This window comes from Onychostoma macrolepis, chromosome 03 (assembly GCF_012432095.1).
Source record: "Onychostoma macrolepis isolate SWU-2019 chromosome 03, ASM1243209v1, whole genome shotgun sequence".
NCBI classification, from domain to species: domain Eukaryota; kingdom Metazoa; phylum Chordata; class Actinopteri; order Cypriniformes; family Cyprinidae; genus Onychostoma; species Onychostoma macrolepis.
In genome coordinates this window covers 25,118,882-25,225,233 of record NC_081157.1, presented here as the reverse complement: position 1 = coordinate 25,225,233, position 106,352 = coordinate 25,118,882, and the positions used below count along the sequence as shown (strand labels likewise).

General features: G+C 37.0%; 6 protein-coding genes and 1 long non-coding RNA gene across 13 annotated transcripts; 2 read left to right on the top strand and 5 right to left on the bottom strand.

Moving 5' to 3' along the window:
* Positions 1–3,011: 3,011 nt before the first annotated feature.
* asf1ba (anti-silencing function 1Ba histone chaperone) lies at positions 3,012–8,963 on the bottom strand. The gene is made up of 4 exons (XM_058768878.1): positions 8,480–8,963; positions 7,098–7,213; positions 6,175–6,351; positions 3,012–4,145 (listed from the first exon to the last, which is right to left on the bottom strand). The coding sequence occupies exons 1-4, from the start codon at positions 8,586–8,588 to the stop codon at positions 3,954–3,956; spliced, it is 594 nt and encodes a 197-aa protein (XP_058624861.1). The 5' UTR covers positions 8,589–8,963; the 3' UTR covers positions 3,012–3,953.
* Positions 8,964–10,145: 1,182 nt separating this feature from the next.
* crb3a (crumbs homolog 3a) lies at positions 10,146–19,304 on the top strand. Its single transcript, XM_058771691.1, has 4 exons — positions 10,146–10,587; positions 11,479–11,686; positions 13,803–13,846; positions 17,448–19,304. The coding sequence occupies exons 2-4, from the start codon at positions 11,614–11,616 to the stop codon at positions 17,661–17,663; spliced, it is 333 nt and encodes a 110-aa protein (XP_058627674.1). The 5' UTR covers positions 10,146–10,587; positions 11,479–11,613; the 3' UTR covers positions 17,664–19,304.
* Positions 19,305–23,415: 4,111 nt separating this feature from the next.
* tubb4bl (tubulin, beta 4B class IVb-like) lies at positions 23,416–32,003 on the bottom strand. 2 transcript variants are annotated; one of them, XM_058771682.1, is made up of 4 exons: positions 31,050–32,003; positions 30,002–30,110; positions 25,815–25,925; positions 23,417–25,292 (listed from the first exon to the last, which is right to left on the bottom strand). In XM_058771682.1, exons 1-4 carry the CDS (start codon positions 31,104–31,106, stop codon positions 24,235–24,237), a joined length of 1,335 nt encoding a protein of 444 aa, XP_058627665.1. In that variant the 5' UTR covers positions 31,107–32,003; the 3' UTR covers positions 23,417–24,234. The 2 variants fall into 2 exon arrangements, with proteins under 2 accessions (XP_058627666.1, XP_058627665.1); XM_058771683.1 differs by lacking the exons at positions 30,002–30,110; positions 31,050–32,003 and adding an exon at positions 26,179–26,360 and having other exon boundaries at positions 23,416–25,292.
* Positions 32,004–34,399: 2,396 nt separating this feature from the next.
* LOC131537951 (nuclear factor 7, brain) lies at positions 34,400–45,139 on the top strand. Its single transcript, XM_058771681.1, has 6 exons — positions 34,400–35,055; positions 39,012–39,107; positions 39,189–39,419; positions 39,498–39,520; positions 40,012–40,130; positions 41,979–45,139. The coding sequence occupies exons 1-6, from the start codon at positions 34,657–34,659 to the stop codon at positions 42,506–42,508; spliced, it is 1,398 nt and encodes a 465-aa protein (XP_058627664.1). The 5' UTR covers positions 34,400–34,656; the 3' UTR covers positions 42,509–45,139.
* Positions 45,140–45,972: 833 nt separating this feature from the next.
* On the bottom strand, positions 45,973–101,972 carry LOC131537954 (G-protein coupled receptor 183-A-like). Of its 2 annotated transcripts, XM_058771690.1 has the most exons (5): positions 101,854–101,972; positions 61,087–61,200; positions 60,832–60,998; positions 60,647–60,739; positions 45,973–47,495 (listed from the first exon to the last, which is right to left on the bottom strand). In XM_058771690.1, the coding sequence occupies exon 5, from the start codon at positions 47,459–47,461 to the stop codon at positions 46,511–46,513; it is 951 nt and encodes a 316-aa protein (XP_058627673.1). In that variant the 5' UTR covers positions 47,462–47,495; positions 60,647–60,739; positions 60,832–60,998; positions 61,087–61,200; positions 101,854–101,972; the 3' UTR covers positions 45,973–46,510. The 2 variants fall into 2 exon arrangements, with proteins under 2 accessions (XP_058627673.1, XP_058627672.1); XM_058771689.1 differs by lacking the exons at positions 60,647–60,739; positions 60,832–60,998; positions 61,087–61,200.
* Positions 61,301–102,376, bottom strand: LOC131537953 (G-protein coupled receptor 183-like). 5 transcript variants are annotated; one of them, XM_058771684.1, is made up of 3 exons: positions 102,357–102,376; positions 101,854–101,970; positions 61,301–62,708 (listed from the first exon to the last, which is right to left on the bottom strand). In XM_058771684.1, exons 2-3 carry the CDS (start codon positions 101,915–101,917, stop codon positions 61,732–61,734), a joined length of 1,041 nt encoding a protein of 346 aa, XP_058627667.1. In that variant the 5' UTR covers positions 101,918–101,970; positions 102,357–102,376; the 3' UTR covers positions 61,301–61,731. The 5 variants fall into 5 exon arrangements, with proteins under 5 accessions (XP_058627667.1, XP_058627669.1, XP_058627671.1 ...); XM_058771686.1 differs by lacking the exon at positions 102,357–102,376 and adding an exon at positions 66,293–66,518 and having other exon boundaries at positions 101,854–101,972; XM_058771688.1 differs by lacking the exon at positions 102,357–102,376 and adding an exon at positions 66,293–66,508 and having other exon boundaries at positions 101,854–101,968.
* Positions 102,377–104,024: 1,648 nt separating this feature from the next.
* Positions 104,025–105,963, bottom strand: LOC131537883 (uncharacterized). Its single transcript, XR_009270422.1, has 3 exons — positions 105,891–105,963; positions 104,949–105,581; positions 104,025–104,086 (listed from the first exon to the last, which is right to left on the bottom strand). It is a non-coding gene; the product is annotated as an uncharacterized LOC131537883 (long non-coding RNA).
* Between the last annotated feature and the right edge of the window lie 389 nt (positions 105,964–106,352).

The following is a 106,352-nucleotide window of genomic DNA, read 5'->3' as shown; positions in this document are numbered from 1 at the left end:
GTAGTTTTTATGCGTGTGTGTGTGTGTGTCTTTTGTGGAATACCAAAGAGGTTTCAAGCTGACAAGCAAAGCAACTTGTGCACAATATTCTAAGTCTTTTGAAGCCATGGGATAGCTTGATCTGACAAACAAACACGAATTTAAGTGAATATTATTAGAAATTCTTGCCTTCTACCACAATTCTCATTCACACTTCCAAATATTCTAGCTTGGCACTATAATGCAACATGAAAAACCAATTGCACTTGGCATAACTGATGTTAAAACTAGCACAGTGTCTTTATGTAGCATACTTGAATATAGGCCCCTGTGCAACAACAAATGAGATCTGCGACAGTGCTGAAGATTATCAGTGAATAAAGAATCCTTCAAGACTTATGGACTAAATCCATGGTGCTTTTTGACAACTATGGAGATTAACAGCCCTAGGTGTCCATTCTCTGTATGGAGCAGCTTGGACATACTTCAACGTATCTTTCACGTTCACGAAAGAAAGAAATGCATACAGGTTTTGAATGACATGAGGCTCAGTAAATGATAAATAACTATTTCTTGCAAAAAGGTAATACGTCTGCATTTGTTTTCCTGCTTTAACATACACATACAATGAATGCATTTGGCAAGCATTACAACCAACAAATGTATCCTAAAAGGTTCACGGCTTGTGCAACATTATTGCAAGAGGCTGGAGAGACTCACCAAAACTTCCTGACAATCACAAGTGTTTACACAAAAGAATCCTTGAAAACATTTCCCTAGATTCACTCACAAGCGATTTCTCATGCAGAAGACACAAACCCATTTTCATATTTTTGCACCGTTGTATGAAGCATGCTTAACTGAGTGACGTTTTAGAGCAGCTATAACATCCGCTACATCTAGAAGGCATTGATGTTTGTCAAGAGGGCATTAAACGGTTATGATCAGTTGCAGAGGAAGTCTACAATCTGAATGTGAAAAACAGACATGTGACCCTGGACCACAAAACCAATCTTAATTTTGTAAATTTCATACCGTAAATGTATCAAAACATAACTTTTTCTTAGTAATATGCATTGCTAAGAACTTCATTCGGACAACTTTAAAGGCGATTTTCTCAATATTTTTGCACCCTCAGATTCCAGATTTTCAAATAGTTGTATCTCAGCCAAATATTGTCAGATCATAACAAACCATACATCAATGGAAAGCTTATTTATTCAGCTGATGTATAAATCTCAATTTAAAAAAAATAAATAAAATTGTCCCTTATGACCGGTTTTGTGATTTGTTTGATTTCTAGATTCATTCTCAGTGTCACAATCAAGGAACCCGGGGTTTGACAATCACATTCAACTGTAACATCTCATAGCAGTCAGTGAAAGTGATTTAAGAGGGCAGGCCTTTATTAGAAGATCATATAGGATCCAGAGATACTTAAAGGAAAATAAAAACATAAAAATAAAAAAAAATACATAATTTAGTAACCATCACATTATCAACACCTTATGATTTTTCTACTGTGGAGCACAACAAGAGAGGTTATGAACAGACAGCCTCAGTCACTATATCTGTACATATTTTGAAAGTTAATGTGACACTGTCACCTTCCTTTGAGCTCCACAGAATAAAGTCATATAGGTTTACAAGGACATGAGTATGGTTAAATAGCAGTTTTACCATTTTGGGGTGAATTAATACCTTTAACTATGTCAGATCATGTTAGTCACTCATTCAGTGGAAATTAATGGCCAAGATCAGTTGAGGCAGGCGGTTCACCATGCTTTGAAACCCAGCCTGAGTGTGACTAATTCAAGTAAACACACAAGCACTTACCGCTCTCCATCTCATTGCCCTTGTTCTTGGCGGTGGGCGCGTTGCCCATGATTGCAGGCCAAGTATAACAGATTTAAATCGACTTTTCTTGACGCCAACTGTCTTCAGACTCCGTCCCCTTACTGCTCATACGATTTCTGCGTCCGTTGCACTAGCTATGTCTGATCATAACTCGTTGGATCACAGTACGCTGTCAGATCACATAAAGTCTGGAGGTTGATAGTAACGTTAGCTGGTTAGTTGGTTAGCTAGCTAGCGAGCGAGCGCTAGCTAGCTAACAGTAGCTGTCTGGTTGCAGTGCTTCGGTTTTGGTAACGTCTCTCGGCTCTCCCGGGTCGGGTCCGGTCCGGTCCGGGCCGCTGAAATAGCACTAAGAGTCCGTCTTCTTCTCCTTCTCTCGCTCCTCTTCCTCGCTCTGCTAACCCTCAGCGAGGCCCTCAAATTTCCTCTTGAGCGCCACAAGCCCTTGTTTTCACCGTCCGCGCGCGATTCCGGTCGCAGCACGCCGACTTCACCGCACCTTTTCGATAGCGTGATCGTTTGCTTGTTTATGTTGATGAAGCAATTCGGTCGTGTGCACTATGTAGCTCGCATAATTCGACAGTCAGACCTCTTCCATTAATCCTCAATCCACAGCTACAGGGAACTCCTGCTTCAGCGAGACCTGCGCGATGCCTATTGGCCGTTACGCTTGTGACGCGCTAGCAGAACGCGCAGCTGATTGGACAAGAGCTTAGCAATCCAACGCAGGGAGAGCGATGATTGGCCAAACGCTATCAGTCTGCAGGATTTTATCCCACCCCCGCAAACTGACAAATAACGTCATCTATTTTCATTTCATTAACATAGGTTTCTCTGTTCGCGTTCCGTCTTTGTAAGCGGGCGCGGTGTTTTGCTTTCTCAATACAGAATCGGTTTCATTCATAATCCTTTGATGATCCTCCGCGGTGTGTTTGTTAGCGAAATGGCCGCGCGCAAACCCCTCCCGCTGGACTAATCCGTGATAGGCTGTATGACGTCAAGACGGTCTATTTTTAGAAAGTTGGTCAGAATTTGAAAACGCGAACTCCCTACGTCTGTGGAATATTAAAACGAGGTCTGTCTTCTGCTAAACAACCACGCTGAGGTCATATACGCAGGTATATGCATTGCATTTTGGTAACTCATGCGCTCGCTCGGTTGCAACGAACGGGTTTATCGCGCAGGACACGGAAAAGGAGCCCTAACCAACGCAGTTTTGTGATGCACATGTATGAGCAGGTCGCATGCTTTACTGTGCATAGCAACCGCAAATGCATTAATAATGCCGTGCGATAACATAAAGAGGAGCAAAACCCACAATGTGACACTGATGCTAATTAAACACCGATTTAAAAAAAAAAAAAAAAAAAGAAGACGCTACTTTGAGGTCTTGTCACAGATGCTGCAATAGTCCATGTTGCCAAGCAACAACAAGCAAGCGGCTTGTGTCACTCCAGACACTGTGAACTCCTGCATAATGCAACACAACAGCTTTTTTATGAATGAAAAGGCTGCACAGCTGCATCCACTCTGTGCACAGCGCAAATCAAAGTAAAACAACTTCAATGACCATTATCACGTAACAAAACATTTATTTAATTGAGAACTGGCATACAAAAAAAAAAAAAAGACATATATATAGATATATATACACAATATAATACAGTCCCACCTACAAAAATATTGCCCGCTGCAACCTTTTACACAAGTATTTCTGATGGCGTCTGTTAAATGAATAATGCATTTGACATCTTATCTGCCGAGCTGATCTTCCATCCCCTTGCGGTTTGGGAAAGGATCGGTTTTGGATCAAAAGGTTGATGTCATTAGATGCAGCACATGCTAATACCTAAATCATGTCTTAGACTCATGACTCACCAGCTCTCCATTCATGTTTCGAACTGAAAAGCAAACATGTTTATTGCATACAGGAGGATTTGGCATATTCTGCACACCACTGATTTGTTTCGCATAGGTGTGACGACTGTAAGAAAATTAGAGTAATTTTTATTTCTGATGTGTTTGAATAATCCCGCCTCTCCTCCACAGTGTCCAGATTGACCTGAGCTCACGGATGAGCCTTGAGATGTGAGGATTATTCACAGGAGCCTGCGTCACTACAAACAGTCCATGGAGTTGTCTGGCACTAGTCCGAGTGGAGGTGCTTTTCCCGGAGTGCAGGATGGGGGCAGCATGGCGTTGGGTGCAGGGTCCACGTTCTCTGAATCCTCCATTTTATCAGCACATCCCTCCCAGTTGATGTGAAATCTGGTTACTCGTGGGTTGGAAGCCAGAATGTTCCTCTGGAGCTGAAAGCAAGCAGATAAAAAGGACTTTGAATACACTTTAATTTTACAGGGATGCAAATTCATCAGGGATGAAAAAGGTGACACTACCTATATTTCCATCCACCTATTTTTATGCGCATTTTGGAATATTGCATAATAATAAAAAAATGCTGGATGGAAATGCCAAGATGCACATAAATTCTAAAAATGTGCATAAAAAAAATAAACTTATGCACACATTTGAGTAGGATAAACTTTTTATCCGATAAGAAAAAATGCACATGAACTACGATGGAAAAACATTTACTGAATAAATTCCTCCATGTGCATCAAAAAAGTAATGTGACTTTGCGCTATGAGACTAGATAACCTGACTAACTAGCGGACCGATCTCGTTCACAGCATCTATGTGTTATGGTCATTCTGAAATGCCTGAGCAAAGTCTGTCATCAAAGTATTTCTGTCTAATTGTCTTACACAACTGTGTTCCCAAACAGCAGCATTCACATCCAAAAGCAATGACTGCATTTACTGTGTTCGTCTGCTCGCTCTGAGGCACAAGTAATTTGTCATGTATGAAAATGATTATATTCAGTGGCTTCTCCTAGTTTTCTTAGTGATATTCAATGCCAGTTTACCAGGAAATAACAATTTTGTTCTCTTTTGACTCGTTTTATGGAAACGGTGCTTTATTCGCAAATGTTTTATGCAATATTCCAGTTTTGCGCATAAGTTTAATTCGAATCTTTGGATGGAAACATAGCTATTAATACAACACCCCCGAGGGAATGCAATTACCTTTATTAATTTGTATTTATTATTTAATTTTATTCTGTGGCAGAAATCAGCTTCTATAAATTTAACTATAAAATAATAATAAAAATTAATAAATAATTGTGTTGTTCTTTTTTATTTTATTACATTTTATAAATTAAACCAATAAAGAATAAAAAAAAAAAAAATGGAATCAATGGAATAAATTTTCAATGGAACTCTTTCAATATGACAATACAATAATGATAATTATTAGTATATCACTATTACATTTAATAAATTAAACCAATAAAGACATAATAATACCTTTATTATACAAATATATATTTAAGATTTATTTTACAAAATGTTATTTTGTTTATTGAAATACCAAAGCACTGAGTTACAGTAACCCTCATAATAGTTCACACCTTTTTTGCACCATTTTTATTATAATTGCTACTAAGGAGTGATATTACGCACTACTCAAATGAACTATAGTTGTATTTTTTGACACGTTTTACTCAGATAAAACGTACAATACCTCTTAATAAAACAATTAAAACCCAATGAAATGGCTTTATGAGTACAGTGTTCTTTCCTGTATTGCAGTACACCATTTGAAACAGCAAGTTGGGGCCAGATATATTGAAGAACTCATTTGTTTTTAAAATAACCAATGGCCTTTGGTTTATGTAGCAGCCATTAATTTTCTACTTAATATTGATAGTCCAAAACAGGTGTTATTAAAGTCAACAGACTTTTCTTCCCTAGTATGGCATATATCCAAGCTAAATGGCTTATTGAGTGAAAAAAATGTTTTCTCCCATTTATCAGGGATTGATTGGATCATAGAAAAGTGGCCGTTGCAAGCTAAACAGAAGCAGATCAGAATGCAAGTTTGCAGTCCGTTGTGGAGTGACAGGTTACTGGAGAAAAGGGATTGAAACATGTCTGGCCATTGGACAACCTCACACTAATGTTTTTGATTACAGATTACAAGGGCACATGAATTAAAAATAAAACAAAAAAAACAAGGACGTTCATGGATAAATCACTTACCATAAATACGGCAACATTCCATTACATTTGCAAATTTTGATTTCATGGTGACTTTAAGGTGAGGGACTATGTTTTTCTAAATTGTGTTTTTGGACAACAATTTATAGTGAACTTGTAAGTGAAAAGTGAGATGATATCTTTTGGTTTCATTTTTGTTATGTATATTTCCTATAGCTAGAACACAGATGGATGAAAAGCTGCAAAACTCTAGAGTGTAAGAAACATGGTGACATACCTGTCCATAGTCAGGTTTGAGGGGCGGATTCTCACGAAGCTCAGTGTCTGTGTACTCATTGTTAACATAGTAGCCAATGCGTATGAACTCCTGTCCTCTGTATGTGCATGTGATCAGAGCAACAGTAACACCCACAGCATCACTCTCAGGTATTAGGGCAGGGTTTGGAGCATCCGCCTGTTGCATGAACGACAAAAATACCATAAAGTAATAAGGGAAAGTAAAGTATTACTTCAAATACACGCATGCCTCTAACTGGGTGTAATTGCAGGATAAGTGCAATAATTGGCTTTCTGTGTGTACATTTAATACAGAACATTACAGGAATAGTTCATCTATAAAAGGACCCACACTCATGAAGTTTCAAATGCACACAAAACACACAAAAAATGTTCACTCATGTTCTGCTAGCTAAATCTACTTTTGTGTTGCATAGAAGAAAGTTACACAGGTTCACATAAATGAGTTAATTTACAATTTTGAGTGAACTTCCCCTTTAATTTTAGTCCTTTCATTGTATTTTAATAAGAGAACCTGAGTTTTGAGTCCTGAAAATTTACAGGTGCGGTTGCCGCTCCCATAAATAACTGAAATGTGTGAATGCAGCTGTATGAATAACTCAAATACAGGACCGACAACTTTATTCTGGTGCTGTGTAAACGTGGAAATCTTAGAGTGACAACATGTAATCTTTATAAATAATCTCAATTATAGTTGTGGTGAGATTGTGGCTATAGGAGTATTGATGAAATGCAAAAAAAAAAGAGAGTTACATTAAGCAGATGCAACACTTTGAAAATAGCTAATTTATACCTTATTTGTGTTATTTACAAAGTAGAAATTTACTAGAATATGTTTAAATCAAATGCAAAGCATTGCGTTTTTACTGTCGATAATGATATTCTGTGTTATTATGATCTCACCTGAAACACAAACATATGTCGGCCTGCAGGAACTGGACCAACCAGGACGGAGTCAAGAGTCTGATCATACTCTTCACTTTCTGCTGAGCCCACGTAAATTATCTTCCATTCAAGATCTATAGCAGAGAAAACAGTTAAATGTTTATGTAAAAGACTAGATTGTCCCACATAATGTGTAATTACAATTTTTCCTTCAACTATTCAGAAGGAAAAAAAAAAAAAAAATATATATATATATATATATATATATATATATATATATATATATATATATATATATATATATATATATATATATATATATATTTTTTTTTTCATTTCAGTTATAAATAAATTAAAAATTATATATAATAAATATATAAATATAATAAAATAAATAAATTTAAAAAAAAAGTATATATATATATATATATATATATATATATAAACATACACTACTTGCCAAAAGTTTGGAATTATTAAGATTTTTAATGTTTTTGAAAGAAGACTTTTTATTAATGTTAAAAACAAATTAATGTTGTTTTTTGCAGCGTAATTTATTTGTGGAAAACAAAATAGACTACCATTCACAAGGTTGGGGCATCCTTAAAAAAACATCCTGATTTCCAAAAATATATATTAAGCAGCAAAATTGTTTAACACAATAATGAGAAATGTATCTTAAGCAGCATCAGAATGATTTCTGAAGAATCATGTGACACTGAAGACTGGAGCAATGATCGTCACAGGAATAAATTAATACCGAAAATATATTCAAATAGAAAACACATTTTAAATTGTAATACTAATTTACACTATTATTGTTTTACTGTATTTTTGATTAAATAAAAATGCATCCTTGGTTGCATGACTGGTAGTAATTGTACGATTTTGTTGGAATTAAAAGTGCAGACTTAATATTTCAGATTTAATTTTCTAGTAACGTTACTGGGGTCACACAGGCAAAGCGATCTGACGGGTATTTATGTACATAAATGTACAGGATGTTTCTTGTATTTGATAAATCTATACCGTTGTTCAGAGATCAACTTTAACAAAATTTTACAGAAATACTAACTGTTTCTATATGGCAACCAGTGGAATCAGAGTAACGCATTTACTAATTTGAGAGATTTTAATGAATAATACCATCCATATGTATTATTGCAGTTAATTATTTGCAAAGATTTGTTTTTCTTAGAAATACACACAACAATAGAAAACGACAAAATGTTGATGAAGAGAGACGATTAGCTTGGTTTTAACTGAGAAGCACAAAGGATAAGTTACAGCTCAGCTTCAATCACCCGCCATTCTGACGTCATCTGGAGGAGTTAGCGCGTTAGCTAGCAAGCTAAGGAAGGAGAAAATATACAAAAACTAAATTAAACTTCAATACTCACCCTCGGGAAGATCCTCCATGCACTCAAACGTTATTTCGAATTGAAACGGGTTTCCAAATGGACTCGGGTTGTCCAGGACAGCTACATTTAGCACTTGCACTTTTGCCATAGCTCTAACGTTACTGTAGTAACAAGGAGATTGACACACTTTACCCCCAAAACAATGCGAGGCCGATAAACCGAGAGCAAATTCAAATACTCAGCAGATGTTTCAAGTAAAACTCTTAACGTTAGAAGGCTTGGCTTCACTTCTTAGCTTGCGAGCTATTAGTCCAATACTGTAGATTATACTGTTAAAGCAGGAGAAAAGACAAGTATAGTTTGTCTCTCCTCCCAAATTAAAAGGAAAAAGAATTCAAAACATGACCTAAATTAACATATAGACGTAAAACAAATCTTATTTCGCGAAACCCGTTTCTTAAACTGACAGACAATGCAAGCAGTGTTGTCTCCCGCCAGAGCTTTCAGACAGCTCCAGCACGCGTCAGGGAAAGCGGATTGGTTTGCGCGCTGATTGGTCAGTAAACCAAAGGTCCCGGATTCTACGGACGCTGATTGGACGGCAGTGACAGCTGTTAAATGGACGAGCCCTCCTCTTGGTTTGATTGGCTGCATCATCTTTCACGGCTAGAGTTTAGTTCAGCGGTTGAACGTGTAGCTTATATTATGGTTTTAAAAATATAGAATTATATTTTACTGTTAACTGTGTAGATAATGTAGTAACAAAGCCTATTGAGTAGAAAAAAGAAAATCAGCCGCTGAGTCTTTCAGACGCATATGAACCAGCAAAAAGTTTTATTATTATTATTTTTATTTTTTATGAATTGTGAATTAAAATCTGAATTGTGAAAGACGCCAGAAAAATCACTGACAATCTGCACAGTTTGTAATTGTCTGTGTACCAAATAAGCTAATGAAATGACTTTTAGAGAATTTGTGAAAATATATTAGGTTATTATTAACAAGAACTTCAATCCCATCTCAAGATGAAACAGATAACAGTTAAAGAATAATAGTTGAATATTACTACGTTTAAATTTATGTTTATTCCTTACTTTTTATATGTCGCTTGAGATTACAATATTTAAGTAGGCTATACTAGCACTTCCTGCATTTTAGGTATGTAAATAAAATGTATTGTTGTTGTACATTTTTGTAATTATTATATTATATTAGCTATATTATATTACATTATATTACATTAGCATATTATATTTATATTAGCCTATATTCATAGTTGTTTTCGTACTTTTTACTGTCTAGTGGGCAAGTTTAATGGCAATTTCCTTTTTTTGTGTGTGCATTATCAACGAATCAACAGTAACGAAGTGGTTAATAATTTTCCTAAAAGGAGGAAAGGGATTAACAGAACTGTGGTATGTCAAGAATTTTTACTTATAAGATTAAAACTTGATTCTCTACCACTGGAGGTCGCAACACTTACAGAGCATTTCAAACTGATGGTATTGATCATGTGTGTGTGTGTGTGTGTGTGTGTGTGTGTGTGTGAGAGAGAGAGAGAGAGAGAGAGAGAGAGAATGTTTATATTTATATTTTCAATTGCATTTACATTAATATCTTTAAACATTAATGACAGCTAAAAATAGCTTCGATTTAAAACCTCAGATCAGGCATATAGCCATTTGACATCTGTATTATTCTAATTAGCAAGGACTCGAGGTTAAAACAGTGCTGATGTGCGTCAGTTTAGTCATCGCTCCGGTGCGCAGGTGCATGTCTGCGCACAATAGCGCGACTGTCTCGCGCCACAGGTAGTATCTGGACTCAGGTGTTGTAACACGACACTGAACCATGTGATCAGCGATGAGAATTTAGGAAGAAGAAAAACCCAGCTCGAGCATTCACTCAACACACTAGTAAATACCAACCGCACAAGACCACCATTGATAGCAGGGCAGGATCTCGAAGGACAATGTATTATTATTATGAGCAGGACGCCGGAGTGTCGCGATAGTTTCGGTTTAAAGGCTTCATTTAACCGGTAAGGTGAGGCGGAAGCGAGCTACGGTCAGATAGGCTATATTGGATATACACAGTCTACATATATTCGTCTGGAAACATTGTGGATTATGAAGGTGGACACACAGGTATGAGTTTGTTTCTGTTTATGTGCCTCACATGGATGAATGTTTCCTTAGCAACACAAATAAATGGAAGGAATGTGCGTGTCGAGGACTGGATAAAGGTTACAGGTTGAGAAATGGAAAAATAAATACCTTTTTCTATTACATATGGCCAGGGTCAGCTGTTACGTATTAAACACACCTAATACATCTTGAAGAAATATTTACTAGAAAAGAATTTACAGGATCTTTTGAAATGCACAGGAATAAACATCAAGGCCTACAATGGAATGAATCAGTGCATTTGGATATATCTATTTCAAATCCAAAATTTAATTTAGGAGAGCATAATGATTAGGAAGCTAAATTATCTGGTTCTCTATAGTTAGTCACTTGCAGAGGTGGACAGAAGTGAAGTATTTTTCACTTTGCTCAAGCAAATTTAAAAAGTATCTGTACTTTTCTTCAGAAAACTTTTACTTCACTACATTCCAAAGCATAATTTTGTACTTTTTACTGCACTACATTTCATGAATTTGTTTTTTACCTTTAATACTTAAGAACATTAAAAATGTAGTACTTTGTTTATCCTCTTTTAAAACTTTGAATTACTTTTACTTAAGTAATTAGTAAGTAGAAAGTACTAGATTTCTAATGCAGTATTAAATGATTTTAATATGAAACGCAGTGCAGTAAAAAGTACAATATTGTGCTTTGGAATGTTGTGAAGTAAAAGTTTTCTAAAGAAAAACACTCAGGAAAAAAATGCAGAGTAAAAATACTTCACTACTGTCTGCCTCTGGTCACTTGTAATTTAGTTACTATAACTGATTTAGTTTGTTTTATACGATATGAACGATCAAATTTGCAAAGCAACTTCAGATCCTAACAGACGTTCCTACTCTTCTTTTGCAGCTCGCTAGAGACAGATAGGACTGCTTTTATTCTTTGATCTCGGACATGATTTATTGATCAGCTCTGCTCCACCCTACCTGGAGCATCAGCCCCTTCTGGTTGAGGGTAGGGGTGCAGATTGACTCCATCCCGGAGATGATACGGCAGGTTGGGCTATTGGCAGGGAGTTTTCTGCTGCTGCTGCTTCTCAGGAATGTTTCGGCCCAGGGTGAGTCACTCGCTCCACCTCTGCAGTCATGTCCGAAACTGAACTTTGAGAGTATCCGGACTATTAATCACTGTTAAAGCTCACTGCATTTAAACGGCTCAGTGGAGTTGCATCAGATTAATCTGAACACAGGAGAGGAACACTCCTTTAACTTGTACTTAGTTAGTACAGGACTGTTTCTCGAACAGACAAGCTCAAGCATGTCGAGGTTCCTGCAGAAGCATTTAAGGTATTGTTGCAGAGTCATAAAATGGTACAAAAAGTTAGAGAAGTGTGTAATCATAAACCATCAATCTCATAAAACCTGCCGAGGTCATATTTCACCCTGAAAATCACAAGATGTAAGAAATTATATTTTTCTTATAGAAAATAGACAGAGTTTTAGGGAGACTCTCTAAGATTTTTTGTATTGTGACATTATTTTCATGATATGTAGGTACATTTCAGCCATAAATTCACATTACTGTAATATAAAATATCCAATTCTCACTACTGTAATGTGAAATACTGTGTAACGCTTTAGGGTCCAAGTCTCACTATCTCATGCTATATTATTGCCTTATCCTGCATGACCAAATTCTAACTCCCTTAATCCTACACCATGCCTGAACTACCTTAACTATTAATAACCAGCAAATTAAGAGTCTGAGGCAAAAGTGGTAGCCTATTTAATAGTTAGTTAGTGAGAGTTGGTCCCCAAACTAAAGTGTGACCGTATTACGTAAACATATTATTTTGATTTGATGTTTGTTATACAGCCTTTGATGCTGACTTAAAGAAAATGAGAATTTGAGGCCTGGCCATAAAATAGGCACATTTGTGTAAAATATCATTTATTTGATTATTTACTCCTGTAAATGATTAACATTTTTGCTTTTTTATATGTATCCTCTCTTTCTCTATCTCTCTCTCGAGCTCTCTCTATACCGTGTGTGTCGTCATAGCATTAAATTACTTTTAATCATCAGTTTGCAAGTGTAACATTTATTTTCAATCAAGTCAGCAGTTTGTACCATGATTTGTTCTCTGACCTTCAAATGCACATTAGTTTGTCAAAGTCCAAACTCGAGATTTTACAAAGTTGCCAAATTTTGAGATTATTTGGGGTGTGAGGGATTTGTTGTTCCTTACAGAATTGAGGCTAAGTATGGGCACCAGCTGATTCTTTGCTTTTTTAATATTAAACAAAGAGACAATTATGATGTATACAGTCATTTATTTAAAAATGTGAGAAAGTAGATATTACCATTGGAGACCAAAACATTTGCTACATGAAAAATGGCATACAAACGTCCTTAGAATGCACTTTTTAGAATTGATGATGAAAACAAATGATTAAACCTGAACAATTTTGAACAGATTCATTAAAAAAACATAATTCATGAAAATGAATTGAACCTACTAACAGCAATTACCATAATGCTCTCAGGAAAGGCCAAACTAGTATAATGATGACGTTTTTAGAAAAGCTAATGGCCAAATAACTGAGACATTCATAATGTTGAAGATTCAAAATGTTATGTCACCAACAAAATCATCAATGCATATACAGTTAATATGATATCAGAAAAAAAATTAAGTGTATTTTGTCAACTTTTAGGATAGCACGAATATGGATTTTGGATATTGTAGATGAATATGGAATTACATAACAAGATTTAACTTGGACACTCTCAACTTTTCGTTTGTTTCCAGATTTAAAAAAAAAAACACATGTACTGAATGTTAGGCGCTGGGTTTCATAATATTGCTGTAAATCATTTAAATTGCGAGATTACACCATCACAGATGTATCACAGTTCACAAGTTCCTCTTTTATTAAAATGTACTTCTCATATCTGTTTCTTTTTCTCAGAAATATAGCCTTCATAGTGAGCTCTGTGACAAAGGTGCGCACTGCGCAGCATAGTGATGTTACTTAAAATGATACTGACACCTCAAATAAAATATTAAAGAACCAAAACATGCTGCTTTGAGCTGCAACACTGTCATTAAAGAACCATGCAAGATTTGTGAGCCATAGGATGAGTTCCAAAATCATATTAGTGTCTGTTGATCATAATTCACAATTTTGTACAATTAGTTGTCATTTCATTGTAATGTTTTCTATTTGCAGGGGAAACGGCCACAATGCCCAATAGCACTACAACTCCCAGCCCAGTAAGTAGAAATTCTCCTGAAGTGTAGTCAGGTGTTTATTTCCCCTTCCATATATTAGCCTGAAGCGCATTGTCTGTCTAGAAATTAAAAGACATTTATTTCTCTTATAAATATCTGATCAACTATTGGCCAATATACTCTTCATTTGATTTTTAAGAAACATATTCCCAAATTTGAGAATAAGAAATTGAATCTTGAATAAGGATTTTTTTTTTTATGTTTTGAAATAAGTTTCTTATGTTCACCAAGGCTGCATGCTTTGATATTTGATCAAAATACGGCAAAACTGTAATATGTGACCCTGGACCACAAAACCAGTCTTAAGTGTCATTTTTTCAAAATTGAGATCTATACATAATCTGAAAGCTGAATAAATAAGCTTTCCATTGATGTATGGGTTGTTACATTGATAAAATATTGATAGGACAATATTTGGCCGAGATGCAACTATTTGAAAATCTGGAATCTGAGGTTGCAAAAAAATCAAAATATTGAGAAAATCGCCTTTAAAGTTGTCCAAATGAATTCTTAGCAATGCATATTACTAATCAAAAACAACGTTTTTATATATTTACAGTAGTAAATTTACAAAATATATTCATGGAATATGATGTTTACTTAATATACTAATGATTTTTGGCATAAAACAAAAATCTATAATTTTGACCCATACAGTGTATTTTTGGCTATTGCTACAAATATACCCCAACCACTTAAGACTGGTTTTGTGCTCCAGGGTCACATGTTGTGAAATATTATTACAAATTAAAATAACTGTTTTCTGTTGCAATATAATTTAAAATGCAATTTATTCCTGTGTTCAAAGCTGTATTTTCTCCATCATTACTCCAGTCTTTAGTGTCACATGATCCTTCAGAAATCACTCTAATATGCTGATTTGCTGCTCAAGAAACATTTCTCACTATTATCAATGATGAAAACAGTTGTGCCAGTTAATATGTTGTGGAAACACTTTTAAACTATTTAATACATACTTAGTGAATAAAACTATTCAGTTTTTTTAAAGAAAATAACAGTAATAATAAAAATATTTCTTACTTTTATGTTTATAGGTAATTCATACTGATTGATAAAATACTGAACATATTAAAATTATGTTAAATTATAAATTGGTGGAATCAAAAGTATGAATTTCTTTTAATTTTATTCCATTGTACTATATCCTCAAATTGAGAGGTTTACTGCATGCTGTAACACTTACCACTTTTCAGTGTCCTTAATAACAGTAACTACACTGTTAGACATTTCAAAGGGTTTTTACAGTAGCAAACTGCATTTGATTTACAGTTGCAAACTGTACTGTTTTACAGTAAATTACTCATCCAATTCATCAGTATACTATTGTAATTCATTCATTTTAATAGATTTCATTAGATTTGATTATTTTTATATAGAATTCATTTTATTATTACTCTGCATAGGTACTACTGGCATTCAGTTAAAACAGACACAATAATTACAAAATATCAAATTCTTTATTTAAAACATTGCATGTATAACACTTAAAAATACAGTCTTCCAATGCTGGAACAGTGCATCTTCACCATTTCTCCTGTCTTAGGACGTTTTGCAGTGCATTATGTTGTGTCCTCTGGATTCATCCTCACAAAGAATCTTTATGCAACAGAAACATAATGGAGAAAAAAGACAAACATCTGCAAAACCCAGGTGCTGCTCCAAAATGTGGCCACCACCTTTGCTCACCATCCACTTTGTTAGTAACAGAAATGTCTTCTCTGAAAAACAAGAAGTAGAAAAGGCACACTTTTAAAAGGCAAACTCCATATAGAATACACAAACCTCTCAAAACCAGTTGGCCAACATTAACTATGCGGAGTTCACACTGCACGATTTTCAAACTCGTCGGATCGCTGTTGTTTTCACACCGCGTGACTATCTGGGGTAGCATTCAGTCGCTGCTGTGTTCACATTGCACGATGGATCAGCGACAGGGGCTTTCACATTGCACGATTTCACAATAGGAAGAATCGCCGACAACTCTGTCTGATCCGCAAACTAGTTTCACAACAAAACACACGCGAGAAGTGATAAGGAAATAACGCTAGAAGCTGCGTGCGTCAGCCCGTTGTTCTCGAGCGAGACTGGAAGTATTAAAACAATATAGCCCGCAAATTGTCTGTGCGCTGATTTCCAGCTACAAAAAGAAAAACAGATTATGCAGGAGGGAGATGCAGGGAACAGGGACTGTGTTCTGCAAAGAGTGGTAAATAATAATTTTGCAGTAACTGTTATGCTGATGTCGCGGCTGGTCAAGCGTTTGTGCTCGTTTCTGTATGATATAATTGTACATATTAAAATACTGATATGGTCTATAACTCCTCACCGAACTTCCCTCTGCCCTGTATCTTTGTCTCTCATTGGCTGAAGGTCATCGCCGATGTAGTTTTCAGTCAGAAATCATTGCACACAGCGTGATTGTGAATCGCCCACAGCTCGATATAAAGATAAGCGTTGCTCCTTAAAAATAATTTTAATTCGGTAACTTAATTCAATAAACTGACAAAAGTCTTTTGAAAGGACAGCGCAGTTTACCAAGTTTGTTACCGCCATGTTGAGGGGTAAATGTTACTAATTTTAGGTAAACTGGTATGCAAAAATCTGACACAAACGTACATATATTTTTACCTTGCTTGCTGGTCTTATTATCTTGTAAGGTGCATGGACACACAGCGCAGATGTTCTCCGGAACTCTCCCACTCTGGCGGGTTCATCCCCGGGAAAAACCCGCGGCACTGCTCCGCTGGATCCCTGTCTTCCTTGGACTCGAGTGGCACGGCGCGACTCGATAAAAAAACAATGTAGAAACCCATTATATATAGTGTGTATATATAGTAATATTATATACTATCTACAGTGAATGCGGACAGTAAACTGATGCCCCGGTATATTTCTGATGTAGAGATGTACTCCAAGCCCTTGCGCTGTTTCTGACACGAAGTACAAACGTATTTTCCAATCATTACAAGCGATGTAACACATGCAGTGTAATCAGTCCCAAGCTGTTGCGGCATTATAGACAAGGTGCAGGGCAAATCGTGTCAATCCGAATGTAAGAAATGAGGAAAATAAAACAACCAGAATAGAATGGCGCCAAAGAGGCCGTTACAGCAAATACAGTAGTATACAGCATTTTTTAAAAATACAGTTAGTCTCTGTATGTGGGGTCTGACGTCACAGAAAATTCCTATGATGCAAAGGGTATTACAGTTATTTACTGTAAAGGGAATTTGCAGTATTATACTGGGTGATATTCAGTAAATAACTGCAGAAATTACAGAAATGTCTAACAGTGTAACCCTAAACCAAATGTCAACCCTATAGGAAGTAGTACATGGTGTTATTAATATCATTCAGCATTTAAACATATAATTACACTGTAAAAAGGACCACTTAAAATAAAGTTAACCCTGGATCTTGTTTGCTACCTCAGTTCAAACTAAGGAATTGTATTACAATTCTGAATTGCCTTGGAATAAAAACATATCACAATATCTGGTTTCTTTATGCAATCCTGTTGTACTGCTCCAGTTGATTAACATTCCTACTTTTCTTTGTCCAGGACCAGGGCCCTAATATTGTGGCCATTGTAGTACCATGTGTGGTCGTGGGACTGCTGGCTATTTTGACGGCTGTTCTGGTGTTTCTGTTCTGTGTGGTAAAGAAGAAGAGACAGACGGAAGGGACGTATCGACCCAGCTCAGAGGAGCAGTCAGGAACACGTAGTGTTGAGACGCCTGACGCTCTGAAATTACCCAAGGAGGAGAGACTGATTTGACACACTGGTTTATGACTAACCAGCAGCACATGATAATAGTAACTCAATTCCAAAACGGTTAAACAGATAAACATTAACTAAGGACCGTTTCTGAAGGCACGAGGCACAACTATGTTTTGGCTAAACAAAGCGAGTCTGACTACTTGGAAGAAACTTGGAACAGATCCTCTCTCCAAAAGGCCACATATTTCACAGTACAGATCATCTAGCGTTTCATGCCATTTTAGACTGGTAGCTTTTCTCTGAATACTTTATTTGATGTTGTGTTACCTGTTTTAATGGTTGCTTTGCACATACAAATGCTGATATTTGTATGTAGTGTTAAGATATGTTTAAAGGTGAAGTGTGTAATATCTGCACCACTAGTGGCACAAAACAGAATTGCAGAATGTTTTGCATTCAAAATTGGCCAGACTTAAAGGGATAGCTCACTAAAAAATTACCATTCTGTCATCATTTACTCACCCTCAAGTTGTTCAAAACCTATATGAGTTTCTTTCTTTTGTTGAGCAGAAAAGAAGGCATTTTTAAAAATGTTGGTATAACAAACAGTTGATGGTAGTCATTAGTATGGAAAAAAAAAATATATATATATATATACTATTGAAGTTAATGGCTACCGCCAACTGTTTGGTGACAAAATAATGACAAATCTTTCATTTTTGGGTGAACTATGCCTTTAACAGCACCAGCTCAACCAATGGTGTGAATTTGGGTGCGGGACTATCTGTTTGACTGAATAATGGTAGATGGCTACATTTGAAACTTTAAATTTAATTTTTACATTTAAATTAGTCATCAATTTTTCATTTCTGTTTGTTGGCACTAGATTATGCACACTACACCTTTAAATATTTATTCAAATCAATTTGTTCACAATATAGGATGTTCATAATCTCATATCTGGTATGTTTGTTGAAACCACTTTTCACAAATCATTTCAATATCTGTATTTGTTTAGATTTACCTCAGTAATGTTTTCTTATATATAATTTAATCTAATATTGTCCAGAAATTTGATCAGTGCAACAATTGGATGCTACTTGGAATCATTTTTGATTCTTTTATCACAGCATGAATGTTTACACTCAAATATTTCATGCATTATGTTTCACTGGAGTGCCTTTTCAAATTTCACCTTTTCAGAATCTGCTAAATTGTGCAGTTTTTAAATATAAGATTAAAAGGCACAATGGCATGCTATATTGTGAATATAATCACGGCTAATGGGTTTTGTTAGGCACAAAGCTCAGTGGAGTTACTATATTTACAATACAGCATGGCCTCAGGTGCCTTTGCTTTTTAAAAAATATTTGTTCCATGTTAAAAATATTGAGGACAACACAAATTTACATTAAAACATTATTTTATTAAGCTAATTAATTAAGTGTTATTTTTTTCTGCTGAAGACAATGTAATAGAAAGTTGCTATGCAACAAAATAATTTGCCGTGCCCTATTATAGTCTATTCTATATTGCGGAACTTAGCACGACTTATTGGTTGTCTTCTGTCTTCCATTTGTATTTCCACGGCGTGAAAGGTCATACAAATTTATAACTGAACCGCTCGTTTTAAAAACTTCCCAGTTGCAAAACGGATGTTCAAAGACAAAATAAAGACGGCTGTGCACTTGTTTCTCTGACGGATAAGGTCTATTTTACTCATTGGAAGCCAGAATAGCAATTATTTATTTATATATGTATTTTTAACGTATTATATATATATATATATACAGTATATATATAATTTTTTTTTTTTTCAATACATATTTTTATAGTGGGTACTGCTATTTTGTAACGTGAATGCTCAAGGCTTCTGTCCGTTCTGCTTGATGTTGCAAACTGGTAGCCTATACGTTATCATATTATTTTATTATCATAATTGTAACAACATTGGCTTGTAGTGAAAACAGATTTACTGTTTACTGTTTTTCTTCTAGTTTGGCTAGCAGCTAATTAATCAGATGTCTTGCACATTCACAGAAAATAGCTTACTTCTGCATTGAAAAATAAGGTGGCAAATAAGGCTTTTACCCCAATCCACAAACATCTGTTGAAAATTTGTAGCTGGATAGGTGTAGGCTACTTTGAAATTTTATGACTTTACATAAATGTCCTATGAGTGCTGACACTACAATAATATCTGGGTGTGCATGGAGGAGTGTCTTTCTTAAGAAGCGTATGACAGCATTGCTTAAGGCTGTCTCACAAATTTGCTTGCCAAGAACAACGCAAGAGCATATTGTGATGAGTAGATCTAAGAAAAGCATGCTCAGATGATTGTTTTCAGGAACACTGCTCTCTAGTGGTCTAGTTTGTCTTTCAGGCAGTTGTGTTATGCTGCCATTTCCTTTGGTTTGGCAAAATACAATACTGTGCATTTGAATGGTAATATCAGGAAACTAATAACAAAATAATTTATGATTTCAGTCTTTTTGACTTCAGGGCCCCAAATATTGACAAAGACAATATTCAAAGTCCCCAAAAACTAAGTGGGGCAATATATTAAATAATTAAATAAATAATTATAAATTATTAATTTTGAAGATTAACTAAAGTATTACTTTTCTAGTTATTTATAATTTCTACCCGATTAAATATTTTAGAGTTTGACTTAACTAAAAAAAATTATATTTTTGTCTTATACAGTGGGTACGGAAAGTATTCAGACCCCCTTAAATTTTTCACTCTTTGTTATATTGCAGCCATTTGCATTTTATTTTTTTTCCCTCATTAATGTACACACAGCACCCCATACTGACAGAAAAACACAGAATAGTTGACATTTTTGCAGATTTATTAAAAAAGAAAAACTGAAATATCACATGGTCCTAAGTATTCAGACCCTTTGCTGTGACACTCATATATTTAACTCAGGTGCTGTTCATTTCTTCTGATCATCCTTGAGATGGTTCTACACCTTCATTTGAGTCCAGCTGTGTTTGATTATACTGATTGGACTTGATTAGGAAAGCCACACACCTGTCTATATAAGACCTTACAGCTCACAGTGCATGTCAGAGCAAATGAGAATCATGAGGTCAAAGGAACTGCCTGAAGAGCTCAGAGACAGAATTGTGGCAAGGCACAGATCTGGCCAAGGTTACAAAATAATTTCTGCTGCACTTAAGGTTCCTAAGAGCACAGTGGCCTCCATAATCCTTAAATGGAAGACGTTTGGGACAACCAGAACCCTTCCTAGAGCTGGCCGTCCGGCCAAACTGAGCTATCGGGGGAGAAGAGCCCAAAGATCACTGTGGCTGAGCTCCAGAGATGCAGTCGGGAGATGGGAGAAAGTTGTAGAAAGTCAACCATCACTGCAGCCCTCCACCAGTCGGGGCTTTATGGCAGAGTGGCCCGATGTAAGCCTCTCCTCAGTGCAAGACACATGAAAGCCCGCATGGAGTTTGCTAAAAAACACCTGAATAAGATTCTCTGGTCTGATGAGACCAAGATAGAACTTTTGGCCTTAATTCTAAGCGGTATGTGTGGAAAACCAGGCACTGCTCATCACCTGTCCAATACAGTCCCAACAGTGAAGCATGGTGGTGGCAGCATCATGCTGTGGGGTGTTTTTCAGCTGCAGGGACAGGACGACTGGTTGCAATCGAGGGAAAGATGAATGCGGCCAAGTACAGGGATCTCCTGGACGAAAACCTTCTCCAGAGTGCTCAGGACCTCAGACTGGGCGAAGGTTTACCTTCCAACAAGACAATGACCCTAAGCACACAGCTAAAATAATGAAGGAGTGGCTTCACAACAACTCCGTGACTGTTCTTGAATGGCCCAGCCAGAGCCCTGACTTAAACCCAATTGAGCATCTCTGGAGAGACCTAAAATGGCTGTCCACCAACGTTTACCATCCAACCTGACAGAACTGGAGAGGATCTGCAAGGAGGAATGGCAGAGGATCCCCAAATCCAGGTGTGAAAACTTGTTGCATCTTTCCCAAAAGACTCATGGCTGTATTAGATCAAAAGGGTGCTTCTACTAAATACTGAGCAAAGGGTCTGAATACTTAGGACCATGTGATATTTCAGTTTTTCTTTTTTAATAAATCTGCAAAAATGTCAACAATTCTGTGTTTTTCTGTCAATATGGGGTGCTGTGTGTACATTAATGAGGAAAAAAAAAATGAACTTAAATGATTTTAGCAAATGGCTGCAATATAAGAAAGAGTGAAAAATTTAAGGGGGTCTGAATACTTTCTGTACCCACTTTATATCCAAGTTTTCAAAGACCGCGAGAACCATGGTTCATAAATAAGTGACACTTGCTGAGGGAACAAATTTACACATCATCTCACATTTTCAGCTGTTTTACCTCTTTTTATAGCTTGTTTTGTCTTATTTTAATTTTTAAAAGCCATCTTAAATTATTAATTTGTGTCCACTAATGTTAATTAAAACATTCATGAAACCCTCTGTGATATTCGAAAAAACAATTCAGATGTAGTAGTAGCCTTTATTCAGATTGACACTGACACCAGTTGCATCGTTATCAAATCCAAAGGCTTCACAGTTAAAATCACTTGCATTTCACTTGGATGTAAGGGGGATTTGATGTGCATTCACAACATTCAGAAACACAAAACCAAACCAAAAGTTCACAATTCCTCAAAATGTCACTGGTGGGAGGATGACAGTCATTGATGGATACTGAATATGAAAACCCATTCATTGTTCTGGAGAGCACTGGTTTGTGGAGAGAAGGATGAAATATGGGGGATGGAGTGGCAGGGACACTGCGGCAGGCCAGGCGGTTGAGATTTAGGCGACCTCCTCCTCGCCCTCCTCTTCGAACTCGCCCTCTTCGGCGGTGGCGTCTTGGTACTGCTGGTACTCGGACACCAGGTCGTTCATGTTACTCTCGGCCTCGGTGAACTCCATCTCATCCATGCCCTCGCCGGTGTACCAATGCAGGAAAGCCTTGCGCCTGAACATAGCGGTGAACTGCTCCGAGATTCTCTTGAACAGCTCCTGGATGGCAGTGCTGTTGCCGATGAAGGTGGCAGACATTTTGGTGAGAGAGGTAAAGAAGAACCCAAAGATCACTGTGGCTGAGCTCCAGAGATGCAGTCGGGAGATGGGAGAAAGTTGTAGAAAGTCAACCATCACTGCAGCCCTCCACCAGTCGGGGCTTTATGGCAGAGTGGCCCGACGTAAGCCTCTCCTCAGTGCAAGACACATGAAAGCCCGCATGGAGTTTGCTAAAAAACACCTGAATAAGATTCTCTGGTCTGATGAGACCAAGATAGAACTTTTTGGCCTTAATTTTAAGCGGTATGTGTGGAGAAAACCAGGCACTGCTCATCACCCGTCCAATACAGTCCCAACAGTGAAGCATGGTGGTGGCAGCATCATGCTGTGGGGGTGTTTTTCAGCTGCAGGGACAGGACGACTGGTTGCAATCGAGGGAAAGATGAATGCGGCCAAGTACAGGGATCTCCTGGACGAAAACCTTCTCCAGAGTGATCAGGACCTCAGACTGGGCCGAAGGTTTACCTTCCAACAAGACAATGACCCTAAGCACACAGCTAAAATAATGAAGGAGTGGCTTCACAACAACTCCGTGACTGTTCTTGAATGGCCCAGCCAGAGCCCTGACTTAAACCCAATTGAGCATCTCTGAGAGACCTAAAATGGCTGTCCACCAACGTTTACCATCCAACCTGACGGAACTGGAGAGGATCTGCAAGGAGGAATGGCAGAGGATCCCCAAATCCAGGTGTGAAAAACTTGTTGCATCTTTCCCAAAAAGACTCATGGCTGTATTAGATCAAAAGGGTGCTTCTACTAAATACTGAGCAAAGGGTCTGAATACTTAGGACCATGTGATATTTCAGTTTTTCTTTTTTAATAAATCTGCAAAAATGTCAACAATTCTGTGTTTTTCTGTCAATATGGGGTGCTGTGTGTACATTAATGAGGAAAAAAAAAATGAACTTAAATGATTTTAGCAAATGGCTGCAATATAACAAAGAGTGAAAAATGTAAGGGGGTCTGAATACTTTCTGTACCCACTTTATATCCAAGTTTTCAAAGACCGCGAGAACCATGGTTCATAAATAAGTGACACTTGCTGAGGGAACAAATTTACACATCATCTCACATTTTCAGCTGTTTTACCTCTTTTTATAGCTTGTTTTGTCTTATTTTAAATTTAAGCCATCTTAAATTATTAATTTGTGTCCACTAATGTTAATTAAAACATTCATGAAACCCTCTGTGATATTCGAAAAAACAATTCAGATGTAGTAGTAGCCTTTATTCAGATTGACACTGACACCAGTTGCATCGTTATCAAATCCAAAGGCTTCACAGTTAAAATCACTTGCATTTCACTTGGATGTAAGGGGGATTTGATGTGCATTCACAACATTCAGAAACACAAAACCAAACCAAAAGTTCACAATTCCTCAAAATGTCACTGGTGGGAGGATGACAGTCATTGATGGATACTGAATATGAAAACCCATTCATTGTTCTGGAGAGCACTGGTTTGTGGAGAGAAGGATGAAATATGGGGGATGGAGTGGCAGGGACACTGCGGCAGGCCAGGCGGTTGAGATTTAGGCGACCTCCTCCTCGCCCTCCTCTTCGAACTCGCCCTCTTCGGCGGTGGCGTCTTGGTACTGCTGGTACTCGGACACCAGGTCGTTCATGTTACTCTCGGCCTCGGTGAACTCCATCTCATCCATGCCCTCGCCGGTGTACCAATGCAGGAAAGCCTTGCGCCTGAACATAGCGGTGAACTGCTCCGAGATTCTCTTGAACAGCTCCTGGATGGCAGTGCTGTTGCCGATGAAGGTGGCAGACATTTTGAGCCCGCGGGGTGGGATGTCGCACACGGCAGTCTTGACATTGTTGGGGATCCACTCGACGAAGTAGCTGCTGTTCTTGTTCTGGACGTTCAGCATCTGCTCGTCCACCTCCTTCATGGACATGCGTCCGCGGAAGACGGCGGCCACGGTCAGGTAACGGCCGTGACGGGGGTCACAGGCGGCCATCATGTTCTTGGCGTCAAACATCTGCTGAGTGAGCTCGGGAACGGAGAGCGAGCGGTACTGCTGGCTGCCTCGGCTGGTGAGGGGAGCGAAGCCGGGCATGAAGAAGTGCAGACGTGGGAAGGGCACCATGTTGACGGCCAGTTTGCGGAGGTCGGCGTTGAGCTGGCCGGGGAAGCGGAGGCAGGTGGTGACGCCGCTCATGGTGGCCGAGACGAGATGGTTGAGGTCGCCGTAGGTTGGTGTGGTGAGCTTGAGGGTGCGGAAGCAGATGTCGTAAAGAGCCTCGTTGTCGATGCAGTAGGTCTCGTCAGTGTTCTCAACCAGCTGGTGGACGGATAGCGTGGCGTTGTAGGGCTCCACCACGGTGTCAGACACCTTGGGCGAGGGCACCACACTGAAGGTGTTCATGATGCGGTCGGGATACTCTTCGCGGATCTTGCTGATGAGGAGGGTGCCCATGCCAGAGCCAGTGCCTCCGCCGAGAGAGTGGGTGAGCTGGAAGCCTTGCAGGCAGTCGCAGCTTTCTGCTTCCTTACGAACAACATCCAGTACTGAGTCCACCAGCTCTGCTCCTTCTGTGTAGTGACCTTTGGCCCAGTTGTTTCCAGCACCACTCTGACCTGCAATCATTAAAAATTTGTGTTCACTTGGTGGCCATATTTGCAACATCTTCATGCTTGAATAGCGAGATCCAGAAATCTCAAAAACTGGCAAACTTGCATTTGCGTAACATAATTCAAACAAGCAACAAAATCTGGACCATGCTGGGCCATAAGTGCTATTTCTTTCATTTGGTTTTCAGGTTGGTAAAGCCAATGCGCCACCGGAGCTTCTAACAGCAGCTGGTAATGACTTTACCTACTGGCGAATGGCTCTTTTTTTAGACAACAGGACTTATTGCGCCATATTGTGTGTTGAACTTTCTCCCATTCATAATATGAGTGCATATCTAAAGTTTCACTAAAGTTAAATTTGACATCCACCATGTCAAATTTGAACAACTCCTAGCATCCAATAGAAGACACCATTTAATTGCAGTCAGTGTGGATTCATACCTACTAACTGAAAAATTATACTGTAGCAGCACATGGTGGACATAACCAAAGGTAATGGAAAAAACATTTGATGAACAATTAGCTTACCAAACACAAAGTTGTCAGGTCTAAATATCTGTCCAAAGGGTCCAGAACGAACTGAATCCATTGTGCCAGGCTCCAGATCCACCAAGATGGCACGGGGAACATACTTCCCACCTAAACATAAAGATGGATACAGTAGGTCATACTAACCAGACATTTGTTTCAGTGTGCATGAAAATTTCTGTGCACATACACTGAAAAAACAAACTTTGAGGTATAGTAAAATATACTAGATTTACTGTCATAAGTTTTACATTGCAATATTACAATTAATTGAGAACTAGAATTTCTAAGTAAAATTTTAAATAAATACACAATTAATTCATGTATAAAACGAACTGTGTGGGAATAGTAAATTGTATTATACATTTTCTGATATTATTTAACTGTTTTAAAGTCATTGCACATAAACCTAAAAATACTGAGTAAATTTCAATCTAAAATCTTAGCACGTTCACATCCACGTGACTGAATCACATGCCCGCGTTTTGGATCCGAGACAGACGGTTGCGATTGCCACACGTGCGGTTGGGTTTGTCACATGTGGATGCAAAGTTATGTGTACGGTAAGTTGTTGCCTTTTTTGTAGTAATGTATGACAATGTATAGGTCCATGATCATTTTAAAAGTCCGATTGACTTTGTTGTGTAACTCTAGTAATGTTACTTGAGGTTAACCTAGGCCTGCATTTTCCACTGCAGTCCATGAATCACCAGTCTCATACAGAAGTCAGTTTAAAACCAAAGAAATTTGTGTTAGTCATGGAATTATGATAAAACACGCTGATTTGAAATTTGCATTAGGAAAAGTTCAGACATTATTTGCCACCTCCCTCATTTAAGTGCGATCAGGTTACACTTACCACGACTTTCAAAACATTACATGAAATAAATCGTGCTGAGTGACACGGAAAAAAAGATTGTGTGAAAACGAATCAATAAACTATACATTTCGTGTTTATAGCACGATTTTCCTTGAGATTATTGGACCAACCAAAATTGCCCTAAACGCATAATGTTACAAGGAGCTGCGTTTTATTTCTGGATGAAAAGCACAATAACGTTTATACTTTCTACAGTTTACGTTAATCTTTGTGGATTACACAAGTGTTTTTTCTCAGATATATTACAAAACTAAGAATAAAAAAAGACAAAAGATTTGGTTAAACAATGTTAAAAAATATTGGTGATATCATTTACAAATAGCAATATTGTAGAACAAATACTTCGAAATTTAGCAGCATCATTTTAATCATAATAAACCATCTAAGATTTAGAATCTACATAACTGGAGATTTAACTTTTTTTGTACTTGATCATAAAGAATTGAAATATGTTGATAAATTTGTTCAGTCCATAAAGTGTCTGAAAAGCTCTAAAATTGACTTGCGTGTTTAAATGAAAACTTATTTCATTGATACTCCTGCTTGTATTTCAGCTTCTGTTTATTAATTAGTTCACACATAATTTTCTACCTTAAATGTAATGTATTTTTATTAATTCTGTTGTTTTAATATAACTAATTGTGTTTGTTAACTTACAGGTTGACTGCATTTAGGAAATCTCCCAGACGCACGGTTTTCAACCCTGGTGTTTTATTGGACTATTTGCACAGACATAATGTTTTTCAGATCATTTGTGTACATAATTAGCAGTTTTGCTGTTGAATTTAGTTTCACCATTGTGAACAGTGGTGGGAAGACACTTGCCTGTTAGAACTGTTTTCAGCTTTATGCCAACTAAGGCATCTGGGCCCGTATTCCTAAAGATTCTAAGAATCCTCTCAGAGAGCTCCTAATTTAGCTTAAAAATGTCTAACTAGGAGTCTTAGCTTAGAAGTGATTCAGGACCAATCTGAGAGCAACTCTGAGCGAGAAAAAGGTAAAAACTTTTATCTTAGTGAGGAGGCAAGGCTGACCCTGTTGCTAGCGATGACACGGTCTTCTGAAGAATGTGATTGGTTGGTTGTCCAAGAAGGAAATAAAAGGGCGCTTTTAAGAGTAGGGTTTATTATAAGCCTTCACTTTGAAATTACAGGCGTAATTTTTCCTGTTTTACCGTTCTCTCTCACTCACACACGCATATGTATATATATTCTTTATTTTTTTATTTACCATGCTGTCATACTTAACGTATTTTATAGGAAATGAACAGCGACATAAGTGCTGTAACAGACCCAAATCATCACTGCTGCATAGTTGCATTTTTCCAGTTGCTAAATATGTCAATGTAGTGATTTGCAATGATTTGGGTCTGTTACAGCACTTTCAGAATCTTATTGTGTCGCTGTTCATTTCCTATAAAATACGTTAAGTATGACAGCATGGTAAAAAAAATAAAGAAAGCATATATATATACATATATAATGTGAGAAAGAGAGTACGATAAAACAGGAAAAATTATCAAATTAAAATTAACTGTAATTTCAAAGTGAAGGCTTAAAATAAACCCTACTCTTAAAAGCGCTCTTTTATTTCCTTCTTGGACAACCAACCAATCACATTCTTCAGAAGACCGTGTCATCGCTAGCAACAGGGTCAGCCCTGCCTCCTCAATAAGATAAAAGTTTTTGCTCGCTCAGAGTTGCTCTCAGATTGGTCCTGAATCACTTTTAAGCTAAGACTCCTAGTTAGAAATTTTTAAGCTAAATTAGGAGCTCTCTGAGAGGATTCTTAGAATCTTTAAGAATAAGGGCCCTGGTCTTTTTTTTCTTTATTGTCATGTTTAGAGCACTAGTGCCATGTTAATTGTTGAAACTGCATTGTTTTAGACTATTTTAAATTGAACTGAATTCGTAAAAGCACTACTCAGTATCTGTTGGATGCAGAAGCTGTCTCTTTTAAGGAATTAGTTTTGATATTAATTTAGCAACATTGCTTTATATAGAAATATTGACATCTTTAACTGTTAATCAAAATATTTTTTATGCATTAATGTTTTAGATTTTATGCGTTTAATGTTGTAATGTTTAGAGCACAAGTCCAGAGTGCTATGTTGAATGTTGAAACTGCACTGTTTGAGAGGATTGCTACTTTTATTGAAATAGAAAAAAAATTGTATCCATGATGTTTAAACCTCATCCCATGTTTTTGTATTCCTCTTGGGGTTAAAACACTTTCAGGTCTTGACCAATTTAGTTGTTTTCAGGACTCCAATCCCTAGGGAAACAGTTGTCATTTAAAAAACTTAGGTTTTGCTTTATGTAACTTTAAAAACAAGTCATTGTTCAATGTTGGAACTAAATAAATGTTGATTGTATCTACGCTGTGTGGTTTATTAAAATGCAGACAAAATTATATTTTTAGTAATATTTAATTACATATATTTAATAAATTAATTGAAATATTAAATAAAACCTACCTTATAACAGTAAATAAAATGTACTTAATATTTTAAGGACAGCTGTGTGTTAGTATTTAAAAAATATATATAGACTTTATCTAAATGCTTAGAATAAATATAAATCCTACCTTAAATAGAAATTAGTAATATTTACTTAATATTTTAACAAATGTTAAGTCAATTAATACATAGATTTTACTTGATTCTGGAAAGTGTGTTTTACTTAAAATTAAAGCAGTAAATTTTACTTAAAAAGTGTTAGTGCAGATTGTTACGAGGATTTTATTAAGTAAATTTTACATGTTAGTTTTTTCAGTGTACAATGATGTTTAAAAATCTGAGACCGCAATGTTGACTTAGATTTTGCATAACTGAAAACTATACAAATCAGTATTTTATACAAATCTGCATCATTTTTGAATAAATGGTCTTTGTGTCCTCCTTTTGCTGTAATGATAGCAGCACTCCAGCTGTGTGAAGTTCCTGATGATCCAATTATCATGTTATCCAACATGATTTGAGAATGATTCAAAGAGTATCAGCTTGGTCTTTCTTTGGTATTTATTATTATTTAATAATAGTCGTGGCCTAATGGATAGAGAGTCAGACTTGTAACCCAAAGGTTGTGGGTTCAAGTCTCAGATATACCACCATATTTGGCCACACTTCACTTTATTTTATTTTTTATTTTTTAGTTTGTTAGCCATAAAAAACATCTTAGAATTTCAGTTGCCTCAGACCTTTTCCATTATATATGTATGCTGTCACCAAATATGATATTTATTTAAATATTGCATAAAGTTGCTGACAATTATTGCTTATTGCTTCGTGATATTTAAAAATAAATACCTGAGGCCTCGTTGTAGTAAACACTGATCCTGTCTAGCTGCAGGTCGCTGTCTCCATGATATGTTCCGGTTGGATCAATGCCGTGCTCATCGCTGATAACCTCCCAGAACTGAGAGAGAGAGAGAGAGAGAGAGAGAGAGAAACAACAGGGCGGAGGCCGGAGAGGCAGACGGAAACAGAAAAAAACCAAGAAAGAATCATACTTATCTCGTTAGTAATAAAAAAGTAATAAATAGATAAATAAAGAAAATAAAAGAAAAAAATGAATGCAATGAGCATCAAATATGTAGTTACAATTTCATGTTGGATCAAAAGAATCAACGATGCTGAGCAAATAATGAAATGCAACGACAATAATTCGATTATATTGATTATTCACAAGAAATATTTGTATATACTTGTTTTAAAAACGTTTCTCTAACTTATATTTAGAATCTTGTGGATTAGCACATTTTACGGATTCCAATGAATCCGAGGAATGTGATGTTATTTTCTTTCAGCGATTAACCAAATATAGACTCGGATGCATAGGGTAACTAGTATATACATATGTAATGCATTTTTATAAAGTTGCTAAATATTAAATACCAAAAGTAGAATATTTTATTCCCGTATACTAATTAAACGTAAAGTAGGTCATTCCCGTAGATAGATTCCACCAATTCTAACAATCCAGTCTCATTACTATCAAAAATAAATGACCCTGAAAGTATATATATAAGGACTAACTGCAATAAATGTGCCATAATTGCATGATTACCACAATTAGAAAGAGGGGGGAAAAACCAAAGAAACATTTAATTCATTCATTCTCCATCGTTCAGTGGATGAGACGTTTCCACGCCCAATGCAAGCACATCTCTGCGCACAAGTCTCCATCTCCAAATCGGACAAAATAATGCGCGTTTAAATCATGCATGCAGTTGACAAAAGCTGCAGAATGAATCGAACCGGACTGCAATGTATTTCTAGAAGATTCTTTAAGTCGTCTTGGAGGGCATGAAGTGCAAGTTCAAATGTGAGCCTTCCGTGTTTTTTTTTTTTTTACCTTGGCTCCGATCTGGTTGCCGCACTGGCCGGCTTGCAGGTGCACAATCTCGCGCATGGTGCTGCAGGAAGGACAATGGCGGGGATGCAGGAATCGAAGGCTGTCTTCTGCCTCACGCTAACGGAGGAGCTGCTTTTTTCTGCCCGTCTCTGTCGCTCGAAGATTAACGCCCGCCTCTGAACTTCGTTACTGGGCTGAGCTTGTGGTGCAAGATGACGTCATCGCCATGGTAACCAAGACTGGAGGAGAGAAGGAGGAGAGGAGGAGGACCTTGAGCTCGTGGAGACACCGGATAGGATGCTGCCTGTGATTTGGACGGAGATGACAGGCGACTCTCCAAAGACCACTGACTATAAAGACATGTCTGAAAAATATTGCAAAGGGAATGGAGAATGGCTTCTCATTACAGCAATAAACTACTATGGTACTACCATGGGATGCTTTGTAATTGGCTACACTGGAGCAGAACCATAACCATTGCAATCCTAATATAGCCTTGTTTTAGACTGACATTTAAACAGATGTATGATCTGTATGCTTAATAACCAATCATAAGAAGTCACTTTGGAGATATATGTGGCCATACCATGTGACCATTAGAATAAGCTTGTAGGTTAATTCCATTCTGTTCTAACAAGTGTCATAAATCAGCAAGGGACAAAATGCCTGGAGTCTGGAACTCATCTGTAAGGGCATTTTCATTTGTATTTATTAATATATATATATATTTTTTCATTTGGCTTTTGAACCAAAATGACAGTGGTGTTGATAATTATTTTTGAATGCATAATTTGTATTGGGTTTTATGCTTCTGTTTATTTATTTATTTTATTTTATAAATTTGTATTGCATTATTTATAAGAGCATTTAAAAAAAAATGCAATGTCATTCATTTAGGTCAAATATATTTACCTAATACTATAATCATGTGCTTATTTACTATACTAAAATCTTCAAACAAACAAACAAATATGCCTATAAAATCAGATAAACATACAGTGAGGAAAATAAGTATTTGAACACCCTGCTATTTTGCAAGTTCTCCCACTTAGAAATCATGGAGGGGTCTGAAATTGTCATCGTAGGTGCATGTCCACTGTGAGAGACATAATCTAAAAACAAAAATCCAGAAATCACAATGTATGATTTTTTAACTATTTATTTGTATGATACAGCTGCAAATAAGTATTTGAACACCTGTCTATCAGCTAGAATTCTGACCCTCAAAGACCTGTTAGTCTGCCTTTAAAATGTCCACCTCCACTCCATTTATTATCCTAAATTAGATGCACCTGTTTGAGGTCGTTAGCTGCATAAAGACACCTGTCCACCCCATACAATCAGTAAGAATCCAACTACTAACATGGCCAAGACCAAAGAGCTGTCCAAAGACACTAGAGACAAAATTGTACACCTCCACAAGGCTGGAAAGGGCTACGGGGAAATTGCCAAGCAGCTTGGTGAAAAAAGGTCCACTGTTGGAGCAATTATTAGAAAATGGAAGAAGCTAAACATGACTGTCAATCTCCCTCGGACTGGGGCTCCATTAAAGATCTCACCTCGTGGGGTCTCAATGATCCTAAGAAAGGTGAGAAATCAGCCCAGAACTACACGGGAGGAGCTGGTCAATGACCTGAAAAGAGCTGGGACCACCGTTTCCAAGGTTACTGTTGGTAATACACTAAGACATCATGGTTTGAAATCATGCATGGCACGGAAGGTTCCCCTGCTTAAACCAGCACATGTCCAGGCCCGACTTAAGTTTGCCAATGACCATTTGGATGATCCAGAGGAGTCATGGGAGAAAGCCATGTGGTCAGATGAGACCAAAATATAACTTTTTGGTCATAATTCCACTAAACGTGTTTGGAGGAAGAAGAATGATGAGTACCATCCCAAGAACACCATCCCTACTGTGAAGCATGGGGTGGTAGCATCATGCTTTGGGGTGTTTTTCTGCACATGGGACAGGGCGACTGCACTGTATTAAGGAGAGGATGACCGGGGCCATGTATTGTGAGATTTTGGGGAACAACCTCCTTCCCTCAGTTAGAGCATTGAAGATGGGTCGAGGCTGGGTCTTCCAACATGACAATGACCAAGCACACAGCCAGGATAACCAAGGAGTGGCTCTGTAAGAAGCATATCAAGGTTCTGGCGTGGCCTAGCCAGTCTCCAGACCTAAACCCAATAGAGAATCTTTGAGGGAGCTCAAACTCCGTGTTTCTCAGCGACAGGCCAGAAACCTGACTGATCTAGAGAAGATCTGTGTGGAGGAGTGGGCCAAAATCCCTCCTGCAGTGTGTGCAAACCTGGTGAAAACTACAGGAAACGTTTGACCTCTGTAATTGCAAACAAAGGCTACTGTACCAAATATTAACATTGATTTTCTCAGGTGTTCAAATACTTATTTGCAGCTGTATCATACAAATAAATAGTTAAAAATCATACATTGTGATTTCTGGATTTTTTTTTAGATTATGTCTCTCACAGTGGACATGCACCTATGATGACAATTTCAGACCCCTCCATGATTTCTAAGTGGGAGAACTTGCAAAATAGCAGGGTGTTCAAATACTTATTTTCCTCACTGTATATGGCTATAAATAGCTGTAAATGATGCACAAGACCATCATAAACATAGCTGAAATCTGAAATATTTGGCCAGTTATTGGTATAGTATACTGAAAAAAAAATTGTGTAGGATTTACTGTGAAAATATTTTTACAAACATTTTCAGAAATTTGTTTTCTCAAATAATAAAAAGAAAAAACACATTGTTAAACATGAAATTGTGAAGTAGAAATAGTATTTTCCTGTAAAATATACTCCTTTAATCTTTATTTACAACTCTGAAAAATCTTTTATTTTTTTTAACATTGCACAGCTCTCTCCAAAAGCAACAAATTTAAATATATTTAGATTTATGTAATTTTATAGCCACACATTTGCAAAAAAACTTCGCTTAGAATGCAAATACAGATTTTCAACTTCAAGTCACCACAATTTACAGAATAAATGAATAAATAAACAGGGTGGTAATATTTTTGCCTTGTGCTTTTTTTTCATGATAATTAAGCCCAGACTAAAGGCATTTTATTTAGCTATCATTACAATACTTTTATGGCATTAAATAGATGAATTCCTGTTATAATTTTAATAAGCATAAATTGAACAAAACTACCATGACATGCGAGAATTACACAATTTACATTGTAAACATTTACAATGATTGTTTTGCATTACAGTAATGAGATTTGCAAGTGTGTATGTCTCTCAACGTATAATGTACATTTATACTTGAATAATATATTTAATGTGATGTATGGGAAGAAACCACACCTACTATTCAAATCAGACTGCGGGAGCACGCTGAAAGATGTGGATCAACTACCCTCGGCTCTTGACATCATTCAAAACTTGACGTCTAGTTTTACTAGTTCAGTGTGCTTAGACCCCTCCTTCTCTACTGATGCATGTCAAGACAGACTGAGCTCCATAAAACTAGCAGAGTGAGAACACCTGTAAACCCAACAACAGCTTCAGCTGCGATGTCTAACACAGACTACAATCCCTCGTCTTAAAACCCCAGTACCTGCGAGAGGACATGTCTGCAAACCTTCCCGAAGAGGACCTCTCCTGTCCCGTGTGCTGCGAGATCTTCCAGGATCCGGTGCTCTTGCCATGCAGCCACAGTTTCTGCAGGAGCTGTCTGGAGCACTTCTGGGAGAGCACAGTCATTCGTAGCTGCCCCGTCTGCAGGAGAAGAGCCTCCAAGAAAAGCCCTGCTTCAAACCGGGCCCTCAAAAACCTGTGTGAAGCGTTTCTGCTGGGCAGAGGCCAGGGCAGCGCATCTGGATCGAACATCCTGTGCTGGAGACATGGAGAAAAGCTCAAACTCTTCTGTTTGGTGGATCAGGAGCCCATCTGCGTGGTGTGCCAAGCCTCAAAAATGCACAAAGGTCACGACTGCTCTCCCACGGAAGAGGCGGCACTGGACTGCAAGGTAGAGTTTGACAGTGCCACATTGTTTCGACAAACTGTGTTACATTGTGTTGCTCTCTGTTACTGATTTACATCGGCAGGGCACAAGAATGCTGTTTATCAAGTTCGCTTTGACATTATCTCAGTGTTCGGCCAAAAAGATCATGGCAGGCTTTCTAACAACACCTTCTGCATTCCCCTCCTTCAAGCTCTCATTGTGGCATATGTGTCCTATTGTATTCTGGGAAAATGTGATCAACTCCATCCAAAATGTGATATAAATCTTTCGGAGTGTGCTTGCGCAGTTGGATTTGGGTAACGCTGGAGAGAGAAGTTTGTGCTGAAAAAGAGAGGATTCATTTGTTTATAGTTCTTCTGTGCTGGTTGCTCTCAGCTGTTGGGGTGTAGGTCTTTTCTCAAGAAAACAACGTTAAATGCAAATACAGTTTATCATGTATAGTTTGGATAGAACAATAAAGAAACATATTAGCTTTTAAAAGAGAAGAGAAAACACTTCCCAAATATTTTGTTGTTAACATAAAAAGTTGTGCATCCAATCAAACTATTTTGGTAGAAGCAGACAAATTAGCAAATAACAACATGGACAGGTTATAGTCAATGCCCTCATCCCTTAAAAACCATGACATGATTTATCAAGTTTTTAAGACTTTCAAGTGTTGTTTTAGTATCATTGAGATTCTAAAAACTAATAATAGACATAGATAACAGATAATACTATTATTGTTTTTCTTTAATATTTTGGATTAGAATTTTCCTTTTTCATTTTAATTTTAGCTAACTTTATTTTTTTCAACTTAATTTTTATTCTTATCTTCTTAGGAACAAACTTAAACATATATCATATATTTGTTCATACATTATTTACGTTTAACATAGTTCACTAAACATGAACAATAAATAAAAAATTTGAACAAACAATGTAAGGGTGGGCGATAAGCAGAGGTGTAAAGAGTACCGGAAAACCATACCTGAGTGAAAGTACAGATACCTTACAGTGAAAATTACTCCACTACAAGCTACAAGTCACCAATTCAAAAACAACTTGAGTAAAAGTATTTTACTTATACTAAATATAGGCTCAAAGATGCACTAGTCAAAGAGACATGACAGTCAAAAACTGTAACGTGGTGGAGAAGCTGGGGAAAACAGGCAGAGGCAAGGATCTATGTGCAGGGATTTCATGGAAAAACTAGAACAAACAATGAGCCAAAAACCAACAGGAACAAAGAACATAATGGCAAGCAAACAGACAACCATTACATTCAACAACTCACAAAGAACAAAAAACAAAACAAACAGCGAACGCCATGAGTTGCGCACTTGAAAACAAAGCTGTGCTGATTCTGAACAAGGGAGTATACTTTAAACTTTAAAGGCTTGCACACTCAACTGTTTGCCAAAAGAAGCTTTGTGCTCGTGTATCCTACCTCTCTCATTCGGCACAAATCCAAATATTCCATAATATTTCCATATTGGCGATGTAACGTATCTGAATGCTAAACTATTATTTATTATGTAACTTAAATGATGGGCTTTGTACTTCAGTCGCGTTCCAGCGGTGACACAGAGGCGCGTGCGCTGATGTTTGGCTCACTGTATTTTATTTTGATAAAGTACCAACTGTGCTGTCAAGTTAGCAATGCTGGAACTGATGTGTGTGTGTGTGTGTGTGTGTGTGTGTGCGCGATCACTTCAACTGTTTCCTTATACCAGCAGAATCAACTTTAAACACTTATTGTCTTATTAATAATGCATCACTGTATAAAGGTCTGCTTTTATTTGTGTACACTCACAATGAAAAAAAAAAAAAAAAGAGAAAACAAATAGGATGTCGCTTTCTGCCATTTGAGTTTCCTTTCTGTGAACAAATTGAGCGTGTCACAAAAATGAACTGAGACTCAGCATATAAGCTACGTTACATGTTGCACTGTTTTCCCCCCCTCGTTTATCTGTAAACTAAATCAAATATATTTAAAGATTTATTCCTTTGTATATATATATATATATATATATATATATGTACTGCAGATTTTATATATATAAAATAATGTAATGATATTTAGTATTTTCATATCTAGGTGGAAACAATAATTTGTACTACTGTCTGTTCAAAATGACTGAAAAGAAACAGAGCATAGTAGATTTCTTTTTTTTTTTTTCCTGTTGTCCCGAAATCATATCAAATAGTGACCCCTGAACCGAGGTACATACCAAACCGTGACATCTGTGTACCGTGCCACCCCTAATATATATATATATATATATATATACACACACACAGGGGGCTAACAAGCTTAACAAGATAAGATACAAACTGACTACAAACACCACAGGAGACAGGAAGTGACATAAAAGTCTAAGACAAGACACAGAGAACATGTAACACAAACAAGAAAGAGCTGATTTGTGAGGAGGGCAATCACGTTTATTTTCTAAAACCAAAATAAAACTGAACACCTCAAAATTGCAATAAATAAATAATTAAAAATAATAAAAAATTCTTCTTGCACTAGATGTGCTGGTTTCGGCCTCATTGCCAGATGCAGTCATATAAAACACCTGTGATTCACAACTACTCACATTCATGTAAAGTAGCCTTTGTTGACAAGTTTGAGTGAGTAAGGGCATAACGCACAAGATATAGTATATTAGTACTTATCAATATCTTTGATACTCAGTACAACTACAAAGTATCCGAAAATACACTCAAGTACAGTAATTAGTTAGATTTACTCCAATACTTATATACCTCTGGCGATAAGACTAAAATATTATACCACGGTATGAGTAATTTTATTTCACAGTAACAATATATATCATAATATAGTTATTGTTCTTTTAAATAAGGTCTTTATGATATCAAAATTTTTGATACCATTTCACAAAAAAACTAATACTAGATCCACTTTTCATTTTTGACATTTTGTTCCCTTTCTGGAGCACCCATAGTTTTGTCTGCGAGTACCTGATGTGCTCCTGGTCAAGATATTTTCTTTGATTATAAAACTACCCTTCATTTAAAAATAAACAAACAAACTCAAGCTCAATTGAAGACAAGTAATCAATCAGTGATTAAATAATAATAAAAAAAACTAATTACAAGCAATAGGACAAAAAACTACAGTAGAACAAATAAATAAGAAATGCTACATACATTGCATGAAGTAATCAAAAGTATAAAAACACTGAATATTCTTCACTTTGTAAATTAAATATATATTTCTTCTTATTAAAGCAGGAATATTAGACTGCTGTCACTTTAAGAGCTGCCCCGATCCAATATACTGTTGCAAGTTTTCTTTCAGAGCTGTTTGCTTTCACTTATGATCTAAATTACTGTGTTTACGAGGATACTTGCAAAGACAGGCATTTTGACACATACATGTGTGTGTATTTAACCTTTCAAGGCCTATAAAGCAACTCTGTTCAATACTCCCGCGCTCTATGAGCACCATCTTCACGAGTGCGCGCCTTTCTGACAGCGCTTAGAAAGAGTGCCTGAAACAGTGCACGCATATAGCGGGATTCATTTTCTTTCACAACTTATTGCATTTCAGCGGCTTAAAATCACTTGTTTTTAAACCGTAATGCTTAAAAATGCATGCAAACGATAGCTTTTCTAAATGAAAATAAGAAATAAAATATAATAATTGTAATAATAATAATAATTATTATTATTATTACTACTATATAATATAATAATAATTAAAATTTATTTCAGTCAAAGTTTATTTTATTTCAAGTAACATTTTTTTTTTAGTATTAGTTAACTATAATCCTGGTTTCTCTTTGATTATTAATTTAGTTAATTATTAATTCAATATTAATTGTGTGATAGACACTTCCGATGCTGATGCCAGTTGATGCCCAAAGCAAAATCTCTTTCCTTAAGCACTGTTTTACACACATTAAAGAATATATCCGTGGTTTTACTAAATAACAATATTTTATTTGCAGTATAAAATGACTGCTGCCATGAAGGCACTGCAATGTAAGCTGGAGATATTCAATAAAGCAAGAAAATCTTCAGCTATTACTTTGGAGCACATTAAGGTTAGTATTATATTTGATCAGATATTGCTTTTGTCAAATGGTCAGTCAATAGATTTCTTCAATATCAATTATTTATCTTAGGGTCAAGCCAAGCGGGTTGAGAGACAAATGAAGAATGAGTTTCTGAAGCTCCATCAGTTTCTTTATGAGGAGGAAGAGCACAGGTTATCAGCACTGAAGGAGGAGGAAGAGCGCAAGGTTGCGGCTGTGAAGAACAGAGATGATGATAACGCACAGAGGATATCGTCTCTTGCAGACATGATCAGGACGATGGAGCAAACCATAAACGCTGAAGATTTAACATTGCTGCAGGTGAGAACATTGACATCTGCTGGAACAACACCTTCTCATTCACTCACTGAGTCATTCATTTGTGTTAATCTTTTACAGAACTTCAAAGCTATACTAGATGGGTAAGTACGCTATGACTTTCTTTTCGTTACTTTTTGTTTTTCTTTGCTGTTACTTCTAATATAGTGATTCTTAAATGGTGGCTCGCAACCTAAACGTGGTTCACAGTGTCGTTTTCACACATTAAAAGTTTTTCATTTGGGATGATATTTGCTCCATGTTGAGTTTGTTTGTTTATTTAACCATATACAGTACAAAAATATATTCTCTCTGTATTTAAAAAAAAAAAAGTTAGCTACAATAATCAGTTTATTAAAATAACTCCCTGACTTCACAACTTCACAATTTATTACCTATGAGACTAAATCAACATCAGGTCATATTGTATGGGATAATACATACAATTAAGCCTATAATCGGTTATTAATAAATACATCAAATGTTACAAAAACAGAATTGTTGTTACTTTTATATGATATACATATGTATATATGGTAATTCTAAAGCAAAACCAGTGCATAAATAAAAAATAAAATAAAATAAATGTTTGCAGAACATGGACTACCTTTCAGGCTCCGGAAGGCATATCAGGATCTTTGTTGAATGAATCTAATCATCTTGGGAATCTGAAGTACAAGGTCTGGGAGAAGATGCAGGCAGTTGCACCTTACAGTAAGTATTTCTTTAATGTACAGAAAGGACATTGATAAGAATAGCCTAAATTTGAACCTTAATATCTCAGAGGGTTAATTTATTTTGTTGTGTAGTTATACGTATATTAATTCTGATAGTACTGCATGATGTATATTGGAAATCTTCTCATATTAACAGCTATAATTAAAATAAATAAATAAAAAAATTAAAAAAAAGAATGGTTTGAATCATAATCAAAAAATATTGAAAATAACAAACTTGGAAAAACTTTTATTCAAATGATTTAATTCCAAACTAGTTAACTGTAAATGACAAATAAAATGCCAATTGAAGTGTATTAGTATTGTATTATTGTCCAGTTTCACAATGGCAATTTTAAGCTCTTGATGATTTTTTTTTTGGGGAAAAAAATAGTTTTTTTTTTTTTTTCATGTCATTACATTGTTCAGAGCATAAAAAAATAAAATAAAAATAAAAATGATATTTTATTCATAGGTTATTCTATACATTGGGACTCAATGTTTTTTTTTGTTTGTTTGTTTGTTTTTTTAAATAAAAAGACATGAATGAACGTGCATAGTCAAAAACAACTGATTTTTGAAATCACCAATACATTTTTAGTTTTCAGGATTTTTTTACAATTTTTTTTTAACAAACTTTGTATAAAGATGATTCTCAACTATGTTATAACAGAATGATTTGATATACCATTTTTCCTTCTGCAAAATGTGTATAAATTGGCCATAAATGGGTTTTCTCATTATATACACGTATCTATAAACTAAATCTAATTTGCATATTAATGTGTTTTTGGGGCAACATGTAATGAAAAAATAAGTGTAATAATGGGAGTAATAATTGAAAAGATTTTCATAATAATATATAATATTTCATAGAATACTGAAATGTAATTTCTTTCCCTATTCATTTGTTGTGTCTCCCAAAATGCATAATAAACATGCTTTTAGTCCCGGTGTCCTCAGGACTTGTATGAAATCAACATCCTGCTTCGTAACAGAAAGTCATATTTTGATTTAAAACCCCATAACATTTTCCTGAGATGTTGATTTATGACACACAGTTTAAAAATTAGACAGATTTAAATGATATTTCCATAAGAGTGTCACTAAATTAATATCAGACATTTTTGAAGACCAAGGAGAGGGAGTAGTCATGCTGAAACATCCAAACATTTAGTATCTCTGAAAAGCCCTGAATGTGCTCTTTACAGGACATCCAGACTTAAAACTGTGGCATGTATAGTCTCAGAGAAATTCACAAAAATATAATGTCCTCATATGAGGACGCAGGGTCTCAGGAGGCTAACACAGCTAAATCCTGGTTTTGATAATGCTAGTCAACAATACTAGAGAGAAAGTGGGGTTTTAAAAGTTCTTCTTTTTTTTTTTACTTTATACTGACCCCATACACTCAGAAAAAGGTAAAATAATTTTTTTAAATAAATAAAAAACACTGTCATTGGGGCAATACCCTTTTAAAAGGTAGATATGTGCTATTTTAGCACTAATATGTACACTTTAGGTACTAATATGTAGCTTTAAGGTACCAGTGTGCACCGCTTATAAGAGTATAAAGGTGTACCTTTTGAAAGAATAGTGCCCCAGTGACAGCTTTTGTACCTTTTTTCCTGAAAGTACAGTGTGAATGTAATCATGCACAAAAGGATTTACAAATACCCACAATTCATTTATTTTACAACTAAAATCGTTGAATATTATGGCACTTGTCGTGATGTAAAAATGGCTGACTAGTGATTAAAGTTAACCAGATATCAAGTGCCAACATGAGCTACACCTCACAACATTTTTTTTGTGTATGTTTTCAATGTCTGTCTTTGTTCGTCAGGTCCAGTAATTCTGGACCCAAACACAGCCCACCCTTGCTTGACGCTGTCAGACGATCTGACCAGTCTCCGCTATAGCACCCCAAACCAAGGCCTCCCCAGTAACCCTGAGCGTTTCCATATCAGCGCAGAGGTGCTAGGCTGCACTGCCTTTAGCTCCGCAAGCCACGGCTGGGAGATCGAGGTTGGTGACAATGAGGACTGGATCCTGGGCTTGGCCAGTGAGCGTGTGAAGCGAGATCAGGAAGTACCTGCCAGACCAGAGAATGGCTTCTGGACCATCTGCCTACGGGACGGGCAATACAGGGCTATGGCATCACCCCCAACTGCTGTAAAAGTGGAGGAGAAACTGCAGAGGGTCTTGGTCCAGCTGAACTGGGACAGAGGGGAGGTGATTTTTTCAAACCCATCACGCCAAGAAATTCTATACACTTTCAAACATGTCTTTACAGAGAAGTTATTGCCGTACTTCTACACGCAAAGTAAGCATCCTTTGCGTATCCTCTCCAAGCCTGTGTTGGTGTCTACATGAAAGTATCCTCTAATAGGGAGAATACAAACTGTGGAAAATTATTTATATATACACATTTGACAGATGCTTTAACCCTTTGGTATTATTCATTTGGGGGTCACAGTTGTGTTGTTCGCAGTCAAAACTTTTCAGTAAAATCAATGTAATATATTTTTGTTCCATAATATTTTTTAGGTAATTTTATGGTACTAATTAATATTTATGCAATAATTTTGATCTTTTTTTTCGCATTTCTTTTTTCTAAGATTACTTCTCAATTATGGCAGTATTTCATGTTAAAATAGAGACAATGCCTTTAAAATCCAATTTTTGAAGTCAGATTAGTGCCATCTGGTTGAAGTAAAACAAGAAAAAAAATGTGCAATTCCATGGTTTAGCCCATAGATTCCTATATGGCTCTATATAGAAGGCTTATAAACTTTCTAGTTTTTAGGCATAAAGACTTATTTTTATTAAGTTGTGGATCTGGATATATATTTAGACATTATCAAAGACAACTTTTCATAAAGCTTTAGATTTTTTTTGGTTTGAAATGTTAGTTTTTGCATTAATTTTACTACAGTCAAACCTGAACACAGAGAAAGAAGGCATTTTGTTACGCATAACCAAAATTAAACAAAAATGAACAGGAATGCTTTATCAGAGATTAATCAATCTGATTTCAACCTCTTATTTGAGTCTTCTGGCTCAATTTTGCCATATTGTTACAGCCACACCAATTCATTTGTGTGTGTATATAATAGTGTGTTGTGTGTCTGTTTTGTACTCTCGATGTTTTAGTGTGTAACCCCTTATTTGGTGTCTGTGTTTTGACTGCATTTTTGGCCGAATTATTGATTTTATTTCATGCATTTGCAGAAATGTGCTTTGTGTTCCAGTCACACTAGTTAATATATGTGTCTGTGGGGGGGGTGGGCGGAGTGTGTCTATTTTGCACTCTTGATATTTTAGAGTGTCACCCCTTTATTGCTGTGCACTCTTTTTCTGCATCGTGAATGATTTGTAGATTGTACACAAAAAAATTCTCTGTATTTTTGTGTATTTCCCATTCATTTACAATGGCGGTCATTTTTGACTGCGAACAACACAAGTGTGGCTATTTTTTAATGACCATTTAGCTTTTTCGAATCAAAATTTATTTAATTTTTTTTGTGGTCACATACACTGTAAAAAGTGAAAGTTGACAACTTAAAAAAATTTAGGAAACCCGTTGCCTTAAAATGATTAAGTATATAATAATAATAAAAAAAAAAAAAGTAAGTGAACTTGACAATTCTTTTGTCAAAACTTTTTTAAATTATCATTTACTTAAAAATTTTAATGCAACGGGTTTCCTCATTTTTTTAAGTTAAAGGGGTGGTTGATTGCAATTTCACTTTTTTAACGTTCGTGTGTAGTGTGTAATGTTGCTGTTTGAGCATAAACAATATCTGCAAAGTTGCAGCGCTGAAAGTTCAATGCAAACAGAGATGTCTTTTAAAATTCTGGAAGTTTAATGCCTACAAAAACGGCTGGTAAGGGACTACAACGAGTTACTTCCCGGGTCTGTTACGTCACGGACCCAGATAAACCCCGCCCTCGGGAACATGTAAGGAAGGGGGCGAGGCCATGCTGTGCTGCTTTAGAGAAGAGGAAGAGAAAACTAGGGGTGCACGTAAAAATCTATTCATATATGAATCGCAATTTTGTTTTCTAACGATTCTAATGGATTCACAAGTTTCAAAATTAATGCTCTAAAACAGCCGTTCTTAATACTTTTCCTCGCGTCACCCTGCTCTGCATCTCTCTCTCTCTCTCTCTCTCGATCGTCAGATCAGCTCCAACAAACTGTTCCAATTATACATTTTCACATAGCAATGAGAAGCGTTATACACGGATGCGTGTGCGGTTGCCGTACTGTATTAAAGCTTTAATCAGAATAATAACATAAGCAGTAGCATAATAACAACGTATCTAAAAGTATGAGACAACAAACAAACATACCATTAAGAGCCGTGCTTGCACAGGTTCTGCGCGATCCTCTTCACTAATATCCTCTGCGTCTCAATCGGGCTCAAATTGATAAACAATATAGACGACGCCATTGTTTACAATACAACCGGAGCACATGCCGCTGAGCTGAGGGGCGGGACATTTGGACACACGCTCGGCGGTTTAGTGAATCACAACACACTGAGCCAGCTAACCAATCAGAGCCCATCACGTATTTCTGAGGGAGGGGCTTCATAAAAACAGGAAATAATCAAGGCGTTTGTCAGAGAAGCGACAGAGCTGTGTGGAATAAAGGTAAATTATATGAAAAATAATGCGTTTTTAAAAAAACGAAGCATGAACATGGTAGACTGCACCCCATAAACACAATCTAGCCTAGAAAAAAAAAACAGTAAACCACCCCTTTAAGTCAACATATCACTTTTTACAGTGTAGCGACTGCCATAAAAGTCACCAAGTTTCGTACCATTCCGATGAAGTAGCGATTTTTAAAAATCCGAAACATTTATCTCGGTCTAAAATGACCGAACAACACCAGAGGGTTAAGTGATTTACAGGTCATTGTGCAAAGTAGCCCTAGGCAGTTATCTTAATGTGCCTGAGCAAGCGTATCCTTACTGCTAATAAACATTCAAGCAAGTGCAGTTTCTGAATCTGTCTCAATGTCTGTTTGTCATTACTGTACATGCATGCAGTATGAAACAATTTATAAATTGTGAACGCCACAACCGCTTGACAAGATTATTTTCAAAAAAAGGATTGCAGCAAAACTGCACATACTGTAATTACAATAGTGATACATTTAAGAAAGTGAATTCCACCTATTTAACTGTAGGGGGTTCTAAAATTACACAAAACTACATACAGTTGCCATTTTCAAAGCAAAGAATGATAATTTGTAAAGGACATCAGGACTAGTGCAATATGTATATATATATATATATATATATATATATATATATATATATATATTTTTTTTTTATTAATTAATTAATTTTTCTGGGTTCCAGAAGGATAGGCTTGTTTGTGACCAAGTTGAAAAGGATAACCAATGTTGTAAAAACCCATTCAGCTGTAAACACTTCTAAAAGGTGTGTGCACATATTTTACAAAGACAGAACAGGATTTTGGTTTGAAACTGAGAGTTTTGTTAAGCCACTACATTCTATTTATTTTTGGTATTTTTAAAAACCTGTGAAGACTTAACATTTTTTCCATGCATACTATAAAATGACACCACTATACTACACGATTCTATCACCCTGATTGGTTGATGTTGCAGTGATTGTTATCCAGATCTTAACGCTGGTAGAGGATTGGGGCCAACTGTAAACTTTTCTTGACCCCAGTGATCACAATTTAACTTAAACATGAAAAAATATGATAAATGATTGAAAATGACAAATAACAAACATTTGAACATTAGATTAAATAGATTTATTTCTGAGGTCCATTACAAATAGTTCAAAAAACAACTTTCCATAGAAGACTTTCCTTATTTTTGCTCTGTTACACATGGTGGCGCCACAAGTCTTTAAATGAACCTTTGAATGTTCTATTCAGTTTTATTCACAGTCACCTTTATTTTATTTATATAGCTCTTTATACAGTACAGATTGTTTTAAAGCAGCTTTACAGTTATAGACAAGAAAACGGTGATTAAATGATGCAAACAAAATTCAATTCTGCTGTAATATAAATAGTTATATATTAATGCTTAGAAAGTTAGAAACTAATGTATAACTGCATGGTTTGAGAAAATGAATTCAGTGTTGCAGTTAATCAAAGACATAACTGAAAGAGAGTCTAAAACCTCCAGTACAAATATATAAATATATAAATATATATATATATATATATAGCTACAAATATCCAAGTTCAATTTATAATAGATTATATGATTATAACAGGTATACGTAGCAAACTGGTGAACTATGGAAATTTGTTACTACTAGAGTAGCATGTTAAATAATTTTAACAGCATATTTCAGACTCTGTTTCAGGGAGATGTCATTCCTTTGAGGGCTTCTCTTTTTCCTTGCAGCTTAATTTCTTCACACAAGATTCAGGCAAGAATGGTACTTTCTCTAAGCGGGACAAGTAAGTTAAAGGCTGGATAGTGCTGCTGATGTTTAAGAAGGCAAAACATACTGGTTGCACATAGCAACTAAAGACCTGATGTGGATAATGGTCTTCAAAGGGGAACAGAGCCACTGGAGGGAGATAGTTGCTTATGATTATGATCAAGATAGACAGCACAATCTTAAAAGCCTTTCTTTTCATAGGATTCATCTCATCTTTACCAGAACCTCGTGAGCGTTTCAGGGCCCAGAGGATGGCCACGTTACACACCACCATCCAGGTGAAAGCAAACAAGACCTCACCAGTGAAAACCTTCTCAAAGTTTGGGAGGCCACCAACAGTTTTGGCCGAAGCATAAGCAAAAGTGAGCAGCAGAATCACGATGGTCAGGCCGATCCTGTATTTGATGTCCTTGAACTGTCCGAATGCGATGGGGAAGAGAACGGCTATAAAGCGATCCAGACAGACGCAGGAGAGGAAAAGCGGCCCACTGGTGTCCTTCACACCATAGGAGAACTTCAAAGCCATCCAACCCATAGCACTTCTCCAATGGTAGAGATTGAGGAATGATATGATTGTCATGAATCCAAAGTAGGTGTCCATGAAAGCCAGGCAGCCCAGGAAGATGTCGGAAGTTAAAGGTTCATTCCGGGTGTTAATTAGGTTTGCGAGGACCAGGATGTTGGCTGGTATTCCTATGATCACATTAAAGGATTGCATAGTTAGGTCAAAAATGATACCACTCACCATTTGTTCACACCCTCCAAACACACTGACAGAGTGTGTCGTGTTGACTGAATCAGTTGTCAGGTTAGAGGAGGGCAGGTTGTTTCTGAGGATGGTGTTGAAACTTGTGTCGTAGTGCAGTTGACTCTCCATGAAGTTTGAGGAACTGAAAGCGGTGAATGAAATTCTGGAATAAAGGAGAATGATAATGTTAACATGCCAATATCATTCGGAATGTCTGTTGACATGATTGATGATCATTTTCAAATTTTATATCAGATTTGGAACATTTATTATTAGAAATATCCTTCCATGGTGACCAATCCTACTCCTGGAGGGCCACTGTCCTGCAGAGTACGGCTCCAACTCTAATCTAATACACCTGAACAAGCTAATCAAGATGTTCAGGATTACTTGAAAATAACAGGAAGGTGTGTTACACAAGGGTAGGAACTGAAGTCTGCAGGATTGTAGCCCTCAAGAAGGAGGGTTGGTTACCCTTACTCTACACCAGGGGCCTTCAACTCTGGACCTCGAGATCCACTGTCCCGCAGAGTTAAGCTACAACCCTAATCATACACACCTGAACAAACTAATCAAGGTCATACTACAAAGTTACAGGTAGGTGTGTTTAACTCTAATCTCTCTGAAAGTAGATCTCGAGGTCCGGAGTTGAGGAACCTGCTCTACACTTTCCTTAGTGGTAATAAGTTCTGTTTAGTAAAGATAATTTGACTAGATTCAGTTTTAAGGGCAATTTGTAGATTATCTCTGATTTTGTGGCAATACATCAGCTATTATAAACAGCGTCGTCCCCTGAGGATATTATCCTGTTATCCTGTTGCATATCCCCAGAGTAGTAGCACAACTGCACAAACACAAGTACACAAAAACACATCTGTGCAGAAACACCTGTCAAAAGGGAATTCCTTCGGGGTCCATTCAAGAACGCCCTGTTTCCTCAGCTTGGTTATATAAGGGTATAGATTTGGCTGTGTGAGGCAGATGCAATGTTACATTGTGAATAGTACTGATACAATGTCATCTTTTATTGCACAATTTAAATTTATGATAAACACAGTGTTTCACCAACCCTGAAGTACCCCCAACATTGCATATTTGGTATGTCTCCCTAATCCAGGGGTGTCCAATCCTCTTCCTGGGGGAAGAATGTACTGCAGAAATTAGCTTCAACTTGCCCCATCACACCAGACCGTTGGGGGGTCCTCCAGAACAAGAGTTGGGAAACTTATTTTGCACAATATATGACAAAAAAACTTGTAGTTTTAGGTAATCAGTAATGCATAATAAAACTTCAGTTTAGTTACTATAAAACATAATGTGTGCAAGACTCAGGAACAGCTGTGGTTCATCTGTCACCTATATAGCAGAGCTTATGGGAAGCACCACCCCATTAAATCTGAAGGGACAGATTCATGTGTTCTTGTCATGCCATTCTCTGTACCACTGGTCCACTGGGGCCTCAGAAGGGCCCTTGTGACCCTGAGCAGGTCCCTGACCTACTCCCTTTGCCTTCAGGCTAAACATGCTCCAGTGGCACGTCTGCGGAACGATAAGGAGGCTCGCAGGGATTGACACTTAATCAATTGTGTTTTTCTCTTTCCCGACCCAGGTTCCCAAGTACCCCAACGTGACATATTTGTCATACATGTCTCCCTAACCAAACATACCTGATTCAGCTTGCTCATCTTCTGAAATGGGCGTTAGAAATGAAAGACATCCAAAATTTTTGCTGTTGGGATACAGGTTTGGGAAACACTGCTCCAAATCAATGTAATTCCCAATTACAAGTCAACATGAAAAACAGAATTGAGCATTTACTTCTTTAATGCACATTCCTGGTCATACTGTGCGCAACTCGAAGAAAAAAGTTTGTCTTAATGTTCCATAAAAATGTAATTACATGAACTATATTTGAATCAACTTTATTTTTCCACTGACATAATCATAACCCTGTGGTAAGGTAATAGTGAAAATAGCCGACCACAACCCAACCACTTCTCTGCTGCTAGCTGTGACCAGCACATCACCAGCTTAGCAAATGTAGATATGAAAGAAGTGTTTTTGACTGATTTCAGGCTACATGTACTGTCCCTTTCAAACTATTTGGAGAAAACATTATCAACTGTTGAAAGCAGTTTGCAGCAGTTTTAAGGTATTGTGCCCTTTCATTGAATAATGAACTGAACTATTGGTAACTTTTTTTGAGTAGCTCCTGCTTCCTTCTCCACCAGTCACTTCTGTTCAAGCCAAAATTGTAAGATGATGAATGTTTGTTAATAATGTTGTACAACAAAGATCAAGCTAATTAAGTTTCATTATAAATAAAATAATTAATAATAATTGTTGATCAGGGAATTGGTCACATATTTTATTTTCCAAAAAAAAAACATTATACCAGAATTTTTTTTTTAAATTGACTTTGTGTGAGCCTGACACCCCTATGAAATCAAGGCTCAACTTTTTATAATTATAATACTCATAATAATATTGGTAATATTATGACACTATTGGCTGAGCTGAGTGTTGAAACTATATTTTGACTACAGTAGACCAGAAAATGAGTAATATTCTAGCATGGTAGTCAATGTGATGCTCTCTCAGTTGTGCAAAATTTCTAAATCACTCCACTGTTTTGATCATTTGCTGACTTCATATTATTGATAATCTCATTTCATTGATAATATCATCAAGTTTAACATACTGCAATAGTATTATTAAATGCCTTAAAATTTTGAACCAGTAAATGAAAAGCTTTTCTTGCTCAAAAGATCAAGTATCTGCTTGATTTTTTCCACTCAACCTACAATTCTCATATTTAAATTGTATACTTTTTTTTGTTATTGTCTAGCTAGCAAAATTTCAGAACAATCAGCATACTATGTTTATAGTTACTCTTATAATAGTGAGAAAAGACAGTCCTATCATATGAAAACTTGAAAGCTCATACCAAAAGTACCAATAAGCTCCCAATACCAAAACTCATTTTACATTGTAATATTATTTGTGTACAATTATTTATGGTTCATTTGGAACTGTTAAAAAAATACTCCAAGCACAACTCAAACAACTGCAAGATTATCATGATTTTTCCCATGATCATTCATTTAATGTAAAAAGCCCATGGCAAACTTAAAATATTGACATTATGAAAAGGCATGCATAACAGTATTTATGAATACACACAACACGAATATTGAAAACAGAGAAAAGACAAGGAAAAGCATGCTTCTTACCGGATAGACGTTTTTAGCCGCACAGATGCGGGTCAGATTGTGGAGTCGCCTTTATAAACATCGTGAGGCCAGGAGGAATTACAATTGTTGATAGGAGGGAGGGTCTTTTTTGAGATGCTTTCTGGACTCGGTCCCTGATGGTGAATTAGACTCTGTTTTCTAGATTCTTCTGTCCTCACAGGATCAAAGCTGTTTTGGTGGGTGTTTTCTTGGTAAAAGCTCATACTGAGTGTTGTTTTAGAAATGACTGCTTAAGATTAATATATATTGTTTGGATCATATGAATCCAGGCTTCTGTAGGAATATGATTATTTTAGTTTTTACATTTTATCCCTACAATAATCCCACCTCACTATTCTGGGATCATAAATCATCAATTTTCTTTGAAGTAATTTAGCTTAGCATATTGCTCATTCCTAACTGACAAAACAATTGAAGATACACCAAGAAACTGAATTTGTAATACTTCTTACAAAAGTACAGTGTAACATTATTATATAGATTACTATGCTTAAGCGTGTCTTTTTAAAACCAGGACAATGAATAGGTTGCATAAAGTCAGTCAGAAAGAATAAATGGGTTAGGTGAGGCATGAGACCTCCTTCGGCTGAGATTCAGCCCGTCACACAACACCTTTCCCCTGACTCTGACTTACATGCTCCAAAACTCGGTCTGGGGGCTGATTTGCATCTTGGGACTGGTCCTGGTTTTGTACCACCGGCCCAGAGGCCCTCATGTCAGTCTCTAACCCCCTTTCATTGCAAACAGAGAGCACAGGTGCAGGACTATGTTCACTTGTATGTCTGCTGTGAGTTACTATGCATTTATTAATTCATGGATTGATGATCTCTTGATGTAGTGTTTCACAAAATACAGACAACTTGGATAACTTGGTTTTATGATTATTTATCAAGGCTGTGAAATAACATTTATTTTATTTATAAAATAATGCATTAACTAGTGTCATTTAAATACTTGTAAAGGATATAGGCAAGTCCCAATTGTTCATGCACATGGGGTATCAAAACCTAGAGATCTACTTCCCTACAGATTTGAGTTCCATTGCTACTCTAACACAATTGCATATAATATTTATAACTCCAAACCTGGATTACCTAGGTCAAGTGTGTTTGATTAAGGTCATAAACTCTGCAGGAAGGTCAGATCTTCAAGAGCAGGAATGAATGATCCTGTTATACAGCTTTTCCATAGATACTGTAACCAGAATACCGTCATGCCATTTTATGTCCATGGGGCACTACTTTTATAAGACCAATGTTAAGTGACATGAAGGCCTAGTATACTCTGCATTTAACCCATTCAAGTTAGTGCACACACATTAGGAGCAGTAGTGAACACACACTCACACACACACGGAGCAGCCATTTTTGCTGCAGCGCCTGGGGAGCAATTTGGGGTTCGGTGCCTTGCTCAAGGGCAACTCTGTTGTGGGTATTGAGGGTGGAAGAGAATGCTGTTCATTCATTCCCCCAACCAACATTTCCTGTCGGTATTGAGAATTGACCTATCGGTAAGCCCCACACCCCTTAGTTACTGTTGCTGCCTCGGACAAACAAACGGAGTTGCTCACTGTCTTACAATGACAGCTACAGTGTGAAAACCTTGTCCTACAATGTTTTTGCTAAATTTGGGACACAGAAGGCCACCAAACGGGAATTAAATATTCCATGGAGGGATTTATAAAATGAAGGAGGGTTTACAGATCACAATGCAAGCGGGAGAAGTCTCATATACGGTCGGTCATCACGATCGCGGATGACAACATGCAGGATCAACACTGTTCATGTATCGCAGGGTACGATTAAATCAATGTACATTTAACCAGTTTAATATGGAGAGGCACTGAAATGTAGACCTTCGTTTATGTGTTTTTGACCTACACTGTACAAGACGCGAGAACAGTCCGCTATTTAGGTTTGTACATTAGCATGGACTCACTAACTTTAACGTTAGCTAGTTTTAGCCAGAGATACCTTGCTGAAGCACAAGATAACATTAACGGTCTGCTTGAGCAGATGAAAATTGTAACTTAATGAGTGTATGACAACCAGAAAATGAATGTTTCTGTCTTCATTTGTATTGGGGTGAATACTTAGGGACATTTTGCTCTGTTTTGTTTGGATTCGGGAAATGTAATAAAATAAATTATATTGCCCATCCTCTCAGGATACCTGGAATCAGTGTTACGAGTACCGCAGGCACATCATTTTTCCATTTTTGAAGCATAAACCCTATAAAAACGATGCGAGCTTCGGATCTTCCAATGTTACTCTATGGTGCTGAAACCTAAAGATGTCCGAGTTCCGCTCCCCGTGCAACTGATACTCGACTGCCATTGGCTAGTCTGCGCTCGAGGGGAGGGGCTTACCGATAGGTCAATTGAACCTGCAAGCTTAAAGGTACAACTCAGACTCTCTAATCATTAGGCCACAACTGCCTATGTGGTGATCTACAGTGGGTCCTGCATGGGAGGAGCTTCTGTATCACATTAAAGATGTTATTTAAAGACTCCAAATGGCATAACTGACCATCAACCAGAAGAAATGCTCATGGACCCAAACTTGGTATACTACATTTATCTATCCAATAATCCATCCATCCATTCTGCTTTATCCCCTGTAGGGTCACAGAAAGGAGCCTATCCCAGCATGTATCATGCCAATGGTAGGGAGGTTACATTGTTGGTCATGGAAAAAATAGACCAGACATGGAAAAATTAGAAGCCAATAAATATTTTGCCACATATAAAATGGAAAGTATGATCATTTCTTGGACAAATCAGCAGGTACAGGAGATTTGTTAAAAAAAAAAAAAAAAAAAAAGGAATGAAGTTGCATGGTTACTAAATGCTTTTTAAATGCTACTAAAATTTTAATAACAAACCATGCGGTTAACATTTTGACTTAAGTCCTCATCAGGACTCGCACAATTTAAAACAGTACCCACAGGGTTTGTTATGAAAAATTTGTATTTATTAAGTGTTGAGTTCTTTCCTTTTTTGATTTGCATGCTTTGGACATTGCACCTTACAAAACATTACATCAGAGTGTTTTTTTTTTTTTGGCAGGTGGTTCACTCACCATTTTGCAACATTGGCAGCCCATGAATTTGATGAAAAAAACAACAGGCTCCTCCAAGATTTATAGAACTAGTGAATGCGAGCCTTTCACAAGCAGAAAGAACTGTTGCCTCATAGAGGCCTTCAATGAGAGTTTTCTTGTCAGTGTTGATGGCTCAGATGTGGTAAGTCTAGGTGCAGTGCTGGCACAGGGAGAATTTGGGAAAGAGATCTATATTCTCTTCCTGAACAGGAACCTCTTTAATTGATAAAAGAGGTATCAAAAGTATTATTGAGAAAGAATGTGTTAATCAAAAGATACACATACCGTTTTGAAATCCATCACACATGTAGGGGTTTTGATGTGCTTCTTTATGTCTGTGACCTGTTTAGCAGGTAGTGCACACATTGTATCAGTTACAAATAGTGACTTCTTTAACCAGGTATGCTATGTAATTTATTGGAGACAACAAGAAACACCAAGGCAGGTGTCGATTTAAAAGTAGGGCTATTGCCAGGAATAGCCAGGTGGCCATAGGCCAGGGTTCCTCAAATCTTTCCCTGGAGGGCCAATCTGCTGCAGAGTTTAGCTCCAACCCTGATAGCTCCAAACTCACCTACCTGTGATTTTCTAATGATCTTGAAGACTCTGATTAGCATGCTCAGGTGTGTTTGATTAGGGTTAGAGCTAAACTCTGCAGGAGTGGGCCAGATTTGAGGATGCCTGCCATAGGCCCTAATATACATTCTGGGGCGAGTTTTGCCAGATTGCCAGTGTAACTTCTGACATTGTCAAAAACTCTGCAGGAAGGTGGCCCTCTCTAGTTAAAAGTTTGGACACCAGTGCATTAGGGAATGGGACAGAGACTATTAAATAGTGACTACTACATGCATCTACAATAAGTGTATACTGAAAACAGAGGAAAGCCCAGACTTAGCCACTGCTTGAATTGCAGATCTCTTATGAAAAGCTGAACTGCATGTGTTGGCAATGCAAAGTCTCTACTGATACAAAGCTAGAAGAGAATCATGTCTAGAAAAGTAAAAAAGAGATGAATCAAAAGCAAAGGTGAAGAGGTGAGCAGAGATACAGAAAAAAAAAAAAAAAAAAAAAGAAATTTCAGCCTTGGGCATGTGGATCAATTTACAGTAGACCTGTACACAGCAAATCTTCAAGAAAATGCAAATCATAATTGACATATGAAGTCACAGATAAGACAACATTATCCCACATTGTTTAAAAATAAATAAATAAATGAGTGAGTGAAAGACCTAGATTTGCCCCTTAATTTGCAAATGCATGTAACCTAACTTGACACACTTTTGGATGTCTTAACATGCCCAGATAGACAACGGTGAATAAAGAGGCTGGTTGAACTGTAAAAAAATGTAATGCACAAATTTAAGTGAACTATTGATTATCAAGAAAACATGCTATTCCCTAAAAATCATAAAACCATTTAAGTTTTGCAAATTATGCAAAACGTTTCATTGGGTTGATGCTGTTTAAATTTGTGTGTTAGGGCCATATTGGAAATGTGTTTACCAAACTAAAACTTTACTAAATGCCCTTTGAAACATCAATCCAACTACTGGATTTACTTCTTGTCATTTTTTTTTTAGACCACGAAATCAACAGTGTCACCAAAGTGTGTTTTTGTTGTGAGGGAAAGATAACCTTGTTCAGCTTCCCAAAGAAACCAGCATTAAGGGAACAGTGGGTGCAGTTTGTTTTTCCGAGGCAGCAATAGAGTTGTGCTGAGTTTGGTGTTCTGCCTCCATTGTTTGGGAATGGAGAGAATAAATTGAGTGATGTTCAGGGTGGGGTAGGGTGGGGTGGGAGGAGGGATGGTGGTTTTATTCCCAATTCATTTTTCTTTCACACATATATACATATATATATATATATATATATATATAATTTATTATTATTATTTTTTTTTTATCTGCTTGTGGCCACCTCTCTTATATATTAACCTAACCTAATGGACAACACCAGAAGCTCAGTTAGATTCTTGAGTTGGAATGTGAAAGGACTGAACGGTCCCATTAAAATATCCAAAGTTTTGACATTTAAAACTACAAAAACCTGACGTTGTATTCCTCCAGGAAACTCATCTGTGTCTTAAGGATCAATGCAGGCTCCAAACTCGACTGGACATCACACATTTTTCATTCGAACTTTGATTCCAGGTCTAGAGGAGTTGCCATTTTGATTAATAAGACTGTGCACTTTTCTATTGACAATGTTATTTCTGATAAGAATGGTCGATATGTAATTGTGAAAGGGAAAATTTCACAAACACCAGTAGTTTTATTAAATGTATATGCCACAAACTATGATAATGCTTACTTTGCTCAGGATTTGTTGTCAAAGATCCCAGCTTTGAACACACATCTTTTGATATTTGGGGGAGATTTAAACTGTGTTATTGATCCTGATTTGGATAAATCAAGCACTGTTATGAAAGCTCCCTCTGCCATATCAAAGATTTTTTCTGAGTTTATGGTTCAGAATGGTTATATTGACCCATGGAGACACTTTAATCCCACTGTGAGGAAATAAAGGTTGTAAACTCTGAATATCTGCCCATTGTTATTTCAGACCATGCCCCTTTAAGTCTTGACATTCTATTATTTCCATTTCACACTTTTCGACCACCCTGGCGGTTAAATTCTTTACTTCTATCTGATTTAACATTCTGTGAATATATTTCTAATTCAATAGATGACTTTCTCCTTACTAATCAGACTGATTCAATTTCTTACTCCTTACTGTGGGAAACTTTGAAGGCCTTTTTAAGAGGACAGATAATTTCTTACTCCGCTTATGTTAATAAAGAACAGAGAAATAGGATTAAAAAGTTATCTGACAATATTCAGGCTTTAGATGACCAATATGCTCATAGACCGACTCCTGAGCTACATAAACAAAGGCTTAATTTGCAGGCAGAATTCAATCTGTTAACCACAGGTGAGGCAGAGAGACTTTTGTTACGTGCGCGTGGTAATTACTACGAGTATGGGGATAAGGTCGGTCGCCTCCTGGCCCATCAGCTTCGCAACCAAATTGCCTCGCGATTTGTTACTCAAATTGCGCAGCCTGATGGAGCATTAACCTCAGATCCTGTGGAGATTAATTCAACTTTTAAAAACTTTTTCTCTTTTCTGTATAAAACTGAAGCTTCTGGCCATTCAGAAGAAATGAACCAATTTCTTGGGCGTATTAACTTCCCTAGGATTGATCCTCTTTTAGTGCCTGATCTTGATGGACCCATCACCTTAGAGGAGATCACTAAGTCAATTAATTCATTGCAATCTAAGAAATCCCCTGGCCCAGATGGGTTGCCTTCCGAATTTTATAAGAAAATTCATGTCAAACTGGTCCCTCTTCTTTTGTCTGTATTTGAGGAATCTTTAGATCTAGGTATGTTGCCCCTAACACTGAGACAAGCATCTATAACTCTATTGCCTAAAGATGGGAAGGACCCAACATTATGTAACTCATACAGACCTATTAGCCTCCTCAATGTTGATGTTAAGATTTTAGCCAAGATTTTGGCCTCTCGTTTAGAGACGGTACTTCATAGTATTATCTCAGAGGAACAAACTGGATTCATTAAAGGACGGTATTCATTCTCTAACATTCGTACTCTTTTTAATATTTTATATTCAAGACAAAATAGTGTTTCCTCTGAGGTGATCATTTCGTTAGATGCCGAAAAGGCATTTGATAGGATAGAGTGGGTTTATCTGTTTAGAGTTCTGGAGGAATTCGGTTTTGGTGAGGGATTGATTTCATGGATACGTTTACTATATGCTGACCCACAAGCTTCAGTTTCTACTAATAGTGTTAACTCTGAGTATTTTACCTTATCACGGGGTACACGCCAGTGATGCCCCCTGTCTCCATTACTTTTTGCCATAGCCATTGAGCCTCTTTCAATAATGCTTAGAACACTTCCTATATTTCAAGGTATAATCCGCAAAGGAATCGAACACAAATTAGCCATATACGCTGACGACTTATTACTCTACGTTACCGATCCAATTGCATCTATTCCTGAGATTATACATCTATTAGATGATTTTGGGAAATTTTCTGGGTATAAACTAAACCTGCAGAAGAGTGAATGTTTACCCATAAATCAGTCTGGCCAAAAATTAAAACAGAATGACTTACCTTTCCACTTGGAGAGTTCTAAATTCAAGTATCTTGGTGTTAATGTTACCCTTTCTTATTCTGCCTTAAAAGAAGCAAATTTTGCACCGTTAGTTTCATATATGAAGTCAGCTTTTTTAAGATGGGCGGCTCTTCCATGATCTCCACTAGGTAGGATAAACGCTGTAAAAATGAATATTCTCCCCAAATTTCTTTACCTCTTTCAAGCTATTCCTTTGTTTCTACCCAAATCTTTCTTCAAGAATATAGATAAATTAATCTCCTCTTTTATATGGGCAGGTAAAACTCCTAGAGTTTCTAAAATTATGCTTAAAAAAAAATCGACTAAGTGGAGGGCTTTCCCTGCCCAATTTTATGTATTATTATTGGGCAGCATATATTCAGAAGTTGGTGTTCTGGGTACAGGACTCCTCTTTACCCTGGTGCAACTTAGAAGCTAAGTCTTGTATTTCATCATCTCTCCCTGCTATGGTGTTCTCTTCTCTCCCTATGTCACCTTCACATTATACGGATAATCCAATAGTATGCTCTTCTCTTAAAATATTCTTTCAATTTCGACGACATTTCAAAGTTTCCTCGGCATCAACCATGGCTCCAATACATAAAAATCATCTCTTTCTTCCTCCCTTCTTAGATTCCGTATTCTTTCTCTGGGAAAAGAAAGGTCTTAAATGCTTTGAAGATCTTTTCATTAATAATGTGTTTGCAAGTTTTTCTGAATTATCGTCATCATTTAATTTACCTTCCTCTCACCTATTTCGGTACTTTCAAATTAGGCACTGTGCCTCCTCTCTGTTCTCTGGGTTTCCCGCCCTGCCTACAAAGTCTCCATGGGAGGAGGCATTTAAATTGAATCTTCATATGGGTGGGATTATTTCTAAGATATATGCAATTATCTTGTCAAATGATAATTCTCACAACATTAAAATAATCAGGGCTTGGGAAGAAGAACCTGACCTCGAGTTTGAGGATGATTACTGGAGTAGAGTATTAGACAATTTACGTACCACCACCTCATGTGCTAGACTTAGCTTTATACAATTTAAAATGATTCACAGAGCTCATCTTTCGAAGGCAAAACTTTCTAAAATATATCCCAATGTTTCAGATTTGTGTGATAAATGTAAACTTTCACCATGTAACCTTAGTCATATGTTTGCATTTTGTTCCAAGTTGCAAAACTTTTGGAATTCTTTCTTTAAAATACTTTCTGATGTCCTAGGGGTCGAGTTAATTGTTTGCCCTTTGATTGCAATCTTTGGTGTTCCTTCTCGGTGTCAGCCTTTAAGCCGGAGACAGGCTGACGTCATAGCTTTTGCATCTCTTCTTGCTAGGCGCAGAATACTGTTGTCTTGGACCTCCCCTCAACCCCCCTCTATTTCAGTTTGGCTCAAAGATTTGGTCTTTTTTTTAAAACTTGAAAAAATTAAGTACAATATTAGAGGTAGGGGGGAATCTTTTTTTTGAAAAATGGCAACAATTTATCACATTCTTTAATGATTTACAAATCTTGAACGTGGATTGAGTGGAGATATATATGTATACCCCTTATTTTATCATTATTATGTTATCTTAATTATGTTATGTGTGTATATGTATATTGATGTATTTTTTTAAAATGTATATATATATTTTTTTCCCCCTCACTTTTCAGTTGTCAGTGTACTAATTGGGGATTGCTTTGTTAGGGCTGGGTAAAATCGTATTATGGTGGGTGGGGTGGTATAAAATGTAAAAATGCAATTTGCAACAATAAAAATTCTATGACAAAAAAAAAAAAAAAAAGCGCAAAGCTGTATCTGTCTTTTATAAATCTGATAAAACTAAGGACTCTTTGGAGATGAGAAGGATACAATACAATACTATTCTATTCTATTCTATTGGTACTCAAGATTAACATGAGATTGGCAGATACTGTGTGTTTTATGTCCCCTTTAAATGCAAGTCTCCCCTTCATACACTGGCTGACAGTACCACAAGAACATAGTCTTAAACTTTCCACTTGTCACAGTTCCGAACTGTGACTTTAAAAGCAGCAGAGGAAAGTAAGTTCATTCCTCACTCCTGAGGCCCTAAAATACTGGTTACAATACTATCATTAGATGTGATACTTTGTGGTATGTTTCTTGCAAAAAGAAAAAGTATAATTACATCCAACACTGCATAACAGTCGCAATGAGGCGTTCAACGCAAATGTGGAAATGTTTTTCCACACGGTGGCATATGGTGGTCAAAAGATGAATCACAACTAAACAACTCGGCCCATATTTAGCAGCTGGTTTACATATGCTTCTACAACAAGTTCTTTGGCACTGAAGCAATATCAAAGCAACATATAGCTATAGAGCAAACAGATTTTTTTTTAAAAAACCAATCTATGACATTTTGTTCCAGCATAATATGTTAATCCTTTAAATCTAATTTAATTTCTTCAAATTATGTGTGCACTTGCCCTACCCTGACAAGACAACAATACACCATAATGTCTCTGAGACGGCTGTTTCATGGTACTAAATTGTTGCTAATGTGTTCTTGCTGGTTGCAGGGCATAGCTAGGACATTACTAAAGGTGTTATTGATCATGACACTTGAGACTGGCCTAATGGGCACTCAGTTCCAGAAATATGTTTAACCCAATCACCTGAGCCGTAAGTGTTGAATCTGATCGCTCTATATTAGAACTGTTTTCAGTAGAAAATTGCTCTGAAATTGCACACTGCAAAACTATTTCTGAAATGGGCTCTATCCAGTGGATACTTCTGCTTAAGACGACAAATGATTTAAAAAAAAAACAAAAAAAAACACTCGAGACCACTTACTATGTTCTTCTTCATGAGTTTCTAATGGAGAGTTTGCCATCACTAGTCTTCACTGAGATGGTCTGAGAATGCATGCTCTCTGAGAAGGGCAATCTGTGGAGGAAACCGAGGAAAGACAAAAAGGGCAATCACTTTCCTAATGTAGAAAGCAATCACACACATCACACATCATATAGATCACAAACCTGTGATCAATGCCAGGCATTAAACCTTGATTATTTTCATTCAGTAGCTTTCCTTTCCTCTGGTAGACTAGTAGAGACCACTTTTCTCTGGAAGACCAGTTTGCTCATCATCCAGCACAAACATCTTGATCAGTGGGGTGGTAGTGATTTGACTGAACCAGAGACGTCTAAAGATTTAAGTGGCAAGACACAAAACTAAGAATTAAAAAAATAATTTTAAATCAGCATGTAGGTTTAATTCAAAAACATACTTACAAAATTTGAGATTGGTGATCTTGTACTATATCATTGCTCAATAATTTTCTGTTTTTTGAACCTCAGACAGCAATGGCAATCTCTTTTCTCACTGACTGCCGTTGTCTTCTCCAGCTGGGTGAAGAAACCTTGTCTGTTAATCACCAGCAGTTTAGACCTGATTACTCTTAATGTGACACAACAGACACAGAGAAGATAGCCAGTGGATGTGTCATGTGTCAGAGTTAAATTAACAGGATAAAAGTTTAATTAATGATAAAAATAAATGTTTAAAGAAAAGATTTAAACAGATCTATATCTATTTATCACAAACAACTTCTCTTTTTCCTTATGTTCTTGTTTGTAACACATGATGGCGCCACAACTCTTTAAATGAATCCTTGCATGCTTTATTTATGTCTCAGGATTTACAAAAGATATTTATGCTTGAACATTTTAAACAATTTATATATTATAATTAATAGCATATGTAGAACTGAGTGTGAAAACATCTCGCTAAATAATTATTATAAACATAAAATTTATTATAAATTTAGTTGTCTGCTTATTTACATAATTACTTTTAAAAACTGAAGAACTACGGAAATGTAACTACAACTTCACATTTAATGATCAGTGTCAGTATGTTCGTCATGGAGTAAGTCATCATTTATTTGAGGGCTTCTCTTTTTCCTTGCAGCTTAACTTCTTCACACAAGATTCTGGCAAGAATGGTACTTTCTCCAAACGGGACAAGTAAGTTAAAGGCTGGATAGTGCTGCTTATGTTTACGAAGGCAAAACATACTGGTTGCACATAGCAAGTGAAAACCTTATGGGGATAGTGGTCTTCAAAGGGGAACAGAGCCACTGGAGGGAGATAGTTGCTTATGATTATGATCAAGATAGACAGCACCATCTTAAAAGCCTTTCTTTTCATAGGATTCATCTCATCTTTACCAGAACCTCGTGAGCGTTTCAGGGCCCAGAGGATGGCCACGTTACACACCACCATCCAGGTGAAAGCAAACAAGACCTCACCAGTGAAAACCTTCTCAAAGTTTGGGAGGCCACCAACAGTTTTGGCCGAAGCATAAGCAAAAGTGAGCAGCAGAACCACGATGGTCAGGCCGATCCTGTATTTGATGTCCTTCAACTGTCCGAATGCGATGGGGAAGAGAACGGCTATAAAACGATCCAGACAGACGCAGGAGAGGAAAAGCGGCCCACTGGTGTCCTTCACACCATAGGAGAACTTCATAGCTCTCCAACCCATAGCACTTCTCCAATGGTAGAAATTGAGGAATGCTATGATTGTCATGAATCCAAAGTAGGCATCCATGAAAGCCAGGCAGCCCAGGAAGATGTCGGAAGTTGAAGGTTCATGTCGGGTCTTTATTAGGTTTGCGAGGACCAGGATGTTGGCAGGTATTCCTATGATCACATTGAAACATTGTATAGCTAGGTCAAAAACGACACCAGCCACCATATCTTCACACCCATCAAACACACTGAAGACGTGTGTGGCATTGACTGAACTTATTGTCAGGTTAGAGGAGGGCAGGCTGCTTCTGAGGATGTAGCTAAATCTTGTGTCGTGGCGCAGTTGGCCCTCCATGATGTCTGAGGAGCTGAAATTAGATTCTAGAATAAACAGTGGAAATTGTGTTAATTAAACATACTAATCTGCCAAGTAGAGGTCTGCACGGGACTGTTTTTTTAGTCCGGCGAGATTATATTCCACACCGTCTGAGGGCCGTATATTCACCACCGGTAGGCAACAGCCTGCTCTGAGGACCGTTGTGTGCATGCTGCGCGCACAGACCCCGCAAATGAAACGCATGAAAGCACTGGTCATAACAGTTCTGAGTGCAGGCTGTACCGGTGGTCAATGAGAATAAAGCATATGCTGTTCTGAAAGGACGTCGGGAACGGGATATTGTTAGACCGCCCGCATCCATTCAAATTACACCAGAGTTACCGACTGCTACCGCGTTTTATTCGGGAATTTAATCCCATGTCGCAAGAAATCTGGTCGGGTGCAGACCTCTACTGCCAAGCTCACAAATTCATTTTTAAAAGATAATATCAGACTGATAGTTATTTTGTGCTGATACTGCCTACAGTAAACTGCAAAAACCCAAACAATTCATGCTTTAATGTTTTGCCTGAAAAAGCATTTAATCAAAAGGAGAAGTTTTATTTGCAACAGCAAAGGAAAATAATCAGCCTTCAGTGAGCATGTCACACTAGAGAAGACTGCTGTCTTTGCTGGATGGCAAGATAAATATTTTACTATTTCTCAATTCAGTTTGAAATCTATGGCCAAAACAAAAATTGTTTGTGACATTTATTTAGAATTTTTTTTTAAACCTCGTCACTAAATAGTATAAATATTTTAGTCATGAGTCATGACAGCTCTCAAAATAGTTTTAGCATATGAATGGATTTGACAACGTTAATGTACTTGGTTTTGGCTAACTAAATCTGTTACGTACACTGCTGCTGAAAAGCAAGTACAGAGGCTTGCTACTGCCAGTAGATGCACAGACAAGCTGCTGTAAGCATATGAGATATGCAGCTGCATGAACAGGCATACATAAATCCTGTAGCAGATCTAGACATGTGAAGCTGGGGAGGTGAGGTCTTTTAGAGTAGTGTTAATTTTATTAGCTGTTTTTTTTTTTTTTTTTTTTAGCCTTAGTCCTGTGCCAAATGTCCTTTTTAGTTTTGATCATATTTAGTGTTATGTTTAGTCTAGTCAAGCTTTTTTTTTTGTGACAAAGTCTGGGAATTATGGTCTAGTTTTAGTCAATTAAAACGGTCACAATTTAGTCTTGCTGCATAATAGTTAAACTGATAATCACAATTATTTTGCTTAAAATTATAATTCATTGCTGATCATGCTTGTCGTCATTTGAGAAATTACATAAGAATAATTGAGAAGGTTTCTTTGCAGATTTAGTCACAACAAACAGCTCAAATGTGTGAAGCAACACTGACTGGCTGTATTAAACTTTCATCTGAGCAGAATATCTCAAGGGAGATAATTGCTATACTCCAACTCACATGTTTTTCAGATCATCAGCGCTTTTTGTACAGCAGAAAATGTGCCCATCTGATAGAGGGAATTTAAACTCCTGACATCTTGCAATCCCAAGCATGAAAACTTTTTTTTGGTTGAAGAAAATATAGAAATATATATATTTTTTTTAAGACACACTTCAGCGCATGTTAATATAGTTACAGTTAGTGTGTAATAATGTCAGTGTCGTCTTGTCTTCATCTCATCTAAGTCGACAATTTTTTTTTGTCCGTTTTCGTTAACAAAATTAACACTATTTCATAGGAATGCTGATAGTGCTGCAGGACCATTTTACAGCATGTGCCATGTAATAAATGATGTGACCTATCAAAGTCTACAATATGAAATTAGAGATTTCAATAGAACTGTTCTCATCATATTTTATATTCAATGATGTCACCAATAGTTTTCTCATTCTGTCCATGAGACAAACCAGAGCACCGATTCTGGAACATGTCACATTTTGTGATCTAACAATACATCAGCTATCACAAACAGACAGGAGGATCTCCCCTGAGGATGTTTTCCTGCATATCCCCACAGGAGTGCAGTCACTGCACAAACACGAGCACACAGGAACACGTCTGTGCAGAAACACCTGTCGACAGGGACTTCCATCAGGGTCCATACAAGACATATGACCCGCCCTGTTTCCTCAGCATATACATATATATGGACAGACTTCACTATGATGCAGTTGCATTTGTAGCAACACTACTCGCAAAAAAAAAAGAAAAAAAGAAGAAGATATATATATGGATTTTTCCCCCTGGTTTCTGTAGCCTGAACTACTTTAATATAGTGCACAGCAAATCACATTTAATGACAAATTTGGGGAGAAACCATAAATGTGGTAGCGTGATCATCAGTTTAACTAGAATGAGTTACAATATTGAAACTATCATAGACGACTACCACCATACAGAAACAAATATGAAGTGAGAAAGTCTTTAGAGTTTATATATTTAGTTTTTATTGTTCTGTATTTTTTTTCCAATTTATTTATTTATTTTGTTGTTGTTGCCTATGTTTAGCTATTTGAAATAAATTGCTTAAAATGATGGAAAGGCAGGGGTGATGAGGATTGAATAATAATAACAACAACAACAATAATTAAAAATGTAATGTATTCTATTAGTGTTACACTCCTGTAACAACAGCACTGTTATTAACATTTACATTAACATTAATTTACACATATAGCGCAAAAAACGTGTTTACAGTCTCTCCCTATAGAATGTATGCTCACAGGTGTGAATCAGCATTCAATATTTCCTTTACAGTTACTGTAGCTACTATAAGACGTGCCTAACATAACGTGAACTCCTGTGGTTCATCTGTCTCCTTTATAGCAGAGCTTATGGGAAGCACCACCCCATTAAATCTGAAGGGACAGTGAGCTTCATGTGTTCTTGTCATGCTTTTCTCTGTACCTCTGGTCCACCTGGGACTCAGAAGGGCCCTTGTGACCCAGAGCATGTCCCTGACCTACTCTGTCTCTCTGCCTTTAGGCTAAACTCTCTCCAGTGGGAGCACATGTGCTTAGGAAGATTAGGAGGCTTCCTAGAATCAACACTATTAATCAATTTCTCCTTCAGCTCTGTATAATAAGGGCCACTTGATTTGATAAAGTTTGTTCACTTATAGAAAAGGTCTGTTTTGCACCAAAGAATTGGTGCCAGTTGCCAATTTATTTTTTAATAGGTTTTAGTTTTAACTGTCCACTGTCCCACAATTTTCTTACTTTTACAGTAAGAAGTTGTATTTTTAAAAAAAATATAAACTAGTACAATTTACAAAACTGTATTCTTTGTTAACAGTTTTTAGTGAAAGGCACACAGCTAACATATGAAAACTTTAAAGCTTAAACTGTTAAAAACCTGATCCGGAAAGTACCCAAAACAACAAATGTACAATAAAAATTTGCATGCTCCAAAAACAAATAAAAGTTTGTCTCTAATATTTAAAGATATTCTAAAACCAACATGTCGGCAAGATCATCCTGTCTTTTTCATGTGAAAAGTTATTGGCACCTACAAAATGACATTACGAAAAAACATTCAACAGTATCTAGGACTATGAATATTTACAACATAATCATGATTAAAAAGAGCGAAAAGACAAGGAAAAGCATGCTTCTTACCGGATAGACGTTTTTAGCCGCACAGATGCGGGTCAGATTGTGGAGTCGCCTTTATAAACACCGTGAGGCCAGGAGGAATTACAATTGTTGGTAGGAGGGAGGATCTTTTTTGAGATGCTTTCTGGACTCGGTCCCTGATGGTGAATTAGACTCTGTTTTCTAGATTCTTCTGTCCTCACAGGATCAAAGCTGTTTTGGTGGGTGTTTTTTTTTTTCCTGATAAAAGCTCATAACAATGACATTAACATTAATATAGAACTATGATCAGTCTAAATAGCTTAAATGGCTTATTTTTTTCGTTTTTAATAAGACGAGGCAATTTAAAGAGCAAAGTAATTGAAATGTTATCCTTGTTTAAATTTAGAGTTTTGCTTTTATTGTCTTGTTCTTGAATCATAAAAATTACATCTGCTTCCAAGTAAATTCATCACTTTTCATCATTCTAAAATTGACAATGTTTCATTTTAACATATACAATCAAAGTGAAGATATCTGCAATGATTTTGACAGTATAAGTACCGTACATCTATCATTGCATTAATCATTATATAGACTATGCTTAAAGTCCGTGTAAAGTCAATATTAAATGTTTGTTTTGAGTTTGTCACACCATAGAAAAATGTTATTAACCACCCAGCCAAATTTGAATGCTAAAAAAACCCTGACAAGTAAATAAAATAAGGTATCAAAATCTTGAAAAAATAAGCCGTATTCTCTGCTCTCAAACGCTGGGGGCGTGTCCACTGACGGTGCTGGAACCACGCCCACTCATGGTAAAGCTACTGTCTCTCTCAACTGTCTTCCTCTAGCAGCAGCTTAATTTAAATAAGGAGACGAGCTCAGTTGTTTTGTAAACTATTGCAACCAGGTATTAACGTGACGAAGGGATAGCTAGCTAGCAAACTGTAGGCTATACGGTAATGACTCACGATTGAGCGGATGAACCACTGATGCTAATGCGATCAGTGTTTGACATCAAAGTACCGCGAAAACGATTCGAAAGCATCGGGAGCCTCTGCTCTCTATAATAGCTCTCACTGTACTTTGATTTCACACACCGACAGGTCTGTGCAGTCAGTGCTGCTTCAAGTCGAACACACCTCTTATAGTGTTGGGGGAGGGGCCGTGCTCGGTGGCTCGATTGCATCTTCGAGTCATGATTTAGCCCCGCCCAAAATATCCTGATCACGAAAATGGTGAAAAACTGTTTAACGGTATAACTTCACAATTAAGTACTACATAGTTCACAGTCTTTGTAACATGTTTCAGCAATGCATTTCTAACATTTATAATGTGTTTACAAACAATTCTCAGAATTGACTTTAAGTGTGTCTTTTTAAAACTAGGACAATGAATAGGTTGCATAAAGTCAGTCAGAAAGAATAAATGGGTTAGGTGAGGCATGAGACCTCCTTCGGCTGAGATTCAGCCCGTCACACAACACCTCTCCCCTGACTCTGATTTACATGCTCTAAAACTCGGTCTGGGGGCTGATTTGCATCTTGGGACTGGTCCTGGTTTTGTACCACCGGCCCAGAGGCCCTCATGTCAGTCTCTAACCCCCTTTCATTACAAACAGAGAGCACAGGTGCAAGACTCTGCTACCAGTATGTGCACTTGCATGTCTGCTGTGTGTTATGTGGCTATAATCCGATGGATTAATGCAGCAATGCATTTCTTTTGATGGACTGTTTTACATGAAATACAGGCGAGTTGGAATAAACTTGGATTTATTTATTGTTTATTAAGGCTTTTCAAAATCTCATGAAAGAAATGCTGTATATCTGAACATGGTAAGGCAATATAGAATTCTTTGTGGTTTATGACTGCTAATTTGAAAGTACTCAGTGTATTATTATGTACTTATCACTTAATTATTGCAGTGGAACAGAGGCAAGGTAGCAGATCCGTACTCATTTTATTTTCATGTTTCAAATTTCAGTTAATTTCTTGGGGATTTTTTCTTGGGAACGAGAACTTTATTTTCAAGTTGTGTGTCACCTTTTGGATGTTAAAATACCTTCTCCTATCCAAGCTTAACGCGCAGATAACTATAAGCAATCCATATGCTGATTTCCCCAAAATGTAAAAAAACTATGAAACACTTTGTTTGAATGCCAGTTTAACACAGCAACACTCTGTAAACCAATGGTATGAGTTTGAGGTGGGACTATCTGTTTAACCAACCAATGGAAGATTGTGTCTTCCATGACAGAGCAATATACATTTCTTCATGTTATTTAAGCAAATTGTACCATTAAACAGTGGTTCCCAATTCCGGTCCTACCGCTGATTCAGATCATTAGCTCGTTAAGAGAGCGCCATGAACTGAGCTGCGTTCTGATTAAAATGGTCCCTACACAGTGCTCTTCTCCCTATTCCCCAAGCATATTCACCTCATCTGACAAAACTTGTTAGTTCGGAACATCTGGCACAGCATTACACACAGATTAATCTTCAATAACACATTTGAGAAGTCTGAGGTATAGGGCAACAGGACCGGAATTGGGACCCGACGGATGGATGGAACAAATAAATAGAAATAAACCAATATTAATCAGAATAGTTAACCCAAAAGGAGGATCCTGGCATTAATTACTCACCCTCATGTTTTTACAGTAGAGTGTTAAAGTACCTCTTTTCCCTATTGACAGTCACTGTTATATTGTACTAAGGCAGTACCCTCCAAAAATACACCTTTGTACATTTTGTACACACTAATAAAAGGTATCTTAGTAATAAATTAATTAAAACGATTTTATATATGCTAGGCCACTGCAGTTCAGACAATAACTACGTTTACATGGACATCAGTAATCTAATTATTTACCTTATTCTGAATAAAACAAGATTATGATTAAGGTGTTTACATGAGTTGCTTTTAGAATATTCCTTTCATGTTCCCATTTTACATGTTATAGTACATAGATCAATTAATGGTACACGTCATTATGTCCCCTCGCAATGCCATCCGACGTCCCCTCCAGAATTTCACGTATAAACATATAGTTCGTCTTCGTTATAATGCCATATAGCCTACAATTAGTGTCTATACTGCACTTCGATAATACGACTAAAATAGAATTACTCCACGTCTTAATTCGATTTGTGTTTACTTTGAGTATGATTTTAGCCGGATTAAGGTAATCAAAAATCTCTGTTTACATGGTAGATTCTTAATCAGAGTATTGTTTTAGGTTCAAAATTCACAATCATGTTAAAATTGGAATATTGTTGTTCATGTAAACGTACTCAGTCACATTCAGATCTGTCTCCATTCTTTTCTAATCGAATTAAAGTCACAATTAAACTGAAGTAGCAACAGACTTCACGTAACAGAATTCGACAAAGAAAAATTTGACAAAGAAAAAAATATGCGTCAGTTGTTGATTGCATTTTGAGATGTAGTTACACTCAAAATACATACAGTATAAATTCAGGTGAAGGTTTATGTGGATTAAATGATTGGAGAAATCCTGAATATTTCACCAGAGAGAAGTATGACATTTTCATTTTGATTAAACATTCCAAGGTCAATTTTTTTTATAAACAAACATATGCACAGATGAATTGTTTACATTAAATAACATATACTGTAAAACATGCATTTAGAAAAGAGATTCACTTCCAGTTCAGTAAGAAAAAGGTCCATGAAGCTCCAATTGAAAGAAAAAAAAAAAAAAAAGCCAAAAGGACTGCATTGTAACAATTTCTATCCACCTTATTTTTAAAGTAAGATAAGGTGCGGCCATTTGTAACTTGAATAAGCGAGGCTTCCAGTGTCATTCATAGTTGGTTTTAGCTGTACAAAACAGCTTATGCTGCTTGATATTGCAAGCTGGAGTTTCTTATTTCATATCAATTCTTTATCAAGGCTTTGCCACAGTGTTTATTTCACTATAATGGTAACAGAGTTGGACAGGGATCATGGGAGGAATTTTGTCTTTAATGGCAAGAGAGGGCAGTAGTGATCTGCCAGAGACTTATGAGTCTCCTTTACATGATTGAGTCATACATCTCAAATTTACAAGCCACATTCTCCAACAAATGTGACATTTTCATCAATGGAATAATTCCGAAAGGAAACTACCCAAAAGGAAACAGCCAAATGGTTCTGATATATGACAACTTAATGGGTTTGGTCCAACCAGATTGTGTTATCAGTTGTTTTTGCAAAAGACTTTACTGTCCTGCCATTTCATCAGACAGCATACTTCATAAAACCGTTCTTACGTAAATTGTTGCATTAAATTTAGTGCAGGAATGGTTTTGTGAGCAATTGTTCGGATGAGGCAGTTGACGAGAGGAATAAAACATCTTGGTCCAACACACCACACTCAACATCCCAAATGAATGCTCATTTTTTACTTGCGTAAATAAGTATGTGCTGCTATGTGAAGGTGAATAAAGACCTTGGCATGCCATTTTAGCCTGTAATGCATCGACTCTCTCAGTGGATGATGTTTTAGAGGTCTTACTAATCTCTATAGGCTTAAGTGTGTCAGAGCTCAGAAAGACAGAATCCATTAGGGTATGGAAAACAAGGCATCTATCCATGATGTAACAGTCATGGCCACCACACATCTTCTCACAACACATCTATATATGTCTAGTTAAGAGAGTCTGCAACCGCAGCTTGTTTGAGAAAGTGGAAAACTTTAGTTCATCAAAGTGAAATAGCCTACACGATGCAGAAAATAAAATAAAATGTATCACTATTTCTCTGCTTTGCAGTAAAATAAATAAATAAAATCTGAATCTGAAAACAAGTCTCAGTATTTTATTACAATTATACTTCAAGTAAGTGTATGCTGCTTTAAGGATGTTTAGATTTTTTACTGGAAAACAAGGCAAAATATTGATTAGAAAAGTAATTTTTTTAAACGTGTGTGCTAGGGTTGTGCAATTAATCAAAATTCAGTTTCGATTTCGGCCTCCAACGATCATGAAAATACAATAATCGAGATGAAACGATTATTGCGCCCCATTCCAGCGGTGCGCTTTAGCTATTTCGCAATTTCACGCGCAACTCAGTAAAGTCGTAACGTGACTTTTGCAAAATGGGACGTGCTTGATTTATTAATGTTGATTAGCTATATTTATGTTTTTAAAAGTGCGAAAGAGAGCTTGCGCCGTTCCTAAGGAGGATTTCTGTGATGCACTCAGAGACAGAACAGAACACGGACATGTAAAGTCATCTTTTAGCTCAAGGTGTGCGCCTAAATGGTAAAATATATGCAAAATTGTGTCAAAATGCAGCGCTTAGTGATTATTCACGTAAACCCTCGTGGGTTATGTAATAAATGAACGTAAACAGTCGAGAATGAAAATACGTTTGTAACAGTAAATTGGATCCGTGCGGCTCTTAAAGTGACAGCGGGCTATATTCCTGCTGCTGACTGTGTGCTTAATATTAATCAAACAACAAAAGACAAAGACAAAATCACTCAATGCTCTTGACAGAAGGGCTTTTGTAGCTTTAATAAGAAACAAAGGAAGTTTAATTCTTACAATGAATACTATGCTGTTTTATTTTACATTAGATTATTCAATTTCTGTAGTAGGATGTTAACGGAATACTTTAGACTTGCATTCAAAAGTTTTGGTTATATGGCCCACTGATAATCGTGTTCAATAATCGTGATTACAATATTGACCAAAATAATCGTGATTATGATTTTTGTCATAATCGAGCAGCCCTAGTGTGTGCTCATAATGGAGCTGGCCAAGTGACGGCGCATTATGGGGTTGTAATATTTTAGTAAATTAAAAAATATAATTTCAAATGTATTTTAAATTACCAAATGTATTTGGTTACATTTTAGCTTACAATAAATTAATGTTAATGGTTAATGCAGTAACATACAATAAGCAATATATCTGTTACCGTATTTATTAATCTTTGTTAATGTTAGATAATAAAAATACAACAGTTCAGTTAATTTTAGCTCAGATTCATTAATATTAACACTAATGTATTAGTAAATGTTGAAATAAACAGACATTAAGATTAACAAATGCTTTAAGTATTTTGTTGTTGCTTAAGTCAACTAATGCACTAAACTAATGTTACCAAATGAAACCTTATTTTAAAGTGTTACAAATTTTCTTTCCTATTTGTTGTGCATTTTGTTTTTACCCTGTAAAGTGCCTTGAGAAGTTGTCTATAAAGGCTCTCTCTATTTTTTTATTATTATTAATACCACAAAATAAAACAATTTAAAGTATTTTCCCCTCACATATAGCCTATCTTAATGCACAAAACACTATATGCCTCTCACGTTGCAGTAACAAATCTGATTCATAGCGATTAGCAGAGGGAATGTGGGTTATCCTTCTGCACTATGAGAGGTACGCTAGCTGCGATGGCTCCTGACAGCAGAGACAGCATGGGGAGCTGTAATGATAATCACTTCTCTTTAGTTTCCACAGCAGGCAGTCTCCATACAGCATCTCAAAGGACAAGCTAAAACCGTAACCGTTTTGATGATACCACTACTCAACAACGTGAAAATTGTTTTGTCATATAATGTAAAAGTGATCATAAATTTGTGATGCTGTTCTGTATCTCCTCTGCAGTTCTTATGATAGACAGCCAAGAAGCCTTCTGAACATAATTAACATGTTTCTGTCATTTATTTTTTTACTGTAAATGTACATTATTGTAATCTCATTACATTTAATGTTTTTAAAAGGAATAAAACTCAGGGTAAATTGGAAATCTGACAACAAATATAGTATATTAAAATACATATTTCAGTAAATAGAATTGCGCTCGTTTCTGATGTGCTCTATCATGCACCTGCATCGTTAAGTCTTTTAAGTTTAACTATGACTCGATTGCTGCTAAAATTAATTGTTTGAGAAACAGAAACAAGCGAATTTCAGCTCATTCAGTTTACATATCAAATCCATCGGAGTCTGATTGCCTAAAGCTTCCAATGACAGCAGTGACCACAATTAATACAAGTTTCAATTTTTGACAAAAAGCACATAATACCTTTTTAATTCTTTCCCCATCACTGACAGACTTTTCCGTCTTTCTGTGTTTGCACTGTTATACGGTAGCAGGTACCATTACACATTTTCAGAAAAAGTACTGAACCTCCAGATCAAAACACAGCAGAAACAAGCAATTGCTTATGTAAGAAGATGATTATGTAAAATAATGTGATCATCAAACAACAGACAGCATATAAATCAAAACTACATAATGTTACAGAATAAAATTACAATGCAGATCTTTGACAAAACCATGATATTCTCAGCTTTTTATTCAAAATGTTGCTTTTTTTAAAACTGACCTATATTCAAGTGTTGATAAAAAAACAAAAAAAACAATACATGAAGCTAAAACAGAACAGATTTTTTTGTTTGTTTTGTTTAAAAGCAGAGGCTCTGTTCTTTCTTTTGACATATTACATATTCAAATATTCATACAACAAAATATTCTGGGGTCCATAAAAAAATAACAAATGCTTGTGGTGGCTGGCAACTTTTTTTCCCCTTGCAGCTAAAAAATTGCTGGCAGGGAAAGAGTTAAAGGGGTACATAGGGGTACCTTATGCAGACTGTGTAATATGCATATGCCCCACTTCCCCCAAAAAGGGGTTGCTTATTTTGGGCTTGTTTTTTTAGACCAGGCCACTTATTTCTCTACTTGACAATACTGGTCACAGCTCTGGATAATCACTAGTGAGTGACTTGTGGCACATTTTTGGTGCCAAGCAGTATTGGCAGCATGTCAGCACATCCTTTTCCTGAATTTCCAGTGTAATTATCAACAAGACCTTTACAGCTCAGGTGATGTGTGCCCAGAACTCAGCACACCATGATCACTCAGAAGACTGTATGCCGGTCAAGTACTTCAAGGGGGTCACCGGCCAACAAAGCTATCAGAAACTATCTGACCTCTTTAGTCTAAGCTCAATGTTAAAACTAATATGTAAACAGGAAGTTTACATCTACAGTTTCTCAAGCTGTCACAAATTATTCTCAATTGATTCAGCTTATTACAAAAAGATGAAGATGAAACCAGTCATGGGCTGAAACACTGTAACAAATAAAAAGTTGAGAAAACAAAAGTTTAAGGCAACCATATGAAGGTTTCTTTGGTGCAAAGCAACTGAGCGTCCGTGACAGTGGAATTTGTAGTTGTAGAGAATAGCCACACATGTGTATCAGTAAATTTAAAGCCACAGACAAAAGTTGCAAACTTGTAGCTTTTTTTCTCTCTCCTACAAACACAACACAACTGTTACACCTTCTCGAATCCTTCATTGCAGATACTCAAATCCTATTCTACGAATCACAAATCAAGAAATTTGTACGCTCACATGTTTTGCTACTATTGCTGCAGTGAATATGGTGCAAAACACATTCACACACCTGCATCAAAAATGTTGCGGACGAATGTTGTACATCCGCAAATCAGTATGTGAATACTTGCAATGATATTTGCACACTTGTAGAATGTTTTCTTACATGTATATATTTTTTTTCTTGGATGCTTTTTCTAGCACAAACACAAGTGCATAATGACAACGGCTTGAATCTGCTGTTACGAGTCTTAAACACAGTTTTTCACCTGCAAATGACAAGTTTTACACATTCTCTCTTTTGCACCATATATCTGTGTGACAAATGGAGCAAAAGTGATTTGTGCATCTGTAGAGGCAACGGTGACCACTCTTCAGAGATCAGAGAATTTCGGCCAATCAGAAGAGCTATACTGTATCCGGTTTTTGTTATTCTTTATAGTTCTTCAGTTTTTTAGGTTCAAGTTTGTGGATCTTATCGTCTGCAACATCGAGGGTGTATTTTAGAGCCATCGTTACGGTGATTACATTAGCTGGTAAGTTAAGTTATAATGTCAGTTATCCGAAGTGAATTAATCAGGGAAGCATAATAATTATACACTGCCTTTTTTTATCGCAGGTTATGTCAGACGCTACATAACAGCGAGCTAACGTGAAAATAGTAAAGAAAAATGAGTTAAGACACACCGCTGTTATGTACATCTTTTGTATTTTATTTTCAGGTTTTAATCTATTGGTAATGCCTCCTGCAACGGAGGTGTATTGGAGTCTTGTGATTGCGTCGTAGAGGTGGTAACAATAGGTGAGTAAGCTGCCATCAACTACTATATTAGCCGAATTAGCCACTGGCTGCTGCTCTCCACTAACCCACATAACGGGTTGTATAGGAACGGACTAGCAATACATAGGAAGTTTGGCTAACAAATGTTATGAATGTTGTTTATTTTATTATAACCTGTAAGTTCTGTTATTGTATGGTAGTTTTTTTCTGACCATAAACTACAATAACACTAAAAACAGTGAAACAGTTGAACATTGAGTAGTATTTTCAATTACTGTTTTTTAAAAATTTTTATTATTATTATTATTTTCTAGTTTGTGGTCTGGATCATGTCATCTGCATTCCAGTTGGAGGCTTTTTTTTGTGATTGCCATTGTAACAGGGATAATATCAACTGGTAAGTTAGCCGAAGTAAACTAGTTAAAAGGTTTTTTTTTTTTTTTTTAATCGTTATCCATTCCCTGGGAATCAACCCCATTATTTCAGCAATATAGCACTAAGCTCACAATGTCAAATGCAGAAATGTTAATTCATGCGTTTATGACCTCAAGGTTATATTATTATAATGCTTTATTGTAATGCTATATTCTGCACGCTTAATAAACAAACTCCAGCTGGTCCAAAATGCAGCAGCTAGAGTCCTTACTAGAACCAGGAAGTATGACCATATTAGCCCGGTTCTGTCAACACTGCACTGGCTCCCTATTGAACATTGTATACATTTCAAAATCTTCTTAATTACTTATAAAGCCCTGAATGGTTTAGCTCCTCAGTACTTGAGTGAGCTCTTATTGCATTATAATCCTTCACGTCCGCTACATTCTCAAAACTCTGGCCGTTTGATAATACCTAGAATATCAAAATCGACTGCTGGCGGCAGATCCTATTCCTATTTAGCACCCAAACTCTGGAACAATCTACCTAACACTGTTCGGGAGGCAGACACACTCTGTCAGTTTAAATCTAGATTAAAAACCCATCTCTTTAACCTGGCGTACACATAATACACTAACACATTCCTATAATTCAAATCCGTTAAAGGATTGTTAGGCTGCATTAATTAGGTCAACCGGAACCAGGAACACTTCCCATAACACCCGATGTACTTGTTACATCGAAAGAATGGCATCTACACTAATATTAGTCTGTTTCTTTCTAATTCCGAGGTCACCGTAGCCACCAGATCCAGTCTGTATCCAGATCAGATGGTCACTGCAGTCTCCCGGATCAGTCTGTATCCAGATAAGATGGTGGATCAGCACCTAGAGATGACCTCTACCACCCTGAACGTCAGCAGAGATCAGAACACCTAGATGAGCCCCAGAGACAGATCCCCAGTGAAGACTTTGTCTCCTAGACGGCAATCGGGACAGACTCTGCTGCAGCATGGAACAACCTGCTGGTTTGTCTGGCCAGAGGAGAACAACACACTATCTCGACACACTATTTCCCTGTTTAATACTGTAAAGCTGCTTTGACACAATCTGCATTTTAAAAAGCGCTATATAAAATAATGGTGACTTGACTTGACTTTGATCTACAGGAATGCATTATAAGGAATGTAAAGAAAGTGAAAGTGACGTGACACGTGGCCAAGTATGGTTACCCATACTCCAAAGTGCACACACACAGCAGTGAACACGCACACCGTGAACGCACGCCCAGAGCAGTGGGCAGCCATTTATGCTGCGGCACCTGGGGAGCAGTTGGGGGTTGGGTGCCTCAGTCGTGGTATTGAGGGTGGAGAGAGAGTTTCACTCCCCCCACCTACAATTCCTGCCAGACCTGAGACTCGAACTTGCAACCCTTAGGAGTCCGACTCTCTAACCATTAGGCCACAACTTCCCCATTAACTCGTGACCATATTAGATCCGGGAGACTGCAGTGACCATCTGATCTGGATACGGACTGGATCTGGTGGTTACGGTGACCTCGGAATAAGAAATAAACAGACTAATATTAGTATTATAAGTCGTGGCCATATATATAATACTTAAGTATTATAAGTTTAATGATTTGTGATGGATTATCAACTAATTATGCACCTTCCTGTAGGTGCGTTCAGAGAGTTTTTATTAATCTCAAATTGCATACAGCACAAAGTCTGGCAGTTAGGGCAAATTCTGTTAACACTTGTTTGAAATACAGTGGGGCAAAAAAGTATTTAGTCAGCCACCAATTGTGCAAGTTCTCCCACTTAAAAAGATGAGAGAGGCCTGTAATTTTCATCATAGGTATACCTCAACTATGAGAGACAAAATGAGAAAAAAAAAATCCAGAAAATCACATTGTAGGATTTTTAAAGAATTACAGGCCTCTCTCATCTTTTTAAGTGGGAGAACTTGCACAATTGGTGGCTGACTAAATACTTTTTTGCCCCACTGTATATATATTTTTTTCTTGTGCTTGCAGGTTCATTCCAAGAATCAACCCTGGTGGCATACCATTCAGAGTCACAGATCAGATGGAATGCTGGAAAGAGGGTGCAAAGACAAAGCATCAGCCTAAATCCCCTCATGGTGTTTCTCATCAGAGAGCTTGTCAACTTTGACAAAAGTACTGAAATTTAACACAACAACACAAACTAATGTTTACTGTATTTTATTTCTGTGAAGTCTGTTTTGCCATGCTGCAGATACAAAGTCCCCAGGGGACTGTGGTGATACCCTTTTTCAGCTGTTCAACAATTAAAAAGAATATTACAAAGACAAATGCTAATGAGTTATTGTGATCTTTATGGGGTTGGGGTTGTAAAATAATATGGTATACAGTGTTGTACTGGAATTAGATTGTTTTATACAGATAAAATGAAAATAAACAACAGTACTAATATTGACAGTACAGTAATAATAATTTAAACGAGAATACAGTAATACATCTAGCTACTGTAAAAGTTACAGCAATCTCTTTACAGTGTAGTTTAGATGCCTATCCGTTGGCACCCGAACGAGAAGGGGGGAATAAAATAATAAAAACGCTTGCAGCAAATACCAATAAAGGTACATTTTCTTTCTATTTTTGAATTCACTCACTGTTATAATGTACAGTACATTTGTTTATAATTTAAATATATTAACAAATATATTTAATCGTCTTGTATATGACACTCTCATAATAATCTATTTAATTAACGGGTTTACCTTTTATGAAGCCTTTGTGAGTTGAAGCAGGGATGGGCAAATGTGGTACTGGAGGTCCACTGTCCTGCAGTGTTTAGCTTTAACCCTAATCAAACACACCTTTACCTGCTAACTTAATTAGGACTACTAGAAGGCTACAGGTAGGTGAGTTTTATCAGGGTTGGAGCTAAACTCATTTAATATTTAAACTATAAACAAATATACTGTACAGTATAACGGTGAGTGATTTCAGCAAAAGAAAGAAAAAAAACATACCTTTATTGATTGGCGCTCTCTGCTCCGGAAGATGCTCACAGCTTGCGAAAGTTGTTTTTTTTCCCCCCTCCCTGCTGATAGGCGCCCAAACTAGCTCTTCTGATTGGCCAAACTTCTCTGATCTCGGAAGAGTGGTCACCGTTGCCTCTACAGATGCACAAATCACTTTTGCTCCATTTGTCACACAGATATATGGTGCAAAAGGGAGAGTGCGCGAAACTTGTCATTTGCAGATGAAAAACAGCATTTAAGACTTGTAACAGCAGATTCAAGCCGTTGTCATTATGCACTTGTGTTTGTGCTAGAAAAAGCATCCAAGAAAAAAATATATATACATGTAAGAAAACATTCTACAAGTGTGCAAATCTCATCGCAAGTATTCACATACTGATTTGCGGATGTACAACATTCGTCCGCAACATTTTTGATGCAGGTGTGTGAATGTGTTTTGCACCATATTCACTGCAGCAATAGTAGCAAAACATGTGAGCGTACGAATTTCTTGATTTGTGATCCGTAGAATAGGATTTGAGTATCTGCAATGAAGGATTCGAGAAGGTGTAACAGTTGTGTTGTGTTTGTAGGAGAGAGAAAAAATCTACAAGTTTGCAACTTTTGTCTGTGGCTTCAAATTTACTGATACACGTGTGGCTATTCTCTACAACTACAAATTCCACTGTCACGGACGCTCAGTTGTTTTGCACCAAAAATACCTTAATACAACCAGCTTCAGCAGATTTTTGAGTTTTCTCAACTTGTTTTTGTATAAACTGAAAACAACAGTAAACTCAAAAATCAGCTGAAGCTGGTTGGCTTAAAGGGGTCATATAATGGTACATGCACTTTTACAAGTTGATTGTACTGAAATGTGTGTTAGCAGTGCCTGTACACAACCATCATAAAATGATAAAAATCCATCCAGTGTTTTTTTTTTAATCTCCTTATTTGTTTTACCCTGTCTCAAATCAAGCCGTTCGACCGTGTGACGTCACACGGTCGGACGCCCCTCCCACGATGGTTGATTGACAGCAGTGTTTCAACACAGACCCGCCCTTGCTCGTGAGCGAGCTGTCAATCATAGTCCGCGTCATTGTTGATATACGCTGGAGCTGTCTATGAGCAGAATGGCGTCTAGCGATTGTGGTGTTCTGTTCTCGGGTGCAATAATGAACACAGCAGTCATTTTGATGTTCCTAAGTCCGAACCGCTGAAGACACAGTGGCTGAGTTTCGCTTTTGAAGGGAATATTCCCCACGAGCAACGTCAATGTTTTCATGTTTGCGCGAATCATTTTTCACCAGACTGCTTTATAAATGAAGGTCAGTATAAAGCTGGTTTTGCTAAGAAGCTGCTCCTGAAAAAAGAATCGGTACCAACTATTCGTGTTCCTGCTGAACCTCCAGAAGAAGTGAGTGTAACGTTTAATTAACCTTTATATTAATCTTTGCAAATCGCTAGCACGCTTCACGATGTATGTGGCTAATGTTTACATTCAGGGTACATGCATGTTTTCTATTCTGACGTTCTCAATATAATTAATAATCCCACGTTTATAATGAACAAAACGTTACGGTTGCACAGTATCCTCAGAGACTCCGCTGCCATTCTTCAAAATATACCCTCAACTGTTGTCAAGGCAACACTCCACGTGTGTTGTGTCAAAACGCCCCACAGAACAGAGGCGGGCGAGCAAAGCTCATTAGCATTTAAAACACACGCACTAAAACGGTGTGCTGAACAGAGAGCTGTTTTTGACCAGGTAAAATGAGTGTTTTCTTACAATACTAATGAGAATTTTTAATTAAAGTATATTACAAACTTTCAATTTAGACCCTAAAGAATCATATTAGCTTGTACAAAAATGGCATTATATGACCCCTTTAAACTTTTAAGTTTTCTCAACTTTTTATTTATTTTTTTACAGTGAATGATTTATGCTTCCACACTGCTGGAGACCTGAGTTATTGATCACACTGATGTCCCATGAGCGATAAATGAGCTAATCATCAAACAATCACATTAGCAGACACATGGCGTGAGGGAATTAGGTGATTGAGAAAAACACTGATTGCTCTCTTAGCATATTTCAGACACTTGGTGAGATTTAGTGTGTGTAATATACAGTTTACACTTTTAACCTCTCTATTTGTTGTCCTTTATCTACAAGAAATAAATAGCACAATGCGGTACACCAGCTTCCAGATAACAATATTGTTTAGAGCTTTTCTTGTGATAAAATGTGTTATCAGTGGTGGGGAGACCACAAATGGAGTCTTTATCAGCTGAGTTCATCTGACAGCTGATATTCATGGTGCTGCCATCTACAAATGGTCAGTAAGTGAGAACAATAGACTGCAGGAAAATAAAGAAGGCTGCGTGTAGTGAGTCACAGTATTTTGTGCATACTTTCCAACTGATTTGTTGAGATACATAAGATTTTGCAATGAATGCAAATTAAGTTCAGTCAGGAACACAAACACAAACAAACACTTTAATTATCATCTGACAGAAAAATTAATACTAATCATCATCATACACATTCAAATATGTATAGCCTTACTAACAATATAAAGGCTCAGACCTTTTCTGCATAGTATGGCTTGCTTTGAGAACATTGGCTTCAATGCTAGCACAAGTCATTTCTCATAAGACATACATGCCCATGTAGGTCACCCATTTAATCAGGAAGCATTACGAATAACAAAACAATGTATCGGGCCCTATCACACACCCGGCGCAATGTGGTGCCAGGCGTAACGCAAGTGTCTTTTGCTAGTTTCAGCCCGACGCAGTTATCATTTTCACGTCCTGCGCCACGTTGTTTAAATAGCAAATGCATTTGCGCCAATTTGTTCACCCATGGGCATGCTGGTCTGAAAACGAAGTGTGTTCAGGCGCATTTTTGTTGCTATTTTAAGGCAACTGAAATAGAAAAACACAATTTTTTTGTTATTTAAAGAGCGCGTTAGTACCGTAATATACGCATATAGGCGGGTCCACAACGCACGGACACTCTGCTTATTACACACACAGGGACGTGCAGCTGCACACAAACATGCCAAATATTAAAAATTAAAAGATTACAGTGTAAAAGATTATTATTGTGTAGGCTACATGAATATAAAAATGTCTACATGTCATTATGGATAGTCATTGCATGTATCAGAATAAGTCTACCTATTTGCACACACGAGCAGCTCCATTTCCTCTCAGGAGACTCGTTCAGTCTTTGCGCTTGCAGATTCCACCGCGTGCGCAACTGGCTCTTAAATGGAATGGGAGATGAGACTCTGATTGGTTTATTGCACGTTATGCCCAAAACACACCCATTACTCACTAAGAGAATAGGGACAACCCTTTTAGATCATGCCCTGGTCGCGCCGACCATTTTTCCCATCGTTAAACTAGCGAAAGTGGATTCGGACACGCCCTAAGTACACCTGCACCGTGCGCTTTAGACCATGTGCTTAGATCATTAAAATAGGGCCCATAATTTTTAAATGCACAGAATATATAATGAGAATGTAAGATCAGAGCTAGTAATAAGTGTCATATTGCTTTTGCTGCCATTGTAAAAACTATTAATCACCTGAAGCTGTGCTGTGATTACAGTGCTTTTAATATGGGATTTTAAGCACTCTGATCCTCATTATGCCTATACTCTTTGCTCAAAGTAAAAATGACAGCAAATCAAGGCCTTGAGTGGCTTATGACTTCTATTAAATGGCATCAACAGCAAAAAGTCAAGTCAAAGTCTGCTTTATTGTCAATTCTGCCGCATGCACAGCACATACATACGAGAATTGAAATTGCGCTACTCTAAGACCGTTGGTGCATATACAGATAACACTAAACACTAACAGTAGTACAGATAAATACAAATTAAATATATATAAAATACAACTATTACAAATATACAAATAAGGACATGTAAAAAAAGATAAAGTAGCATTAAAAAGATAATAAATGATAATACAGAATACAAAAAGATAATTTAAATGTGTTGCTGTTTATTTTTCATCTTATCCAAACAGAATTTAGGGTTGAAAGCATTATTGATGCCATTGCACTATTGGTATAATAATCAACAAATTTAATTCAGTTATTCATATTTTGTCTAACGTTATTCACACATTATTCACAGTTTTGTTCTAACAAAATGTTTAAATAATAATGGAAATTAAGTCAGAACAGAAACACAAAACTCTATAAGATGATACTTTGTAACTACTGTAGGTAATGTATAAAATTTTTCATGCATTATTTCATAATTCATTCATAAGTGCAGTGCACTGTTCTTAAATTATAGATATATTAAACTGTTTAAACTAGTATGAAATGCACTGATAAACAGTTACCCATGATTTATTATGTATTAGTTTGCAATCCGTAATGAACCTTTAATGCTAAAAGTGTTGAACATCACTGTAAAAGCGATGAGAGCAGCTGGAACGGTCTTTCTCTCTGTGCTGCTGTATCTGCTGTAGGTCTGCTCTGACACAGGCTTTCAGAATAGCTGACTGCCTCTGCTGCTCAGAAACAGACACAGAAATGCCACTGGCCATGTCTAAACTCTCCCATTAAGGTCAAAAACCAAAAAGACTGAGCTGATGTATCAACACTGTCACTCTTGATATTATTTATGAATGATGAGAGCTGACAATACATTTTTCTCTAACTATTATCCCTGTTATAAGATGCCTGAAGACATTATTGTATTCTAATATTACAATCTTGAATGATTTTCACAATTTCTTATGACTTTTTAAACCTGAATGGCATGCAGTAGAAACAAGGACAAGGACAGGAACAAGACCAAATATGGACACAAGAGGCGGGAACACATGACACACACGACAGAGGACGTGACAGTACTCCCCCCTCCCGAAAGGCGCGACCCGCGCCATAACAGTTCCACCAGGGAGGGGGGGTGGGCACTCTGGAGGCCCCTTAGGACAGACATGGACAGGAACAGGAACACAGGACGGGGACCTCCAGAGCGGAACAGACAGAGGCCATGGCAGGGCTGGGAGCTCAGGCGGCGATGGCAGATGGTCCTTGCGGCCATGGCGGAGCAGGGAGCTCAGGCGGCCATGGCGGAGCAGGGAGCTCAGGCGGCCATGGCGGAGCAGGGTGCTCAGGCGGCCATGGCGGAGCAGGGAGCTCAGGCGGCCATGGCGGAGCAGGGAGCTCAGGCGGCCATGGCAGATGGTCTTCGTGGCCATGGACATTCTTCGGCCCGCCCACCCTACCCAGAGCTTCCCCCCCCCCTCCCTCCAGGGCTAAACGAACCGGACACTGGCCAAACACACTGGACAAGACAAGACAGAATAGCCCTCCTGGGCTAAACAGACAGGGACAGGACAGGGACAGGACAGCCCACAGGAACAGCTCGGAAGCTGAGGCTTCTTCTGGGCATGACAGGGCGTCAGGGGCCCTCACAAGGTCCCTCAGCAACCGCCTCCACTTCCACGACAGGGAGGCAAACGAGTCTCCATGGACCAAGACAAGACAAGGTAAGTTTCATTAAAATGTTCCTGTGGGCAAGACAATACGGCACTCCTGGCCGTCACGTGTGGACTTGCTCCACGGGGACCCGGGTCTGGATTGGAGTCAGCGGCGGCTGGCGGGCTTGAGTCAGCGGCCTTTCCGTGGGCTAGAGCGGGAAGGACGAGCGGCGACTTCCATGCCGCGGGACAGACAGACGGGAACAAAAATAAAAGACTTAAAAAACGGAAAACAAAACATGGTGAAGGGGCGCCGCTTACTGTATAGGTCTGGTCTTCTGTCACGGTGCACACAGCAGGGAGGAACGAGGAACACGCAGACGAGGATAAACTTCAAAATAATAGTCTTTAATGAGGACATCAGGACAGGGCAAGACAAGGCAAGGTCGACACAGACAGGAACACCGGGGAATAATGAGTAGACCAGACGAAATCTAACTAAACAGGCAGGAACTAAATACACATGACAATTACTGATAATTAGACGAAACACGGCTGGACAAGACTTAACTAATAATCACACTTAACAAGGACAGGAACAAGACCAAATATGGACACAAGAGGCGGGAACACATGACACACACGACAGAGGACGTGACAACATTATGAATACAAGTAATATCCTTATATCACCGATGCTAGACATGCTACAGTGCGCATGTAAGATGCCAGAATTCACTTAAAGTAAATAGAGACAGGTCATCTTGGGGAGAAGGGTGTCAGAATCATCTTGTATTTTATAATACATATTAAGTGATTTATTTGATTATTATTTTTTTAAAGAAGCATTTAAAGGACATTCTACAAAGCATCACAATTCCATGTTACATCCTCAAGGCTAAATGAACTGTTGTAACTATTTTTTTCTGTCACCCTAATGTTTATGATGTACATATATAGTGTAAACAGCTATAGCTTGCAGAGAAATGAAAATTATAATTTTAGAGCAAATGTATTGCGCTGAGCAAAACAGTATGTAGTGTGTACAGAGCACATATGTATATCAGTTTGCATGTCTATTGTTTAGTCAGCCATTATAAGATATTTTTATGTGTAGGCATATATTAAAATATTCAATAAAAGTCATCTGTCTATTATGTAACAGAAGGGAGAGCAGGACTGAATAGCTTAGTGTAACATTTTTGTTTTCAGGCCTCTGGTGTAATTTAATCATTTTACATGGCAATGGTTAATTTCCTCGGCTTCTAGGTAAAACATCTCATGTAAGACAGGAGAAGATTAATTGCATCTGAGCAGCATTTTTGCCTGCTCCCATGACCAGCTCAGCCTCAGGAGATGGAAGAAAAACAGTGTGAATGTGTGTACGTCTTAGGGTTGGCACGTAGGCCAATCATCTCATCAATTGCAATGATGGTGCCATGGCACGCACTGAACAACTCTACCATGGAAATTCTGAAATTGTTATTTTTCAATATTACTTTCTGCCTCTGTGAACTTAACATCTCAAAATTATGTTCTTCACAACATTCTCAATATTAAATATCTTATAATATTTAGCTGGCAGTTTAGAGATGTTGTTGTAAGTGAAAGAAAGGTTGGCTTGGATCATTGTAGCACTGTGCAATACACATCTCAGCAAAATTGGAGTTTCAGTTTTCCACATGAGTCTCCAAGTTGAAAACCTCTGCATGGTATTCTCTGGCTCTTTTTCAAGTAGGAAGTTGGAAATTCCAACTTTGAGTTGGAGGATCCTTTCTTTTGTAGCAGCAGCAGCTGCTTCTTTTACTTCATTTCCCCAAATTCTCTGGATAAATAAACTAAATTATCATTCAGAAACAAGAGTGCAATGTTTTTTAGAAGCATAAGGCTCTCATCTTGTTGTCTGAGACACCAAATAAATTCTCTAAATGCATGCGTGAAAGAGGGCAGTTGTATAAGAGGTACTGAATAAACATAACAGCTACGATCTCATGATTTAATTTTTCTTTTGAATGAGAATAGAATGAGTGTTTACGAATATTCACAAATTCATTTTAATTTTTTTAATCATGGGTCACGCTTTTTTTATTTATTTTTTATTTGTTTTTGCTGGTTTTACATGTGTAACGTGAGGACATATACGTCCAGTTGAAGGGACATTTTACTGTATGCATTACATTGCAAAAAAATGCTTACAGCACATTTAATTTCCAATTTCCGAAAGTGCTGAAGCATCAAAGACTTAAGGAAGTTGCTTGCTTTGAACGTCTGTTGACCCTGCTTTGAGCACAAGCACTGAGTGCATTTTGCTGAACAATTCTGACAAGTGAATTGACTCATGGTTTATTATGTGCTATTCTTATATCCATTATTGCTATGAAATGTCTCTGAATTTCAGGTTATTGTTCTGAATATAATGAGATGACATATTCAACAATTCCCTCTCTTTCCCAGTGAGATTACGGCTAGACTGCTATGCTTTTAAAACAGATTGTGAATTTCCTTTTAATAATGCTGTTCCGGAGCTCTTGAAATTAATTTAATATCCAAAAACATTCACAAGAATACATCTGAATGAACATCTAAATTATTTTACCCCTATTTTGTTGAATTTTGTCATCCGGAGGGCATTACAACACTCTGGCTCTCTGTGTTCACATCCACTAATGCTCATTTTGTCTCATGTAATCAAACATGAAGTGTTAACCATTTAGTTTCCAAAAGTCCTGCTTTATTCACCACTTCACTAGACACTAAGCATCTTTATTATAATTTTAACTTTTTCTCCCTCTCTCTCAGGGGCTGTCCAACATTAGAAAGCTGTCAGCTTTATTTATTTATTCACAACAAGTATCAACATAGGCTCATTGGAAAACCATGCCAGGAATAAAATTGAGTGTTTTCATGATCATTTTAGCTAAAAACCACAGTGAATTGTGGTTTCATCCTGGTGTTTCCTGACCATCCATCCAGGGCAGGGGTCCAAACCTGGGCCTGTACCATGATGGTGGCTGAACAAACTCAGGGTTACAGGATTAGTTTTGAGTTGACAAAACCAAACCAGTCCAATCCGGCTTTGTTGGTACCCTGAAGCTGATCATCAACTTTCTCTGTCAGCTCAGGCTTGATCCTGAGTTAATGGAGCGCGTGCACATGAAAGTGTGACATCAGTAATGAGCAGCCAATCACATGCCTTAAAACTATGATTCACTTCTAGTGAGAGAGTCAGTGCGAAGATTAAAAGATTGAACAATATGAAGAATTTAAACACATTTACACAGCATGATCATGAAACGATCTACCCATGAAAGAGGAAAACTTAAAGAAAACATCTTACCATATAAGTGCAAGTAAATGTTGTAAAGTTAGTTTATAGAGTTGATCATATTTATAGGTATAAAAACACTTAATCTAAGCTCATATGTAGTCATGTTTAAAGCTACTGATTCTAAAACTTATTTATATTGCATATTATCTATATGTTTACACTGATTTTAAATGAAAGCTTAATAATTACTATTAAACTAAACTGGCTTGTGTAATGGATTAAGGTTATAATAATTATATAAATAATATAAAATAATTATAAAAAATAATCTAAAAAAAAAAAAAAACGGGTGATTTTATATTTAAAAATGTTTACTATGTAGCGTCCTTTAATTTGGAGTAAGAGAAACTGGAGGAGTGGCTTTATTGTGTCAAAGATGTGTCACTTTGCTTGAAGCTGATTCGTCAAATTTCGGTTTGAGATCTCTAAACCAGAACATAACCTGCCCCGGAGCAGGTTAGCTGTGGAGCGTAAGTTACTATGGCGATGAACACTGCTAAAAGCCAAACCACTTTCATGGTACCTAATACCCAGAGTTGGCGCAAACTAAACTGAAACTTACCTGGTTAGCCAGCTAAACTGACTTCATGGTACAGGCCCGTTCCTGGAGGGCCACTGTCCTGCAGGGTTTAGCTCCAACCCTAATTAAACACACCTGAACCAGCTAATCAAGGGCTTCAGACTTACTAGAAACTTCCAGGCAAGTGTATTGAAGCTGGTTGGAGCTAAACTCTAAAAGACGTTGTCCCTCCAGGAACAGGTTTGGACACCCCTGATCCAGGGTGTTGCCCAACCTATGAGCTGAGACACTGGGATAGGTACCAACATCCCTGCAACCTTATATAGAATAAGCAGTTTGGAAGATGGATGGATCTTTGGATGGCTTTCTACTTATTTCAGCCAATCATAAATTCTCTGCTAATTAATTATTTTGCAAACTTTGGTTAACTGATTTTGAGTTTCTTGAGGGTAGAGTTGTGAAGAGAGAAGGTATGTCGTTAGCAAAATGACTCAAGTTGATGGCCATATGTAAACATAATACTAAGACCTGTTTTGGTACACACAAAATTTGACCTAGCTGGTGACAGAATCATAGAGGTTTCAATCGATTGTACTATAAATAAAGCTCTGTAAGGTACAACTTCTGGAGCATTGTTGAAAAAAACAGAGAATAAATAAAAACATTTCTAGTCCATTGTACATCCCTTAGAGTACAGTAAAATCAATACTAAGATGATCACTCAGCTGTGACCTGATGTCCTCAAGTGATTGTCCAAGAAGGAGACTATTGAGGCAAGACATCAAGAGACCAATGACATTTGTGGCTAGAACTAGAGAGACTGTTGACGGGGTAATTCACAGCTTTATGGAGGGTGGCAAAGAAACAGCCACTGTTAGAAAAAAATCTTGGCTACAGTTTGTGAGGAGGCATGTGGGAGACTCTGAAGCCAGATGGATTATTGTCTGATTAGACTAAAATTAAGGTGTTTCGGCCATCAGACTAAATGGGAAGTTTGCTGTAAGCCAAACACGGGACATTATCAAAAATGAAAAGTGAAAGCCTGGAAGAAAATTTGATGGAGTCTGCAAGACACCTGTGACTTGGGAGAAGATTTGTTTACCAGCAAGACCCCAAGGATTGCCAATAATCTTAGGGTGCTTTGACACTTTGTTTGATTGCTTAGTCCGAACTCAAATTTGATTGATCTCCCCTCCCCCTCCCCCACTAAACTGTGTTCACACGGTCATTTTTGGTTCCGAGCTATGGAACATCAGAGTTGCAGATGTTTAACCCAGTTGCTAGGTAATGGCTAGGCAGAAGATAGCAAAACGAATGGATGCTTGCTTCATTTTTCTACTTCATATTTTAGATTTATTTCCAAAGCACCAACACAGAATGGCGCATGCGTCCATTTGTTACAACTGTAATGTAAAGGGTCCAAAGAACGTGGGAATCAATTTTAGTAAACAGAAATGAGATGTTTGCTGCGTGTCAGTCACACTTATCAGGAAAGCAAGAGAGTAAACATGAATACGCAATTGGACCAATTTATACGGTACGTCATTAATAACGGCTCACTTCTGTGATTTAGTATGGTTGCGTTCACATCAGAAGTGAACTGTGCTGGTGTTTGCATGAACCGTACCCCAGACAACACTTTTTTGGCGGACTTAGGTACAATTTGCGGGTGCGCACAAGTTCAGAAACCAGCATTCACATTATCCAAGTGAACCAAACTCTGATGTCAAACAAACCAAAAATGCACACCAAAAATGCTAGTGTGAAGGCCCTCTTAATGTCCTGAAATCTAAGTTCAGATCTCAATTCAGAGGTGAATTTATGGGGGGTATGACTTAATGAATACATATGCAAATTTTCTTAAGACTTAGGACAATTTAAAATATACTATAATACTTTCATAAATCATTAAAGCTCCTCTATTGTGTCCAAGGATATTGTTTTATTCAATGTATTTCTGTACTTCACTGTATACATTTTAATTCAATTCAAAGGAGCCAGTTTCTAAATTCCTAATTTTTCTTAACCCTGAAAAGCACATTAATGTTGGACTGGATCTTTTTCTGTTCAGCAGGCATTGTCTAATTACATTTTTTATGTTGCCTGTATTGTCATTGAGACTACAGAATACACGAATAAGCATAATTTGTTGCATTATTTTAACCACAGATTCCTTAAGTAAATGAAATCAGAAACTGAGGTACACAGCTTCCTAAAATAGCACAAAGTTAGGAGGCTGAGTGTAGGTTTGAACACACATGGAGTCCTGTACTGCTGGTCAGTGCGAGTAATCTCAATCACAAGCAACACACTGATAGTTTAAAGTGACGCAAATAGCCCATGTGGAATTAACCTGTATGTTCATTCACAGCTCTCTTAGTGTATTTCTCTCTGCATAAACAAAAAAACAAAAACAAAAAAACAATTGTCAAATGACTTTCAGAAACTTTTAATGTTCAAACAAGTTTATTGTTGCACTTTCATTTAGATAATAGATAAGTGATAATGCACGGTTGCTTAATGCAAAAATCATTAAGTCGCACAATAAAAAAATATAATAGCTCTGGGATGTTTTTCAGTTTGCATAATTAAAGACTCGTTGCAAGTTAAGTTTCTGATGGATTTACATTTATTAATTATTAATCATTCGTTAGATGTTAAATAACTCTACAAAAGCAAGTGAAGAAAATATACACAATATATTAAAGTTAATTTAGAACACATTAGTAGTTATTTAATTGTAAGGAATTTCACGTTATTGGCTCTAATTCTAGTTGCGTAATGATTCCATTATTGATTATTTTGGTAATTTTGAGAATAAAAGATGATGTCTGGAATCATAATTCAAAAGGACAATAACAGTACCATTTTCTTCTCACATTTTAATTTATTTTGCATTCATCAGCTGTGCTGGGTTTGTTATGTTTCATAAACCTATTCATTAGATTTAGTTTATATGCCAGATGTATAACAAAAAATACTTCATTAGAAAAAGAATTAATACATTCCAGAAATGTTAATGGAATGAAACTATAAAAATAATATGCTTTGTTTTTCCTAAAATAACAATCATAGGCCTAATCCTAAACTGAGGCAAGTTTTAAAAAAAAAAATAAAATAAAGATTTATTAATATTTATTAGTAGTAGTAGCATTGAGTCTTAAGACCGCTCTAAACGTTAAACTAAACTTTTATTTTGACAGGTTGCCGTGAGCTGCTGTGTATCATGTGATATGATGGTAGTTTTCTCAAATTAAACTGTTAAATGCTAATGACATGACTCTCAGAGCAGCAGTGTGTTAGTATTAGGGCTGTGCGATATGACGATATATATCGGATGGACGAAATAAAGAACATCAAAAAACCTTCAAATTGGCTGTTATTAAGCCTCTCATTAAAAAACCACAACTTGACCCCAAAGATCTAGTTAATTACAGACCGATCTCAAATCTCCCTTTCCTGTCAAAGATACTAGAAAAGGTAGTATCCTCACAATTATATTCCTTCCTAGAGAAAATGATATCTGTGAGGAATTCCAGTCAGGATTTAGATCGTATCATAGTACTGAGACTGCTCTCATTAGAGTTACAAATGACCTGCTTCTATCATCTGATCGTGGTTGTATCTCTTTATTAGTTCTACTGGATCTTAGCGCTGCGTTCGACACTATCGACCACAACATTCTTTTGAATAGACTAGAAAACTTTGTTGGCATTAGTGGAAGCACCTTAGCATGGTTCAAATCATACTTATCTGACCGCCATCAGTTCGTAGCAGTGAATGAAGAGGTATCATATCAATCACAAGTGCAGTATGGAGTACCTCAAGGCTCAGTACTAGGGCCGTTTCTTTTCACGCTTTACATGTTACCCTTGGGCGATATTATCATGAGACATGGTGTTAGCTTTCACTGTTATGCTGATGATACTCGGCTCTATATTTCTTCGCGGCCCGGTGAAACACACCAAATTGAGAAACTAACGGAATGCATAGTCGATAAAAAAACTGGATGACGAGTAATTTTTCCTCATAAAGATTTAGGTCTTAAGAGAGAGAAATGGCTAAAGAGAAAAGCATATGTAACAGTATACTGGATCCGGACTTGGTCTTAAAAGGAAGCTGTCAATATTCGTTCTGTCTGCCATTCATATTAATCATAGCACATTGCTAGAAAATCTCTCACTGCTCTTGACTAAATCACTTTTGTAACTTTAATAAGAAGAAATAATAATACTAATATATATATATATATGTATGTATAGAATCTATACATAATACACGTGTTAATTATATCTATCATAGATAGATAGATATAATTAACACAGTGAAGACTAATTCACTGTGTTAGCCCGTTAGCTTGTCACTCGCGGTTCCATTTGCGTTTCTATTCGCGCCTATTATTATTTTATTTTTTTTTATTTATTTTTTTTTTCCTCTTTTTCACGAGCTCATCAAACAACAGTGGCAAGTTAAGGTGGTATCATTCATCAATCACGGTGAGTAATAGCTTCTTCTCCTGCTATTGTTGTTTGCACTGTTTGCCACATGTATAGTTTATCTGTCTCTGTCAGCAGCGAGGGATTCACATGTGAAAAATGCAGGGAAATAGTTAGGCTGACAGAGAAGGTTTTAGAACTAGAGACATGCATCCAAACTTTAGTTGAGGATAGTAAGAATGTGAGGGCTGTAGATACTGCTTTGGATGCGACTAGCTCAGGGAGTCCTGTACATTGTTCGGTTTCGGTTGAGCCCGTGCAGCAGGGCAACTGGGTGACAGTGAGGCGGCCTAGTCGCGGGTCAAAACACCACTCTTCCGTTCCGATCAAATCATCAAACAGGTTCTCCCCACTCGGTGACGCACCCACTGAGAAACCTGATGAAAGTGCTCTAGTTATTGGCGATTCTATTGTACGGAATGTGAAAATAGAGACACCAGCCACCATAGTCCATTGTTTACCAGGAGCCAGAGCGCCTGACATCTTGGCAAATTTAAAAGTGCTGACTAATGCTAAACGTAAATTCAGTAAGATTGTTATCCACGTCGGCGCTAATGATGTTCGACTTCGCCAGTCGGAGATCACTAAAAATAATGTTAAAGTGGTGTGTGAACTTGCAAGTACGATGTCAGACACTGTAATATGCTCTGGTCCGCTCCCTGCTTACCGGGGTGATGAGATTCATAGCAGACTGTCCTCACTCAATGGCTGGATGTCTAAGTGGTGCCCACAAAATAACATGGGCTTTATAGACAATTGGAAGAATTTTTGGGGCAGACCTGACCTGTTGAAAAGAGATGGTGTTCATCCCTCCTGGGGTGGTGCCGCTCTGCTCTCTAGAAATATGGCACATAGTCTTAGAGTTCGTACTTGACTAACTGGAGCCCAGGTCAGGAAGCAGACAGAGTGGCTAAACCGACTGTCTGCTAGCCGCCTCATGTCACAGAAGTCAGTTAACTCTCAGCACATAGAAACTTTTTCACCTAGATATCACTCTATAGAGACTGTGTCTGTTCCCCGAACTAGAAAATACAGAAAACATCCAAACCAAAGTAATAGTAACAATTTAATTGATGTTCAACAAATAAAAAACGATATAATACAGATAAACACATGATAAAGCTTGGCTTATTGAATATTAGATCCCTTTCTTCAAAAGCACTTTTTGTAAATGATATGTTCACTGACCATAAACTAGATGTGCTTTGTCTGACAGAAACCTGGCTAAAACAAGATGATTACATTACTTTAAACGAGTCTACACCCCAAGATTACTGTTACAAACATGAACCGCGTCCAAAAGGTAAAGGGGGAGGTGTTGCTGCAATTTATAGCAATATTTTCAGTATCTCTCAGAGGTTGGGTTTCAAGTATAATTCGTTCAAGTAATGGTGCTTCATATAACGTTATCCAAAGAAACAAGTGTTAATGATAAATCCCTGTGATGTTTGTACTGGCTACTGTATACAGGCCACCAGGGCACCATACAGACTTTATTAAAGAATTTTCTGATCTTCTATCGGAGTTAGTGCTGACTGCAGATAAAGTCCTAATCGTTGGTGATTTTAATATCCATGTTGATAATGAAAGAGATTCGTTGGGATCAGCATTTATAGACATTCTAAACTCAATTGGTGTTAAACAACACGTGTCAGGACCTACTCATTGTCGAAATCATACTCTAGATTTAATACTGTCACATGGAATTGATGTCAGTGGCATTGAAATTTTGCAGCAGAGCGATGATATCTCAGATCATTATCTAGTCTCCTGTATATTCCATATAGCTAAAGCTGTAAAGCCAACTCTTGTTACAAATATGGTAGAACCATTACCTCTACCACAAAAGACTGCTTTATAAATAATCTTCCTGACTTATCTCAGTTCCTCAGCATATCCAATAGCTCAGAACAACTTGATGATGTAACAGGAACTATGGACTCTCTCTTTTCTAGCACTTTAGATGCGGTTGCTTCTTTACGCTTAAGGAAGATTAAGGATAAGAGTCCAACACCGTGGTATAATGAGCACACCGCGCCCTAAAGAGAGCAGCCCGGAAAATGGAGCGCAGCTGGAGGAAAACTAAATTAGAGGTATTTCGTTTAGCTTGGCGGAAAGTACCCTATCCTACAGAAAAGCATTAAAACTGCTAGATCTGATTACTTTTGGTCTCTGCTAGAAGAAAACAAACATAACCCTCTGTATTTATTCAATACAGTGACTAAATTTAACGAAAAATCAAGCATCAACAGGTGTTGGCATTTCCCAAGAGCATAGCAGCAATGCCTTTATGAACTACTTCACTTCCAAGATCGATACTATCAGAGATAAAATTGTATCCTTGCAGCCGTCAGCTACAGTATCGCATCAGATAGCGCACTATAGATCCCTGAGGAACAATTCCATTCATTCTCTACTGTGGGAGAGGAAGAATTGTATAAACTTGTTAAATCATCTAAACCAACAACATGTATGTTAGACCCGATTCCATCTAAACTACTAAAAGCTGCTTCCAGAAGTCATAGATCCTCTTTTGGCTATTATTAATTCATCATTGTCATTAGGATATGTCCCCAAAACCTTCAAATTGGCTGTTATTAAGCCTCTCATTAAAAACCACAACTTGACCCCAAAGATCTAGTTAATTACAGACCGATCTCAAATCTCCTTTTCTGTCAAAGATACTAGAAAGGTAGTATCCTCACAATTATATTCCTTCCTAGAGAAAATGATATCTGTGAGGAATTCCAGTCAGGATTTAGATCGTATCATAGTACTGAGACTGCTCTCATTAGAGTTACAAATGACCTGCTTCTATCATCTGATCGTGGTTGTATCTCTTTATTAGTTCTACTGGATCTTAGCGCTGCGTTCGACACTATCGACCACAACATTCTTTTGAATAGACTAGAAAACTTTGTTGGCATTAGTGGAAGCACCTTAGCATGGTTCAAATCATACTTATCTGACCGCCATCAGTTCGTAGCAGTGAATGAAGAGGTATCATATCAATCACAAGTGCAGTATGGAGTACCTCAAGGCTCAGTACTAGGGCCGTTTCTTTTCACGCTTTACATGTTACCCTTGGGCGATATTATCATGAGACATGGTGTTAGCTTTCACTGTTATGCTGATGATACTCGGCTCTATATTTCTTCGCGGCCCGGTGAAACACACCAAATTGAGAAACTAACGGAATGCATAGTCGATAAAAAAAACTGGATGACGAGTAATTTTTTACTGATAAATTCTGAAAAAACAGAGGTGTTAATTATCGGACCTAAAAACCCCACATGTAATAACTTAGAACATTATCTAACACTTGATGGCTGCTCTGTCAATTCTTCTTCATCAGTCAGGAACCTAGGTGTGCTGTTTGATAGCAATCTTTCATTTGAAAGCCATGTTTCTAGCATCTGTAAAACTGCGTTTTTTCATCTCAAAAGCATATCTAAGTTGCAACCAATGCTCTCAACGTCAAATGCAGAAATGTTAATTCATGCGTTTATGACCTCAAGGTTAGACTATTGTAATGCTTTATTGGGTGGTTGTTCTGCACGCTTGATCAACAAACTACAGTTGGTCCAAAATGCAGCAGCTAGAGTCCTTACTAGAACCAGGAAATATGACCATATTAGCCCGGTTCTGTCAACACTGCACTGGCTCCCTATCAAACATCGGATAGATTTTTAAATCTTGTTAATTACTTATAAAGCCCTGAATGGTTTAGCTCCTCAATACTTGAGCGAGCTCTTATCACATTATAGTCCTCCATGTCCAATGCGTTCTCAAAACTCTGGCCGTTTGATAATACCTAGAATATCAAAATCGACTGCGGGTGGCAGATCCTATTCCTATTTAGCACCCAAACTCTGGAACAATCTACCTAACACTGTTCGGGAGGCAGACACACTCTGTCAGTTTAAATCTAGATTAAAGACCCATCTCTTTAGCCTGGCGTACACATAGCACACTAATACGCTTCTATTATTCAAATCCGTTAAAGGATTGTTAGGCTGCATTAATTAGATCAACCGTAACCGGGAACACTCCCCATAACACCCGATGTACTCGTTACATCGTAAGTAGAATGGCATCTACTAATATTTGTCTGTTTCTTTCCTATTCTGTTTCTCAGTCCATATCCGATCAGATGGTGGATCAGCACCAAGAGATGATGTCTACAGCCCTGATCGTCAGTGGAGACCAGGACACCCAGATGACCCCCAGAGACATATCCCCAGTGAAGACCTCGATTAAATACAATAAAACTAAAAATATAACAAAATAACTAAAAATACAATAAAATACCTAACTACATAATACTATTATTGTTAGAAATTGCAACAAAATAAAAAATAGAAATATAAACTTTTGAACTGCGGGTTTCGTCTGGTCAGAGGAGAACTGGCCCCCCCGACTGAGCCTGGTTTCTCCCAAGGTTTTTTTTCTCCATTCTGTCACAGAGGGAGTTTTGGTTCCTTGCCGCTGTCGCCTCTGGCTTGCTCAGTTGGGGACACTTAATTTCTAGCGATTATCGCTGATTTGATTGCACAGATACTATTTAAACTAAACTGAGCTAGACAATGACATCTCTGAATTCAATAATGAAATGCCTTTAACTGAAAATTGAGTGTTTAATCTTATCATTATACATTACTGACACTCTATCCTCCAATTTGATACTATTAAGTGCTTTGACACAATCTGTATTGTTAAAAGCGCTATATAAATAAAGGTGACTTGACTTGACTAATTAATTTACACAATGTATGTAGCGTTTCTTATTTATTGTAGTTTTTTGTCCTATTGCTTGCAATTAGTTTCTTATACTTATTTCATCACTGACTGTTTATTTATTTTCAGTGAGCTTGTTTTTTTTTTGTTTTTTTTTAAATATTTTTAGGCTTGTATTAGTTTGATATTGACATTGGTGACAAGGATTATGAAAATTCTATGGTATCAAAGATTTTAATATCATAAAAACCTTTTTGAAATATTTTTCTTTAAATAAATTACTATATCGTGATATATATCGTTATCGTGATATAAGATTTTGGTCATATCGCCCACCCCTAGTTAATATCATCATATAGTGAGACGGCAGAAGATGAAAACACCGCGAGCATTGTCTGCGCTTTAGTATGTGTGTTGTAAACAAAACAGTGCGTCGTGCCATCCGCCATTCATTCATTCATTCATTGTGGAAATCATTGTGCCTTATGCGTGATACCAAATGCTTCCACAGATTTATAGTATTACTATAGCATTTCACCTCAGCATTACGAATCACGCGTATGGCTTTGTTCTTGGTTCTCGGTTCTCATCAACAGTATCTCCGCCATGATAAGCACTAAATGAATGACAGGCTTTCTATTGTAACATCGCGCAAGGTAAATAAGGGTGACATCTAGTGGAGAAGACTAATGATAAGAATCACATTAATCAGATCTTGTTTTAAATGTGCTGAAATAAATACCGGAAAAGATCGATTCGCGGCTTTCGAGGATCCATATTGAATCAACATCATTAAAAAAAAAAAAAAGATTAATCGAAAAAATAATTTTTTTGCCCAGCCCCAGTTTTAGACGTACCTGTATATTTGGAAGAGGAAGGAGCTAAGTACTAAACACCGAGGCACCCAGTGGTTAGATGACCTGACTCTGACATGCTTTCTAGGAAACCTTGAAGGATTTGCCCATGACAGGCCCAGATTGGCAAAATAGGAGAACCAATTAAAATGTATTTCTTTTAATTGCGTGTCCAGGAACTCAGTGGAATATTCTGGTCTACTTTCTCAGGTTTGGCTCCAGTATATTGCATAAATGCAAAAAAGACTAATAGGCCATATGCCTAACAATAAATATTCGATAACGTGTGTCAACCAAAGTGTTTTTAGCCAGCTGAAAAATGTCAGGCGCTCTTCTGAAAACGGCCAGCTGGTGGCACTTGAGAATGCTTTGGTGACACAGCGTTTTTCCAGCTGAGGAATATCCACAGCAGTAATGTATTATTAGCATCTCATTTTGAAGAATATCACTGAATATAAAAATGCAGTAACCCAGCAATATTAACTTCTCTATTATTGTTCAATTGTTGTCCAAGTAGGATGATTGGACGGTGTAGTATTTGTCCCACCCCTCCTCCATTAATTGAACGGCTGGGTAAAAAGTGACAGTGACAAGCGCTGCGTTTTACCCAAAGCGAAACAGTTTAGCAACTCTCAGCTACAAAATTTTTTTAATAAAAACTGAGGAAACAAACTTGTAAAATATTATCATGGCAGTGCATCAAAATTCAGAGTCATCAGTTTACACCTAGTAGAGGGACATTTCTTTTGTACCAACTAACATTTTGAAAATACGAACGTTTTCATGAATTCGAAAGTTTACGTAAAAACAGCTTCACGAACGATTTACACAAAAATTCGTTCTGCTCGTGTTTCATGAATGAGGCCCATTATACCTTAGGTCAGCATTTTAATTTTATTTAAAGTGTTTAAGCATATTTACTTAGAAAACGTGTTCCTTGGGTTGTCTCCCTTGTTAGAAATCACATTCCCCCCTCGGTGGGCCCCCTCTATCACCGGCCTACTATTGTAGAATGATGTTTTTGCAAAAATAATCCTTTATTTTTCCACACATTTCTATGCTTGTGTGTATGACATTTGTGTGGCAACATGAATCATTACTCTTAAGTTCTAGTTTAAGTCACTAGCTACCAAACATTTTCTCAGGGGACCCAGCATCTATGGACAGTTTGGTTAATATTACTGTATCAAATTACATACCATTTCATTATTACTGGGACCTCTGTGGTTGTATTTCTTCAGCAAGACGTGTTTTAACAGAAGTGATTGCCATATGAATATCCTTGCGCACTTTCAATCTGTTGCGGGCTGAATGCCAAGAAAAGGGAGCATTTTCTTTTGATTGGAGTGGTATTCACACATGATGGTTTATTTTGCTTCACCAAAAAAAAAAAAAAAAAAAAAAAGAAATCTGGACAGTGTGCCATGGAATGGAACAGAACACAGGGACTCAAGAAATGTTTTTAAAAACATTTCAAAAGTATTTTTAACTTCACTTCACATTGCAACATTAAAAAAATGGGTGCAGGACACTGACAAAACAGCAAGACTGCAAAACCCAAATAGTAATGTTACCAATAGTAGTATCTCGCTACAATCCATCCCACTCCCTAAGGTCACAAATCTCTGGACTTTTGGTAGTACCTAGGATAGCAAAGTCCACTAAAGGAGGTAGAGCTTTTTCGCGTTTGACTCTCAAACTCTGGAATAGACTTCCTGATAACGTTCAGGGTTTGTTTGTTTGTTTATTTGACAAAAAAGTAGTGAATATACTCAATTCGTCAAGGATAACACAATAAAGTTTAAAATAAAACTTGTTTCCATTGTGGTCCTTGATGTAAAGCACAAACTCCACTCCCGGTAACAGGTACACTGGCACTGCATTATAAATACAAAAATTACAATAAAATTCCACATATACAAAAATTTACAAATCACAAATAACCACGTACGTAATACAAATTCATCAACAAAACACTCTACTTAAGAGCCAACTTTTAGCTTTTAAACCAAAACTAACCATAGTCGAAATACCCTTAATATCCAGAGGTAATTTATTCCACAAAAGTGCCCCAGAATATCTAAAAGACCAACGACATACATAGTTTTAAAACGACAATGTAATACCCATAAGACTTTGCCTAGTTTTATAACAATGTTGCTCATTTACCCTGGAAAAAAGTGCATTAAAATATAAAGGAGCTCTATTATTGACAATCTTATGTACCATTTTTAATTTAATATGTTCTAGTCCGCTTTCTATAGGTAACCAATCAAGACACTTAAAATGGGAAACCTCCACATGTGTAAAACAACTAAACCCTGAAACTAACCTTATCAATTTATTCTGAGATTTTTGTAACTTATCCAACCAACCACAAGTCAAATCAGACATCCAAGAAATACATGCATATTCAAAATGACATGACACTAAACATGATGCAAGTAATTTTATCATCTGTTTATCAAGAAAACTAACATGTCTGGCAAGAAATTTTGTTCTAGCATTAACCTTAACCAGGACTTTCATAGCCATGCTTACACCACTTAAATCATTGTCAAGGATACATCCAAGATAATTAACGGAAGTTCTATTTGATATTAAACAATCTCCCACTTTAACAGACAACTTCGAAACCTTATTCAATTTTTTTTTAGACCCAAATAAAATGGATTCCGTTTTACCTAAATGCAATATCAGTTTATTTCAGAGAGCCAGTCTCTTACCTTACAAAGCTCCTTACCTAAATTCACTTGTATCCTACCAACATCCTTGTCTGAAATTAATAAAGCAGAATCATCAGCATATAAAAACAAATTACAATCACAAACTGCTTGCATGTCATTTATGTATAAAAGAAACAAAAGAGGGCCTAAAACACTTCCCTGAGGGACTCCATTTGTAACCAAAGTTTCCTCAGAGAGAACCCCATCAATTTCTACCCTCTGAACTCTCCCGGTTAAATAAGATTTCAACCAGGCTATCACTTTACTTGAAAAACCCATGACACTTGACTTGTCTAAAAGTATTGAATGATTTACTGTGTCAAATTCAAATTCAGGTTCAGACACACTCTCTCTGTTTAAATCTAGATTAAAGACATCTCTTTAGCCAAGCATTCACATAATGCATAATCTTGTACGGCAGTTATATCTGATCAAATGCACATTATTATTCTTTAGCTTGGGTTGAACAAATATTTTTTGCTTGGTTGGAACAGCAGCTACGCTAATTATGTCTCTGTTTGTTTCTCTGTTTCTGCCACGGAAAATTACACAAGCTTCAGTCTGGATCCAACCCTTAAAAGATCTGAGATGACCGAACACATGAGAAGAGATGATGCCAACCCCTCAGAGGACCTCAGATGAAGCCAACCCTGAAAAAACACATAGAACTACCAAATTTTGCTATAGGTTTGACTGCAACATATAATCATTGCTGTTAATAGTGTTCATCATCTGATTTGTTTGATTACGTCATTACCTGATTTTTACTGAACATTTCTGCCATACATACATCAACTAGACATAGTCACCACTGATAAGCTACTAATAAATATACTGTAGAAACTTAAATTCCTGTAAAGCTGCTTTGCAACAATTTGTATTGTGAAGAGCTCTATACAAATAAACTTGAACTGAATTGAATAGTATACTATACTGTACAGTTTATCTTATATACGTACCGGTCTTCATGCAACATCGCAAATGAAATGACCCACTGATTCCAGGATCTTTGGCATGCCACATCTGCAGTTTTTTAAACAGAGGACAGGCACGTCCTCAGAGAAGTGGTCTTCTGGCTGAGGGTGTAACGTTATGAGAGGATATTAATCAAGTCTTGCACCACAATGATAGTAACTTCAACTGGATCAAATGCCTGGGTCACAAAATATGACTATAAAACATACATTTTGATATAAAACCGAAATCTACCCATTCAATACACATCATGCTGTATTTATAAAAGAAATTAACCAGATTTAAATGTATAAAACATTGGCGCGTAGGCGGCAACATCAAACGAACATGTTCATTAATAAAACTAGGAGGAATATCCCTTATCCACAGAAAAGCATATACTATAACTAAAAGTTAAGTATAAATTAATAACACTTCTGTAATCGGTATTAACTCAAATTTACACTTATTAGTAACACATTTCTACTCAGAGAGCTGCAAAACTTACCTTCCTCTTTTCAGTCACAGGCCTTTCTGAGAAAACAGGACCCGATTGGATGATTGGATGATTAGGAGTAACGTCACTCAGGGAAAACTTAAATTACTGCTTAAAAGCAAAAAATATTTTTTTCTCCGTTTCACTTACATAAACATACAAGGCGCAGAATAAAGGGGAACAAAAATAATAAAATATAAATTAAATTAATTATTTCAAACAATATCTACAACTGAAGATTTCAGATGCTAAAGCCTCTAAGTGCCGTTTGAAATTTTCTTCTAAAATTAACATTTTATCAGGCTCCATATGTTTATGTTAAGTTATTTCACTTAAATGGCGATGAAAAGAACCTATCCATTGCCATGAAAGTGAAATTACTGAACCTACCACATAGGAGCCTGAGAAAAATGCTCATTTTAGAAGAAAATGTCAAACGGCACTTAGAGGCTTTTGCATCTGAACCCTTCAATTGTATCAACTCAAGAATGAAACAAACAAACAAAAAAGTTTACTGGACTGATATAAAACTTGCAACATTAATTGTATTATTAAATACATGCACGCACACACACACACACACACGGATTGCATGTGAAGACAGTTTGATTGGTAGGCCTGCACATTTTCATACTGAGTTTGTGGTTGTATGAGTGTGATTGTTTGCTTGTGTATGTGCATATATTTTTGCCAGTGCACATCTCTGGACCAAAATGCCTTTTGAATGGGTTTGGGAAAAAAAAAGAGAGAGATGGAGTCATAGAGCGTGAATATTAGGTCTTTCCCTCAGGCTCAGAGCCTGAGTGCTCTGCTTGCCTGAAACTTTTGATTCATTACCCCTCACAACAAGGCTGTCACAGTCAGACTCTAATTCTGATCTGGAATATTACGAGCGCTCAGCAAGCACAGATGAATAAGTCACCGCCTTCAGTCTCGCTTTCCAGCTGTTCAGATTTGCTGCTCAGTCAGAGACAGAGCTGTCACTCATTATGATGTTCATTAACAGAACGCAAACAACAGATCTTACAATTAGGACAGTTTGGTTAATATTACTGTATCAAATTACATACCATTTCATTATTACTGGGACCTCTGTGGTTGTATTTCTTCAGCAAGACGTGTTTTAACAGAAGTGATTGCCATATGAATATCCTTGCGCACTTTCAATCTGTTGCGGGCTGAATGCCAAGAAAAGGGAGCATTTTCTTTTGATTGGAGTGGTATTCACACATGATGGTTTATTTTGCTTCACCAAAAAAAAAAAAAAAAAAAAGAAATCTGGACAGTGTGCCATGGAATGGAACAGAACACAGGGACTCAAGAAATGTTTTTAAAAACATTTCAAAAGTATTTTAACTTCACTTCACATTGCAACATTAAAAAAATGGGTGCAGGACACTGACAAAACAGCAAGACTGCAAAACCCAAATAGTAATGTTACCAATAGTAGTATCTCGCTACAATCCATCCCACTCCCTAAGGTCACAAATCTCTGGACTTTTGGTAGTACCTAGGATAGCAAAGTCCACTAAAGGAGGTAGAGCTTTTTCGCTTTGACTCTCAAACTCTGGAATAGACTTCCTGATAACGTTCAGGGTTTGTTTGTTTGTTTATTTGACAAAAAGTAGTGAATATACTCAATTCGTCAAGGATAACACAATAAAGTTTAAAATAAAACTTGTTTCCATTGTGGTCCTTGATGTAAAGCACAAACTCCACTCCCGGTAACAGGTACACTGGCACTGCATTATAAATACAAAAATTACAATAAAATTCCACATATACAAAAATTTACAAATCACAAATAACCACGTACGTAATACAAATTCATCAACAAAACACTCTACTTAAGAGCCAACTTTTAGCTTTTAAACCAAAACTAACCATAGTCGAAATACCCTTAATATCCAGAGGTAATTTATTCCACAAAAGTGCCCCAGAATATCTAAAAGACCAACGACATACATAGTTTTAAAACGACAATGTAATACCCATAAGACTTTGCCTAGTTTTATAACAATGTTGCTCATTTACCCTGGAAAAAAGTGCATTAAAATATAAAGGAGCTCTATTATTGACAATCTTATGTACCATTTTTAATTTAATATGTTCTAGTCCGCTTTCTATAGGTAACCAATCAAGACACTTAAAATGGGAAACCTCCACATGTGTAAAACAACTAAACCCTGAAACTAACCTTATCAATTTATTCTGAGATTTTTGTAACTTATCCAACCAACCACAAGTCAAATCAGACATCCAAGAAATACATGCATATTCAAAATGACATGACACTAAACATGATGCAAGTAATTTTATCATCTGTTTATCAAGAAAACTAACATGTCTGGCAAGAAATTTTGTTCTAGCATTAACCTTAACCAGGACTTTCATAGCCATGCTTACACCACTTAAATCATTGTCAAGGATACATCCAAGATAATTAACGGAAGTTCTATTTGATATTAAACAATCTCCCACTTTAACAGACAACTTGAAACCTTATTCAATTTTTTAGACCCAAATAAAATGGATTCCGTTTTACCTAAATGCAATATCAGTTTATTTCAGAGAGCCAGTCTCTTACCTTACAAAGCTCCTTACCTAAATTCACTTGTATCCTACCAACATCCTTGTCTGAAATTAATAAAGCAGAATCATCAGCATATAAAAACAAATTACAATCACAAACTGCTTGCATGTCATTTATGTATAAAAGAAACAAAAGAGGGCCTAAAACACTTCCCTGAGGGACTCCATTTGTAACCAAAGTTTCCTCAGAGAGAACCCCATCAATTTCTACCCTCTGAACTCTCCCGGTTAAATAAGATTTCAACCAGGCTATCACTTTACTTGAAAAACCCATGACACTTGACTTGTCTAAAAGTATTGAATGATTTACTGTGTCAAATTCAAATTCAGGTTCAGACACACTCTCTCTGTTTAAATCTAGATTAAAGACATCTCTTTAGCCAAGCATTCACATAATGCATAATCTTGTACGGCAGTTATATCTGATCAAATGCACATTATTATTCTTTAGCTTGGGTTGAACAAATATTTTTTGCTTGGTTGGAACAGCAGCTACGCTAATTATGTCTCTGTTTGTTTCTCTGTTTCTGCCACGGAAAATTACACAAGCTTCAGTCTGGATCCAACCCTTAAAAGATCTGAGATGACCGAACACATGAGAAGAGATGATGCCAACCCCTCAGAGGACCTCAGATGAAGCCAACCCTGAAAAAACACATAGAACTACCAAATTTTGCTATAGGTTTGACTGCAACATATAATCATTGCTGTTAATAGTGTTCATCATCTGATTTGTTTGATTACGTCATTACCTGATTTTTACTGAACATTTCTGCCATACATACATCAACTAGACATAGTCACCACTGATAAGCTACTAATAAATATACTGTAGAAACTTAAATTCCTGTAAAGCTGCTTTGCAACAATTTGTATTGTGAAGAGCTCTATACAAATAAACTTGAACTGAATTGAATAGTATACTATACTGTACAGTTTATCTTATATACGTACCGGTCTTCATGCAACATCGCAAATGAAATGACCCACTGATTCCAGGATCTTTGGCATGCCACATCTGCAGTTTTTAAACAGAGGACAGGCACGTCCTCAGAGAAGTGGTCTTCTGGCTGAGGGTGTAACGTTATGAGAGGATATTAATCAAGTCTTGCACCACAATGATAGTAACTTCAACTGGATCAAATGCCTGGGTCACAAAATATGACTATAAAACATACATTTTGATATAAAACCGAAATCTACCCATTCAATACACATCATGCTGTATTTATAAAAGAAATTAACCAGATTTAAATGTATAAAACATTGGCGCGTGGCGGCAACATCAAACGAACATGTTCATTAATAAAACTAGGAGGAATATCCCTTATCCACAGAAAAGCATATACTATAACTAAAAGTTAAGTATAAATTAATAACACTTCTGTAATCGGTATTAACTCAAATTTACACTTA

Bases quoted from the DNA above. Each gene is read 5' to 3' on its own strand.
- asf1ba (XM_058768878.1), bottom strand. From the start codon at position 8,588: ATGGCAAAAGTGCAAGTGCTAAATGTAGCTGTCCTGGACAACCCGAGT. The intron at 7,214-8,479 runs GTGAGTATTGAA...TCTCTGCTATAG, and splicing joins CATGGAGGATCTTCCCGAGG to ATCTTGAATGGAAGATAATT. The intron at 6,352-7,097 runs GTGAGATCATAA...TTCATGCAACAG, and splicing joins GACATATGTTTGTGTTTCAG to GCGGATGCTCCAAACCCTGC.
- crb3a (XM_058771691.1), top strand. From the start codon at position 11,614: ATGATACGGCAGGTTGGGCTATTGGCAGGGAGTTTTCTGCTGCTGCTG. The intron at 11,687-13,802 runs GTGAGTCACTCG...TTCTATTTGCAG, and splicing joins CAGGAATGTTTCGGCCCAGG to GGGAAACGGCCACAATGCCC. The intron at 13,847-17,447 runs GTAAGTAGAAAT...TTCTTTGTCCAG, and splicing joins GCACTACAACTCCCAGCCCA to GACCAGGGCCCTAATATTGT.
- tubb4bl (XM_058771682.1), bottom strand. From the start codon at position 31,106: ATGCGCGAGATTGTGCACCTGCAAGCCGGCCAGTGCGGCAACCAGATC. The intron at 30,111-31,049 runs GTAAAAAAAAAA...TCTCTCTCTCAG, and splicing joins GCAACCAGATCGGAGCCAAG to TTCTGGGAGGTTATCAGCGA. The intron at 25,293-25,814 runs GTAAGCTAATTG...TAATGATTGCAG, and splicing joins ACCTGACAACTTTGTGTTTG to GTCAGAGTGGTGCTGGAAAC.
- LOC131537951 (XM_058771681.1), top strand. From the start codon at position 34,657: ATGTCTGCAAACCTTCCCGAAGAGGACCTCTCCTGTCCCGTGTGCTGC. The intron at 39,420-39,497 runs GTGAGAACATTG...AATCTTTTACAG, and splicing joins AAGATTTAACATTGCTGCAG to AACTTCAAAGCTATACTAGA. The intron at 40,131-41,978 runs GTAAGTATTTCT...TTTGTTCGTCAG, and splicing joins GCAGGCAGTTGCACCTTACA to GTCCAGTAATTCTGGACCCA.
- LOC131537953 (XM_058771684.1), bottom strand. From the start codon at position 101,917: ATGTGGCATGCCAAAGATCCTGGAATCAGTGGGTCATTTCATTTGCGA. The intron at 62,709-101,853 runs GTACGTATATAA...TGTTTATTCTAG, and splicing joins GCGATGTTGCATGAAGACCG to AATCTAATTTCAGCTCCTCA.